We start from the raw sequence: 142,008 nt of genomic DNA on the forward strand, positions 1-142,008 counted from the left end.
TATTCAGCGAACACTTACTGAGCACCCCGGCACTGTAAAGGAGCTAGGGATGAGCAGGTGAATAAGACAGGCTGTTTGGGAGGTTAGGTGCAGTGAGGAAGACAGGCAATCACAGTGAAAATAAATGGGGTGAGGACAGCTTGGGATACAGAGTTTGAAAGAAACAAGCAGGATGCTGTGATAGGAGCAAGGGAGTTACTTCCGACAGGGGGCAGGGATGGTGTCTTCAAGGAAGTGACATTTACGCTAGATCTGAATATCGAGAAGGAGCCAGCTGTGATGAGTTGAAAGAAGGGCATTCCAGGAAGAGGGAAGGAAAACACAAAGCTGAGGGGTGAGACAGAAATAAGAGTGTTCCAGAGCCTGGTGCAGGGGCACATACCTGTAGTCCCAGCGACAAGAGATCATCCCTTAAGCCCAGGAGTTTGAGGCCAGCCTGGGTAACACAGTAATAATCTATCTCAAAAAGCAAAAAAAAAAAAAAGAAAGAAAGAAAAGAAATGAGTGTGTTCCAGGAACTGTCAGATGGCCAGTGCAACTATGCTATGAGATACACAGGCTTGCTTGTTTTCTTACTGCCTCCTAAACTGGGTGGCTCCATCTCACTGAAACAGACGCTCAAAGAAAGGTGAAATTCATACGGGCAAGCACAGCCTTGGGAGGGTTATGAAGCTCGTGAGATGTAAGCGGGCCCTCACTGGAGGAAGGGGCTGGAAACAGTGGGATGAGAGGAAGCATTCCCAACAGGACCAGCTGCACAAGCCAGGCCCAGAAACAAGTGACTATGATAGTGGGGGGAGATTAAATGGGACTGATTTGGGGAAATCTTCAAAAAGAAAAAAAGGCTGAGATGTTTGAACCAGTTGCAAAGTTAAGATGGAGCCATTCTTGTGGCTGACGGAGGACACGAGAAAAGCAATGATTTAAGAACATCCCAGCTGGGCGCGGTGGCTCACAACCCCTGGCTGAGGCAGGAGAATCACTTGAACACAGGAGGTGGAGGTTGCAGTGAGCCGAGATCGCGCCACTGCACTCCAGCCTGGGCGACAGAGTGAGACTCCTTCTCAAAATTAAAAAAAAAAAAAAAAAAAAAAATCCCTCAGACAGACATGAGGACGTGGGATGGGAGGGGAAGCCTGGGGAAGTGACATCATTTAGAAGTCAGCTGGGATTATATAGGAGTGACTCAATAAGCCACCTGTCCTACTGAATTGGTGGTGGTGATAGAAAGAAAAGGAAGATAGATAGATAGATATATGTTTTTGTTTTGTTTTCTTTTTGTTTTGTAGAGGTAGGGTTTCCCTATGTTGCCCAGGCTGGCCCCAAACTCCTGCCCTCAAGCAATCCTCCCACCTGGGCCTCTCAAAGCTCTGGGATTATAGGTGTGAGCCACCAAGCCCAGCCTGGTTAAATGAATTTTTTAAAATTCCTTTAAGTCCAACAGGAGGAGACTGGTTACGTAAATTATGACACATTCATATAACAGAAGGATATGCAGCTATTTTAAATGATGCCATGGAAAGATAGTTAATGGACTGGGTGTGGGGGCTCACGCCTGTAATCCCAGCACTTTGGGAGGCTGAGGCAGGTGGACCACGAGGTCATGAGTTCAAAACCAGCCTGGCCAATATGGTGAAACCTTGTCTCTACTAAAAATACACAAATCAGCTGGGTGTGGTGGCAGGCACCTCTAGTTCCAGCTGCTAAGGAGGCTGAGGCAGGAGAATCGCTTGAAGCCGGGAGGTGGAGGTTGCAGTGAGCCGAGATCATGCCACTCACTGCACACCAGCCTGGGTAACAGAGCAAGACTCCGTCTCAAAAAAAGAAAAAAAATACAATTGATAAAAATCTACATTTACAAAAAATGTAAATGGGAGGGGCGAGAGTAATTTTTACTTTACAAAGGGGTTCATAAGACAACAAGATTCCTTCAAGAACATCTGAATGAAATTGTAAGAACTGGGTCCTCCTTTTCAGGAGCTTGTCTATTGAGGAGACAGAGGGATGCACAGACCCTGGCTGTGAGAACGCTTTAGAACTCTTCTTGATTTCCTTACTTGCAAAAGAAAAGGATTAGGCTAAGCATGATCTCTAAGGCACTTTTTTTTTAAGGCAGAGTCTGGCTCTGTCGCCCAGGCTAGAGTGCAGTGGCGCAATCTCGGCTCACTGCAAGCTCCGCCTCCTGGGTTCACGCCATTCTCCTGCCTCAGCCTCCCGAGTAGCTGGGACTACAGGCGCCCGCCACCACGTCTGGCTAACTTTTTGTATTTTCAGTAGAGACAGGGTTTCACCGTGTTAGCCAGGATGGTCTCGATCTCCTGACCTCGTGATCCGCCCTCCTCGGCCTCCCAAAGTGCTGGGATTACAGGCATGAGCCACCGTGCCCAGCCTCTAAGGTACTTTTACAATTTTTATTTATTTTATTTATTTTATTTTTTTGGAGACAGGGTCTCACTCTGTCACCCAGGCTGGAGTGCAGTGGCATGAACACAGTTCACTGTAGCCTCAATCTTCTGGGCTGGACTGATCCTCCTGCCTCAGCCTCCCAAGTAGCTGGGACTACAGGCACATGCCACCATGCCTGGCTAATTTTTTTATGTTTTGTAGAGACGAGGTCTCATCATGTTGCACAGGCTGGTCTCAAACTCCCAGGCTCAAATAATCCTCCTGACTTGGCCTCCCAAAGTGCTGGGATTACAGGTGTGAGCCACCTCACCCAGCCTGTAAGGTACTTTTAATCTCAAAATGTGAGGATAGGACGGGTACAGTGGCTCACGCTTGTAATCCCAGCACCTTGGGAGGCCAAGCTGGGCGGATCACAAGGTCAGGAGTTCAAGACCAGCCTGACCAACATGGTGAAACCCCGTCTCTACTAAAAATACAAAAATGAGCTGGGCATGGTGGCGGGCGCCTGTAATCCCAGCTACTCCAGAGGCTGAGGCAAGGAGAATTGTCTGAGCCCAGTTGGCCGAAGTTGCAGTGAGCCAAGATCATACCAGCCTGGGTGACAGAGTGAGACTGTCTCAAAAAAAAAAAGTAATAATGATAATAATCTCAAAATGCTCTCCCCATTGTACAAGATGAGACCAATTTGTACCTGACATTATGCTTCTATGAAGTGCTTGGCAAACCACCCGGTAGGTGTCAGTGAATGTACTGCATTAGCTAAGACTGAAGTCCATACTCAGGCCTTGAAGGCCCTACTCGATCTGGCCTCTGACTGTCCCTCAGGAGCTTAGCTCACATCACTCTCCTCCTTGCCCACTTCGCTCCATTCACATTGATTTTCCTTCTATTCCTGGAACACATCAAGCTAATTCCTGCCTCAGGGACTTTGCATTTGCTATTCCCTTTGCTTAGAATACTTCCCCCCAGGAAAAGTATTTAGAGAGCTGGCTCCTTCCTGACATCCAGATCTCAGCTCAGGTGGACTTCCTCAGAGAGGGCCTCACTCAAGCTATCAGACACAGAGAGAATTCAACACTCAGTCAAGAAGGTACATTTGAGATGGAGTCTCACTCTGTCATCCAGCCCAGAGTGCAGTGGCACGATCTCAGCTTACTGCAACCTCTGCCTCCCAGGTTTAAGCAATTCTCCTGCCTCAGCCTCCCAAGTAGCTGGGATTACAGGTGCCCACCACCGTGTCCAGCTAATTTTTGTATTTTTAGTAGAGATGGGGTTTCACCATGTTGGCCAGGCTGGTCTTGAACTTCTGACCTCAGGTGATCTGCCTGCCTCGGCCTCCCGAAGGACTGGGATTACAGGCATGAGCCACCGCAGCTGGCCAGTACATTTTTTTTTAGGATGCACAAGGAAGAGTTAAAACAACAGTTATGCATTAGATCATGTATTTTCCTGAATACATTCCCAACAGCAATATGATACAGACCAGGTTCTCTAACCACATTTCAATGAAATTAGAAATTCATTTTCTTTTTTTTTTTTTTTTTTTTTTGAGACAGAGTCTTGCTCTGTCGCCTGGGCTGGAGTGCAGTGGTACAACATCGGCTCGCTGAAACCTCCACCTCCCGGGTTCAAGCAATTCTCCCTGTCTCAGCCTCCCGAGTAGCTGGGATTACAGACGCCTGCCACCAGACCCGGCTAATTTTTGTATTTTTAGTAGAGACAGGGTTTCACCATGTTGGCCAGGCTGGACTCAAACTCTTGACCTTAGGTGATCTGCCTGCCTCAGCCTCCCAAAATGTTTGGATTACAAGCGTGAGCCACCATGTCAGCCAGAAATTAATTTTTAAAAGGTAGATTTTTAAAATATTTGGAAACTGAATGAAATATTGTAAGAAATATTGCTAAATGACTCAAAAATATTTAGAACTGGATAATGAAGGTAATATATGTCAAAATCGGTGGCACACAGCTAAAGCAGAACTTTATTTTTTATTTTTATATTATTATTATTTTTATTGTTATTGTTATTATTACTTTTTGAGAGACAGTCTTGCTCTGAGGCCCAGGCTGGATGCAGTGGCGCAATCTTCGCTCACTGCAAGGTCCGCCTCCCAGGTTCATGCTTATATATTATAATATTACAACAATATTATAATAACATTATATATTATATTATTATATTACTTTATTTTTATTATTATTATTATTGTTATTATTATTTGAGCTGTCGTCTCACTCCGTCACCCAGACTGGAGTACAGTGGCATGATCTTGGCTCACTGCAACCTCCACCTCCCAGGTTCAAGTGTTCTCCTGCCTCAGCCTCCCAAGTAACTGGGATTACAGGTGTGCACCACCACACCCAGATAATCTTTGTATTTTTGTAGAAATGGGGTTTCGCCATGTTGGCCAGTCTGTTCTCGAACTCCTGGCCTCAAGAAATCTGCCCTCCTCAGCCTCCCAAAGTGCTGGGACTACAGGCATGAGCCACCGCACCCGGCCAAATGGCAGATTTTGTCCAAATGGAATGCTAAGGCTGACCCTAAGGCTAACCCTAACCTTAGCCCTAACGCTAACCCTAATAGGATTAGGGTAAAATGACTAAAGGCAAGAGATGAGCATTCTGGATATTTCTCACGGCCAGAAAGAGGTAACTTTTATCCTCCACTGACCCAAATAAATTGACTGTACTTTGTCCCCCACTTCCCACTCAATTTCCTACTTTGATGGCCATTCCCCCGCCCTTTGTCCATCCCAAGCTTCACTCTGGAGACAGTAGCTAAATCTGTGCTAGTTAAACTTGAACCAGATCTGTTAGAAAAGAAGGGGCTATTGCAAGAAGCAGGGTGGCTTCAAAGAAAGCCAAAAGAAACTGACTGTACTGAGTCCCCCTGTTTCCCTCTCAATTTCCTACTGCCCAGAGAATAGAACTCATGAGATGGAAAAACCAGAAAAAGGGAAGCAAGTGAAGAAAGGGACAGGGCGCTACTCTCCACAAACACTTCCTGTTGGTTGTGCTGACATCACACTGCACGCCATGTATCTCATGACTTGGGGTGTAGCTCACACACCTAATGCCTTAGACAACAAGAGCGAAACTCTGTCTCAAAAAAAAAAAAAAAAAAAGAATTGGGAAAATCTCAACAGAACGTTTTGTGATTGCTTATGTGAACTTAAAGGTTATTCCTATCGACTTGTAAACAGCTGAAAATGCAAAATGTTATAACACGTTGATAGTTTTGGAGTCTGAGGAGTCCTGCTTTCCTTCCCTCTTAGTGACCAACTATTATCTTTTTTTCTTCTTCTTTTTTTTTTTTTTTGAGATGGAGTCTCGCTCTGTCACCCAGGCTGCAGTGCAGCAGCACGATCTCGGCTCACTGCAACCTCCGCCTCCCAGGTTTAAGCAATTCTCCTGCCTCAGCCTCCTGAGTAGCTATGATTACAGGCACCCACCACCACGCCCAGCTGATTTTTGTATTTTTAGTAGAGACAGGGTTTCACCATGTTGGTCAGGCTGGTCTCGAACTTCTAACCTCGTGATCCACCCACCTTAGCCTTCCAAAGTGCTGGGATTACAGGCATGAGCCACCGCGCCCGGCTATCTTTTTTTAAATTATTTTTTAGGACACCATGTCTCACCATGTTGCCCAGACTGACTTTGAACTCCTAGGCTCAAGCCTCCTGAGTAGCTGGGACTACAGGCTATCAACTATTATCTTATGGAGGATAAAGGGAGGCATAATGAACCAGAAAAATTTGCAAGGAGACCTCCAGAATCCTTTACCAGATACAAATGAGTTTGAGCTTTTACTCAACTATAAAATGGAATTCTGAGTATCACTCACGAGAAGGTGGTTTTCAAAAGATAAAATGCTGTTCAGAGCCAAAGAAACGTGCATTCTTGTTGTGTCAGATTTAGATCTGCTGGAGAATGCTTATTTAGCTAATAATCCAGTAATTGTTGAGGGATGGGAAAGACTCAGCACTGTGTGTTTCAGAAAACCTGTCTTCAGCAGAGAAAAAAGATGGGTCTTTACAATGAGACAAGTTATATAAAAGGCACACTTTGTTATTTTGTTTTGATTCAAACTTTCAGGTAAGCCTGAAGATGTCTGATACAAGATCACAAGAAATGTAGTTTTGTATTTTTTTTTCACAGCTTAAAAAAAATTCCCCATGGTTTTTGTTTTGTTTTTGAGACAGTCTTACTTTGTCGCCCACAGCAAGTGCAGTAGCGCGATCTTGGCTCACTGCAACCTCTGTCTCCCGCGTTCAAGCAATTCTCCTGCCTCAGCCTCCCAAGTACCTGGGACTACAGGTATGTGCCACCATGCTCCGCTAATCTTTTGTATTTTTAGTAGAGCTGGGGTTTCACTATGTTAGCCAGGATGGTCTCAATCTCCTGACCTCGTAATCCACCCGCCTCAGCCCCCCAAAGTGCTGGGATTACAGGCTTTTTTTTTTTTTGGAGCCAAAGTCTCCCTCTGTTGGTGTAGTGGTGTGATCTCAGCTCACTGCAACCTCTGTCTCCTGGGTTCAAGAGATTCTCCTACCTCAACCTCCTGAGTAGCTGGCACTACAGGTGCATGCCACCATGCCTGGCTAATTTTTCTATTTTTAGTAGAGATAGGGTTTCACTATGTTGGCCAGGCTGATCTCGAACTCCTGACCTCGTGATCTGCCCACCTCGGCCTCCCAAAGTGTTGGGATTACAGGTGTGAGCCACTGTGCCCGGCCTAATCTAGCATTTTAAGGACAAATACTAGGGAAGAAAAGAGATTGATTCAAAGAATCATTCCAGTCAGGTGTGGTGGCACACACCTGTAATCCCAACACTTTGGGAGGCCAAGGCAGGAGGTTTGCTTGGGCCCAGGAATCAAGACCAGCCTGGGTAACACAGTGAGACTCCATCTCTACTAAAATAAAAATAAAATAAAATAAAAAGAATCATTCTCCCTGGATGAAACAAGATGCTTCTCTTCTTCTGATGTGTGTAATTTAGATTCTAACACTTAGGCTGTTTTGTATCTTGCCTTGCCTTTTTCCTCACTTAACATTACAGCATAAGCATTTCCTCCATATAATTAAATATACTTCATAAACATTTTTAAGAGTAGCTTTAAAATTATTTTTCTTTTCTTTTTTTTTTTTTTGTTTTTGTTTTTGTTTTTGAGACAGAGTTTCGCTCTACCACCCAGGTGGAGTGCAATGGCACAATCTCGGCTCACTGAAACCTCTGCCTCCCGGGTTCAAGCTATTCTCCTGCCTCAGCCTCCCAAGTAGCTGGGACTACAGGTGCCCGCCACCACACCCAGCTAATTTTTGTTTTTTGTATTTTTAGTAGAGACGGCTTTTCACCATGTTGGCCAGGCTGGTCTCGATCTCTTGACCTTGTGATCCGCCCACCTTGGCCTCCCAAAGTGCTGGGATTACAGGTGTGAGCCACTGTGCCTGGCCTTCTCTTAAGAAAAGTAATCAACTTCAGAGTAGACATTTGTAAAAATGCAGATAAGTATGCAGAGTAAAAATCATCTATGGTTTTACCCTTCCCAGAAAAACCAGTTAAGATTTTAATTTATAATCTGCCACACTTTTTTCTATAAACACAAAAATTTGAAGACCCATACATATATTGCCCTGTAATCTTTTTCCATTTAATTATCTTGAATATCTTTCCACAGCATACTATTTTATTTTATTTTATTTTATTTTATTTTATTTTATTTTATCTTGAGATACAGCTTCATTCAGCCAGGTGCAGTGGCTCACACCTATAATCCCAGCACTTTGGGAGGCCAAGGCGGGTGGATCATCTGAGGTCAGGAGTTTGAGACCAGCCTGGCCAACATGGGGAAACCCCATCTCTACTAAAAATACAAAAAATTAGCCAAGCATGGTGGCAGGCGCCTATAATCCCAGCTACTTGGGAGGCTGAGGCAGGAGAATTGCTTGAACCCAGGAGATGGAGGTTGCAGTGAGCCAAGATCGTGCCATTGCACTCCAGCCTGGGGGACACAGCAAGACTCTGTCTCCAGAAAAATAAATAAATAAAAAATAAAAAAGCTTTTCAATAGTTTTGCCTTGCTGGACTCACTGGCTCACGTCTGTAATCCCAGCACTTTGGGAAGCAGAGGTGGGAGAATTGCTTGAGGCCAGGAGTTTGACATCAGCCTGGGCAACATAATGAGACCCCATTTCTAATTTTTTTTTTTAAGAATTTTAAAAAACGGGCCGGGCACAGTGGGTCATGCCTGTAAGCCCAGCACTTTGGGAGGACCAGGTGGGCAGATCACCTGAGGTTGGGAGTTCAAGACCAGCCTGACCAACATGGAGAAACCCTGTCTCTACTAAAAATACAAAATTAGCTGAGCATGGTGGCGCATACCTGTAATCCCAGCTACTCGGGAGGCTGAGGCAGGAGGATCGCCTGAACCCGGGAGGCGGAGGTTGCGGTAAGCCGAGATCACACCATTGCACTCCAGCCCGGGCAACAAGAGCGAAATTCCATCTCAAAAAAAAAAAAATTTAAACAAAGTTTTTTAAAAAATCATAAATGTTATACATTTTCAACAACTAAAACAAACATAAAATATATACATTTTACATTATTTCCATTCTATATATTACTATTTTTTCTTTGGGGCACAGTGACATGAAATTTCATTGTGAAATAAAAAAAGAAACAAAAATTTGTTGTGAAAATCACACACAGGATTGATGAATTTGGGGCTGCCTCTTGTTTTCAGCAGTATCAGACAGTTCCCCCACACTGCCTCTTGCAGTCACGGGTTATTTTTCCATCCACCTTTTATTCTATGCTGCCTATCAAAGGGTGTGACCTCTGAGATCTTTTCCAGCCTAGAGACCGAATGTCAAATGTGCTAAGATGTCAAGATCCAGGTATTAGAATAGGTCTAGCTCATCTGCAGGAATATCATCCTTCCCCGTCTCCTCCATTTCAACAACCTATAATTCCTCCCACTCACTGAATGGGAGGAAACATCTATAGATCATATATCTGATATGGAATCTGTATCTAGAATACATAAAGAAGTCTTACACCTTAAAACCATAATACAAATGGCTGGCATGGTGGCTTATGCCTGTAATCCCAGCAATTTGGGAGGCTGAGGTGGGCGGATCATCTGAGGTCAGGAGTTTGAGACCAGCCTGATCAACACGGTGAAACTTCATCTCTACTAAAAATACAAAAATTAGCAGGGCATGGTGCTGGGTACCTGTAATCCCAGCTACTTGGGAGGCTGAAGCAGAAGAATTGCTTGAACCTGGGAGGCGGAGGTTGCAGTGAGCTGAGATCCCGCCACTGCACTCCAGCCTGGCAACAGAGAGAGACCCTGTGTCAAAAAAACAAAAAGGACGTTGGGTCTGATGGGGTTGAGAGGATTATCTGTGATCAACATATAGCCTATTAGATAAATGTCAGGGTTTTTCTGTTCTGTTTTTTTGCTTTTTTGTTGTTGTTGTTGTTGTTGTTGTTGTTGTTGTTGTTCCACAATAGATTCAGTCTTAAGGACTACCCGGGGAAAGCAACAGCAAAATTATAAAATAATTTATTCCTCGCTTCTGCTATCAACTTGTTCTTTATTTAGACGTTCTGTTTCTGGAAGTATATATAATTATACTGTGTGCCACACGTATCTGTCATTCTGTTATACAATGACGTATTTCACAATGTCTATGTGCCAGATAAGCGAGTCTTACATCTTTAAATGCCTAAACATTTAATTTAAACATTTTTTCATTGTAGATTCTCCTGAACAAATGACACTGTCTCTTCTGACTGGCCTTTTGCAGCTCAAGGCCATTGTGACAAATGTCAGTCTTACATAACTGTAACCAAATGACACCCTAAGGCACACTGAGGTCTCTAAACTAAATGGCCCCAGACTGATGAGTTTTTTGGAGTTCTTGGCTCTGCTTTTTATAGAAACATTTCTTTTTTATGGGCTATTTGTGTATTGCCGCTCTTAGTACTGGTGGCCTCGGGCAATACGTCCCACCTCTTTCTAATTTACTGCATTCATACAAATGTTTGTTTTACCACCTACTTTACTGGTGACATAATACATTTTTCATCTGTTAGATCCTAGGGCTATAGCCATAGTCTTTTCAATTCCAAGTTTCAGAAGGCTAGTAGCTTAAGTAAAAAATGAACATTTATTATAAGATTATGGCGGTATCTCAAAGGTAAAGGTGAACGGGGGGAGGGGACAAAACCAGGAAGTGGAAGCTCAGCAGAAACCAGAGGCTGTTCTCTTTGTCTCTCTCACCTCTGTGCGTCTTTGTCCAGCTGTTTCATTATTTTGCTTCTGCAGATTACTGTTCTCAGCTTCTCCATGCATGCGATAGTTATGTCAAATCAGTTCCAATCACCTGCAGAGAAGAAAGAGTTGTCTCTATCCCAATGCCAAAGCCAAAGGAGAGACTGGCCCGGTTGGGTCAGTTTCCCACCTGTGGTCCAGTCAGCTATGGCCAGGAGGATAAGGTCACATAGTATAAAAACGGCTGCTGCACCACCTCTGCCTAGAGGAAGCGGGTACTGACGAACTGGCTTCACCAGCAACAAAGGAACCAGAAAATCGAAACTGCTCCAGTCACATCTGAACTAAAAAGAGGCCAGGCGCGGTGGCTCACGACTGTAATCCCACATTTTGGGAGGCTAAGGCAGATAGATCGCTTGAACTCAGGAGTTCAAGACCAGCCTGGGCAATCTGATGAAACTCCATCTCTACCAAAAATACAAAAAATTAGCTGGGCATGGTGGCACATGCCTGTAGTCCTAGCTATTTGGGAGGCTGAGGTTGGAGGATTGCTCAAACCCAGGAGGCGGAGGTTGCAGTGAGCCGAGATCATGCTGCTGCATTCCAGCCCAGGTGACACAGTGAGACCCTGTCTCAAAAAGAGAGAAAAAAAGAAAGAAAGAAAAAAAAAGAACGATAAGCTTGGTGTGAGGGCCTGAGATGCTCCCCTATGAAGAAAGAATATGAGGTCTGGCCCCATAGATTCATGGTATATACTTTGCTTTTCTTGAGACGTTGGTTGTTTACTCCCTGTTTATTGGATTATCACTGAGACATAACTCACATATCATACAATTTACTCTTTTTAAATGTACAGTTCAGCAGCTTTTAGTATATTCACAGGTTCCGCAACTATCACCACTTTCTTTTCCAGCACATTTTCATCACCCTAAATGGAAACCTTGTACTCATTAGCAGTTACTTTCCAACCTTTCTTTCCCCCAGTCCCTGGCAACTACTAATCTACTTTCAGTTTTCTTTTGTTTTGTTTTGAGATGGAGTTTTGCCCTTGTTGCCCAGGTTGGACTGCAATGGTGCGATCTCAGATCACCGCAACCTCCGCCTCCCAGGTTCAAGCAATTTTCCTGCCTCAGCCTCCCAAGTAGCTGGGATTACAGGCGTGCACCACCATGCCCAGCTAATGTTGTATTTTTAGTAGAGATAGGGTGTCTCTATGTTGGTCAGGCTAGTCTCGAACTCCTGACCTCAGGTGATCTGCCCACCTCAGCCTCCCAAAGTGCTGGGATTATAGGTGTGAGCTACCGCACCTGGCCTCTACTTTCAGTTTCTATGGATTTGCCTACTCCAGACATTTCCTATACATAGAATCACACAATAAGTGCCTTGTCGCGTCTGGCTTCTCTCACTCAGCGTGGTGTTTTCAAGGGTCATCCGTGGTACAGCGCGTGTCAGTGCTTCATTCCTTTCTGTGGCTGAATCACAGTCCATTGCAGGGATGGACCACATTGTGTTTACATGTTCATTAGTTGATGGACGTTTAGGTTGTTTCTACTTTTGGGACATTATGAATGTTGCTGCGAATACTCACGTACAAGTTTTTGCATGAACATCTTTTTTTTTTTTTTCCAGAGCAGGGGTGGAAGTTTATTTGAAATGCCTTAGAACAGGAAAGGAAGCTGCACTTGGAAGAGACCCAAGAGGGCATGGGAAGGTTAAAGAGACAAGGCCAAATGCCAAACATATCTTTTCTTTTCTTTTTTTCTTTTTTTTTTTTTTTAACTTTGAGACGGAGTCTCGCTCTGTCACCCAGGCTGGAGTGCAATGGTGTGATCTCGGCTCACTGTAAACTCCACCTCCCAGGTTCAAGTGATTCTCTTGCCTCAGCCTCCTGAGTAGCTGATTACAGGGATTACAGGCATGCACCACCATGCCTGGCTAATGTTTGTATTTTTAGTAGAGATGGGGTTTCTCCAGGCTGCCCAGCCTGGTTTTGAACTCCTGGCCTCAAGTGATCCACCTGCCTCAGCCTCCCAAAGTGCTGGGATGACAGGCGTGAACCACTGAGCCCCGCCCAGAAAATATCTTTTTAATTCTCTGGGGAAATCCTGGAAGAGGACTATCTTGGTCCTACAGTAATTCTATGTTTAACATTTTGAGGAACTGCTGTTTTCCAAAGGAGCTGGACCATTTTACATTCCCACAAGTAATGTGTGAGGGTTCCAGTTTCTCCACATCCTTGCCAGCTTTTTGATTGTCCATCTTTTTAATTATAACCATGCTAGTGAGGAGGAAATGGTATCTCACTGTGGCTTTGATTCGCATTTCCCTAATGATAATGATATTGAGAATCTTCTCGTGTTTATTGATCTCATGTGTATATCTTCTTTGGAGAAATGTCTATTCAGATATGTTTGCCCATTTTTAAATAGGGTTGTCATTTTACTGGTGAGTTGTAAGAGTTCTTACGATATCTGAAATATTAGATCCTTAACAGATATAGGATATGTGAATATTTTTCTCATTCTGTGGATTTTTCCCTTTCTTGATGGCAACTTTGAACCGCAAACTTTTCGGTTTTGACTGAGTAGTCCAATTTATCTATTTTTTTCTTTTGTTGCCTTGCTTTAGGCAACAAAATCTAAATCTAAAACACCACTGTCTAATCCGAGGTCACAAAGATTTACCCCTATGTTTTCATCAGAGATATTTATAATTTTAGCTCTTATATTTATGCCTTTGATCCGTTTTTTTCTTTCTTTCTTTCCTTATTTTTATTATTAAGACAGAGTCTCATGTGTCACTCAGGCTAGAGTGCGGTGGCATGATCTCAGTTCACTGCAGCCTCCACCTGCTGGGTTCAAGCAATTCTACCTCACCCTCCCAAGTAGCTGGGATTACAGGCATGCGCCACCACACCCAGCTAATTTTTGTATTTTTAGTAGAGACGGGGTTTCACCATGTTGGTCAGGCTGGTCTCAAACTCCCAACCTCAAGTGATCCACCTGCCTCGACCTCTCGAAGTGCTGGGATTACAGGTGTGAGCCACGCCTGGCCAACTTATTTTTTTTTAAATTTATGTAGCTAGGATTACAGGTATGTGTTACCATGCCCAGCTAATTTTTGTACTTTTTGTAGAGACGGGGTTTCACCATGTTGCCCAGGCTGGTCTGGAACTCCTGAGCTCAAGTGATCCACCCATCTCGGCCTCCCAAAGTGCTGGAATTACAGGCGTGAGCCACCATGCCTGGCCTTTTTTATTTTTGAGACAGGGTCTCACTCTGTCACCCAGGCTGCGGTGTAGTGGCACAATTGCAGCTCACTGCAGCCTTGACCTCCTAAACTCAAGTGATCCTCCTGCCTCAGCCTCCCAAGTAGCTGGGACCACCAGCATGCACCAGCATGCCTGGCTAATTTTTAAAGTATTTATAGAGATGGGGGTCTCCCTATGTTGTCCAGACTGGTCTCAAACTCCTGGGCTCAAGCAATCCTCCCAACTTAGTCTCTCAAAGTGCTGGGATTATAGGAATGGGCCACCGTGTCTAGCCAATAAAGTTATTTTTTAAAAACAGATAAACCAAGGCCAACAGTGTAAACAAAATAACTTTCTTTTCCAAATCATTTTTTAGAATCAGCTTCTTTGGTCGGGCCTAATGATGTTACCAACTAGTAATTTATAAAAACTTGCATTTCTACATTTTTCTTAACTGACCCCATTCCAAAACACAAGCAAACCATCTAAATTCAAGATTTGTAAGGTTGGGACTAATTCATTAATATAGGGTAAGCATGAATGAAGGCTGGAAATGTGTTTTGATTGCTACCATTATTTTTTATTTATTTTTTTCTGAGATGGAGTTTCACTCTTGCCACCCAGGCTGGAGTGCAATGGCATGATCTCAGCTCACAGCAACCTCTGCCTCCTCGGTTCAAGCAATTCTCCTGCCTCAGCCTCCTGAGTAGCTGTAATTACAGGCATGTGCCACCACGCCCAGCTAATTTTTTGTATTTTTAGTAGAGACAGGGTTTCTCCATGTTGGTCAGGCTGGTCTCGAACTCCCAGTCTCAGGTGATCCGCCCACCTCAGCCTCCCAAAGTGCTGGGATTACAGGCGTGAGCCACCGTGCCTGGCGTTTGTGGGGCGTTTGTTTGTTTTGAGATGGAGTCTCTGTCACCCAGACTGGAGCGCAGTGGCACCATTTCAGTTCACTGCAACCTCCGCCTCCCAGGTTCAAGCAATTCTTCCTGCCTCAGCCTCCAGAGTAGCTGGGATTACAGGCACCTGCCACAATGCCCAGCTAAGTTTTTTGTATTTTTAGTAGAGATGGGGTTTCACCACGTTGGTGGCCAGGCTGGTCTCCAGCTCCTGACCTCACATGATCATCCGCCCACCTCGGCCTCCCAAAGTGCTGGAGTTATAGGTGTGAGCCACTGTGCCCAGCCATCTTTTGATTCTTAAGGAAATGATTTTTAAGTCTCCTTCCAATGAGGATTTAGCAATGGAGTTTTCTTCTTCTACAGATAATCTGAGGCTTCCCAACTGCACCAAGCTCCATTTGGGCAGAGACCTTCCTTGTCTGTTCACTCCATATCCCTAGCATCAAGAAAACTGCCAAGCACAACACAGGCACTCAGTAAATTTCTGTCAAATGAATGAATAAAATACCACCACCTTTTCCTGGGACCATTTTGGACCAAGGCTGGCATAGGCATCTCTGTTCCTCCCTCTAACTTAACAATTCCATCTCTTAGAGGCAGATGCTGCCTGTTTTCTGCAAATTTTATTATTCACCTCTCTATATTGGGAAAAACAAGTTGGTGTGGTTTACTTAGGAATCTCACATCCAGGAAATGAACTAAAAATGTTGTATCAAAGATTATGCATAGGATCTACAAACTAAGAAGCAAGCAGATGAGCGCAGTTACAGGCATCATGGTATATTTTCCAGAAGAAATGGTTCATGGATTAAAAATTATTATGATGAGTCTGCAGTAATATAGAAACCAAGTAGTGGGAATCAGAAAATGAAAAGCACAGCCACTGACTGTGATTACAAACCAAAACTTTATACCAATTACCTGCTGGAATTTATGCTGCATGAAGGCAGGATATTTTGCTTGTCCTGTTCACTGGACAGTACCTGGCATATGGGATGTGCTTATTAATATTTTCTGAATGCATTAGGGAAACTAAATATAACATTCACCTATGAAAACATATCTGGGCCAGGCGCAGTGGCTCATGCCTGTAATCCCAACACTTTGGAAGCCCGAGGCGGGCAGATCATGGGAGGTCAGGAGCTGGAGACCAGCCTGGCCAAAGTGGTGAAAACCTGTCTCTACTGAAAATACAAAAATTAGCTGGGTGTGGTGGCGGGCGCTTGTAATCCCAGCTACTCAAGAGGCTGAGGCAAGAGAATTGCTTGAACCTGGGAGGTGGAGGTTGCAGTGAGCCGAGATGGTGCTACTGCACTCCAGCCTGGACAAGAGTGAAACTCGGTCTCCAAAAAAAAAAAAAAAAAGAAAGAAAAGGAAAGCATATCTGAAGGGAATGAACAAATATACATACGGAAAACTGTATTCATGGGGTAGAACGCTGGCTGTTTCCCCCACTTTTGCTATTTCTCAATTCTCCCCTAAAGTTGTGATAGCGTTTTCTCAGTGGAAAGGATGACCACAGAATCATCTCCCCTGGGCTGCAACTAAGGAAGTATCTGAATTGGAGTGAGAATGCGGCCAGGCTTCAAATCCAGAAGGGGCATTTTACAGGGCGTGTGGCTCTCACCCAGGGCTCACAGGACACCTGATACTTAGGCTGCTTCCCAAGAGGCTGAGGACAGCGCGGCCCCAGCTCCCCCAGTTTAGGAGCCTGCACTGGTGAGCGATGGCTGCTCCGCACAGCCCCCGGGTCCTCTACGGAAGTCCCTGGCACCTATCAGGACCCCTAAGGGAGGTCGCTTGTTACCCCTCACTACAACTCGGTCCCAAATGAGAAGCGGCCCCCATCTTCCCCGAAAGGGTCTCTTGTTCTCCCTGGCCCTCCTGCGAAGGTCATTACTCCCCAACTCGCCTTTTTTGATGTTTTTTGGTTCCTGGTTTTTTGAGGCAGGGTCTCGCTTCATCTCACAGACTGGGGTGCAGTGGCGCCATCACAGCTCACGGCAGCCTCGACCTCCCGGGATCAAGCGATCCTCTCACCTCAGCCTCCCGAGTACCTGGGACCACAGGCGAGCGCCACTACGCCCGGCTTCTTTGCTTTTGTGTTTTGTTTGTTTTGTTGTTTGTTTGTTTGATAGAGACGAGGTCTCGCTATGTTGTCCAGGCTGGTCTCTAACTCAAAGGATCCTCTCACCTCGGCCTCCGAAACTGCTGGGATGACAGGTGTGAGCCACCGCGCCCGGCCCCTCGCCAGCCTTTTGAAGGAGCCTTTCGTCCTCAAGGCCAAGGGCAAGGCCACCCCCTCCCCGCGAGTTCCATGCCCCCTAGAGGGTCACAGTTCCAGACGGGGAGGTGGCGCCCTCCCCTAGGCCCCGGGCCCCGACCGCCCGGTGCCGCCTCCTTCCGGGCCCTCCCCATGATGACGGCGCTGCTGGCAGGCCGGGCGGACTGGGCGGGGCTCCGAGCGGGGACTGGGACCCAGACGGGCTCCGGGACGGGGAGCAGGCGGCGTGGCCATGGCGGGCTGCTGCGCCGCGCTGGCGGCCTTCCTGTTCGAGTACGACACGCCGCGCATCGTGCTCATCCGCAGCCGCAAAGTGGGGCTCATGAACCGCGCCGTGCAGCTGCTCATCCTGGCCTACGTCATCGGGTGAGCGCGGCCGCGCGGAGCCGGGCGGGGGGCGCCGCGGGGGACGCGGCGGGGGCTGCCCTCGGGTCCGCCCCGTGCGGCGGCTCATCCCGGCTTCGGTCATCTGGGCGAGTGCGGGGGCGGCGAGCCAAGGCGGTGACACCTTCCCTGGGTCCCAGCCGCCGCGCCGGGCCCCGGGGGCGAGAGGCTGCTTACTGCTGTTTCAAAGCCATAGCCTGGGCCGGGCGCGGTGGCGCACGCCTGTAATCCCAGCACTTTGGGAGCCCGAGGCGGGACCATCGCCTCAGCCCAGAAGTTCGAAACCAGTTTGGGCAGCATCGTGGGACCCCGTCTCTCCAAAGATTAAAAATCCGCCAGGCCTGGTGGCGCGCGCCTGGGGTCCCAGCTACTCAGGAGACTGAGGTGGGAGGATCGCTTGAGCCCAAGAGGCTGAGGCTGCAGTGAGCTATGATCACACCACTTAACTCCAGCCTGGGAGACAGTCCGAGACCCTGCTCTTTACAAAATAAATAAAGGCAAAGCCTGGCTAGGCCGTTACCCTCTCCTGTCTGACCCCCCAGAGTGCCCCTTGGCTGTAGGGGCTTCGCCCTGAACGTCTCAATCTTAGCTCTCCACTTCCCATCCTGCTGATTTGCCGACAAAACCAAAGCTTGGAATTTCCTCTTGGTTCCTTCTGGGTCGGTGGCTTCTGGTCATTTCTTTTGATCACTAGGCAGTATCACTATGTGGTAGTAGCGAGGTCAGACTTCAAGAGTAGTTAAAGTTTGCTTCCTTTGTTTTGTGGGATTGTGGGGCTTTTATGGTACCTGCCCTGGCCTAGTCAGTCATTCCCCATGCTGCACCCTTAGGCTAGAGATGCCCTGCCGCCCTCAGGCCTCGCTGAATGTGCCATTGTACTTGAAGGCACCTGTTTTGTTTTGTTGTGTTGTGTTGTGTTTTTTTTTTTTTTTTTTTTTTTGAGACGGAGTTTCTCTCTTGTCGCCCGGGCTGAAGTGCAATGACACGATCTCGGCTCACTGCAACCTCCGCCTCCCGGGTTCAAGCAATTCTTCTGTCTCAGTCTCCTGAGTGACCGGGATTACTGGCGCCCGCCACACGCCCGGCCAATTTTTGTATTTTTTAGTAGAGACGGGGTTTCACCATGTTAGCCAGGCTGGTCCTGAACTGACCTCAGGTGATCCGCCCACCTCAGCCTCCCAAAGTGCTGGGATTAGAGGTGTGCGCCCCCGCGCCCAGCTGGCACCTGTTACTATTGAATACAACCTGAGAGAGAAGATGAGAATTACCTTGCCACCTGGGGCCACTTTAAAGGCTTACCTGGGGTGTTCTTGTGTCTACAGCTGCTGGGCTGACACGTATTGCCTAGTGCAGTGGTCCCCAAACTGCACATTGGAACCATCTGAGAATCTTTGGCTCCCGTCCCTAGACCCTTTTTTTTTTTAAGTTGGAGTCTCCCTCTGTCGCCCACGCTGGAGTGCAGTGGTGCAATCTAGGCTCACTGCAACCTCCACCTCCCCGGTTCAAGCGATTCTCCTGCTTCAGCCTCCCGAGTAGCTAGGATGTACAGGCGCCCACCACCATGCCCGGCTAATTTTTGTATTTTTAGTAGAGACGGGGTTTCGCCATGTTGTCCAGGCTGTTCTCGAACTCCTGACCTCAGGTGATCCACCCGCCTCTGCCTCCCAGAGTGCTGGGATTACAGGCATGAGCCACCGTGCCCAGACGCATACCCAGACCTTCTGATTTAATTGCTGTAGCATATGATCAGCTGCCCAGGTGATTCTGATGTTTAGCAACGTTTCGGAACCAATGAACTGTGTTTCCCAAGTTTACCTGATCATGGAAGACTCATGTGAGGAATTGTTTAAAAGCAACAAATCCCCCTCTTTGGGGTGAGGTTTGGAATCTTAACACTGCCCAAGGGAATTCCCATGACGGAGCAGGTTTGACTTCCAATATCTGTCAGCAGCAGCAGTAGGTACAGACAGTATTCAAGAGGATGGCTTTCCAGGTGCAGACTCAACATCAGAACCACCTGGCCCACACCCAGATTTGGACTCATTGGCTCCCACCTGTAGTCCCAGTGCTTTGGGAGGCCAAGGTGGGAGGATTGCTTGAGGCCAGGAGCTCAAGACCAGCCTGGACAACATAGTGAGACTCCATCTCCAAAAGAAAAATAAAGGTTAAAATGGTAAATTTTACTGATGGAGTTGTGTAAAACAAAAAAAAAATTTTTTTTTTTGGCCGAGCGCAGTGGCTCATGCCTATAATCCCAGCATTTTAGGAGGCCGAGGCAGGTGAGGTCAGGAGTTCGAGACCAGCCTGACCAACATGGTGAAACCCCGTCTCTACTAAAAGTACAAAAAATTAGCCGGGCCTAATCAAAAAATTAGCTGAGGCCTGTAATCCCAGCTACTTGGGAGGCTGAGGCAGGAGAATCGCTTGAATCCAGGAGGTGGAGGTTGCAGTGAGCCGAGATTGCGCCGCTGCACTCCAGCCTGAGCCACAAGAGCAAAACTCCATCTCAAATATATATATGTATACATATTATATATATACACACACACATATGTGTATATATACACACACACACATATATATATTTGAGACCCACTGCTAGCCAGTGAATTGAACTCACATCCCTGGTTGGACTTGAAGCATTTGGGGGCAGGAGCTCCCCTGCAGCTTTTTGCTTTTGGCATTTGCTGCCAGTGGGAGTATCAGTGCTCATCTACCTTAGGGTACCTGTAAAATTACGACTGTGGAAAATATCCATAGTGGTGTTGCACTGTATGGTAGCCACTAGTAACTTGTACCTATTGAACACTTTAACCGTCCCTACTCTAAATTGAGGTGTGCTATAACTGTAAAATACACACTGGATTTCAAAGACATAAGTTCAGAAAAAGAGGCTGGGCACAGTGGCTCATGCCTGAGATCACAGTACTTTGGGAGGCTGAGGTGGGAAGATCGCTTGAGCTCAAGAGTTTGAGACAAACCTGGGCAACATAGCGAGAACTTGCCTCTACAAAAAAGTACAAAAATTAGCCTGGCATGGTGCACACACCTATAGTCCTACCTATTTGGGAGGTTGAGGCAGAAGGACTGCTTGAGCCTGGGAGGTTGAGGCCACGGAAAGCTGTGATCATACCACCACACTCCAGCCTGGGCAACAGAGCGAGATACTGTCTCAAAAAAAAACAGAGTACCACTGTCACATCAATACATTTTTTATTGATGACATGTTAAAATATTTTGGCTATATTGGGTTACACAGAATATATCATTACAATTCATTTTTCCTGTCTCTTTTCTTTTCTTTTTGCTTTTTTTCTTTTTAAACGGGGTCTCGTTTTGTCACCCAGACTGGAGTGCAGTGCACTGCAACCTCCACCTCCCAGGCTCAAGTGATTCTACCATCTCAGCCTCTGGAATTATGGGACTACAGGTGCACACCACCACAACTGGCTAATTATTGTTTTGTTTTGTTTTGTAGAGATGAGATTTCTCATTTCTACAATCATGAGGTTTCCATGTTGCCCAAGCTGGTCTCGAACTCCTGAGCTCTAGCAATCTGTCTGCCTCGGCCTTCCAGAGTGCTGGGATTACAGGCATGAGCCACCGTGCCTGGCTCTTCCTATTTCTTTTTACTTTTTGACATAACTATGAGAAACTTTTAAATTACAGGGTCTTGCTCTGTGGTAGCACACGCCTGTAATCCCAATACTTTGGGAGGCTGAGGCAGGTGGATCCCTTGAGCTTAGGAAATTTGAGACCAGCCTGGGCAACATAGTAAAACCCCATCTCTACCAAAAATACAAAAAATTAGCTCGGCATAGTGGCGCATACCTGTAGACTCAGCTACTTGGGAGGCTGAGGTGGGAGGATCACTGTAGCCTGGGAAGCGGAGGTTGCAATGAACTGAGATTGTGCCACTGCACTTCAGCCTGGGCAACAGAGCAAGAGCCTGTCTCAAAAAAAAAAAAAATGTGGCTCGCATTATGTTTTTATTGGACAGCACAGCTCTGTAGGATTGCTTATGACGTATTCACTATCTCAGTCATGAGAATCTTTAAAGCAGTAAATGCTTTGCTTTTGTCCATCTTGCTATAATCAAAACTGACTCAGGACCTGAATTAAGACTTTTTTTTTTTAACCTCGTCTCTTAACTTTTTCATCCAACTCATCTTGGTGAAATTGTGGTCTCTTCTTACAGCAACCCTTCCTCAAAAAGAGACCGAACACGCAATTCTCATCTATCTAACTCTGTTAACAATCATGAGATGAGGAAATAATCACATGATAATGAGTGGCATAAAACCCTGTGTCTCTAAATTAAGCAACTCACTGTGCTTGATGAGTACATCAGTCTTCCTGCCCCAAGCTTTTGTGTGTCAGACTGGAATTAAATGGAAGCTTACACTGCAGCTGAATTCGTAGAAGCCCTGGACTTGTGAGGGGAAAAGCCCATCGGAGGAAAGCCCATCTCTAGGCTGGGCAATGAACTTGGAGACTGCTTGATCAGACACACTCATAAGTAACCAAAACCGTTCATTTCTTTTCTTTTCTTTCTTTCTTTTTTTTTTTTTTTTTTAAGACAGTCTCACTCTGTTGCCCAGGCTGGAGTGCAGTGGCATGATCTCAGCTCACTGCAATCTCCACCTCCCAGGTTCAAGTGATTCTCCTGCCTCAGCCTCCCGAGTATCTGGGACCACAGGCACCCACCACCACACCCAGCTAATTTTTTGTATTTTTAGTAGAGACGGGATTTTACAATGTTGGCCAGGCTGGTCTGAGACTCTTGCCCTCAAAAAAACCAGTGAATTTCTGAAGTCTCAGCATCTAGGACTTAAGGAGAAACCTAGCATTTCCTGATTCTATAAATAACAACACTAATAGTCTCTAGTAGATGTTTAACAGCAGTTCGGAGGGGAGGGGTTCTGATTTGTAGTACTGGCCAATTTCCACAGTGTCAATACTTGCTCCATGACCAACCATGACTCACAAACGTTGTTGTAAACATTTGACATACATTAGTTCATTTACCCTCACAACAATCCTGTGAAGTTCTACTGTCACTCCCAGATTATAGAGGGGGAAACTGAGGCACAATGAGGTTAAGCACCTTGGCCAAAGTTATGTCTCGTGAATGGTGGAGCTGAGCCATGAACCAAGACCTGCTGCCTCCAGTGTGTCCTAACCCCTATAAGCTAATGCCTGTAGATGTTTTTTTTGCTTTTGTTTTTGTTTTTTTGAGACAGGGTCTTGCTCTGTCACCCAGGCTGGAGTGCAGTGGCATCACAGCTCACTGCAGCCTCCGTCTCCTAGGCTCAAGTGATCCTCCCACCTCAGCCTCCCAAGTAGCTGGGATTGCAAGCATGTGCCACCATGCCTGGCTAATTTTTTATTTTTGTAGAGATCCCTGTGTTGCCCAGGCTTGTCTCAAGCTCTCAGGCACAAGGGATCTTCCCCTCTTGACCTCCCAAAGTGCTGCGATTACAGGCATGAGCCACTGTACCCAGCCCCTTTGGATTTTTAATTGTTCAAACTGGTAGTCATATTCCCACTTCAGAGGAGAGAACCATATATGTGACCAGAATTCTTGGGGAAAAGTAAGAAACTACAAACTACTCTTAAAAGTTCCTTAAAGGGTAGAATTCTCTTTTTTAGAAAGAGTAGCCTAGGGGTGTCCAATCTTTTGGATTCCCTGGGCCACATTGGAAGAAGAAGAATTATCTTGGGCCATACATAAAATACACTAACACTAACAATAGCTGATGAACTAAAAAACAAAAATTTTTTAATCACAAAAAAAATCTCATAATGTTTTAAGAAAGTTTACGAATTTGTTTGGGGCTTCATTCAAAGCCATCCTGGGCTGCATGCGGCCTGTGTGCTGTGGGTTGTGTGCTGTGGGTTGTGTGCTGTGGGTTGGAGGAGCTTAGAGTAGAGCATAGTGGGTGACAGAAAAGGCTTCAGATGCTTCTAGCCTGAATTCAAATCCTGACTCTGCCACTCACTGGCTGTGTGACCTTAGGTAAGTGACTTAACCTTTCTGGGTCTCCATTTCCTCCTCTGTAAAATGGAAATAATGATGATTAAATGAGTTAATATATATAAAGAGCTTAGATCAGTGCCTGGTGCCTATGAACACTCCAGTGGTAACTATTATAATTTGTATTATCTCTTGGTGATTCCCATAGGTCATAGGCATTGAAAGTGCTCAAATGGCTGGGCACGGTGGCTCACGCCTGTAATCCCAGCACTTTGGAAGGTTGAGGTGGGCAGATCACCTGAGCTCAGGAGTTTGAGACCAGCCTGGCCAACATGGTGAAACCCCGTCTCTACTAAAAATAGAAAATTAGCTGGGCAAGGTGGCGCATGCCTGTAATCCCAGGTACTTGGGAAGCTGAGGCAGGAGAATTGCCTGAACCCTGGAGGCGGAGGTTGCAGTGAGTCGAGATCGCGCCATTGCACTCCAGCTTGTACAACAAGAGTAAAACTTTGTCTCAAAAAAAAAAAAAAAAGAAAGAAAGAAAAAGTGCTTACATGTAATAAAGACAATATTCATGGAGCGTTTTCTCTGTGCCGTCAGTGTGCTGAGTGCTTTACCTGCACCACCTCATTGGTTTCCCACAAACGCTACTGTGGTTTAGGTGCTACTATCCCCATTTGGCAGAAGTGGAGATGGAGCCCCCTAGAAGGTGTGTAGCTTTGTAGAAAGTCACGTAATTAGCCAACACCGTACTTCCAGCCACTGCCCAGCAGAGGGTTCCCCATCAATTCAAATCCATTGAATCCTAATGGCAATTTAAGAGACCTGTTTTATTTTATAGGTGGGTGTTTGTGTGGGAAAAGGGCTACCAGGAAACTGACTCCGTGGTCAGCTCCGTTACGACCAAGGTCAAGGGCGTGGCTGTGACCAACACTTCTAAACTTGGATTCCGGATCTGGGATGTGGCGGATTATGTGATACCAGCTCAGGTGTGTCTCCCACTGTGTCTTCTAACACTGACACCTTGCTCTTTACTGACTTTGCACACTTGATTAATGATTGACGTGGACTGAGTCCTGACATCACTGATGCCCAGAATAATTGTTTTAGTCCAAGAAAGTGGTGCAGCCAAAATCTTTTCAGCTTAGGATCTAACAGAGTGTATCCAACAGAGTGTATTTCAGCATGGCAGGCTGAAAGACAGGAAGCTTTCCAGGTGGACATCTCGGCCTATCTCAGGCCCGGAAAGATGAGAAAACAAATGTCATAAATCCTGATAAAAACTCAAGTGGAAATATCACCTTTCCACATTTTGGGTTTGCGTTATTGTCCCAAATCCACAAGGTAAATCTTTGCAGACAGTGTAAAAACTTTAGGCCGGGCGCAGTAGCTCACACCTGTAATCCCAGAGCTTTGGGAGGCCAAGGCAGGCAGATCCCTTGAGCCCAGGAGTTCGAGACCAGCCTGGGCAATGTGGTGAAACCCTGTCTCTACCAAAAAAAAAAGAAAAGAATTAAAAGACCAGAATCCAAACAAGAAGGAAACAGAGACAGCAGCACAGGACTCCATGGATAACAAAGGGAAGGGAAGATGTTGTTTACTGCTGCATACTAGTCTTCAGGCTGTTAATCTGCAAAGCTCTAAGTTAAACATTGACTCTTTAGTCCTGGTAACAGCCTCTGCACCACACAGTCAAACCCTGACATAGCCCTCCAGATGGCTTATGTGCTAAGGGACCGAGGGTGACCAGTATAGATTAGCTGCCAACTCTTGGCTCAGAGCTCTTGCCAGGGAAAACAAGAACTTCAGAAACTCTTTCTTCAGGTGTGTTCTTCCCCCTACCTTCTTAAGAGAAGGGTCTTACGGGGTGCCCAGAGAGGAGACCAAACTAATGAGCTATAAAGGTCAAGTGGAAGGGCTGGGCACGTTGGCTCATGCCTGTAATCCCAGCACTTTGGGAGACTGAGGCAGGTGTATCATGAGGTCAAGAGATTGAGACCATCCTGGCCAACATGGTGAAACCCTGTCTCTACTAAAAATACAAAAATTAGCCTGGTGTGGTGGCGGGTGCCTGTAGTCCCAGCTACTAGGGAGGCTGAGGCGGGAGAATCACTTGAACCTGGGAGGTGGAGGTTGTAGTGAGCCGAGAGCACGCCACTGCACTCCAGTCTGGTGACAGAGGAAGACTCTATCTCAAAAAAAAAAAAAAAAGATCAAGTGGAACAGGGGACTTGTAGTTGGCTGGAGGGGGCAGTGCTGTTAGCATGCACCTGTCTTAGCAGAGAGACAGCTGCCGTCTGTGCAGGCATAGCCTCGTCCCGGCGAGCTCTGGGAATGTCATGCTCGGTGTGTTTACTGGGCGGATGAGGAAGGGCACAAGCCCTGCTTTTGTCCCTTGGTGGAAAGGAGGACCCCACAACTCAGCCTTCCGTGGCGGATCTGGGCAGGGGCCGTGCGAGTTCCCCAGGGCTTTCCTCATGAGCTTTCACGATGTCTGTGTTCTTCGTAGATGGAGCACAGTCATCTATTGGCAGCCCCTTGGCTCATCTCCAGACTGAAAATCCCCTTAATTTGAAGTAGATAAGATATAGGAAACAGGCCACATGCGGTGGTTCAAACCTGTAATCTCAATGCTTTTGGAAGCTGAGGCAGAAGGATCACTTGAGCCCAGGAGTTTGAGGCTGAAGTGAACTGTGATCACGCCACTGCACTCCAGCTAGGGCAACAGAGCAAGACCCCAACTCTAAAAGAGGGAGAAAAAAAGGAGAGATAGGAAACAAAAAGTAGACCATACCAAATTGTTCCAAGTATAACTCAGGAGAGTTTCAGGAGTGGCCTTCTCTAACACCAAACGAGGAGTATATTTGGTTTTTTTGGTTTTTTTGGTTTTTTGGTTTTTTGGTTTTTTGTATTTTTAGTAGAGACGGGGTTTCACCATGTTAGCCAGGATAGTCTCGATCTCCTGACCTCGTGATCCACCCGCCTCGGCCTCCCAAAGTGCTGGGATTACAGGCTTGAGCCACCGCGCCCGGCCTGAGGAGTATATTTGTACATTGAACACCTGGGAACATGACAGGGTGGTGGGAGAGAAGCTGCAGCTCATGCCACATCCTCATGCCTCTTCCTGTGGCCTTCTCCTTGTCTCCCAACATAGTTTGCCCTGGGCCTTTGGAAGATGCCAGCTATTCCTAGAGCTTCTACCACTTGTCAGATGTGGGGTTGGGGATATCTACAGACTGATTGGTTTCTGAGTTGCCCTGATCCCCAAGATGGCTCCCACTACTGACTGTTCTTCTCAGGAGTGTGAAATGCTGAAAACTTTGGGCATCTCCTTTTAAAATGCCTGGGCCCAGCCAGGTGCAGTGGCTCATACCTGTAGTCCCAGCACTTTTGGAGGCCAAGGCAGGAGGATCATCGGAGCCCGGGAGTTCAATACCAGCCCGAGCAATATAGTGAGACCCCGTCTTGATTGCATGGGTGGTGGATGGATGGATGGATAGATCAAGAGAGAGAGAGATAGAATAGATAAATGATAGGATAGAGGAAGGAAGGAAGGAAGGAAGGAAGGAAGGAAGGAAGGAAGGAAGGAAGGAAGGAAGGAAGGAAGGAAGGAAGGAAGGGAGGGAGGGAGGGAAGGAACGGAAGGAAAGGAAAGAAGAGAAAGGAAAGAAAGAAAAAGGAAAGAAAGAAAAGAGAAAGAAAAGAAAGATGGAAGGAAAGGATAGATTAGATAGATGACAGATAGATAGATGATAGGATAGATTAGATAGGTGATAGATGATAAATAGAAAACAGATGGTAGATATAGAATAGATTTGATAGATAGGATAGATTAGATAGATAGATAAAGAGATAGATAGATAGATAGATAGATAGATAATAGATAGAGTAGATAGATGGATACCAGCACCCAATGAGAGGAGGATCCAACTAAAATATTTTGGGGTCTTTGCCTTTTATTCCTTAGATGAGGAGGTCATTGTCAGCAATTCTTCAGTCTCATCCTAGCAAATTGCTTTCCAGAAACTCTAAATCAATTATTTGGCACCTTTATATGTATGAGGAGGAAACAGAACCTTCTCAAAGAGAAATGTCACTTGCTGACCCTGACCGAGTCTTCTCTAGAATGTTTTGTTCATAATTTCAGTTAGGAAAGAAAACCAGCCAGATTTGAGCCCCGTGAGGCCTCATGTTTTTATTCCTCTGAGATAATCTGGTTGGCAGGGAATGTTTTTAGCACTCGTTGGCTCTTTCCCTCAATAAGTCAAGCTCGATTGAGAAACCATTGCTTCACCTTGCAGACCCCCCCCCCCTTTTTTTTAACTGCAGTCAAATTCACTTACAGAAATTAACCATTTTAAGTCGGGCACAGTGGCTCATGCTCGTAATCCTAGCACTTTGGGAGGCTGAGGCAGGTAGATCACTTGAGGCCAGGAGTTTGAGACCAGCCTGGCCAACATGGTGAAACCCTATCTCTACTAAAAATACAAAAATTAGCCAGGTGTGGTGGTACGCACCTGTAGTCCCAGTTACTCAGGAGGGTGAGGCTGGAGAATTGCTTGAACCCGGGAGGCAGAGATTGCAGTGAGCCGAGATCATGCCACTGCCCTGCAGCCTGGGCGACACAGCAAGGCTCCATCTCAAATAAATAAATAAGAAATAAATTAACCATTTTAAAATAAAAACTTCAGCACGTTTAGTGCATTCACAGTGTTGTGCAAGCATCACCTCTATCTAGTTCAAAACATTTCCATCACCCCAAAGAGAAGCCTCGTATATTACACGGCCACTCCCCATTCCCCACTTCCCTCACTCCCTGGCAACCCCTAAGTGCTTTGTCTCTATGGACTTAACTGTTCTGGAAGTTTCACATCAATGTGATCGTATCTTATGTGGCTTTTGTGTCTGGCTTCTTTCACTCAGCATCATGTTTTTGGGGTTCATCCATGTTGTAGCCTGTGTCAGTGCTTTATTCCTTTATTTTATTTTATTATTTTATTTTTTGAGACAAAGTCTCACTCTGTCACCCAGGCTGGAGTGCACTGGCGTGGTTTCGGCTCACTGCAAACTCCACCTCCCAGGTTCCAGTGGTTCTCCTGGCTCAGCCTCCTGAGTAGCTGGGATTACAGGTGCCCACCACCACACCTGGCTCCGTGTGTGTGTTTGTGTGTGTGTGTGTGTGTGTGTATGTGTTTAGTAGAGACGAAGTTTCACCATGTTGGCCAGGCTGATCTGGAATTCTTGATCTCAGGTGATCCACCTGCCTCAGCTTCCCAAAGTACTGGGATTACAGGTGTGAGCCACCGTGCCCAGCCCCTTCATTCCTTTTTATTCATGGCTGAATCACATTCCATTGTGTGACTAGACTAAGACAGACATTTGGGCTGTTTCCACCTTTTTTTTTTTTTTTTTTTTGAGACAATCTCGTTGTGTCATCCAGGCTGGAGTGCAGTGTCACGATCTCGGCTCATTGCAACCTCCGACTCCTGGGTTCAAGCAATTCTCCTGCCTCAGCCTCCCAAGTAGTTGGGACTACAGGCACCCGCCACCACACCCGGCTAAATTTTGTATTTTAGTAAAGACAGGGTTTCGCTATGTTGACCAGGCTGGTCTTGAACTGACCTCATGATCCGCCTGCTTCAGCCTCCCAAAGTGCTGGGATTACAGGCTTGAGCCACCGTGCCCAACCTGTTTCCACCTTTTGGCTCTTATGAAAAGTGTTACGCTGAATATGTATGTACAAGGACTTGTTTGAGTCGCTGTTTTCCATTCGGTTATAAACTTTGTTTTTTGTTTTTTGTTTTTTGTTTTTTGTTTTGAGACGGAGTCTTGCTCTGTGCCCCGGGCTGGAGTGCAGTGGCGCGATCTCGGCTCACTGCAAGCTCCGCCCCGCTGGGTTCACGCCATTCTCCTGCCTCAGCCTCCCAAGTAGCTGGGACTACAGGCGCCCACCACCTCGCCCGGCTAATTTTCTTGTATTTTTAGTAGAGACGGGGTTTCACCGTGTTAGCCAGGATGGTCTCGATCTCCTGACCTCGTGATCCGCCCGTCTCGGCCTCCCAAAGTGCTGGGATTACAGGCTTGAGCCACCGCGCCCGGCCTCGGTTATAAACTTTGATGGGAGAGAGCGGGAGACCATGCGGTCAGTTTTTGAGTTGTCCTCTTCAGTCAACGTCTGCCTTTCTCGGCTCTCTGTGAGTCCTCTGAGCATGACTTGCCCGTGCTCCCCTCTGCAGCAGGAAAACTCCCTCTTCGTCATGACCAACATGATCCTCACCATGAACCAGACCCAGGACCTGTGTCCCGAGGTAGGAGGCCCCCCGGGAAGAGCCCCAGGCCCCACGTGCCTCTCCACGCCTGTCCGCCTGTGTGTGGGGCTGGGCCACATGGACCTTGTTTTCACTCCTTCTTTTTCCAGATTCCAGATGCGACCACTGTGTGTAAATCAGATGCCAACTGTACTGCTGGCTCTGCCGGCACCCACAGTAATGGTACGAGCTTGCAGCCTCCTGGGGAGGGCAGCCCCTGAGCAGATTGCCCCCACCGTGGAGCCTTTCTGATAGAGAAATCCCCCCAGTTCCTTCACATGACCATGGGTGAGCCAGGTGTCAAGGTTGGGGTCCTGGAACCTTCTCTGCATTCACTGCTGTCAGTGGAGCCCCAGAAGCCATCCCAGCTCTTGCCCTATTCTGTTTTTTCTCTTCTTCTTCTTCTTTTTTTGAGCCAGAGTCTTGCTCTGTCGCCCAAGCTAGAGTGCAGTGGCATGATCTAGGCTCACTGCAACGTCCACCTCCCGCGTTCAAGCAATTCTCCTGCCTCAGCCTCCCGAATAGCTGGGATTACAGGCACACGCCACCACGCCCAGCTAATTTTTGTATTTTTTGTAGAGATGGGGTTTTACCATGTTAGCCAGGCTGGTCTTGAACTCCTGACCTCAGGTGATCCACCCACCTCAGCCCCCCAAAGTGCTAGGATTACAGGCATGAGCTACTGCGCCCAGCCTCTTGTCCCATTCTTTAGCTTGGCATCACCCTGGCTGAGATGTGGCTGGCACACAGGTGACTGTCTTCCTCCAATTCTAACTCGTGGACGCTGACACTGTCTAAATCCCAGATTTGCACAGCTCAAGATTGGCTGCATGGGAGGCTGGATGGGGCTCTCCCTCTCTACTCCAAAAAGGTAGAAAATGGGAGACCCCTGTGGACGTGGGATCCCCCCTTGTGCTTGTAGGAGTCTCAACAGGCAGATGCGTACCTTTCAACCAGTCCGTCAAGACGTGTGAGGTGGCAGCCTGGTGCCCAGTGGAGGATGACACACACGTGCCACAGTGAGTCCAGCACTAGGGAAGGAAGTACCTTTTTATTTATTTATTTATTTATTTATTTATTTATTTATTTTTGAGACACATTGTCACTCTGTACCCCAGGCTGGAGTGTAGTGGTGCGATCTTGGCTCACCACAACCTCCGCCTCCCGGGTTCAAACAATTTTCCGTGCCTCAGCCTCCTGAGTAGATGAGATTATAGGCGTCCACCACCACGCCAGCTAACTTTTTGTATTTTTAGTAGAGACAGGGTCTTGCCATGTCGGCCATGCTGGTCTTGAACTCCTGACCTCAAGTGATCCACCTGCCTTGGCCTCCCAAAGTGCTAGGATTACAGGCGGGAGCCACCGTACCCAGCCGGAAGCACCTTCAACTCTGGGTGTCAGCCTTGAGCAGAGGTGGTCAAGGAGTTAACACCTGTGTGTTGTGGCTTTTTGTGTGTTTCTGGTGTCTATGTGGAGTCAGACTGCCCTAAGATGGCTGCTCTCAACCACAAGGCAGTGACCATCAGTGGCAAGGTGGGCCACAAGTGTCTGTCACTCACGAGAAGGGTGCAGCTGACTTCCTTGTATGTTAGGACTCTGTCAGTTGCAAATAACTGACAGGAAACAGTTCTCAGTGCTGTAAGCACATGTGCACAAACACACACACACATACACATGCGTGCATACCGGGGGGCAGTGTATTGTTCGGCTAACCAAAAAGATCCAGCATGGCCATGAGAATCTCGTGCCAGGCTGAGGCGGAAGAATCTTTTGAACTGGGGAGGCAGTGGTTGCTGAGCTGAGATGGTGCCACTGCACTCCCTCCTGGGCGACAGAGGCCACTGCACTCCTGCCTAGGCGACAGAGTGAGGGATAAAGGACAACACCCTAGTCTCCCCTCCTGGCTCTGCATCCCTCCGACCCACAGCATAGCCTAGGAGGCAGCACTGCACTTACAGCCCCCCAAGGCTGAGTGTCCCTTCCCAGCTGTCCCTGGAGATTCTAGACCTGTCCATCATCACATCAACGGCCATATCTCTCAACCCATCTCCGTGACTGGGGCATGGGTTTCGCTTATCAGCTTGGGCCTGGGGCACATGCCCACCTCTGCAGCTGGGGTTAGAGTCAGACCCACCCAAGTGACACAGGCAAGCATAGGGGAGATATGGCTTCTAAAGGACATTTGGGGTTCTGTTACCAGAAAAGCTGGGCACAGATGCTGAGAAGAAAACAACAGATATTTGCTACAATATATACAACTAAACTAGACAGGTTCATCCTGGCGCAGTGGCTCATGCTATAATCCTAGCACTTTGGGAGGCTGAGGCAGGTGGATCATCTGAGGCCAGGAGTTTGAGACCAGCCCAACATGGAGAAACCCCGTCTCTACTAAAAAATACAAAAATTAGCCAGGCATAGTGGCGGTCGTCTGTAATCCCAGCTACTTGGGAGACTGAGGTAGAAGAATCGCTTGAACCCAGGAAGTGGAGATCCCGGTGATCTCAGTGAGCTGAGATCGCGCTTCTGCACTCTAGCCTGGGCGACAGAGAGAGACTCTGTCTCAAAAAATAAAAATTAAATAAATAAATAAATAAATAAAAATTTAAAAATCAACTAAACTAGCCAGGTTCAAGGGTTGCGCTAGAATAACATTCTTCCTGGTTGTAATTGGCTGTACTTCGTGGGGTGGAGTCCGGGCAGCGCTCTGAGAAGTGTGTGCAGCCCAGGGCCTTTCTCACCAAGAGCTCAGACCGAGGCCTCCATGAGCCCCGGGGAGCAGGAAGCCACTAAACCTCATCCTGGGTATGTTGAGACAGAAGGAAAGGCTGAGAACTGCAGATTTAGAGATTGCTAAGGCAAGGGAAGGAGACAGAAAAAGAAAAGGAATCCTGGCATCTTAGAGCCGGAGAGGATCTCACAGAGCTGTGCTCTCCAACACGGGAGACTCTGGCCGCGCGTGGCTATTGAAAATTGAAATATGACTGGGTCCAAAAGGAGATGGGCTGCCCATAGGAAGTGCACTCATCATCGAATCGGATTTTTGTTTTTCTTTTTTTTGAGTCGAAGTCTCGCTCTGTCATCCAGGCTGGAGTACAGTGGCATGATCTCGGCTCACTGCAACCTCTGCCTCCTAGGTTCAAGTGATTCTCCTGCCTCCGCCTCCTGAGTAGCTGGGATTATAGGCACCCACGACCACACCTTGCTCATTTTTGTGTTTTTAGTAGAGAGCGGGTTTTACCATGTTGGCCAGGCTGGTCTCAAACTCCTGACCTCAGGTGATCCACCTGCCTCAACCTCCCAAAGTGCTGGGATTACAGGTGTGAGCCACCGCGCCCAGCCTGATTCTGAACATTTCTTTATTTATTTATTTATTTTATTTTGTTTTTTGAGATGAAGTCTCACTCTGTCGCCCAGGCTGGAGTGCAGTGGTGCCATCTCTGCTCACTGCAAGCTCTGCCTTCTGGGTTCACACCATTCTCCTGCCTCAGCCTCCCAAGTAGCTGGGACTACAGGTGCCCGCCACCATGCCCAGCTAACTTTTTTTTTTTTTTTTTTTGGAGACAGAGTCTCGCGCTGTCGCCCAGGCTGGAGTGCAGTGGCCGGATCTCAGCTCACTGCAAGCTCCGCCTCCTGGGTTTGCACCATTCTCCTTCCTCAGCCTCCCGAGTAGCTGGGACTACAGGCGCCCGCCACCTCACCCGGCTATTTTTTTGTATTTTTTAGTAGAGACGGGGTTTCACTGTGTTAGCCAGGATGGTCTCGATCTCCTGACCTCATGATCCACCCGTCTCGGCCTCCCAAAGTGCTGGGATTACAGGCTTGAGCCACCGCGCCCGGCCCCCCAGCTGACTTTTTTGTATTTTTAGTAGAGACCAGGTTTCACCATGTTAGCCAGGATGGTCTTGATCTCCTGACCTCATGATCCGCCTGCCTTGACCTCCCAAAGTGCTGGGATTACAGGCGTGAGTCACCGCGCCCGGCCCTGAATATTTGTTATGAGAAAAAGAATGTATAATATCTCATTGATTTTTTATGTTGGTTACATGTTGAAGTGCTATTTTGGGTTATTGTATAAAATTGTACTTGTTTCTTTTACTTTGTAATGTGGCTATTAGGAAACTTTAAATTGGAGTGTGGCTTGTAGTTGTGTCTCATAAGATACTTTTGTTTTGAGACAGGATCTTGCTCTGTCACCCAGTGCAGTGATAACAACCATGGCTCACTGCAGCCTCGAACTCCTGGACTCAAGTGATCTTCCCGCCTCATCCTCCTGTGTAGCTGGGACCACAGGGACGCACCACTATGCCCAGCTAACTTATTTTTTGTAGAGACAGGGTTTCGCCATGTTGCCCAGGCTGGTCCTGAACTCCTGGGCTCAAGCATCCTACCTGCCTTAGCCTCCCGAAGTGCTGGGATTACAGGATGAGCCACCACACCTGACCTCACAATATACTTTCATTGGACCTCACTGTTATAGATCTAATCCAGTGTAGAACGATTTTTAAGTGCACACTGATAAAAGAAATAACATTGGCCAGGCACAGTGGCTCACGCCTGTAATCCCAGCACTTTGGGAGGCAGAGACAGGTGGATCACTTGAGGTCAGGAGTTCAAAACCAGCCTGTCCAACGTGGTGAAACCCCCCCTCTACTAAAAATAGAAAAATTAGCCAGGCATCGTGGTGCGTGCCTGTAATCCCAGCCACTCAGGAGGCTGAGGCACAAGAATTGCTTGAACTTGGGAGACGGAGGTTGCAATGAGCCAAGATCATGCCACCGCGCTCCAGCCTGGGCGACAGAATAAGACTCTGTCTCAAAAACAAAACTAAAACTAAAACGTTTTGGAACTAGATAGAGGTGATGATTGCACAACATTATGAATGTACTAAATGCCACAGAATTGTCCAGTTTAAAATGGTTAATTTTATGTTTTAGTAAATTTCATCTCAATTTCTCTAAAAGGTGAGTTGATCTTAAAGTATTACATATGAGGTACACAGGTGTGGGGGGGTGTTATGGTACAGGAAATAACAAAAACTTGAACACCCCTGTTGTAAGCCATCCCTCTTGAGGGAGTGGGGACTTTGAAAACCTGAGAGAAGGCCAGGTATGGTGGCCCGTGCCTGTAATCCCAGCACTTTGGGAGGCCGAGGTGGGTGGATCACCTGAGATTGGGAGTTCGAGACCAGCCTGGCCAACATGGTGAAAACCCATCTCTACTAAAAATATGAAAAAATTAGCCAGGCGTGGTGGCGCACACCTGTAACCCCAGCTACTCGGGAAGCTGAGGCAGGAGAATCACTTGAACCCAGAGGTTGCACTGAGCCAAGATTGCAGCATTACACTCCAGCCTGAGCAACAGGAGCGAGACTCCATCTCAAAAAAAAAAAAAAAAAACCTGAGAGAAGCCCCTTGGTCCCAGCCTTTCTCTGACAGCCACGGTGACAGGCTCAGCTGTCCTCAGAGTACAGCCCTGTCACTGGCCTTACTCCTGTCTCAGGGCTGGGAAGACTGTTGATGTTGTCATTCCAAAGATCCCACCTGGATCAGGGAACATTCCCCACAGAAGGGTCAGCCATACAGTGCCAGATTCTCCAGGAGAAATTCACCAAAGAAGTGGAGTCCCCTTGGGGACAGATTCAACTTGTATTGTCAGCCAGGAGCTGACGTGGCACTTCTGAGAAGAGGCGGGTGCACCTGCTGGCAGGTGCTTTGTGCACCTTTCAGACAGGTCAGGATCCAGCCTGTAGGCAAATTTACTTTTGCTTTGGCTTGTAAAACTGAACCTGCCCAGCCTTCATTCTTTCCCTGGAGAACGCCTAAGGCCCCGAAGCCCCTAAGGCCAGGAAGCCCGGCCTACTGATTTCCAGTGAGGCCACGAATCCCCTCCCTGGTTAGCAATTTGGTTTTCACTGCCTTGGGGGAGAGGGCCTGCCCTTGCTTGAGAGGAAGAACCTGGAAGGCTCGGCTCAGTCTCTTCTCTTGGAAGAGAAGAGTGTGTGTGCAGAAGGGAGTAGAAAATGTTAGAGGTGTTTCATCTTCTTGACAAAATGACATTGTAAGATGTGTGTATATGTTTTTAAAAATAGTACGTAGGGGCTGAACATGGTGGCTCACTCCTGTAGTCCAGTACAGGGAGGCGGAGGTGGGAGTATCGCTTGAGGTCAGGAGTTCCAGACCAGCCTGGGCAATGTAGGAAGACTTCATCTCTACAAAAAAAAAAGAAAGAAAGAAAGAAATTTTAATTAGCCAGGCATGGTGATGCATGCCTATAGTTCCAGCTACTTGAGAGGCTGAGGTGGGAGACCTCCCTTGAGCCTGGGAGGTTGAGGCTACAAGAAGCTGTGTTCATGCAACTGTACTCCAGCCTGGGCAACAGAGCAAGGCCCTGTCTCAAAAATATTTATAGGCTGGGCGTGGTGGCTCACGTCTGTAATCCCAACACGTTGGGAGGCTGAAGCAGGCGGATCACTTGAGGCCAGGAGTTGGAGACCAGCCTGACCAACATGGTGGAACCCTGTCTCTACTAAAAATACAAAAAAAGTTAACCAGGCGTAGTGGCGCACACCTGTAATCCCAGCTACTCAGGAGGCTGAGGCAGGAGAATTGCCTGAACCCAGGAGGCTGAGATTGCAGTGAGCTGAGATCGCACCATTGCACTCAAGTCAGGGTGACAGAATGACTCCATCTCAAAAAAATAATAATAATAAATATATATATGTGTGTGTGTATATATACACACACACAATACATATATATTATATATATATATAACATGGGTGTGTGAGTATTTGTATATATTTGTATTTCATTAACAGTAATGTAATCATTGTTTTTCAGACCTGCTTTTTTAAAGGCTGCAGAAAACTTCACTCTTCTGGTTAAGAACAACATCTGGTATCCCAAATTTAATTTCAGCAAGTAAGTGGTGGCCGCGTGTGTTGCGTGAGTTCACCAGGCTCTTGGAGAAACTTCTGGCTCTTCTCTCTTCTCTGAGGTTTTCCTTGCTCTGATTTTCTGCTTCCTCTCGACTTTAGGAGGAATATCCTTCCCAACATCACCACTACTTACCTCAAGTCGTGCATTTATGACGCTAAAACAGATCCCTTCTGCCCCATATTCCGTCTTGGCAAAATAGTGGAGAATGCAGGACACAGCTTCCAGGACATGGCCGTGGAGGTGGGTGCGGGTCCTGGCTCTCCTGACCCAGCCCTGGAGGCATCTCGTGCCAGGCGCTGAGGAAAGCCTCGCCGTGTCTCTGCTGCTCACCCCCAGGGAGGCATCATGGGCATCCAGGTCAACTGGGACTGCAACCTGGACAGAGCGGCCTCCCTCTGCTTGCCCAGGTACTCCTTCCGCCGCCTCGATACACGAGATGTCGAGCACAACGTGTCTCCTGGCTACAATTTCAGGTGGGTGTGAGCTTGGACCCCTCGCTTGTGTTGTGGGAGGCGCTGGGGCTGGGTACACGCCAGTGGGGGCACCCACGCCCGCTGAAGACTAGCACTCAGGCAGCACCCCAAGGACAGGCTGCTGGTCCCCCATCCAAGGCAGCAGGAAGGCCATGCCGGGAAAATGCGCTTAGTGGTGTCCTGCTCCGGGGCCATCCCAGCCCCCGAGAACCCTCCTTGCCCTTTCCTGCCACAAGAAACGTGTTGAGATAGTTCTTAGAGCAGCCAGAAGAGGCTGGGGGCTTGAGCTTTCCAGCGCCAGCCTCAGCCATGACCTCCATTCACTGTCTCGAGGAGCGGATGATCCATGATCCTCCAGTCCAAAGGCCTCTGGGGCCTGGCCCAGGAATTGGTTTCTCAAAGGTTGAACCTGTGCCAGAATCTCCAGAGTGCAGGGGACACCGGTTTGAGGCCCCTGAAAGGCCTTGCTTGGTTCCCTGCTACAAATGCTGGCATCTCGGTGTCCGGGGGTAGTTGTAAGCAAGTCCCACAAACAGTGGCTTGCAACCACAGGACTTGATTCTCTCGCAGTTCTGGAGGCCACAACCTAAAATCCAGGCGTCAGCGGGGCCGTGCTCACTCTGAAGGCTCTGGAGAGAGTCCTTACTTGTCTCTCCCGGCTTCTGGTAGCCCACGGCGTTCCTTGGCTTGTGGACGCATCACTCCAGTACTCTGCCTCTGCCATCATGAGGCCTTCTGCCCTGTGTGTGTCTCTGTGTCTTTTCTTCTTGTAAGGACAGCAGTCACTGAATTTAGGGCCCACCCTACTCCAGTATGACCTCATCTTAACAAATTACGTCTGCCAAGATCTTATTTCCAAATAAGGTCACACTCCCAGGCTTCAGGTAGATGTGAATTTTGGGGGACACACTGTTCAACCCACTACAGCTGATGATCTCATGACAGGGTCTTATTGCCACTTCCTTGAGGCAGCAGAATCTGTAGCCAGGTACATTTCCATGTACCCTTTGTTGCATTTTTCACACTCCTTAAAAAAGAGGCCCTCCAGGCTGGGCGCAGTGACTCATGCCTGTAATCCTAGCACTTTGGGAGGCCAAGACAGGCAGATCACCTGAGGTTGGGAGTTCAAGACCAGCCTGGCCAGCATGGCGAAACCCCGTCTCTACTAAAAAAAAAGAAAAAAAAAATACAAAAAGTAGCTGGGCATGATGGCGCATGCCTGTAATCCTAGCTACTTGGAAGGCTGAGGCAGGAGAATCACTTGAGCCAGGGAGGCAGAGGTTGCAGTGAGCCAAGATCGCACCACTGCACTCCAGCCCCTGCGACAAAGCAAGTCTCCGTCTCAGGGGGAAAAAAAAAAAAAAAAAAGAGGCCCTGCAAGGACCTTCCTGGGCGCGTTCAGCGGCACTTTGGGCTGCACTTGCCTCCCTCTAGTGGTGACATGTGGAATCCGATCCATACGGGATCCTAAGACCTCTGTAATTGTGGGATCTGCTGTCCTTTTGAAACTTCTGGCTCACTGAGTAAAGCAGGTATTTGAATTTTTCTTTTCTAACAGTTAGATTTGTGTTATTCCATCTCTGCTGTCACATAGTTCTTGTGGAAACCTCAAGCTTAGGTCAGAGCCCTAAAACAGAAAGACCTCAGGACGCCTATCCCCTGACCTCGGCCAGCACCAGGCCCTGCCTGTCTCCCAGGCCTGGCCCATGGCATGGAAGTTGTGGGCCAGATAAAGCATGGACCTAGAGTGTGGGCCGAGGCTCCTGGCGGATCTCTGGAGAACATGGGGTAGCAGATGGTATGTCTTGATGGTTCTTCACCAACCATCCATCCCCTGCTCACGCGTGTGCGCACTCTCTCGCTCGCTCGCTCTCTTTTTTTTCTAAGGGAGTGATTTGCTCTGTCCCCCAGGTTGGAGTGCAGTGGCGTGATCTCAGCTCACTGCAACCTTTACCTCCCGGTTCAAGCGATTCTCCTGCCTCAGCCTTCTGAGTAATTAGGATTACAGGCACCCGCCACCACACCCAGCTAATTTTTTGTATTTTTATTAGAGATGGGGTTTCTCCATGTTGACCAGGCTGGTCTCGAGCTCCTCACCTCAAGTGATCCACCCACCTCAGCCTCCCAAAGTGCCAGAATTACAGGTGTGAGCCACCATGCCTGGCCATATATTTTTTTTTTTTTTTTTTTTTGAGATGGAGTCTCGCTGTGTCTCCCAGGCTGGAGTGCAGTGGCGTGATCTGGGCTCACTGCAAGCTCCGCCTCCCGGGTTCACGCCATTCTCCCGCCTCAGCCTCCCAAGTAGCTGGGACTACAGGCGCCCGCCACCACGCCCAGCTAGTTTTTTGTATGTTTAGTAGAGACGGGGTTTCACCATGTTAGCCAGGATAGTCTCGATCTCCTGACCTCGTGATCTGCCGTCTCGGCCTCCCAAAGTGCTGGGATTACAGGCTTGAGCCACCGCGCCCGGCCGCCATATATTTTTAAATGGTCTTATTGAGATGCAATTCACATGCCATACCATTCACCCATTTGAAGTGCAGAATTCATCGTTTTCACTATATTCACAGATAAGTGCAACCTTCACCACAGTCCATTTTAGAACATTTCCATCATCTCAAAAAGAAATCCTGCACCCTTCTGTCATTCCCCTGCCCCTGGCAATAGTGGTCTACTTTCTGTCTCTGCAGATGTGCCTCTTCTGGGCATTTCATACAAATAGAATCAATATGTGGCCTTTCGTGTCTGGCTCCTTCCCCTTAGCCTGATGTTTTCAAGCTTCATACATGTTGTAGCCTGTGTCAGTACCTCGTCTCTTTTTATGGCCAAATATTCTGTTGTGTTGACAGACAACGTTTTGTTCATCTCTTTATCTGTGTGACAAATCAGTGGTTCTTGTTGTTGTTGTTCTTCTTGAAGACTGTGTGCACAGAATCAATGTTTCTTTGAAAAAATAAAAAAGAAAGCCCTGGGTCAAGAGATTGAGATCATCCAGGCCAATCTGGTGAAACCCCGTCTCTATTAAACAATCCAAAAATCAGTTGGGCGTGGTGGCGCGCACCTGTAGTCCCAGCACTTGGGAGGCTGAGGCAGAATTGCTTAAAGCCGGGAGGTGGAGGTTGCAGTGAGCTAAGATTGGTGCCCCTACACTCCAGCCTGGCAACAGAGGGAGACTCCATCTCAAAAAAAAAAAAAAAGGCCCTGCACGGATGCTGTGTTTGGGGCTGGCTTAGTCCCCTCCTGCAATGCTGGCTGGTCACATTCTTACTGTTAGATGTTGGAGGCCAGGGTCCCTTGAGGGAGGCAGGTGGGATGTACCAAGTGGGATGTTGAGAGCAAACTGTTCAGGTTCAGGAGGGTATGGTGGTGCTGGAGAAAGAGGTCTCCCTGTGTCCCTCCACCTCATGGGTCCCGCGTCTTCCTGCTTGCACAGCCCACCTCAGCCAGGAGAGGCCCCGAGCCGCTCCAGCATCTGTTCAGCCAGCAGAGTGGACCATTCACCCATACCAGCTCCACTCTAACATCCTCTCCCAGGGCCCAAGGTCCTGCCCCAGCCATCTCCCCCGATCCATCCTCCTTCTCCTCAGGTTTGCCAAGTACTACAGAGACCCGGCTGGCAAGGAGCAGCGCACGCTCATCAAGGCCTACGGCATCCGCTTCGACATCATCGTGTTTGGGAAGGTAGCTCGCCGCCACTGGCTCCCCTCCGTCACTCCCTGCAGGGACAAGGGGCCTCTCCCTGCCCCTGCAGAAACACTTTTTTTCTTTTCCTCTGTCTTGACAGGCAGGGAAATTTGACATCATCCCCACCATGATCAACATCGGCTCTGGCCTGGCGCTGCTGGGCATGGTGAGTGGGCTAGGCCCTGCCTTCACCCTCACGGTGAGGTGAGACCTTGGGCTGGGCTCCTGGTCCTGGCCCTGGGCCTGAGACCTCAGATGTGTTTCTAGACTTGACCCTCTGGCCTTCTTTCCCTTGGCCCCCAGCCCTCCTCCCACCTTCCCTTCACCAAGACCACACCCCTTGGGTCCCAGCCTTCTCCCAAGAGATAGGGGTGCCTTTCCATTCTGGTAAAGATTCTAAGCTTCTCAGGAAGGGGCACGCAAAGAATAAGAGGGGCTGCAATCCTGGCTCACTCACCCTGTGCTAAATTCAGGCGACCGTGCTGTGTGACATCATAGTCCTCTACTGCATGAAGAAAAGACTCTACTATCGGGAGAAGAAATACAAATATGTGGAAGATTATGAGCAGGTGCGCCCCTCCTGGCCCCCAGCAGGTGCAGGCCTCTTATCTCCCGGGTGCGGGAGCCCTGGGCGTGGGCCCGTCTGGGAGGCCATTCTGCAGAGGCTGGCGCCAGTGTGGCGCAGTGTCCCCCTGTTAACCCGGCCGTCCCGCCATTCAGCAGCTGCTCCATCCCTAGGCCCGTACTTGATGGACTCTTTAAACCCAGCCTCGTTTCAATGAGCGATATCTCAAGTGGGTTATGATAATGCATGCTCTGAGAACGCCTGTGTGCACACACTACTTCAGTTCACCTTGTGGAACAGGAAAGGTTGGGTTCCAGGCCTGGGACCAACTTGAGAACCCCTGACAGTGAAGTCCCTGGCACCGCCCTCCCGCCTGCCACAAGGGGTCCCAGGGGCACCTTGATCCGCTTGTGTCCTTCTTTGCAGGGTCTTGCTAGTGAGCTGGACCCGTGAGGCCTACCCCACACCTGGGCTCTCCACGGCCCCATCGAAGAACAGAGAGGAGGAGGAGGGAGAAATGGCCACCACATCACCCCAGAGAAAGTTCTGGAATCTGATTGAGTCTCCACTCCACAAGTACTCAGGGTTCCCCAGCAGCTCCTGTGTGTTGTGTGTAGGATCTGTTTGACCACTCGGCCCAGGAGGTCACCAATCTGTTCTTGGCTGGGTCAACTCTGTTATTCCTGCAACCTGGGGTTGTGAGGGGGAGCGCTGGCCCGAGGAAGTGGCACTGCTGTGACTTTCAGGGCTGGAGCTGGCTTTGCTCAGAAGCCTCCTGTCTCCAGCTCTCTCCTGGACAGGCCCAGTCCTCTGAGGCACGGCGGCTCTGTTGGAGCACTTTATGTGGCAGGGGAGGCTGCCTGGTTGCAGTCACTAGACTTGTAGCAGGCCTGGGCTGCAGGCTTCCCCCAACCATTCCCTGCAGCCATGAGGCAGAGCTGGCATTTCTCTTCAGAGAAGCGCTGTGCTGAAGTGATTGAGGACCAGACATTAAAACGTGATTTTCTTAATCCCTGTCTGTTGTCTTGTAGCATGTGCTAGAACTTTCCTTCCTACCCTTTACAACAACCAGTAAATCCACTTGTCCGGCTCACTGTGCTCAGAAAAGGTCCATGGGATAGTCTATTTCTGGCGCTTATGCACATTTTCCCCTACTTCTTTATTTATTTTTGAGGCAGAATCTCACTCTGCCACCCAGGCTGGAGTGCAGTGGCACAATCTCTGCACACTACAACCTCCACCTCCCGGGTTCAAGCGATTCTCCTGCCTCAGCCTCCCGAGTAGCTGTGATTACAGGCACACGCCACCATGACCAGCTAATTTTTGTATTTTTAGTGGAGACAGGGTTTCATCATGTCGGCCACGAGGCTGGTCTCGAACTCCTGACCTCAAACGATCCGCCTCCCTTAGCCTCTCAAAGTGCTTGGATTACAGGCGTGCACCACCACGCCTGGCCTATTTATTTTTATTACCCAGGCTGGAGTGCAGTGGCACGATCACTGCTCACTGCAGCCTCCATCTGCTGGGCTTAAGTGATCCTCCTACCTCAGCCTCCCACAGTGCTGGGATTACAGGCATGAGCCACCGCACCCAGCTGCCTACTTTTTAAAGCCTAATAATTTCTGTCATTAGCTTGTCTTCCTATACAGTACACAGGACACTTTTTCTATAGTGACATCTTACCTGTGCTTCCTTTTGACATAATATTACAATTCTATGCTGTGGGCAACAATTTCTGGTAACATGGAAGTGGCTTCCTCTCCCCTCCCCGTTTGCTTCCCGAAAGTCTCCAGCCAAGAGCAGCAGCACGCATACCTAGCTCCGCTCAGGTTCGAGATGTTCATGAAGCTATTTCCGGCTGTGACTACATACCAACTAAATTGTTTTTTTGTGCTTTTTTGTTTTTCAGACAGAGTCTTGCCCTATTGCCCAGGCTGGAGTGCAGTGGCACAATCTCGGCTCACTGCAACCTTCGCCTCCTGGGTTCAAGCAATTTTCCTGCCTCAGCCTCCCAAGTAGCTGGGATGACAAGCATCTGCCACCACACACGGCTAATTTTTGTATTTTTAGTAGAGACAAGAGGGTCACCACGTTGGCCAGGCTGGTGTCGAACTCCTGACCTCATGATCCACTGCCTCAGCCTCCGAAAGTGCTGGGATTACAGGCGTGAGTCACCGAGCCCAGCCACACACCAGCTGAATTCTGCTTCAGGTATTGAGAATCTCCCTAGAGGAAGCAGTTTGCCCTTCACCTCTGCCATTAATTCACTTCCAAGTACTGAGGGAAACCATTATTTTAGAAATACTTTGCGTCTGCTGGATAAATGGCTAACCTGGGCTTTTCTTGCTTTTGGGGAAAAAAAAAAAGTTTACCAACTCCCTTTATTGAAGCTCTGGTTCATGCTGCCTTTAAAAAAAAAAAAAAAAAAAAAAAAAAAAGCTTGTTGCCTGTAATCCCAGGACTTTGGGAGGCCAAGGTATCCACTTAAGTATAGGCATTCAAGACCAGCCCGGTCAACATGGTGAGACCCTGTCTCTACAAAAAGTTAAATTAGCCGGGTGTGGTGGTGTATATCTGTAGTTCCAGCTACTTGGGTGGCTGAGGCCGGAGGATCACTTGAGCCCAGAGGTTGAGGCTGCAGTGAGCTATGATGGTGCCACTGTACTCCAGCCTAGGCACCAGAGTGAGACCCTGTCTGAAAAAGTAAACAGTGCTTGCCTGGGCACATGGGTCAAATGAAGCTGGAATGCTTAGGACTGCTGATATGGGCTGAATGTGTCTACCGAAATTCACATGTTGGAAAGTTAATCCCCAATGCAACCTTATTGGGAGGTAAAGCCTTGGGGAGGTGACTGAGTCAGGACTGTGCTGCCCTCATGAATGGGGTCGGTGCCCTATACAAGGGCTAGAGAGGGAGATCATCCCGTCTGCCCTGCCAGTGTCTGCCATGCGAGGACCACTCTTCCTCCCTCCAAAGGATGCAGCACCAGGGCACCCTCTCGGAAGCAGACAGCAGCCCTCACCAGATACCAAACCTGCCAGCACCTTGATCTTGAGCTTCCTGGCCTCCAGAAGTATGAGAAATCAATTTTTTTTTTTTTTGAGACGGAGTCTCGCTCTGTCGCCCAGGCTGGAGTACAGTGGCCGGATCTCGGCTCACTGCAAGCTCCGCCTCCCGGGTTCACGCCATTCTCCTGCCTCAGCCTCCGGAGTAGCTGGGACTACAGGCGCCCGCCACCTCGCCCGGCTAGTTTTTTGTATCTTTTAGTAGAGACGGGGTTTCATCGCGTTAGCCAGGATGGTCTCGATCGCCTGACCTCGTGATCCGCCCGTCTCGGCCTCCCAAAGTGCTGGGATTACAGGCTTGAGCCACCGCGCCCGGCCGAGAAATCAATTTTTATTCTTTATAAATTACCCAGTCTTAGGTCCTCTGTAACAGCAGCACAAAACAGACTGAAGGCAATGGGTGTATCTATGACCTTGCTCGTTAAGGAGTGATGGTCACTGGCTGTCTTCCAAAGTGGGGGAGATGTTGTTTAGCCTCCTCTTTTCTAAAATAGAAGAGTGAAAGCCAGCGTTGGGGTGCGGGATGGGGGGTGTTTCCAGATGCCATGAACACCAGCAGGGGGCTGGGTGTGGTGATGTGTGCCCGTCATCCCAGCACTTCGGGAGGCTGAGGCAGGAGGATTACTTGGGCCAAGAGTTTGAGACCAACCAGCCTGGGCAACATATAGCAAGACCTCATCCCTACAAATAATTTAAAAATTAGCCAGGCATGGTGGTGCACACCTGTAGTCCCAGCTACTTGGGAGGCTGAGGTGGGAGGATGGCTTGAGTCCAGGAGTTTGAGACCAGGCCTGGGCAATATAGTGAGATTCTGTCTCTATAAAAAATTTAAGAATTACCTGGGTGCGGGGGCGGGTGTGGTGGTGGGCCCCTGTGGTCCCAGCTACTTTGGAACCTGAGGTGGATGGATCACTTAAGCCTGAGAGGTGGAGGTTGCAGTGAGCCGAGACTGCCACTGCACTCCAACCTGGGTGACAGAACGAGACCCTGTCTCAAAAAAGAAAAAAAGAAAACCAGAAGGGTTCTGCTGGCAAATTCTAACCCTTGGACAACTGACTTAACTTTTGGAGCCTCACCTCACAGATGATGATCCATAAAACGGGGTTAATCCCTACCTCAGGGGGTAAAGTATCACGTGGCATACCAGGCCATAGTTCAGTGTGACTGAGACTGCTCCGGGGCTGCACACCTGTCTGACCTCCACCAGAATCTTGCGATTACCTGCCTGCGAGAGCAGTGCTGTTAAAACTTCAGCATGCAGATGAGTCACCTGGGGAGCAGGTTTAAGCCAAGCCTGGGCATCTGCATTTCTTTTTTTCTTTTAATTTTTGAGACAGGGTCTCGCCCTGTTGCCCAGTCTGGTGCAGTGGCATGATCACAGCTCACTAAAGCCTTGACCTCCAGGGCTCACACAATCCCCTCACCTCAGCCTCCCGAGTAGCTGTGGGACCACAGGCATGCACCACCACACTCGATTAATTTTGTAATTTTTTTTCTTTTTTTTTTTTTAGAGAGATGGGGTCTTGCCATGTTGTCCAGGCTGGTCTCGAACTCCTGGACTCAAGCAATCCTTCCGCCTTGGCCTCCCAAAGTGCTGGGATTGCAGGCGTGAACCACCGTGCCCAGCTGGCACCTACGTTTCTAGCCCACTCGCAGGTGACACTGGCGCTGCTGGTCTGGGAACCACACTGAGTAGCGAGGTCCTAGGACATGCTCTAAATTAGAGATCTGCTGAATACATTAGCTTTGACTTGGGCGTCTGACCTCACTGTCAGCCTGAGGAAGGAATACAGACATCAGGGCAGATGGCCTAAATAAACAACAACCAATACAAACCTCCCAAAGAGGCCTAGGCTTTGCACCATTTTGCTGTCTGTTTATTTCAACTTTACAGAGAAGCTTAAACATCTGTGGAAAAACACGAAAGGCTTATTTTTCTCTTAAGTTCATGTACTTTTTAGTGATAAATACACAGTATTTAACTTTATACACCTGATAAAAGGAAAATGCATAGTAGAAAGGGTCAGGAATGAAACAGAAGCATCGGGCGTTGAATTGATCACAGAGTAGAAAAGTCTGCAGTCCCCAGAAACTCGGCCTCCAGCTGGAGAGGGGAACCAGCGTACCCTGAAACTTCCCTAGCACCTTGGAAGCAAGTGGAGGTCATGGTTCTTCCACTCGGCAACGTGAAGCTCCCTGCTGGAAGACAAGTGACAGCGACAGGCCAGGCCTGTGTCCACCTGCACAGGCATTCTCCTTGTTCCAGAAAGGCTCTGAGGATGGGAGCCCTGCCTCTCAGGAAAGGCCAAGCCAGTGGGGAGAGGCCTCTGCAGCCCTAAGTGTCAACAAGGGGCTCAATAAGGCTTTCTGGGAGCCACTGGCAGCTGGTGGGATGGAAGGGGGAGGTGGAAAAGGGTAGAGGAAATGGGAAGTGGATGGAGGGTTTGTGCTTCCTTCGAGGCCACAGGTGCAGGCCACAGGTTGCTTACACCAGATTGGTCCCACAGATGAGCCAGCAATGGAAGAAATTATGGGCATCCTCTTTGCCCCCCTGGAAGAGCTGCTCATAACAGCACCTCCTTTCCTGACAGAGCCGGCTTTTGAAAAATCAATGTGCTCCAACAGAGTGGCAGCTCAAATGCTTTGTGTTTACAGCTATCTTGGCTTATCCTTTTCATGTGGGGTGGGTCCTTTCCACAGCTTGCTTTGGTGTTTTTTCGTAAAAAAAAAAAAAAAAGTCATCAATGTGGGCCTCCCCCACCCCACTGCCCCCACAGCTGGGTGCTGCCTGATTGCTGGCATTCCCTGGAAGAAATCTTAGATGGAAGGTTCCATGGTGGGGAGAAATGGCATTGTCTGATGCAGCTGTGTAAACAAGAGAAGCCCTGCAGAAGCTCTGAGCACTGCCGCCCCCTGGGCCAGCCACCGGGCCAGGCCAGAGCCCACACAAGCAGGCTGGGCCTAAGACTAGGGACCCGCTGGCTTTAACCTCTGCAAGGTGCTTATTGCAAACTAACCAAGCCCCTTCTGGTGCCAGAAGGGGTGGAGCTATTGAGTCCTCTCCCCATAAACGTAAAGTCAGGAGGGCAAGAGGAAGTGCTGGGTTACCCAGCAGGCAGGCCAGATGGTCCTCTCTAGACTACCTGTCCTTTGCTCTTCAAAACCAGCATTCCCTAATTCTGAACTGCTTATAAGATAGCAAAACAAGTCTGGCTAAACTATAGTCAAGAGCTTAGGATCTATGGAAGCCAAGAAGGCCCAGGGCTCCATGAATGGGCTGGGCAGGGGCACACGGTCTTGCCCTTGTCTGAGAAGTCCTCACACCAGGGTTGATCAGATGTAAACGACGGGGAAGCAGAGTTTCCCAGTGCTGTCTTTCCCCAGTCCAGATTCTGCCAAGCCCTGGAAAGCAGAGCTGGAAATCTTCCAGAGTCCTTCCAGCTTTCATCCCCCTCAACTTCACACTCCCCTACCTGTGACTCTGAAAGGAGTCACACTTGAACCTCAACCAAACTTCCCAATATTAATTGGAAGTCAAAAAGATGAACCCTTTCTTGCTGGACTGTTAGCTACAAAGGGGAACTTCCTGTGCCAAGCCCTGGTTTCCTCATAGCCCGAGGGGTGCTGTGGGTTTCAACAATCTTCTCTAAAAGGGTGTCCCAAGGTTATTGTGTGGAGTCTAGGGAAGCTCAGATCCTCAGGATGAACATTTGTCTTTCGGTCCAGTGAAAGCATTTCCCAACTGGCCCTCCAGAAACTGGATATTTCATTGACCACAACAATCAGCTAGGATTTAAAATGAAAACAAAACCTTAGCAGTCTTTAGAATACACAGGTTATGAACTAGCTAAGCTGCTAATATACACAGGCGGGCATAGGTTTCATTGGCTCTAACTGATCACATGTCTGAAGCCGTGAAATATATCCTGGAAGCTCTAAATCATTTCTGAACTACTGTGCTTTAGAGTTCTGTCTGGTTAGAGACTTGAAAATGTTTTTTTGTTTAATCTTAAGCCATGTAATGTACATGGAAGCATAGGATTTCACCCTGAAGTTTTTGTAATTGGACAAAGAGATTTACCAGAGCTCGGTCAACTATCTCAGAAACCTACTTTGAGCAGCTGTCATGAAGAAACACGTTCAGTCTTTCAGGAGAAACTTTTTCCCACCACAGCTGCTGAATACCCTTCCAGGCTTGGAAAATCCCCTTCCAGAAGCACTTATTAAATTTCAAGCCCTTTCCGCCTTCCTGACAATTCTACCCATTAAAAAATTTAAAAATCCTTCTTACAAATAAGTTGCATCAAAGCTCCCTGCAGCTACTGAGGGCCAGCCCTGCTCTGACTCCTTGAGACCATGGCTCTGGAAGGTGCCATGGTTTGGGGTTTGTACAAGGAGCCACATCTAGCCCCCTACTCCCTATCAAATGCAGCAAACACCTCCATGGCCTGAGACCACCGGAGTTTCCTGCTCACCTTTCCACAGTTGTCAAACCCCACACACAGTCACTTGGTATATCTGACACGGTTCTGAAAATCACAATGAAGGATTTTTGGCATAAAAACGTTTTAAAAAGCAATTGTCCCAAAATGCACATGGGTTTGGGTCTGCAACTCCTCACACCCGCCTGTTCAGCCAGCCAGCGGCCAAGGTCGACGTCATGGAGTCAAGTCCTTTTTTTTTTTTTTTTTTTTTTTTGGCCCCTTTAAAACAACAAAGGAAAAAACAGATAACCAGAGATGACGATCGAGGCTCTACACACGTGCTGGGTTTCCGTAGGACATGCTGCTATGGAAACGCGGTGCAGCAGCCCCCAAGAGGCGATGCGGCGCGCATGCGAGGTCGAGCGATCCAGGCAGCTACTCGGGCTCCATCGCCTCCTCCGGCCGCGGTGGATGCATGCGTGCGGGGGAGCCGGCGGCGGGGGCCCGGCATCTTTCCACGCAGGGACTGCCTCTCACAAGAGCACTTCCTCCTCCCCCACGGGGGGCGGGTCGGTGCCCTGGAGGTTGTCTTCGCTGCCTTGCTTCCTGCTCACCGAACAGAAAACCAACATTAAGACTCCGAGAAGTGCCAGCGAGGCCCTGAGCCAGCTGCTCCCACATCTGGGCCCCCTGCCCAAGTGGGCCGTCGCGCACCCCCTGGAACGTGATCTAGGTAACTCAGTCTTTGAGATCCTCTCCCCTTTTCCTTGCTCACATGAATTTTTCAAAGGAGACTTTGCACCCAACTCCTCTGTAAATGAAAGACCAGCATCATTTGCCAAAAATAGCAAGGAACTGTACAACTGTTCCAAAACTATGTAACACCAAAAATCATTGCACAAATCCCACGTAGAAGGCACCTCCCACCCTATGGCGCCTGTCATACCAGGTTTTTAGGTACTTCGACCCCCCACTTAGGCTATGAGCCCTTACAGGGAAGGGACTGTGACGCTTGTCCTCAGTCACCAGATGTTGAGTTCCTTGTGTGGGGGGTGATCAGAGCCTCCCCTGCCTGGCCTGGCACACAGCTGGCCCTCAAGAAAGGGCTGCTGACAACTGCTCCAGGGATCCTCCCGCCTCAGCCTTCCTGCAGCCAGCCCTGAGGTAGGAGCACCTCAGACAGAAGAGGAGGCCCCTTCCTTCTTGGAAGTGGGAGAAGGAGAGCCCTTGTGTCCCTGAAGAGCCCAGGCTGGAGCCACCAATGTGACAGCATGGATGGTGTGACAGATGCAATGGGAATCCCCAAGGAGGGGCCCATCCCCTCACCACCATCACACAAGCTCCCCCGTTCTTAGGGAGGCCACTGGGCATGCCATGGGTTACTGTCTGTCCCTCCCCAACAACAGTCCGTGTCTCCTGTCCAGGAGGGAGACTGTCCTTACACAAGGGAAGAGAAAGCGTGATGTCTGGCTTGCTATGTTTCTGATGGAGAATGCGGGTAAGGTCCCCGGGGAGAGGTCAGGCCTTCAGTCTCTGCCCTCGCAGTTGCCTGTTGGTAAGGGCTGGGTCTCACTGCAGACGGCAGGCAGGGCTCCAGTCCAAGACCCCCAGTGCCTGAATCAGCTCTGTGAGCTCCCACGACCAAGGCATCCCACATGCTGGGGGCTGAGGGCAGGGGATCACAGGTGAGGGAAGGAAGGGGCAGTACAGCCCTTTGGGCCACTCTCCATCTGCTGGTGTCTTGCAATTTTGATCTCATTGAAATTAAGGCCAGGCACAGTGGCTCACGCCTGTAATCCCACTACTTTGGGAGGCCGAGGCAGGCAGATCACCTGAGGTCAGGAGTTCTAGACCAGCCTGGCCAACATGGTGAAACCCTGTCTCTACCAAAAAAATACAAAAATTAGCTGGGCATGGTGGAACACATCTATAATCCCAGCTACTCAGGAAGCTGAGGCAGGAGAATCGCTTGAGCCTAGGAGGCAGACGTTGCAGTGAGCCGAGACCACACCACCATACTCCAACACTCCAGCCTGGGCGACAGAGCGAGACCCTGTCTCAAAAAAAAAAAAAAAAAGAAAGAAAACAGAAAAGAAACCAAGAGCAGACTTGCTCACAGACAGGAGGCAGCCCCAGTTTGGCAGACCCTAAAATGGAGATTGAGAGGAGGAAGGCCGAGGAAAGGCCAACCTGCTGGGTTTCCACTCCATCATCCGTGAGGCTCACACCCAAGGCTGAGCTGCCCAGGCATCTGTGTGGGCACAAGCTGGGGACTGCGTCTGCCTTCTGAGGCTGCTGAAGACCGGTTCTGAAGGACTGCCGTCTTCCGTGCTCTATGCTGGAGGGCAAGGTTTCTCTCAAAAGCATAAATAATTCCCAAACAGGTGTTCCTCCTAGATTACCATATAAGCCCTGACTCCCACAGGATGGGTGGCCAATCCATTTTTCTTTTTTTTTTTTTTTTTGAGACAGATTTTTCGCTCTTGTTGCCCAGGCTGGAGTGCAATGGCGCAATCTCAGCTCACCGCACTCTCCACCTCCCAGGTTCAAGTGATTCTCCTGCCTCACCTCCTGAGTAGCTGGGACTACAAGCGTGTGCCACCACACCTGGCTAATTTTTGTATTTTTAGTAGAGACAGGGTTTCACCATATTGGCCAGGCTGGTCTCGAACTCCTGACCTCGTGATCCACCTGCCTTGGCCTCCCAAAGTGCTCGGATTGCCCAGCCTGGTGGTCAATCCATTTCATCTTGTAAGCCAGCTCCTAACACTTGTACAGGAATGTTCATAGCATCAGTCTTCATTCGATAGCCAAAAGGTGGAGACAAGTTCATCCACAGAGAAATGGATGAACAAACTGAGATGTGTCCATACAATGGAATATTATTTGGCCACAAAAAGGAATGAAGCACTAATACATGTAGAGCATGGATGAACCTTGAAAACACGATGCTGAGTGAAAGAAGCCAGACACAGAAGGCCACGTAGTGTATGATGCCATTTATACGAAATGTCCAGAATCGGCAAATCCATAGAAAACTAAAAGACGAGTGGTTACTGGGGTGGGGGAGTTGGATGGGGACAGCTAAGGAGTGTAGGGTGCCTCCTTGGGCTGATGAAAATGTCGTACAGTTGATGGTGGTGATGGCTGCAAAACTCTATTAGAAACCACAGAATCAAACACTTCCCATGGGTGAATTGCATGGTATGTGAATTGAACCTCAATAAAGCTATTTTTAAGAAACAGAAGTGACTGCCTGGAGCTCCCACCGAGTCAGGTGGCCACGACGGGCTCACTGGGAAGGGCAGTGGGGTCCCCACCCACCACAGCACCTGCAGCAGGGGTGCCCAGCAGGTTCTCCCGGTCTCATAGGGACACAAGGCTTCATCTGTCCTGGGAGGTTCTGGTCACCTGGGCTGGGTATGCGTATGAAGGAAGGGTGGCTCACAGCAAGGTCTGCATCCACTCGGGGGAGGGAACTCTTACATTACTTTGTAACAGGTGGGAAGGGGACTTATTTTCTAAGTCTAAACACATCAGAGAAGGAGAAGTGGAGGCTGGAGAGCCCCTAGCAAAGAGCCACACAGTGCAACATGCCTGATCTATGCACTGACCATGCGGACTCGGCGGGGGGCACCCACGGGCCCCGTGACAGAGCTTCAACGCCATTGACGTGCACTGAGAAGACGTGGGTGCCACATGGAATCTTCAGACCTGGGTGCATTCTCAGGCATTCCAGCTGGAGCGCCATGCACCCGCAGCCCCAGCCCACATGCATGACCCACCATCGGGTCCAAGCCCCCGAGGCCCCTCGTTCTAATACTGGGTCTGGAGGCCCGTGGTGAGCCCGGCCACAGCAGCTCAGGCTGGAAGGAGCGTCTGCCTGGGTGGGGATGCCCCCGTGCTCTGCAGCTGCCCACCCACCCCCCCTCAGGCCCCAGCAGAGGCTACGGCACAGGCAGGCAGGTGTTACCTTGAGCTCAGACAGGGACTCACATTCCCTGGTTGGTTTTTTGCTGGAATCACCAGAGGGAGGGAAAAGGGAAGTGAGAAGGGACGCTTGGGATCCACGAGATGCCCATTCCCCCACCCAGAGACACTCAGACCCCAAACACTAGCTTCATAGAGCTGGAGCCAGGGTGGCATTGACAGCAGGTGAGTGGACACCCCTCTGCATGGACACACAGAGTCCTGAATGAGACCACACTGCTCGCCCAGCACAGAGCCTCAAACCTCCCCATCAGGCACTCACACTCCTGGGCCACAAAAGTGCTTTTCCTCTGACTGCCAAGAGCCCCCCAGCTACAGTGCAAGTCCCCGAGAAACGTAAATTTCAGGTGGATTAGCTGTCAGCAAAAGGAGGTGAGCTGAGCCCAGGCTGGGGTGCTGACTGTCCCAGTGCACCAGGTGGGTCTCATCTGAGTCTCTCCAGATGGTGCCACTTCAGGGAGGACCTGTGCAGACTGCTCTGGGCAGGGCTGCCCCAAGCTCAGCCTCCAGCCCCCACTCCCCCACCCAAGAAGGCAGGCGGCCACTCACGTGAGCAGGTTTCCAGGCGCTGACAGGGAACGCTCCTCCCGCCGGCTGCCCTCGAATGGGTTCCCAAAGGAGCGTTTACGTATCATGGTCTTCACCAGGATCTGAAGAGGGAGAAAAGAGGAGGTGGCAGGTGACTGCTTGGCCAGGTGGGGGCGATTCCGGGCAACATCCTCCCTCTTCCTTTTCCCCAGCCCCTGCCAGCGCCCAGGGCTGGTGGCTGATGGCAGGCCTTTGAGAGAAACTGGACAGCCCCCCGCCGCTGCAACCAACCCCCACCAAAAGAATCCTCTGGAAAAAGGTGCTGTCTTGCACCACACCTTCAGCCACTGCTCAGCATCTCTCCCAGGCCTCCCTGCTTTCCACCTCCCTCCCATCCCTTCCAAAACCCAGATCTGGTCCCCTCACTACCTGACTCAGAATCCCCACCCAGAGGGGTCTGGAACTTGGCCTGTGGTCAGCCAGAGAGCCCCGGAAAGTTCTGGAGCAAGGACGTGAACCAGTCACTCTTGGTGATGCTCTTGGCTGCCATTTCCCATGAAGGGAATGGCCTGCAGACCCCCTAAGAGTCACTGGGCCCCTCACCCCACCCCAACCAGGGCGCGGTGCCCCTTCAAGCTGTTTCGGGAATTCATGGAGCTTCTGACTTTTTAAGCATTTGCTGCTAACAAGAAGAATAAGTGTTTAAGAAACACTAATTTACCAAAAGGTGCAAACACCCAAATGCCCATCAACTGAAGAACAGATAAACTCAAAGCGGTCTGTCCGTGCAATGGAACATGATTCAGCCATAAGAAGGAGTGAAGCACTAATCCTTGTACAACACGAACGGACCGTGAAAACCTGCTACGTCAAAGTAGCCAGGCCCGAAAGGCCTCAGAGTGTAGGATTCCACCAGAATACACAAATCTATAGACACACAGGGCAGGTGAGTGGGTGCCAGGGCTGCGGGGAGGGGAATGGAGAGTCACTGCTGATGGGCGGGGGTGTGAAGTAATGAAAATGTTCAGAACTATTGAGGGGATAATTGCATGCCACTGTGAATGTCACAAACGCCACTGAATTGTTCACTTTCATTTTATGTTATGTGAATTCTACCTCAATTTAAAAGAAGGAGCGGGGGGCCGGGCGCAGTGGCTCACACCTGTAATACCAGCACTTTGGAAGGCTGAGGCGGGTGGATCACCTGAGGTCAGGAGTTTGAGACCAGCCTGGCCAGCATGGAGAAATCCCGTCTCCACTAAAAATACAAAAATTAGCTGGGCGTGGTGGTGGGCACCTGTCATCCTAGCTCCTCGGGAGGCTGAGGCAGGAAAATTGTTTGAACCCAGGAGGCGGAGGTTGCAGTGAGCCAAGACCACGCCACTACACTCCAGCCTGGGAAACAAGAGCAAAACTCTATCTCAAAAAAAAAAAAAAAAGAGAGAGAATAAAGGCCTCTTCCCCGACTGACGTTCTTACAGTCAGTCACTGGGACACACCAGCCCCTGTTTCCTCTGAGTCTGGGCAAGTGTCACTCCCCCAGGTGAGCCCACCCTGCCACCTCCCCTGTGGCCTTGTCACCCCAGGGCAGGAGCTCCTCCTCTGTGAAGCCCCCAGCCCTTGCACCTCTCTGCACTGGCCTCTGATCACACAGGAGGCTGATTCTTCCCAGGTCCATCTTTCTTATAAGGCCAGGAGCCCCTCCCCCAGCAGCCCTCCCCCAGCCCCTGCCCCCGAGAGCAGGCACTGGGCTGTGCTCCTCTTTGACACCTGTGTCTGGCACACACTGGCTGCTCCATGAGTGTTTGCTGAATGATGAACACATGCAGGGGGCCTGGACCTTGCCATCTTGTCCCAAGTCAGACCACTTCCCAATATCTACCTGCCCATCCCTGCTCCAGCTGCCCTGGTTCAAACCCTGATTCAAACCCATGCTCTAGGAGTAAAGATGTGAAACCTCACCACACACTCCCTCCACCTTCCTTGCCCTGCTTCAGCGGCCCCGCCCGGTGTGTGTGAGCCCCTCCGCCCTCTCTCAGCGGAGTTAACACCCTACCATCCTCTCGGTGTCTATCCACTTCTTCCCAGTGGGGCCAAGTGTCCCTCCATTAGGGGCATGTCCTGCGGTCCCTCTACTGCACTGTACATACATTTGTTGGTTTGACCAGCATCTGCCTCTCAAGCATGGCAGAGGCCATGGGAGTTTTGTTCATCACTCCACTCAGCCCCTGCTCCCAGCACAGGCCTGAGAAACCACTTGGTATTCAACAAGTGATTCCCAAATAATGAATGCCTACTCCAGACCTCCAGGGCCAGACGCTTTCTCCCAAGAACCTGCAGCTGAGACCTGGGGAGGAAAGGGAGGGCAACTGATTCAGGACTAGAACATCCTGAGCCTGGAACGGAGTAACCCATGGGGGGTGCAGAGTCCGACACCAGCTGCCTACTTGTCTATGGGTGCAGGGGGTGGGAGGGTGGCTGAGGAAGGGTGAGTGGGTGTGGGTGAGTCTTCAACAGTGAAGGTCACAAACAGCCCTGGCTGGGGAAAGAGTGGAGGAAGATGCGGCTGGATGCCCCAGCCAGGGCTCAGCTTTGGGAGGAGAGAGGAAGTGTGTGGGGAAGCAGAGAGGAGAGGTGCAAAGCTGGAGGAGCAAGAGCAGCATCCGGGCTCCTACAGGGGCAATCCTTCACAGCTGGACCTTCTGTGCCTTTCTAGCCTGTCTCACGGGTCCCTTCCAGAGCCCAGGGGCCCACCGGCCCACTGGGACTAGTGCTGGCCAACTGCAACCAGGCCTTTCGAGGTGGCTGTGGTGGGACAACCTGCTGCTCTCTGTCCCCAAGCCTGCTGCCTGGAACCTGGATCCCTGGGACTCCTGGTCTCCCTCTTGGAGCTAACTGCCCTCCTGGACAGGGACTGGTCAGTGGCGATTCCCAGAGCCTCAAAGGTTAGGCCTGAGGACTCTACATTCTGGCTCCTTCTTCCTGGGTCAGGATCCAAATTCAAGGCCATAAAAGGGGACCTGCTGGCTCCTAAGCAAAATCCCACCCTCACGAGATGGGCAGAACGTTCTGAGCATGTGCGTGGAAGTCCCTGCCTCTATCCCTGGTGGCTACCCACATGGCAGACGTGAGACATGCTACACCATCCACCCTGGAGCCTGAAATTCCAGCCAGGTGGGAATCCTGGCTTAGAGACCTCGGCTCCGGCTCCCAACCCTTGCCTGCCTGGTACTTCCCCTAGTTCCTCTCCCCTGATGAGCTCTGAAAGCAGGAATTCCAGAGGGAGAAACTCCCCTTCCCTATGGTAACATGGAACCTGGCTCAGAAGATGCAGGGGTCACCTGGCCTGATGCGTGACCGAAGCCCAGAGGTCAGCAGCTGTGGGTTAGGGGCGGCCCCCGGCCATCTCCTGACTCCCGGGCACCCGCCTGTGTCCAGCCTGTCCTAGCCAGGCCCCACCTCAGGCTCCTGGGTCCCTGCTGTGGGTCAGGGGTCCATCTGCCTTACCACGGTCGCCAGGCTGGGAATGTGTTTGACTGAGTTCTCGACCTCCTCTTCAGTCACTTCGACCAGCGTGCAGTTCTCATCCTCCGACGGCAACGGCTCCGCCCCGTGCCTCGTGACCCAGGGGTGCAGCTTCAACGAACGACAGGAGGGGTGAGGGGCAGATGCGGCTGGCTCCCGGAGGGCCCTGCCAGCGAGCGGAGCCACGAGGGCATGCAAGAGGGAGAGGCGAGGGCCTGTGGTCAGGCATGCAAGACAGCTGGCGAGCAGAGGGCAGGGGTGAGCGAAGGGGCAGAAATGTGAAGACGGAGAGACAGAATGGGAGGAGCTTTGAGGCTGAAATGGGAGCGGGGTGATTCTCCATCCGGCCCCAGGTCTTGGCCGAAGTGACGGGAATTTGGCATCTGCCTTGCCTGGCTGCCCGAGGAGCATCCATCACTCCTCAGCCACAATCCCTGACACCTGGGAGGCTCGGTGCACAGCAGGCAGCATTCTCCCCATCTCACAGCAGGAGAGAGAGACTTGGAGGCATGGTGGGACCAGCTGGCAGGACACGAGCAGGAGAGGACCCAGACAGGAGTCTGCCCCCTGGGGTCCAAGCCCCAATCCATGATTTTTTGGGCTGCCTTCTGTTAAGACCTTCAAATGCCAGTGAGCTAGGTGCCTAGGAGGTCCCAGGGCAAATCTCTAGATTTCCTAAAGGGCCAGATATATGTGTGTGGTATTAGTGGAGATGTTTTGGGGGAGTACACTTCCCAAAAAGTGCTTTCTGCAAGAGGGTGGGATTCAGCAGGCTGGGGAGGTCGAATAGCTCATTAATTTCCTCCCATCTTCACTGCAGTTTCTCAAAGGGACTGGCCTTTGGAAAGGACCTGAGCTCTGGGAGCAGGGTGTGGAGCACGGAGGCCCCAGGCTGGTCTGCAGAGGGTGGATACCGTCAGCCCATGCCAGCTGGAGCAAGTGCAGGCTGGCCGGTCATAGATCCCACTCCCACAATCACAGTGCACACAACGCCCAAATCTTCCTCCCCAACCCTCAACAGCCGCCAGCAGCTCAGAGGCCCTGGGGCATGGGAGAACAGCGGTGCCAAGGAGGGTGTGGCGCTGTGGACACATGGGTGTGGGGTCTGGCTGAGGCAGGGCTGAGCCAAACAATTCCAAGCACGGGGCACAGGCCAAGCCAAGGGTACCTTGATTTCCGGCACCACGATCCTCGACTCAGGGTTCTTGTCCAGCATACGGGTGATCAGGTCCTTCAAGTCCTCAGCTATGTCGGGCCTGGGGAGGGAGACGCATCAGGGCGGGAGACACGGGACCGCCAATAACTCGGACAGGAGTGATACGGGACGGCTGCAGATACTCACTGGTCTGGAAATTCCAGGGCCTGACTCTTGATCTTACTGTGTAAACACATGATCCGCTCGTCCATGAATGGGCACTGCAAAAAGGCCAGCGTCAGAGTGGCAGTCAATGATGGCCACGTCTGCCCTTCGAGGGCCACCTGTGCTGTGCCACTCCACATAGGATACAGCAGAGAAATCAATCGTGGCCCAGGCTGGGGGCAAGCAGCTCCCATTCTCCCCGAGAATGGCCCAGACACGGGTGTGGGGCCTGGCCGACGCAAGGCGGAGCCAGGAATGGCCCAGGAATGTCCCTCTCAAAGGGCTAGAGCCTTTCCCAAGCACACTGCAGCCTCCCTCTGTAGCGGGGCCTCAGTTTACCTACTTACACCAAAGCAAACAATGTTTATCACCCACTTGCCAGGTGAACAATAGGAACGACATGAATAACACAAAAGACTTTGTGGCAGCAGCAGTGATTTTCAAGGGCTTAGCCTGGACTGCGCCATGCCCTGCCCTGAGGTTTTCATTCACTATTCCCCATCCCTGGAATGTTCTTCCCACCAACGTCTACGTGGCTTGGTCTCTCCCACCATGCAGGTGTCTGACTAAAGCTCACCTTCTCAGGGAGGCCTTCCTGAAGCCCTGTCTAAAACAGACAACCCCCAATACCGCCACCGCCCACATCACTCCTCATGGTGGCACTTATCCCTGACGTTATCGTACAGATTTATTTGTTTATTGTTTAACCCCTCCCACGGGAATGTTAGCGCCAAGAAAGCAGGGATTTCTGTCTGTCTTGTTCACTGCGGACTCTCCCATGACTAGGTGCGTTCCTGGCACAAAGTAAGGGCTCAATAAATATCTGCTGAATTAATGGATACTTAATTATTTCTGTCAATCCTCTCAGAAGTCGTCAGAAATAACAAGTAGTATTCTCATTTTACAGAAGAGAAAAACAGAAGTTCAGAGAAATAATGTGCCCCAGGAAGTACGAAGAGCGATTTCAGCCTAGATTCAGCTGACTCCGAAGCCTATTGTTGCACCACCTTCTGGGTGACAAATCGATGCTTTCACCCAGCCGAGGGCCTGACTCAACGGGAGCTCGGCCACGTGTGCTGGAAAAGGAATCTTTACATGGGGCACTGAAAACGCTGGAAAAGGTGGCAGAGGGACCTGAACCACCCCGTCTAAGGAAAACGATTTCATTAAGAGCAGTGGCTTGAGCTCTAGCTAGTCACTGCCTTCTAAGGCATTTGGAAGGAAGAGCAGAGATGGTGGTAACTTACTCTGAAACACAGTAAGAAACCAGATGGACTGAGGGATGGGTAAGGAATGAACAGACAAGCACAGGAAAAAGTTAATAGTAGAATCCAGGTGGTGGGTATGTGGGTGTTCACGGGACAATTCTTCCAGCTTTGCTATATGATTGAAAACTTTTCTAATCAAATACTGAGAGGCAATCATTATAAACTCCTTTACTTCTTCACGGGACCAGTTTCTCAGGCTTTCCTCGATAAGAACACAAGCTCAGGAAAGGGAAAAACCTATGTTTTTATTGCTCACATAATCAAACTGAACTTCAGAGTTAAAACAAGAAGGCCAGGCACGGTGGCTCAGGCCTGTAATCCCAAATCCCAGCACTCTGGGAGGCCCAGGCGGGCAGATCATTTGAGGTCAGGAGTTTGAGACCAATCTGGCCAACATGGCAAAACACCATCTCTACAAAAATACAAAAATTAGCCGGGTGTGGTGGCTGGCATCTGTAGTCCCAGCTACTCAGGAGGGTGAGGCAGGAGAATGGCGTGAACCCAGGAGGCGGAGGTTGCAGTGAGCCGAGATCGCACCACTACACTCTAGCCTGGGTGACAGAGCGAGACTCCATCTCAAAAAAAAAAAAAAAAAAAAAAAGAGAAGCCCCTAGATATCAATAATAACAAAATAACAACAACAGAAAAGCCCAAACAGCACTCCCTAAATCAACAATGGTAAACAGCTTTTAACTTCCATTCCAGTGTTACCCCTCTGACAAGAGCTTCTAGGAATACCCTGATGGAAAGAACATCAGAGCAGTATCAGGCTCAGGAGGAACGAGTACGGTTATTGATTAGTGATGTCTGTCTTGGGCTCAGAAATGCGAGAGGTGGCAGAACTGCTGTCCTTGCCCTAAATTTATCAACTATTTATAAACTCTAGAGCCTCTGCCAATCCTTCTGTTTTAACAGACCATTTTTTCATAGATATGATTATGACATACATACACATGTACATTTGAGAAGGCATCCTTTTTCACATTGAGATCTAGGTGTAGAAATAAAATAACTCTTATTTTATTTTATTTTTTGAGACAGAGTCTCGCTCTTGTTGCCTAGGCTGTAATACAATGGCGCAATCTCAGCTCACTGCAAACTACGCCTCCCGGGTTCAGGCGATTCTCCTGCCTCAGGCTCCTGAGTAGCTGGGACTATAGGCACGTGCCACCACGCCCGGCTAATTTTTTGTATTTTTAGTAAAGACAGGGTTTCACCATGTTGGCCAGGCTGGTCTCCAACTCCTAACCTCAAGTGATTCGCCTGCCTCAGCCTCCCAAAGTGCTGGGATTACAGGCGTCAGCCACCATGCCCAGACTAAAATAACTCTTAAGTAAGTACTGTCTCCCTGCAAAGGTGACTATTAACCCAGGGGCTACCCAGCAGCACTGAGGGGACAGGACACCCCACCCTCTTACCTGGCCAAAGACAAAGCAGTATAGTGTCACACCCATGGCCCAAACATCCAAGGCCTACAAGAAAAAGAGCTTAGTGTGAGGGCACAAGGGGCGGTCCAGCCTCCAATCCTCCAGCTTTCCTTTGGGGAACCACCTCTTGACTCAGCCCTTAGAGTTGGGGTGAGACCAATCCTGTCTCCTAGGCTCTGGGGCAGGCACAGGATCCAGGCCAGGCCAATGAGAGCACAACTACCCCCCACCATAGTGATTGGCTCAAGCATGGCCACATGACCCACTTTGGGCCAATCAGAGCCAACCCCAGGGTTTTCACAGGAGCTATTCAGAACAAGGAATGCGCTTGCCACTGAGGTTGGCAAATGATAGAAAGTAACCTGGTCCCTGGGTGCCTGACCCACCTGTGGAGGAAACCAAATAAGAAAAACAACTGAAAGATGGAGAGAGATGGTTTCTGTTTGAGTCCCTGGATCTAGCCAAGCCTGAAGCCTACCCCTCAGTATCATGATCCAGTGGCTTCACTGTTTAAGCCTATGTGCGTTGGGTTTCTGCTGCTTACAGCCCAAAAGACATTGACACAGGCAGAACTCTGTGGCTGAGGCAGGCCCAGGCTTACCTTCCCAGAGAAGATCTTGCGGGTCTCGGAGAGCGACTCGGGCGCCATGAAGGCGGGTGTGCCCACGGTGTTGGAGAGGAGAGCATCACTGCCCTTGAACTCATTGCTCACACCGAAGTCAGCAATCTTGATGTGCCCATCTTCTCCGACCAGGAGGTTGGAAGGTTTGATGTCACGGTGGATGATCTTCTGGTAGTGTACTGGGGAGGCGTAGACAGCAGGTGGGAGATAGGGGCAAGAAAACCCCATGAGCACCTCTATGCGGCCACATGGCCTGGAGACATAGGCATGGCACCCTCTGGTGCCTGGTCTCCCACAGACCCAGGCCTTTTCCAACCTTCCGCTCCCCAAACCTGCCACGCACTGACAGGCTCTAAAAGATGAGGGGGAAAGTGTCTTCAAGGAAGTCCCAACCCACCATCACCCCACCCCTTCCTGACAATGACACATGAACACTGCCAACAGCAATTCGAAATCGCCTGTTATTAACTCACAAGTGACAGTGCATGGAAAGTTTTTGCTGCGCTTGGCTCACAGCCAGAAGTAAGAATGACAGCGAAACATAGTTTAATTTACCAACAGCCAATACTCAACTGATTTACCAAACCAACAATGACCTGAGCATGCCGATTTGAAATGTGAACCACACACAGAACTGAGGGCTTGGCTAACTCCTCCTGGCTGGATACCAGCCCATGGTACAGGCCAGCTCTATGGCCTGGAAAACCCAGCTGCCGTTTCTGGGGTGATGATGATGATAAAGATGATTTCAGTAAAAGCAGTAGCAGCTCCCTCTGCAGAGCACCAAGTGAGGGGCCCGGCCCTGTGGTAGGTGTTTCACATTCACGTTTTACATTTAATTCAACCTCATAATCATCCTATGTGACAGGCAGGGATAAGAGCTAACATGTTGGCCAGGCACGGTGGCTCACGCCTGTCATCCCAGCACTTTGGAAGGCCAAGGTGGGTGGGTCACCTGAGGTCAGGAGTTCAAGACCAGCCTGGCCAACATGGTGAAACCCTATCTCTATGAAAAATACAAAAATTAGCCGGGCATGGTGGCATGTGCCTGTAATCCCAGCTTCTTGGGAGGCTGAGGCACGAGAATCGCTTGAATCCAGGAGGTGGAGGTTGCAGTGAGCTGAGATCATGCCACTGCACTCCAGCATGGGCGAGAGAGCAAGAATCTCAAAAAAAAAAAAAAAAAAAAAGACTAAGATGTTTAACAAGCAGAAGCAGAGAGGACGCCTGCCAATCAAACACTGATGTGTACTGGCCAATCTCAGCCCTGGCGAGAGATACGTTATCCCCATTTACAGATAAGGAAGCTCAGGTTCCAGGAGGTGAACAGGACTCTGATCCCAGGGTCACTGGCAGGAATAAGAGACAAAAAATGAAAAAATAAAAAATAGAGCCCCAAACAGTGCCTGGTGCACACAGAAAGTGCTAAATAGTCACTACTGCTACTGCTCTTCATTTTGCCGAGTGGCAAGAAGAAGGGTTTTGGCTCACCTGGGCCGTGGCCCTAGAGTGGCTCTCTGCAGCTGGCCCTGATTCTGCATCTCACACAATTCTGTTTCCCACTATGATGGTTTATACTGAGTGTCAACTTGATTGGCTTGAAGGATACAAAGTATTAATCCTGGGTATGTCTATGAGGGTGATGCCAAAGGAGATTAACATTCAAGTCAGCGGGCTGGGGAAGGCTGGGGAAAGCAGACCCACAATCTAATCAGTTGCCAGTGAATATAAAGCAGGCAGAAAAACGTGAAAGGTGAGACTGGCCTCGCCTCCCAGCCTATGTCTCTTTCCCATGCTGGATGCTTCCTGCCCTCAAACATCAGACTGAAGTTCTTCAGTTTTGAGAGTTAGATGGGCTCTCCTTGCTCCTCAAGCTTGCAAGGTCCTTGTGAGCGTGTTAATACTTAATAAACTCCCCTGTTTGTATATAAATATATCCTATTAATTCTGTCCCTCTAGAGAACCCCAATCCACCCGCCCACCTCCTTGTGCTCCAGGAAGAAAAGAGACACTTTCCAATTTGCACCCACGCTCGGAATGCTAACTACCCACTGGGTGAGAGCCCTCCCGCAGGCCCTGCTTACAGTACTCGATGCCTTTGATCAGATCCTGGAAGTAGAAACGGGCCTGGTCTTCAGAGAGCGGTTTGAGGGTGGGCACTTCCATCACGGGCCTGAAAGGTCGACACACGCATGAAACACAAACCAGACCCGCCCGGCCCTTGCCCTCTCTCATGAGCAGAGCCCGGTGGCACCTCACTCAGCTATACAGCTCGAGAAGCTTCTCACATCACCCCTGCTGGGAGCTGGGACACTCACCCTTGGTTGACCAGTTCGAACACTGTAGGGAAGAAAAGGGAGTGAAACTGTTACATGGGAAACTGAACATCCCTCTCTCTCTCTCTCTCTCTCTCTCTGTCCTCCCCACCTCCCAAGCACCTCCAGAAACACCGAGAAAGACAGAAACTAATATTAGAGCTGGGGAGAAGAACAGTCCACGGAACCAAGCTGGCCAAGGTCCTGCTTTGCTAAATTTCCATCAGAAGGCAAAGAACCAGGAATTTCTGACGTCCCCAGGCCCACAGTCTGGCTTGACTTCTAGTGCTCAAATTGGCCCAGGATCCACCGATCAAAGAAAACAAGGCAGGGGGTTGGGCACGGTGGCTCACGCCAGTGTAATCCCAGCACTTTGGGAGGCCGAGGTGGGCAGATCACCTGAGGTCAGGAGCTCGAGACCAGCCTGGCCAACATGGCAAAACCCTATCTCTACTAAAAATACAAAAATTAGCTGGGTGTGGTGGCTGGTGCCTGTAATCCCAGCTACTTGGGAGGCTGAGGCACAAGAATCACTTGAACCTGGGCAGTGGAGGTTGCAGTAAGCCGCGATTGCGCCACTGCACTCCAGCCTGGGCAACAGAGCAAGACTCTGTCTCAAAAACAGGTTTTTTTTAGATGAAATTTACATAACATAAAATTACCCATTTTAAAGTGTGTAATTGAGTGGCATTTAGTATATTCACAATGTTGGGCAAGCATCACAACTATCTAGTTCCAGAACATTCTCATCACCTCAAAAGAAAAACCTCATACCCATTAGCAGTTACTCCCCATTCTTCCCTCCCTCAAGCCCCTGGCCACCACCAATCTGTTTCCTGTCTCTATAGATTTGCCTGTTCTGGACATTTCATATAAATAGAATTGTACACTATGTGGCCTTTTGTGCCTGGCTTCTTTCACTTAGCATCATGAGCACATTTTTGAGGTTCATCCACACTGGTGCATGGATCAGTGCTTCATTCCTTTTAATGGCTGAATGATATCCCACTGTATGGATAGACCACATTTTCTTTGTCCATTCATCTGTTGAGGGGCACATGGACTGTTTCTATTTTTTGGCTATTGGGAAGTGCCACAGTGAACATTCGTGTACAAGTATTTGTGTGGATATCTGCTTTCGGTTCTTTTGGGTATATACTTAGGAGTGGAATTGCTGGGTCACGTGGTATAGTTATTATTTGATTCTGCTATGACAAGCATAACTGGGAATACAAGGCTGTACTTTAGGAAGTAAAAAAAAAAGAGCACAGTCAATTTCAAAATCCAGTGGAGAATGACTTTGGGGCTGCTTGTTGTTCTGGAATCATACACCCACAATGAGATGAGCATGTAACAGAAACCAGAGGGGACACCCCATTTTCCATGATGTGATTATTACGCATTGCATGCTGGTATCAAAACATCTCATGTAACCTATAACTATATCCACCTACAACATACCCACAAAAATTTTTAAAAACTTTTTTTTTTTTTTAAATGAAGTCTTGCTCTGTTGCCCAGGCTGGAGTGCAGTGGCACCATCTTGGCTCACTGCAACCTCTGCCTCCCGGGTTCAAGCAATTCTCCTGCCTCAGCCTCCCAAGTGGCTGGGACTACAGGCACTTGCCACCATGCCCAGCTAATTTTTTGTATTTTTAGTGAAGATGGGGTTTCACCATATTGGTCAGGCTGGTCTCGAACTTCTGACCTCAGGTGATCCGCCCACCTCAGCCTCCCTAAGTGCTGGGATTACAGGCAAAAACATTTTTTTTAATGAAACCAAAGGGTTGTTTCAAAGCTCTCCAAGGGCTGAGGTGACCAAGGGGAACAGGAAAGCTACTCAGACAAAAAGAAGGCTTAAAGGTTCTGATCAGGCCGGGCGCGGTGGCTCAAACCTGTAATCCCAGCACTTTGGGAGGCCAAGACGGGAGGATCACAAGGTCAGGAGATCGAGAGCATCCTGGCTAACACGGTGAACCCCTGTCTCTACTAAAAAAAAAAAAAAAATACAAAAAACTAGCCGGGCGAGGTGGTGGGCACCTGTAGTCCCAGCTACTCGGGAGGCTGAGGCAGGAGAATGGCGTGAACCCGGGAGGCGGAGCTTGCAGTGAGCCTAGATCGCACCACTGCACTCCAGCCTGGGCGACAGAGCGAGATTCCATCTCAAAAAAAAAAAAAAAAAAAGGTTCTGATCAGGAAAAGAACTGAACTCTCCCAGGCCTTCCCCGTCTTCAGTTTCATCAACCAGCGTGAGTTAGGGCAGATTTGCTGTTGCTTCAGGCTATAGTTAAAAGCAAAGGCAATGCTGCTATGGTGCAGCTTCTACAGACAACCCAACGCTGGCCCCCTCAGCTCTGGCCTTTCCTGCCTTGGTTATTTAAGTCTTAACTTGCAAGCTTCATGAATTTCGGCACCATCCTCCCACCCACCCAAGCACCATAAATCCGGTGGCATGAGGGAGGGTGGCCTGTTGAAACAGGTCTATTTTCAGTCGCTGACAGTTCAACCACTTTTGGGGCTGAGCAGTGGGTGGGAATTTTTTAACCTCTAGAAATAGAGATGGAGTTTTCTACCTTTTCTTTTTTTTTTTTTTTTTTTTTGAGACAAAGTCTTGCTCTGTCACCCAGTCTGGAGTGCAATGGCACGATCTCGGCTCATTGCAACCTCCGCTTCCCAAATTGAAGTGATTCTCCTGCTTCACCCTCCCAAGTAGCTGGGATTACAGGCATGTGCCACCACATCTGGCTAATTTTGTATTTTTAGCAGAAACAGGGTTTCACCATGTTGGTTAGGTTGGTCTCGAACTCCTGACCTAAGGTGATCCACCTACCTCGGCCTCCCAAAGTGCTGAGATTACAGGCATGAGCCACCATACCCAGCCCCCTCCCCAACTTTTTTGTTTTTTGGTTTTTTATTGGGACAGGGTCTTGCTCTGTCGTCCAGGCTGGAGTGCAGTGGCACAATCATAGCTCACTGCAGCCTCAAACTCCTGGGCTCAAGCAATCCTCCCACCTCAGCCTCCCAAGTGCTAGGGTTACAGGCATGAGCCACCGCACCTGGACTGAGTTTTCTGCCCTTGGCATGTCAGGCCTGTAGCTGCAGACCCTTCCTGATACCTACTACCTGGCCTCATGCCCTGCCCTGTCTGTCTCAGGCTCACACAGCTGTGACTGGAAAGTAAAATATAACCGTGTCAGGATTTTCGAAACCACTGGAATCACATACCCCAAATTAGCATGGCTCCTTTCTGCAACTGCCACCTCAAGGAGTGAAAAACTGTCCCTGCAGCTGCCCAGCTCAAGTAAATCAGGAAACTGTTCCTTGAGGCTTGGGCCATGCTCTCTTTATACTCATTCCACCCCTCAGCTCAAACCCCCCAATGGCTTCCATCACCCTCAGAGTCAAAGCCAATTTTATTTTATTTTATTTTTTTATTTTTTTGAGACAGTCTCACTTCGTTGCCCAGGCTGGAATGCAGTGGCACCATCTTGGCTCACTGCAACCTCTGCCTCCCAGGTTCAAGTGATTCTCATGCCTCAGCCTCCTGAGTAGCTGTGATTACAGGTGAACACCCCCATGCCCAGCTAATTTTTGTATTTTTAGTAGAGACGGGGTTTCGCTATGCTGCCCAGGCTGGTCTCAAACTCCTGAGCTCAGGTAATCCACCCGCCTCGGACTCCCAAAGTGCTGGGATTACAGGGGTGAGCTACTGCGCCCGATCCAAGTTCTTTACAATGTTGTAAAATACCTTCTGCCACCTGGTCCCTACTGTTCTGCCCAAATGTCACCTTGGTGAGACATTCCTTGGGGAGCCACTGTATTTCTCCATCCCCCAACCCAAAACTCGAGGCCCCTCGTTTACGGTGTTGTCACTTTGGAAACCCATGCATCACACTCAGGTGCGCTCCCCAAGGACAGTGGGTTTTGAATGTTGTCCCTGATGAACCTAGAGCAGGGTCTGACAAACTGTAACATTTGTTGAATGAACAAAGGCACGCCTCAGAAACAGCTCAAAGCCATTCTGACCTGGATCTGGGGTCCCAAGTGAGAGAATTATGCTAAGAATGCCATTCTGGGCCAAAATGACTTTTGACATATTGTGATTTCTGTTGTATCTCCCCAAACTTCATTTATTTGCCTACTATGTTTATAATCTGGCCATACCTATATGCCACATAAATTATTTATTTAATGTTTTTCTTTAAATTGACTCAGTTTTTAATTTTTTAGCCTTGTCCTAGATGATAATATCCATGAAATCATGAGTTTGGGGTGCTGGTGACAGTTTTTCCTATACAATGTTAAATTAAATCTAGAATTGTTTTTCTACCTTTTTTCTATGTACCACCTAGAACAGTGCCCACCATATAGGAGGTGGTCAATACATACATGCTTTGGGAGGCCAATGCAGGAGGATCTCTTGAGCCCAGGCGTTTGAGGCCAGGCTGGACAACATAGTGAGACTTTGTCTCTACAAAAATTTTTAAAATTAGCTGGGTATGGTGGCTCATGCCTGTAATCCAGCTGCTCAGGAGGCTGAGGTGGGAGGATCGCTTGAGCCTGGGAGATCAAGGCTGCAGTGAGCTGTGATCACACCACTGAACTGTAAACCTGGGCAACAGAATGATACCCTGACTCAAAAAAATAAATACATGCAAATGAATGAATAGGAGATACAGATAAAGTTCCAGCAAGAACTCCCTTCCACCTCCTGATCCCAACCAGGGGTATGGCCTCCGGTGGGGCCAGCTGGACCAGGAAAGCGAAAGCTGTCTTTGGTGGAAGGTGCCAGGGCACAGGCTGCCTCGAGAGGACCCCTGGGCATTGGCAGGTGTGGTGCCTGAGTGAGAGTGGCACAAGAAAAGGGCTTCCTTACCCATGTACAGATGGTCCTCGTTGGGGTCATCCAGGACCTTGGCACAGACACATGGAACAGGCAGGAGACCGACAGCGGGGGAGAAAAAGAGAACAGATATGAGCAGGGAGGAGGAGCATCCGCGTGGCTGCGTCTGCCAACAGGAGGGCTGCACCTGGCAGTGTGTTTCCCAGTTAAGATGGAGGGCATAGGGAAAGCCCCCAGAGTGTAAGATCCTAATGGCTATTCGGAAAATAAATGCCTCTGTCTGATCCTCAAGGATATGAACACTCAGAAAGGAGGTTGCAAAAGGGAGGGGCCAAAATACCCCACCGGTAATATCTCATGCTTGAGTAAGAGTCCAACCCGTCTCTGGCTGGGCGCAGTGACTCACGCCTGAAATCCCAGCACTTTGGAAGGCCAAGGCGGGCGGATCACCTGAGGTCAGGAGTTCGATACCAGCCTGACCAACATGGAGAAACCTCATCTCTACTAAAAATACAAAATTAGCTGGGCGTGGTGGCGCATGCCTGTAATCCAGCTACTCAGGAGGCTGAGGCAGGAGAATCGCTTGAACCCGGGAGGTGGAGGTTGCAGTGAGCTGAGATTGCGCCATTACACTCCAGCCTGGGCAACGAAGCAAGACTCTGTCTCAAAAGAAAAAAAAAAAAAAAAACAGGAATCCAACCCATCTCCTAGGAGACAGCAGTGTTCAGAGTGAAAATTCAAATCCTAACTGGGCTCAAGTGACTCCATGAAGCCTCCCCATTGCCCCTACCCCCACAGGAAATGATGTCTCCCTGCTCAGAACAGCCATAGCACTTTCTCTCTCTCCAAAAGACAGGCAGCAGGCTACATTCACCTTGGTTTCCTCAGTGGCGTCCTGTACGGGGCACGGCATACAGAAGGTGCCCAGGGAACATCTGATGAATGAACCAACAGATGGGCTGGCAGAGTCTTGTTGGGTGAAAAGGCCAAATGCCATAGGGGAGTGGAGAGAAAAGACACCCTGCCAGGACCAGGGCCCTTCGCTAACCAAATGCCCTTGGGGTTCCTCGAAAACGGCCAACTCCAGCACCAGTGAGTCGAGATTGTGACACTCAGTGTGACCGGTGGTGATGGCCTGCAACTGCCATCTCTCTCCTTTGGGAAGAAACAAATGCAGCTTCCCTGGCTAGATTAGTCCCCCTGATTCTTCCCCCATCACATCCGCTTTCTCCAGCCACCCAAGATCAATAAGACAACAGGTCCCAGGAAACGGAGGCACCCTCGGCAGAGCCTGGGCACGCAGGCTGAAGCCCTGAGCCATGCCCTGTGGGGAAGGCACACCCAGGACCTTGTCCACCTAGAGTTCTGCACCGGATAAGTCCCAGGCAAGGTGGTAGCTAGCCCTCACATCTCCTGAAGGCACTGTGTGCTGCCCCAAACGGAGGCTTCCAGCCCTTTCCACATGCAGCTCTCTGCCCTGCAATGCCTTTCCGTGACTTCTCATCCAGGGAACCACCACGGCCATCTCAAACATCACTTCCTCTAAGAGGCCTGTCCCAGCTTCTCCCAGTGAGCTGGCTGATCCGCCCTGTACTCCCATGGCACTCTGAACATGCAGCACAGTGACAAATCCTTGTCATCTAGACCAGAGGTGCTCCAAACATGATCTGGAGACTTCTGCAGATCCCCGAGATGCTTTCAGGGAGTTTACAAGGTTCACTATTTTCACTTTAAAATGAAGACAATATTTGCCTTTTTGACTCTCATTCTCCACTAGTCTACAGGGTTTTCCAGAAACCTGATGATATGTGATGTCACAACACATTGAATGCAAAAGCAGATATGAGAATCCAAATGTCTCCTATCAAGCCAAACAGTAACCCAAAAAAAGGCAAAAATGAAAAACGAAGCCACTCTTCTACTTTTTATTTTTCATAAAAATGTTTTACTTGGCCAGGTGTGGTGGCTCATGCCTATAATCCCAGCACTTTGGGAGGCCGAGGCAGGTGGATCATGAGTTCTAGAGAAAGAGAGCATCCTGGCTAACATGGTGAAACCCCATCTCTACTAAAAATACAAAAAAAATTAGCCAGGCTTGGTGGCACGCACCTGCAGTCCCAGCTACTTGGGAGGCTGACGCAGGAGAATCGCTTGAACCCAGGAGGCAGAGGTTGCAGTGAGCTGAGATTGTGCCACTGCACTCCAGCCTAGGCAACAGAGCGAGGCTCCATCTCAAAAAAAAATGTATTACTCCTGTTAACACATAATAAGCGTATTGTTCTCTTTTTGTTTCTTTTCTTTTTTAGAAACAGGGTCTCACTCTGTCTCCCAGGCTGGAGTGCAGTGGCGCAATCATGGCTCACTGCAGCCTCGAACTCCTGGGCTGGTTCTCTCACCTCGGCCTTCAGAATAGCTGGGACCAAAGGCGTGCACCACCATACCCGGCTAATTTTTTTAACTTTTTGTAGAGATGAGGTTTCGCCATGTTGCTCAGGCTGGTCTCAAACTGCTGGCCTCAGGCGATCCTCCCACCTCAGCCTCCCAAAGTGCTGGAATTATAGGCATGAGCCATCGTGCCCAGCCTGTTGTTTTTAAATAATTAATAGTTTAAATTTTCTCAGTTTTAAATTATAATGTGGTAGATATTACTAAATATAACTCATATACTTTTGAGTCTTCAAAAAAATTGTTTTATTTTTAAGACAGAGTTTCACTCTTGTCGTCCAGGCTGGGGTGCAGTGGCACGATCTCAGCTCGCTGCAACCTCTGCCTCCCAGGTTCAAGCAATTCTCCTGCCTCAGCCTCCCGAAATGGCTGGGATTACAGGCATCAGCCACCACACCCAGCTAATTTTTTTGTATTTTTAATTGCTGAGACCAAAAAGTATGAGAACTGCTGATCTAGAGCAGGGACTGGCAAACTACGGCATGTGGGCTGAATTCAGCCCTCTGCCTGGTTTGTTTGTTTGTTTGTTTTGTATTTTTAGCAGAGACGGGGTTTCACCATATTGGCCAGGCTGGTCTCAAACTCCTGATCTCAAGTGATCTGCCCACCTCGGCCTCCCAGAGTGCTGTGATTACAAGCATGAGCCACTGCGCCTGGACTTGTTTTTGTAAATAAAGTTTTACTGGAACACAGTCATGCCATGTGTTTCCATCATGTGTGTGGCTGCTTTTGCGCTACAACTACCCATATGTGTAAGTAGAAAGAGAACCAGCTTCAAAGAGACAGAAATGGGTGAAGGGATCCCTCTGAGCCTCAATTCCTTTGTCCGTAAAATGAGAGCAATAAATATCTGACACAAAAACAAAGCAGGCAAAAGACAGAAGGGAAAAAATAGTTAATGTGAGTAATAAATCGTCTTAGGGAGCAGTAAATACAACTCAGGCCTGCAGTGAGCGGTCTGGTGTGACCTGGCTCTCCCTGGAAACCAGCAGCGGGGTGTCTGGGTATTAACAAAGCCAGGGCCTCCCGCCCTCCTCGGCGCCTCCACCCTTACCTCCACCAGCTTCACCACATTGGGGTGGTCCAGCTTCTTGAGGATGGCGATTTCCTGGTACACCTGCTCAATGGGGCCCCTGGGCTGGATGCAGCCTCCAGGAGCTGGCCGGGTGCCTCGGGGTGGGGGGCGGCCTGAAGGAAACAAAAGCAGACCCAGGGTCAGGGCAAAGAGACTTTCCTCCGCAGAGGGCAGCTGCAGGTAGGATGCCAAAAGGGGGAGGGTCTCCGCAGGGCTGGAGGGGCTGCTGCCACCAGGGGCTTTAACTAGCCCTCTCCTCCTCTGTCTCCTCTGCCGCTGGGAGTGAGTGAGGGCGGAGCCCTCGGCCGTCCTGTGAATTCCCTCCTTCCTGTCACATCCCCAGTCCATGCCCCAGTCCACAGTGAAAGGCAGGAGTGCTGAGGCAACTGCAGTCTAGCTCAGCAATCTCAACACCCAGGGTGCATCAATCACTTCCCCTCTCTGGGCTCAGTTTTTATAGTCCACAAAATGGACATAAACATTAACTCTTACTCCTTAACTCATAGCACAGATGGCCGGCTGGGCGCTGTGGCTCACGCCTGAAATCCCAGCACTTTGGAAGGCTGAGGTGGGGGGATGGCTTGAGTCCAGGAGTTCAAGACCAGCCTGGGCAACAAGGAGAAACCCCAACTCTACAAAAATCACAAAAAATTGGCCAGGTATGGTGGCACGTGCCTGTGGTCGCAGCTACTCAAGAGGCTGGGGTGGGAGGATCACCTGAGCCCAGGAAGGTCAAGCCTGTAGTGAGCTGTGATCATGCCACTGCACTCAGCCTGGGTGACAGACTGAGACCCTATCTAAAAAAAAAAAAAAAAAAAACTGAAATAGCACAGACGTAAAATGAAGCCAGGGAGAAGAAAAGAAGCAAGCATCAGGAGAGAAAAACAAAAGGCTATACAGAAGGGAGAGGCACTCAGGCCAATGCTTGATCCTGCAGTAAATAATAGGCAGTCACAAGGATGTACAGGCCCACAGTGAAAACCCTCACGATGGCACACATCCCATGTACGTAAGGCTCTAAGTGTGACTAACAGAATAGAACAGGGATGTGATCGGCCTTGGAAAAGGAAAGGCAAAAGTACAGGTGTCAGAGGGAGGATGTGAAAGGAGGAAAGCTGAGTTCAAAGGAAAAGGGAGGGCGTGGGGAGATGGGAGACACTCGCCATACAGCTGGAAAGAGGGGGAAGTGGTGGGTGTGTGTCCACAGAGGAGCGGACCATCAGGACAGCGTTCCACTGCCTGCTGGGGAAAGGGAGGTGCTATGGTCAGGATGTTTGTGCTCCTCCAAAATTCATATGTCAAAACCTAATCCCCAGTGTGATGGTATTAGGAGACGGGACCTCCGGGAGGAGAGCAGGTCACGAGGGTAGAGCTCTCATGAATGAGATTAGTGCTGTTATAAAAGAGACCCCAGGCTGGGTGCAGTGGCTCAGGCCTGGAATCCCAGCACTCTGGGAGGCCGAGGCGGGCGGATCATGAGGTCAGGAGATCGAGACCATCCTGGCCAACGTGGTGAAACCCCGTCTCTACTAAAAATACAAAAATTATCCAGGCATGGTGGTGCCCGCCTGTAGTCCCAGCTACTTGGGAGGCTGAGGCAGGAGAACCACTTGAACCCAGGAGGCGGAGGTTGCAGTGAGCCGAGATTGTGCCACTGCACTCCAGCCTGGTGACAGAGTGAGACTCCATGACTCCATCTCAAAACAAAACAAAACAAAAGACCCCAAAGAGCTGTCTAGCTCCTCTGCCATGTAAGGATGCAGTAAGGCACTACCTATGTTTGTTTGTTTTGAGACAGGGTCTGTCTACCAGGCTGGAGTGCAGGGGCACAATCAAGAATCACTGCAGCCTCAAACTCCCAGGCTCAAGTGATCCTCCTGCCTCAGCCTCCCGAGTAGCTAGGACTACAGGTGCACACCACCATGTCCAGCTAATTTTTAAATTTTTGGTAGAGACAGGGGTCTCACTACATTGCCCACACTAGTCTCAAACTCCTGGGCTCAAGCGATTTGCCAACCATGGCCTCCCAAAGTGCTGGCGTGAGCCACTGCACCCGGCCTGAGATGGTGCTATGAACCAGCCTCCAGAAGTGTGAGAAATAGGCCGGGCGCGGTGGCTCAAGCCTGTAATCCCAGCACTTTGGGAGGCCGAGACGGGTGGATCACGAGGTCAGGAGATCGAGACCATCCTGGCTAACACGGTGAAACCCCGTCTCTACTAAAAAATACAAAAAACTAGCCGGGCAAGGTGGCAGGCGCCTATAGTCCCAGCTACTCAGGAGGCTGAGGCAGGAGAATGGTGTGAACCCGGGAGGCGGAGCTTGCAGTGAGCTGAGATCTGGCCACTGCACTCCAGTCTGGGTGACAGAGCAAGACTCTGTCTCAAAAAAAAAAAAAAAGGAAATGTGAGAAATAAATGTCTGTTGGTTAAGCCACCAGTCTCTGGTACATTGTTACAGGACACCATTTGTTATTTTAAGACAGGAGGTAAGAAGGAGTGTTTAAGCAAGCAAAATCCTCTACCAGAAGAAGTCAGAAGCAGATGTCAAAAATTGATAACAGTGACGCGAGGATCATGGCCTGGCGCAGCGTTTGGACAAGCAGGATAAACCAGGGTCCTACTGTTAGGATGGGGTTTGTTTGTTCTTTTTTTTTTTTTTTGAATTGGAGTCTCCTTCTGTCGCCTAGGCTGGAGTGCAGTGGCGTGATCTCGGCTCAGTGTAACCTCTGTTTCCCAGGTTTAAGCAATTCTCTGCCTCAGCCTCCTGAGTAGCTGGGATTACAGGCGCCCACCATGCCCGGCTACTTTTTTGTATTTTTAGTAGAGACGGAGTTTCACCATCTTGACCAGGCTGGTCTTGAACTCCTGACTTCGTGATCCACCCGCCTCGGCCTCCCGAAGTGCTGGGATTACAGGCGTGAGCCACCACGCCCAGCTGTTTGTTCTTACCTAATTTCTCTTTTTGGCCCAAGCTGACATTTTGCCCAGCAATGCTGGCAGGGAGCTTATGTTGAAGCAGCCTCCGATACGCTCACCTGCAGGCCTATCATCTGACCACACACAGGAGCTACCGGCAACTAAAAGTGCTAAAAGTCAAGGTTGCCTATAGGAGAAGGAAAGAGGTCAGCAAGAAACTGTTCTCCATGATGAGCCCTCCTGTGCTCTGGCCTTTTTTTTGTGGGCGGGGGGGGGTTAGATATAATTCAAATATCTGGTATTTACATGTTTTTAATTTATCCTTTTTTTTTTTTTTTTTTTTGAGAGATGGAGTCTCGCTCTGTCGCCCAGGCTGGAGTGCAGTGGCGCAGTCTCAGCTCACTCCAACCTCCACCTCCCAAGTTCCAGCGATTCTCCTGCCTCAGCCTCCCAAGTAGCCAGGGATTTACAAGTGCATGCCACCACGCCCGGCTAATTTTTGTATTTTTTAGTAGACACAGGGTTTCACCATATTGGCCAGGATGATCTTGAACCCCTGACCTCGTGATCCACCCACCTCAGCCTCCCAAAGTGCTAGGATTACAGCCGTAAGCCACCGCGCCCAGCTAAATTTACCATTTTAAAATGTGTATTTTAGTGGTTTTTAGTGCACTGACAAGGTTGTGCAACTATCACCATTATCTATTGCATAATTTTTTTTTTTTTTTTTTGAGACGGAGTCTTGCTCTGTCACCCAGGCTGGAGTGCAGTGGCATGATCTCAGCTCGCTGCAACCTCCTCCTCCTGGGTTCATGCAATTCTCCTGCCTCAGCCTCCCGAGTAGCTGGGATTACAGGCACACACCACTACACTTGGCTAGTTTTTGTATTTTTAGTAGGACAGGGCTTCACCATGTTGGGCCAGGTTGGTCTTGAATTCCTGACCTCAAGTGATCCACCCGCCTCGGCCTCCCAGAGTGCTAGGATTACAGGCGTGAGCCACCGTGCCTGGCCAACTGCAGAATATTTCAATGCCTCTGTAAATATCTCTATATATATCTGATATCTATCAGCATTCACCTCTCGTTCCCCATTTCCCAGAGCCCCTAGCAATCACAAATCTACTTTTGCTCCTATGGATTGGCCTATTCTGGGTATTTCACATAAATAGAATCACATAATTTGTGACCTTTTGCATTAGGCTTCTTTCACTTAGTGTAATGTCTTTAAGACCCCTCTGTGTTGGGGCATGAATTGGTACTTCATTACTTTTAAGGGCTGAATAATATTCCATTGGATGCATATATACTCTCTTCCTTCTCTGAGGCCGTGTGTGCTGTTTCCACTCCTTAGTTATTTGACTAAACCTGCTATGAACATTCACATACAAGCTCCTGTGTGAACATGGATGTTCCATCCTCTTGGGTATATAAGTGGGAGTGAAATTACTGAGTCATATGGTAATCCCATGTTTAACTTTCTGAGGAATTGCCAGAGTGTTTTCCTCTATTGGATCTTTTGACTTGATACCTATATCACTTTAATAAATATTTTTATTTTATTATTTTTTGAGACAGAGTCTTGCTGTGTCGCCCAGGCTGGAGTGCAGTGGCGCGATCCTGGCTCACTGCAAACTCCTCCTCCCAGGTTCAAGCAATTCTTGTGCCTCAGCCCCCCAAGTAGCTGGAACTACAGGCACGCGCCACCATGCCCAGTGCAATGGTTCCCATTCAGAAGGCTCCGCCCTGTCTTGCCTCAGCCCCTGTACCTAAGAGCAAAGGCCCACCAAACTCACGTGGAAAGCCGGCCTGCCGGATCAGCTTCTTTTTGGACAGCACCTTCATTGCCTGCAGGAAAAAAAGACCCCAGGTCCGGGTTAAAGCAGGGAGGAGAAGGAGAAGGAGGGCAAAGTGGGGGTTCGTCTACTCCAAGGCCGGCCCAAGCTCCTGGCCCCCTGGCAGGTTCAGGACAACACAGTGAGCCCCTCATTATCAGAGGGGGTCAAGCGGCCATGGGTTGTAGGGAGGCTAGACTCCTGGGGTGCCTCCAGCTCTGAGCTGTTCCTGAGGTTCACGGTCACCTCTCTCAGCTGGGAAACCACGAGCCTCGGGACTTGCTGCCATCGAATCAAAACACAAGCGAGCTGGAGCGATGGGCAAAGGAGGGGCAGGACTGGTTGTTTTACACATGGGGAAACTGAGGCTCAGCTGTTTTACACATGGGGAAATATCACTTGTCAAGGTCACATGGTTGGCACACGATAGAGTCAGGTTTGAACCTACGCTGGACTGACTCCAAAGCCACCCACGCAGGTATCTGTCTCACTGCTGCCTTGTTCTCAGTACTATGGAGGATGCAGAGATGACAGCTCAGAGGAAGGGCATAAAAGGCTTTTGCTGAATGAGTAACTCTTTCTGGGCCAATCCCCTCACCTCCCTGTTTTCCCATCTGTAAAATGGGCATACCACTTCCTTCCTAAGGCATAAAATAAACATGACCTAAGAATAAAATGGGACATACAGCTATGAAAACTTTCCAGGAAGCTGAGTGCTGGAAAGGAGGCTCTTCTGTGGATAAAGAGGGGGACAGGGAGGAGAATGCGGATACTCACATAGTAGGTATTGTCATTTTCATTGTAGGCCAACTTGACGACACCATATGAGCCCTGGATAAAGGGAGATGCCCATGACATACTATCCAGAAGTTAAGATCTGCAAAATGAGAACCCTAATACAGACGTTGCAAACCGGCAGCCCATTGGTCAAATCTGTCCCGCAACTGTATTTTGTTGGAGCCTAGGTTTTTACACAGTTTGAATTAGTTGCCAAGATTTAAAAACGGAAAGATCTGGGCTGGGCACGGTGGCTCACACCTGTAATCCCAATACTTTGGGAGGCCGAGGCAGGCGGATCACTTGAGGTCAGGAGTTCGAGACCAGCCTGGCCAACATGGCAAAACCCCATCTCTACTAAAATACAAAAATTAGCCAGGGCATGGTAGCAGGCACCTGTAATCCCAGCTACTTGGGAGGCTGAGGCATGAGAATCACTTAAACCTGGAAAGCAGAGGCTGCAGTGAGCTGAGATTGCAGCACAGCACTCCAGCCTGGGCGACACAGTGAAACTCAGTCTGAAAAAAAAAAAGAGTAAAACAGTCTGATATGAAAATCTATATTCCTTGCCAGGCACAGTGGCTTACACCTGTAATCCCAGCACTTTGGGAGGCCAAGGTGGGCAGATCACTTGGGGTCAGGTTTGAGAACAGCCTGGGCAACATAGTGAAACCCCATCTCTACAAAAATTACAAAAATTAGCCAGGTGTGGTGGTGCGCACCTATAGTCCCAACTACTTGGGAGGCTGAGGCAGGAGAATCACTTAAGCCCAGGAGGCAGAGGTTGCAGTGAGCCGAGATTGCACCACTGCACTCCAGGCTTGGTGACAGAGCAAGATCCTGTCTCAAAAAAAAAAAAAAAAAAAAAATCAAGATTCCTAGTTTCTTTTGAAAAAATGGAAAGATCTAGCTATATGTAGCCCTCATTTCCATATGTTGATGGTTTGCCACAGTCCTTACCACTCCCTACTACCTTACAGCTGGCATGCCTTACTCCTTTATATTACTTACTTGTTTTCTATTGGCGTTCAGATATTTGACCATGGTAATGATACCTCCCCCCTAATTGGCTAAAACAAAAGCAAAACTAGATATCAGAGTACCTCGGGGTGAAACAAAACCCCAAATGTAATGGGGATGTAACTATCACCAAGGTGATATGGAATTTCTTTGGAAGCTTTCTGAGCTTCTGCAGAAACATATTTAATTTTAAGATACAAGAAAACAAAACTAAACCAAAAACCTAGATCATTAATAACAAAACCCTTTCCACCAACCTCGCCTTCAAAGACTCCTCTCCTGCTCCCAGCTTTACCCCATTCCCTCTACAGTATCTGAACGCCCCCAGTGAATGCAGAAAGCCAGCCTGGCTCCGGGGATATTTACCTTTCCAATTTCATCCTTCAGGGTATACTGATTCAGCTGCACACAGTCCTAGAGAGTAAGCAGAGACGCGTGGAAAATGAATTTTAAGTTTGCAACTAGAGGCCAGGTGTGGTGCCTCACGCCTGTAAGCCCTTTGGGGGGCCAAAGCGGGAGGATCACTTGAGTTCAGGAGTTCCAGACCAGCCTGGCCAACATGGTGAAATCCCGTCTCTATTAATAATATAAAAATTAGCCAGGCATGGTGGTGGGCACCTGTAATCCCAGCTACTCAGGAGGCTGAGGCACGAGAATTGCTTGAGCCAGGGAGGCAGAGGTTGCAGTGAGCAGAGATTGCACCATTGCACTCCAGCCTGGGCAACAGAGTAAAACTGTATCTCAAAAAAAAAAAAAAAAAAGTTTGCAACTAGATACATTTCTTCAAATTAAACACACACAGGTAACCAGAACCCAAATCAAGAAAGAGAACATCCCCAGCTCCCAGAAGCCACTCCCACCACTGCCCTTCCCCAGGTGGCCACTCTCCTGACTTCTGACAGCACTGACTTTGCTTGTTGTACTTTGTCAAAATGTAAGCACACACTCTGGACTCTGGTAAAACCCATTTTTTTTAGAAGGTTGTTCCTAGTTTTAAAAAGTAAATTTTAAATCAAACAAGTAATCCTTGGCTACATTGTCCTGTAAAAACATAAAGTGATACAAGAAGAGCAAGTCTGTGCAAGCTTGGGGTAGACAAGGGTTTCTTAGATAATACGAAAAAGGTACAGACAAAAGAAACAAATGATAAATTGAACTTCACCAAAATTAAAACTTTGGCTCTTTTTTTTTTTTTTTTTGAGACGGAGTTTTGCTCTTGTTGCCCAGGCTAGAGTGCAGTGGTGCCATCTCGGCTCACCGCAACCTCCGCCTCCCAGGTTCAAGCAATTCTCCTGCCTCAGCTTCCCAAGTAGCTGGGATTACAGGCACCCACCACCACGCCCAGCTGATTTTTTTGTATTTTTAGTAGAGACGGGATTTCTCCATGTTGGCCAGGCTGGTCTCTAACTCCTGACCTCAGGTGATCCTCCTGCCTTGGCCTCCCAAAGTGCTGGGATTACAGGCATGAGCTATTGCGCCTAGTCTGTTTTGTTTTTTGTAGAGATGGGTCTTGCTATGTTGCCCAGGCTGGTCTCAAACTCCTGGTCTCAAGTGATCCTCCCACCTCAGTCTCCCAAGTAGCTGGGATTACAGACATAAGCCATTGCACCAGGCCTTGGCAGTTTCTTAACAAACATCTACCATACCACAGGCCATTCTACCCTATGGAAGTGAAAATGTGTTTACAAAGACTTGCATATAAACATTAATAACAGCTTTAGTTGTAATAATAAAAAATTGGAAGCAATCCAAATGTCCTTCAGGTAAATGAATAAGCAAACTGTGGTACATCCGTACAATTGAAATTATTCAGCAGTAAAAAGGAACTACGGATATACACCACAATATGGATAAATCTCAAAATCGTGATGCCGTGAAAGAAGCTAAGCTAAAAAGGAGCCGTTGCTCATGGGTCCTGGTTCTGTCTCTGGTTCATGCTGTGAATTCTCCCTCCTCTCAACTCTCCAGGGCCCCATCTCCAATTATGAAAGTTTTTCCTGGCCTTCAAAATGTAGTCCCTATAGCCCCTTCAAAATCAGCCCCTTTGGCCGGGCACAGTGGCTCATTTCTGTAATCCCAGCACTTTGGGAGGCCAAGGCAGGTGGATCACTTGAGGTCAGGAGTTCAAGACCAGCCTGGCCAATATGGCAAAACCCCATCTCTACTTAAAAAAAAAATACAAAAATTAACCAGGCGTGGTGGTGCACACCTGTAGTCCCAGCTACTCGTGAGGCTGAGGCAGGAGAATAGCTTGAACCCGGAAGGCGGAAGTTGCAGTGAGCCAAAATCGTGCAACTGCACTCCAGCCTGGGTGACAGAGCAACCCTCCATCTCAACAACAACAACAATTAAAAAGCCCCTTTAGAAAGGCATTCTGATGTTGGGCCTTCTTCCAATTAAATTCATTCATTCCTTCAACAAATATTTTTGGGCTCCTACAATGCGCCAGGTACTCTGCTAGGCTCTGGGGATGGGATGGGGTGTGGGGGTGGATGAAATGATCCTGTGGAGCTTACGTTCTGGCTGGGTGGAGACAGGCAATAAACAACTAAACCAACACACAGATAATCAGATGCTGATGAATGTTATAAAGGAAAGCAAATAGGGCCATGGGGCAGAGAGAGGCTGGAGGATGCTTTAGGGAAGGTAGCCCGGGGAGCCTTTTGGAGGAGGTGATACTGGAGTTGAGACTTGGACATTAGATGGAATAGGCCTTACAAAGTTGGCATGGGGTGGTGGGGGAGGTGGTTCCAATCAGAAGGAACAGCGAGAATAAAGACCTCAGGCGGGCAAGAACTTGGATTCCAAGGAATGCGAAGGCAGGAACAGAGGGAGCTTAGGGAGCTGGCAGCAGATGGCAAGGAGGGGTGGGAAACGGTCAGACCACACAGGGCCCTGTGAACCCTGGTGGGGATCTGAGTTCTAATCTACCCCCCCAGGGTTTACGGTAAGGGTCTTGTGAGAAATGCACAGGAAATGCTGAACCCAGTGCCTAGTGCCAACGCATGCTCGGCCAGGCGGGTTGTCGCCAGGCTCTCAGTGACCGACCTCATTCCATCACACCTTTGCCCACACCTCGGTCTCTGCTGGAGGCTCCCTCTGGCCCTGCAGCTGCTCTGTCCACACCCCCAGCGGGTCACACACACCTGCCCCAGCAGCCCTCACCCATGAGTATAAACACCCCAGCTCCCTCACCCCTGGCGGGATGACTCTGAGGTTGCTGTTCTGTGCTGTTTCCCAGGGCCCCCCGGAAGGAACAAGCCCCAGGGGCCTACACTCCACACTGGTAACCGGCTCCATAACCTACCCTTTGCTGACCGCCTTCCCTTCCCCATGCTGATTCACGACCCCCCTAGGGCCCCTTTTTGGCCCCAGCCACCCCCCAGGTTCCCTGGAGTCAAGTCCTAGGTCAACTGTGGCACTCAAATCCTTCTGGGGGAGCCCAACCTTCCACAGAGACCCTGCTGGGGGCAGGGAAGGGCACCGGGGACCCCTAGGACCTGGCTCACCACCGGCTCACGCACCTGCATACCCGTGATGGAGACATGGTGAGACTCCACTGTCGGCCGCCGGGGCAGCCGAGGCGAGGACTGAGGGGAGCCGACGGGCGAGTAGGGCAGGGACGGGCAGATGCAGCGTCCGTTCATGTCCAGGCTGCCGCCGGCTGCCAGTCCACCCTGGGACCGCTCTTGCAGAGAAAGCTTGCGACCGGAGAGGTGGGGTCGGGCCTGGGACCCAGAGGTGTCAAGGGGGACCTCTTGGCCATCGGCCTCCAGGGGCCGGTCCCGGGCCAAGCCAAGGTCCACAGCACAGCCCGGCTCACACTCAGTGACCACAATGAAGGACTCCATGCCCAGGTGAATGCTCAAGGATGACAGGCCCCGCAGGGCCTCACAGGGTTTCTGGCTTTGGCTGCTGCTGCTGCCCCTGCCCCGCAGCTCATCCTGGGGGGCGGCCCGGTTGCTGCTGGGCTGACTAGAGACACATGATGACATGGTGCATGCGCCAGCTTCATCCAGCACACTGGGACACTCCCATCCGGCAGCGGAGCCACCTGCAGAGAGAGAAAGGGTCAGCCGGCCCAGCTCCTAGGGGCAGGGACAGGAAAGGAGCCCCTCTCCTCCTGGTCCGGGCTGCTGTCTAATTCCTGCCTCCAGCTGACATCCTAAAAAAATCTTGCAAAACATGGTGTGATCTGATCTCTGAGTCTATAGAGAAAAGCACAGTCTGCATCTTCTTATATATTTTTTTTTTTTTTTGAGACAAGGTCTCTCTCTCTCTCTCTCTCTCTCTTTCTCTCTCTCTCTCTCTCCCTCCCCCCCCTCTCTCTCCCCTCTCTCTCTTCTCTCTCTCTCTCTCTCCAGGCTGAACTACAGTGGCATACTCATAGCTCACTGCACCCTTGAACTGCTAGGCTCAAGTGATCCTCCCATCTCAGCCTCCCAGGTAGCCAGAACTACTTCTCATACACCATGACAACAATTCCTAACTCAATTCCTATAGGAACAAGTATAAGAAAACCCCCAAATATAGCACACGCGTCCCCTACAGAACTGATAGCTGCTTCCAGCCAATTGTTGCTCAGCAGGAATTTGGGCCTACTATTGCTGGTTTTCCTTTTGTTTTTTCCCAAGAGAAGCCCTAAGGAGGTTAATAAGGTTGCCTGACTTTTTCACATTAGCAATTATTTCAAATATTTTTAAATGCTGGGCATGAAAAATGCAGGTCAGGGCTGGATGCAGTGGCTCATACCTATAATCCCAGCACTTTGGGAGGCTGAGGCAGGCAGATCTCTTGAGTCCAGGAATTCGAGACCAGCCTGGCCAACATGGTGAAACTTCGTCTCTTTTTTTTTTTTTTTTTTTTGAGACGGAGTCTCGCTCTGTCGCCCAGGCTGGAGTGCTGTGGCCGGATCTCAGCTCACTGCAAGCTCCGCCTCCCGGGTTCCCGCCATTCTCCTGCCTCAGCCTCCCGAGTAGCTGGGACTACAGGCGCCCGCCACCTCGCCCGGCTAGTTTTTTGTATTTTTTAGTAGAGACGGGGTTTCACCGTGTTAGCCAGGATGGTCTCGATCTCCTGACCTCGTGGTCCGCCCGTCTCGGCCTCCCAAAGTGCTGGGATTACAGGCGTGAGCCACCGCACCCGGCCCCGAAACTTCGTCTCTACTAAAAATACAAAAATTAGCTGGGCGCGGTGGCGTGTGCCTATAATCCCAGCTACTCAGGAGGCTAAGGCAGGAGAATCGCTGGAACCTGGGAGGCAGAGGTCACAGTGAGCTGAGATCATACCACTGCACTCCAGCCTGAGCAATAGACCAAGACTGTCTCAAAAAAAAAAAAAAAAAAAGGGGATTGCAGGGGAATCAAGTATGCCACAATATGGATGAACCTCTAAAATATTATGCTAACTGAAGGAAGCCAGTCACAAAAGGTCACATATATATGATTCTATTTGTATGAAATTTTTAGAACACGCAACTCCATAGAGACAGAAAATAGACTAATGGTTGCCTAGGACTATGGGAATGGTGACGTTAGCGGGTGTGGGGAATGGCTGCTTAATGGGTACGGGGTTTCCTTTTGGGGTGACTAAAACGTTTTGAAAGTAGATAGAGGTAATGGTTGCACAGCATTGTGAATGTACTAAATGGCACTGAACTATACACTTCAAAATGGTCAATTTTATATTATATGAACTTTTATCTCATTTTTTTTTAAAAAAGGCTGGGCACGGTAGCTCACGCCTGTAATCCCAGCACTTTGGAAGGCCTAGGCAGGTGGATCACAAGGTCAGAATTTCGAAGCCAGCCTGACCAACATGGTGAAATTCCATCTCTACTAAAAATACAAAAATTAGCCAGGTGTGGTGATGTACACCTGTAATCCCAGCTACTCAGGAGGCTGAGGCAGGAGAATCACTTGAACCCGGGAGGCAGAGGTTGCAGTGAGCTGAGATCGCACCATTGCACTTCAGCCTGGATGACAGAGTGGGACTCCATCTCAAAAAACAAAAAGAGAAAGGTTGGGCACACTGGCCGGGCGCGGTGGCTCAAGCCTGTAATCCCAGCACTTTGGGAGGCCAAGGCAGGCGGATCACGAGGTCAGGAGATCGAGACCATCCTGGCTAACACGGTGAAACCCCGTCTGTACTAAAAGATACAAAAAACTAGCCGTGCATGGTGGCGGGCACCTGTAGTCCCAGCTACTCAGGAGGCTGAGGCAGGAGAATGGCGTGAACCCGGGGGGCGGAGCTTGCAGTGAGCCGAGATCACGCCACTGCACTCCAGCCTGGGGCACAGAGCAAGACTCCGTCTCAAAAAAAAAAAAAAAAAAGAAATGTCGGGCACAGTGGCTCACACCTGTAATCCTCCCAGTAGGTTGGGAGGCCAAGACAGGTGGATCACCTGAGGTCAGGAGTTCAAGACCAACCTGGCCAACCTGGTGAAACCCCATCTCTATTAAAAATACAAAATTAGCTGGGCGTGGTGGCGGGCACCTGTAATCCCAGCTGCTCAGGAGGCTGAGGCAGGAGAATCACTTGAACCCAGCAGGTGGAGGCTGCAGTGACTGAGCCGAGATCACGCCACTGCACTCCAGCCTGGGGGACTGAACGAGACTCGTCTCAAAAAATAAAAATAAAAAAGATTAACACATCCCCTTAGGCTGTCAATTCTTACCATCTCTGGGACAGAACATTAACCTTTGGTTAACGTGTTTGACAAATTCTGCTGGACAAATGTCACAGGTACCGCTGGAATTCAGGGAGCACATTTGTGGACACCTGTGGATGATGGCCACTTCGTGCTAGTCACCCACATCACAAAGGGTCTCTCTGGACCAGCCTGGCCAACATGGTGAAACCCCGTCTCTACTAAAAATACAAAAATTAGCCAGGCGTGGTGGTACATGCCTATAATCCTAGCTACTCGAGAGGCTGAGGCAGGAGAATCGCTTGAACCTGGGAGGCGGAGGTTGCAGTGAGCTGAGGTTGCGCCATTGCACTCCAGCCTGGCAACAGAGGGAGACTCTGTCTCAAAAAAAAAAAAGAAAAAAAAAGAAAAAAAAAAGGGGGCCTCTCTAGATGTCCCAAGAAAACAGTGGGGGCCCAGTAGAGATTTTATGAATGAATAAAATGGTATCTCCAATGACACTGGGTGGTAGTGGGGTAACAGAGAGGAAGGTACAGACAGCAGAAAGCCAGAGCTCCCTGGAGGATCTGGCTGAGAGGCAGAAACTGTCCCTCAGTGCTCTCGGAACGGTCCTTTCAGAAGAACTGATGGAATAGCTACTATGCCAGCATGCGGCAGGGAAAGCCCAACAGGAAAGACAAAAGGGAAAAACCCAACATCCCAGCCCTGTCACGGGCCTGACTCATGCACACAGAGTGTGTGGTAAGAGAACGCCAAAGAGTCCAATCATGTGGCAAGATGTTCAACCTCATAGTAAGAGAACTGCAAATTCAAACTACAATGAGGCAGCCTGCTGGCTCCCCAACAGTTAAACGTAGAGTTATCATATAACCAGCAATTCCTCTCCTAGGTACAGACCCAAAAGAAGTGAAAGCAGGGATTCAAACAGATACTTGTACACTAATGTTCATAGCAACATCATTAACAATAGCCAAAAGGTATAGCCAAGTGTCCATCAATAGATGAATGAATAAACAAAACGTGGCAGAGCCATACAACAGAATACTATACAGCCACAATAAAGAAGGAAACTCTGACTCATGCTACAACACAGACGAACTGTGAAGATATATGCTAAGTGAAACGAGCCAGATACTAAAGGACAAGTGTTGTAAGATTGCAGTTACATAAAGTATCTAGAATAGTCACATTCAGGCCAGGTGCAATGGTTCACACCTATAATCCCAACACCTTGGGAGGCCAAGGCGGGCAGATCATTTGAGGTTAGGAGTTCCAGACCAGCCTGGCCAATGTGGTGAAACCCCATCGCTACTAAAAATACAAAAATTAGCCAGGCGTGGTGGTAGATACTGTAGTCCCAGCTACTCAGGAGGCTGAGGCAGGAGAATCACTTGAACCCGGGAGGCAGAGGTTGCAGTGAGGTGAGATTGCACCACCACACTCCAGCCTGGGTAACAGAGTAAGACTGTCTAAAAGAAAAAAAAAAAAAAAAAAAAACTTTAAAGGAAAGAAAATACCTGTAACCATGATTGGAGTTATGATGATAAGGCCTAGGATGCTACGGGATCAGATGGGGCAGGAGGTCAGGAGAGGGGAGCAGTTGGTCTTATCTCCTATTTCTCTGTCCCCCATTCCCCCTTACTGATCTGAGAAAGAAATCATCAACTCTGTCTCAGCTTCCCCATCAACGAGAGAATACAACTCAAGTTCGATATTTCTCCGTGGCCCCAGCTGCTGCTACTTGACTTCTCCTTTTCACGATCCTTATCTCTTAGAAGAGGAAACTCGGATCCCCTCAAGCTCAACAGCCTAAGGTCATTGACCTCCTGTAAAGTTGGTGCCCATCCCATAGTCATAGGATTAGATGAACCAAGCACTCAGAATCCTGCCCGGCACGTGGTTAAACGCTCAAAAACTATTACTTCAACAAATACCTGTTGGATGCTGATATGGTTTGACTCTGCGTCCCCTCCCAAATCTCATCTTGAATTGTACTCCCATAATTCCCGTGTGTTGTGGGAGGGACCCGGTGGGAGATAACTGAATCATGGAGGCAGTTTCCCCCAAACTGTTCTCGTGGTAGTCCCACGAGATCTGATGGTTTTATCAGGGGGTTCCGCTTTTGCGTCTTCCTCATTCTCTCTGCCTGCTGCCGTCCATGTAAGACGGGACTTGCTCCTCCTTGCCTTCCGCCATGATTGTGGTGCCTCCCCAGCCACGTGGAACTATAAGTCCAGTTAAACCTCTTTATGTTATAAATTGTCCAGTCTCAGATATGTCTTTATCAGCAGTGTGAAAACGGACTAATACAGATGCCCACGGCCTGCTCTGGTAGGTAGCCTATGCTCTGGAATGTTCCCACGAGGACTGATGTCCAAGCAAGCTGGTCTGCTCTTGAGTGTGTCTCTCAGCCCGGCCTGCGTCCCCCAGGGCAGGCGGTCAGTCTCTCCCCCATCCTAGAGCTGCCTCTGACAGGGCTGCAAGAGTTCCTGAGAAGAAAATGAGGCCCAGCAGTGCCTGGGAAAGTCAAAGGAGATTTTTTTTTTTTTTCTCACCAACAGGAAAACAATTGCTTATCGAAGTCTACACCAGGCCAAGGGCACCCAGCCATCTGCCCCCGGCAAGGCTGTTTTTAATCGGCCTCCTTGGCAAGCTGGCATCTGGCCCGGGCCTCCTTCACAGCTCTGATGGAGTCTCGGCCTTTGCGGTCTGGAGGAGGATGGAGAGGAGAGATGGCTCAAACCCAGGGCGGGGACCTCGGCGCTGGCAGGGCAGGCGTGAAACCCCAGAGCTCAGCAGACAGGAGGCCCGGGGACACAGGCCTCAGTGCTGCAGGCTCTGACAGGAAGAGATGCATCCAGGGGCTTCTCGCCTCACAGACACCTACAGAGTCTAGGCCAGTGTCCTGAATGGTCTGGGAGTCACAGACCCTACAAAGACCTGATGAAAGCTACCAACACTCTGTGCAGAAGAAAGAAATCATGCAAAAAGACAATAGTTTAGCCTAGAAACAGCAACGGCTAACATTCAACTGAGCTCTCATCAGGCATCCAGCACCAAGCTAATCGCCTGGCCATGTAACCCTCACAGGACAGGCCCTCTGCCAGGGAAGGACAGTGAAGCATTCGATTCCAGGGGGTGGAGAGTGAGAGGACTTTTTTGCAAAGTTGCTTGGATTTGACAAAATGTCAGCCCTGGCCCTGCATCCTTTCCCATGAAATCCAGGCAGAGGCCATCCCCCAAGGCCGTGCCTCTACCCTGTTCCCTCTCACGGGGTAGCTCATCACGAGCCACCAGAGCCTTCCTGGAGCAGATGGCCCCGGGACCTGGGCCAGGATGAGGGAAACGCTCCTTCCTCTGCCAGGAAGCTGAGTGGCGCAGGCCTCCAGGAAACACCTTCTCATTTCCTACGGGCTGTTTCCAACCTGCGTCCGCTGCCTCCCGTGCGGCAAGCTGCCAGTGGGTGCCAAGGAGGTGCTCCCAAGCCCAGACCACCTGTGCAGGCTCCCCTGAGGTTGCCTCATCCCAAGCACAACAAAAAGGCCCAAGACAGCTCCGAGGATCCTGCCAAGGCCACGGATGATGTCCTGCCCGGGACATCAATGTCCTCCCTGGGAAAATGGGCTCAGCCAGCCACACCCTGTCTCACATGGGGAAACTGAGGCCCACAGAGGTCCTCAAGGAAATGCATTCGTTCATTCGTTCTTTCATCTAGTAATTATAAAGCAATGATCATGTGCTGGATAAACAAAACAGATGTGGTTTTTGCCCTCAAGGGGACTGACAGTCCAGTGAGGGGGACCAACATTTAAAAGCAGGTGCACAAGGCTGGGCGCGGTAGCTCACGCCTGGAATCCCAGCACTTTGGGAAGCTGAGGCAGGTGGATCACCTGAGGTCACGAGTTCAAGACCAGCCTGGTCAACATGGTGAAACCCTGTCTCTACTAAAAATACAAAAATTAGCCAGGTGTGGTGGCAGGCGCCTGCAATCCCAGCTACTTGAGAGACTGAGTCAGGAGAATCCCTTGAGCCCAGCAGGCAGAGGTTGGTGAGCCAAGATTGCACCACTGCACTCCAGCCTGGGTGACAAAGTGAGACTCCATCTTGAAAAAGAAAAAGTAGGGCCCAAGTGAATTTATAAACACAGACTGGGGCAGAAGACCAGGATGTGAGCAAAGAGAATACCAGAGGGGACTACTTTAGATGTGAAGGGAGGCGGGGGGTGAAAGAAGGTCCCTCTTGGTGAACGTCTATTAGGCTGAGACCTACAGGGTGAGCAGGTACTAAGGGAGCAGGAACTTGTTCCCAGCAGGGGAAACGGCTTCCGAGAAGGCCCCCTGTGGAAAAGAGGCGGGAGAGTGGAGGCAACAGAAACAAGTTCCCTGGGTCTGGAGCCCTGGAACAGGAACGAAGTGGGGGAGGAGGGGCTGGAAGGGGCCAGAGCTTTGTGGGAAGTGGATGATGATGAGGAGAGCCAAGGGCGGCCCAGGGCAATGCTACAGGGACTGGGCTCAGACCCTGCTGTGAGTTGAACTGTGTCCCCCAAAAAAGTTATGTGGCAGTTCTAACCCTCAGGACCTCAGAATGTGGCCTTATTTGGAGACAGGTCTTTACAGAGATTATGAAGTTAAAATGAGGTCATTAGGGTGGGCCCAGTCCAACAGGCCTAGTCCAATAAAGGGGAAAGGTAGACACACAGCCTGGCAGCACGGAGGGGGAAGGCCACGCAGAGGCGGAGGCGGAGGCGGAGGCGGAGGCGGAGGCGGAGGCGGAGGCGGAGGCGGAGACGGAGACGGAGATGGTGCGCCTTCTGGAGGCCGAGGAGCATCAAAGATGATCAACAGCCACCAGCAGCCAGGAGAGAGGCCTGGGACAGATTCCCCTCGGAGCCCTCAGAAGGGACCAACCCTGCCGAGGCTTGATCCCAGACTTCTGGCCTCCAGAACTGACAAAATGTATCTCTGTTTTTGTTTTGTTTGTTTTTTTATGACGAAGTCTTGCTCTGTCCCCCAGGCTGGAGTGCAATGGCGCAATTTCGGCTCCCTGCAACCTCCGCCTCCCAAGTTCAAGCGATTCTCCTGCCTCAGCCTCCTGAGTTGTTGGGATCACAGGCATCCACCGCCACGTCCGGCTAATTTTTGTATTTTTAGTGGAGACGGGGTTTCACCATGTTGGCCAGGCTGGTCTCGAACTACTGACCTCAGGTGATCCACCCGCCTCAGCCTCCCAAAGTTCTGGGATTATAGGTGTGAGCCAGCGCACCCTGCCTAATATCTCTCTTCTTTAAGCTGCCCAGCCTGTGGGACTTGGTCACGGCTTCTCTAGGAAGACAATACACCACCCCGCCCAACCAGCGGGGTTCGGAGGAGCCGGCTGCCTTGGAGGCCACAGACTCTGAGGCGTTTCCCAAAGCTCGAGGGGGAGAGCTGAGAGGCTCAGCTGCATCCGCGGAGGAGGTGCTGGAACATTCCAGACCCAGGGCCCTAGCGCAGCTAAGCAGGGTTATCAGATTGTGACACCAACTGTTACAACCGGTTCTCCTTCAGTGCTCTTTGGTTTGGGGCCACTGAAACGACTGGGTCCACAAAAACAAAGGCCCTCCCTTGTCAGATGGCAATAGAGACATCTCAGGCTTCAGAGACCCCCTCCCCATCATAGTCCCTAGAACAAAAACGTTGCAAATGGTGACTTCTGGGTGACATCTGGCCACCGATATACTGGCCTTACACCAGGTTTAAAGCTCTTTGAAGGAGAGGTGGCTCATGGCCATAATCCCAGCACTCTGGGAGACCAAGGTGGGAGGATGACTTGATGCTAAGAGTTCAAGATCAGCCTGGGCAACATAGTGAGACCCCATCTCTACAAAAAAAATTTTTTTAATTAGTTGGGCATGGTAGCTTACACCTGTAGTCCCAGCTACTCAGGAGGCTGAGGCGGGAGGATGGCTTGAGCCCAGGAGTTGGAGGCTGCAGTGAACTATGACTGCACCACTGCACTCCAGCCTGGGTGGCAGAATGAGATCCTGTCACTAAATAAATAAATAACAATTTGAATGAGATGCCAACATTTCAGAGCCAGGAGGTTTCAGATAAAAGTGCAAATTTACAGATTCTCTGAGGCTGTGGCAGGTTTTTGTCTTAATGAGACCGAGTCTCGCTCTGTCGCCCAGGCTGGAGTGCAGTGGCCGGATCTCAGCTCACTGCAAGCTCCGCCTCCCGGGTTTTTACGCCATTCTCCTGCCTCAGCCTCCCGAGTAGCTGGGACTACAGGCGCCCGCCACCTCGCCCGGCTAGTTTTTTGTATTTTTAGTAGAGACGGGGTTTCACCATGTTAGCCAGGATGGTCTCGATCTCCTGACCTTGTGATCCGCCCGTCTCGGCCTCCCAAAGTGCTGGGATTACAGGCTTGAGCCACCGCGCCCGGCCAGATTCTCTTGAAGAACTGCACACTGATAGCACTGGGCCTGTGTTCTATCCTGGCAACCACTCGCTGCAGCTCTGGGGAGCAGACACACTGGCCGGCACGCCACAGTCCTCACCACTCCCCAGTGCCTCCCCGAAGCTGAGGACAGGCTGCCTGCCACGGGCCATACCCTCCCCTGGGCCCACATCTCATACCCAGCTAATTTTTGTATTTTTTTGGTGGAGACAGGGTTTCACCATGTTGCCCAGGCTGGTCTCAAATTTCTGACTTCAAGTGATCCACCTGCCTTGGCCTCCCAGAGTGCTGGGATTACAGGCGTGAGTCCCCACACCCGGCCGGGCTGAGTTTTTCAGGAAGGGGCCAACAATTACAGGCATAGCCTTGCCATGTCCACATATTGCGTCCTGAATAAAGTCCAGGCTGGGTCAAAATCTCTAACAAGGGGGAGCACGCAGCCCATTCCTCTGCCTTCCTGGGACCTCGACCTGTGTTTGAGAGAGATGAGAGCGAAGGTACAGGGTCTCGAAGTGCTTGGAGGAGAAATGCACAGGATTTGGGCACAGAGACATGGACATGGCGAACTCATGAGAGCTGTGGCTTTGCCCTCCTTGTTTACAGCTGAATTCCCGGGCCTAGAACTTTCTAGGACACTGCCCGCACTCAGTAAATACTGGCTAGAAGTTGTTTATTTCTTCTGTCCCAAGGCCACCCAGAAGGTCAGAAGCTTTCTTTAGCTGGCCCAGAGTTGACGTTTCTTTAGTCTGATAACAGCAGCCCAATTTATGTCTGGGAAGCCATCCCTGCATGTGAGATGTGGCCCTACAGGGTTGACCCCACCATCAGCTTCAGAGATTCGCATGTGACTCAAGCCTGGCCAGCTGGGTACCAATTGCTCTTGTCAAGCGGGTAACTCAAGAGTAGATGTGAGGCCGGGCACAGTAGTTCACGCGTGTAAACCCAGCACCTTGGGAGGCCGAGACAGATGGATCACTTGAGGCCAGGAGTTCGAGACCAGCCTAGCCAACATGGTGAAACTCCATCTCTACTAAAAATACAAAAATTAGGCCGGGTGCGGTGGCTCACACCTGTAATCCCAGCACTTTGGGAGGCTGAGACGGGCGGATCACGAGGTCAGGAGATCGAGACCATCCTGGCTAACACAGTGAAACCCCGTCTCTACTAAAAATACAAAAAATTAGCCGAGCGCGGTGGCGGGCACCTGTAGTCCCAGCTACTTGGGAGGCTGAGGCAGGAGAATGGCGTGAACCCGGGAGGCAGAGCTTGCAGTGAGTCGAGATCGCACCACTGCACTCCAGCATGGGCGACAGACTGAGACTCCGTCTCAAAAAAAAAAAATTAGCCGGGTATGGTGGCACATGCCTGTTATCCCAGCTACTCAGGAGGCTGAGGCACAAGAATCACTTGAACTCGGGAGGAGGAGGTTGCAGTGAGCTAAGATCACACCACTGCACCCCAGCCTGGGCAACAGAGCAAGATCTTATCTAAAAAAGAAACCGAGTAGATGTGTGGGCCAGGCACAGTGGCTCACACCTGTACTCCTAGCACTTTGGAAGTCTGAGGTGGGCAGATCCCTTGAGCCCAGGAGTTTGAGACCAGCCTGGGCAACATGGCAAGACCTAATCGCTACGAAAATACAAAAAAAAAAAAAAACTAGCTGGGCTTAGTGGCGTACACCTGTAGTCCCAGCTACTAGGGAGGCTGAGGTGGGAGGATCGCTTGAGCTGGGGAGGTTGAGGCAGCAGTGAGCTGTGATCATGCCACTGCACTCTAGCCTGGGTGACAGAGTGAGACCCTGTCTCAAAAAAAGAGAGTAGATGGCCAGGCGCAGTGGCTCATGCTTGTAATCCCAGCACTTTGGGAGGCCGAGGTGGGTGAATGATGAGATCAAGAGATCGAGACCATCCTGGCTAACACGGTGAAACCCCATCTCTACAAGAAATACCAAAAAATTAGCCAGGCGTGGCGGCGGGCACCTGTAGTCCCAGCCACTCGGGAGGCTGAGGCAGGAGAATGGCGTGAACCCAGGAGGTGGAGGTTGCAGTGAGCCGAGATCACGCCACTGCACTCCAGCCTGGGCAACAGAGTGAGACTCCATCTCCAAAAAAAAAAAAAAAAAGAGTAAATGTGTGACCCAAGTCAGTCTATTGGGTCTTATTCTGTGATTTTGTGGAAGTTGAAAAGAAAGAATGTCCTTTCTGTTGAACCTAGAGCTCAGAGGATATATTCCTAAAGCTACCAGGGGGTGGGGAGAACCCTGCCTCAGAATGAAGTCTAAGAAGAGAGAAGAGAGGTAATGGATGGAAAAGAGCTGAGGTTGAAGACACTGTTTGGGCACCTGGATTCAGCCATGCCTGAAGCTCACGTACCTCAGTTTTTAACTACATGAGCCAACATATTTCCATTTTTGCTTAAGCTATTTCGTGATTAGTTTTCCCTCATTTACAGTCAAAGGCCCTGACTTACAAATGACAAAGCTGATTGACAGGGAAGCTGCTGTCTCCCTACACCCCAGGGCTCTCATCCAGGCCAAACTGCCAGGCAGCTACGAGGCCTCTGGCAACCTGGACAGCCTTCACCTTGACAGGCAGAAACCAGCACTTCCAACACTGCTTTGCTTCTTTCTTTTAATCTTAAAACATCAAGGATGGGGCAGGGAAGGGCTGATGAACAGGGAGAGTAGAAAAAAATTGGCATTTTCTTTTTTTTTTTTTTTTTTTTTTTGAGACGGAGTCTCGCTCTGTTGCCCAGGCTGGAGTGCAGTGGCCGGATCTCAGCTCACTGCAAGCTCCGCCTCCCGGGTTCACGCCATTCTCCGGCCTCAGCCTCCCAAGTAGCTGGGACTACAGGAGCCCACCACCTCGCCCGGCTAGTTTTTTGCATTTTTTTTTTTTTAGTAGAGACGGGGTTTCACCATGTTAGCCAGGATGGTCTCGATCTCCTGACCTCGTGATCCACCCGTCTCGCCCTCCCAAAGTGCTGGGATTACAGGCATGAGCCACCGCGCCCGGCCAAAACTGGCATTTTCAACGCAAGAATCGCATTGCTGCAGATGCAGTGATACTAATGGCTAGCCTTCTTGAGTGCTTGGCACTCTTCTAAGCCTGTGTCATCTCATTTAATTGTCATAACCACCTTATGAGTTATAGATACTGTTTGGTTTAGTTTGGTTGAGACAGGGTCTCACTCTGTCACCCAGGCTGGAGTACAGTGGCACAATCTTGGCTCACTGCAGCTTTGATCTCCCAGGCTCAAGCATTCCTCCCACCTCAGCCCCCAAGTAGCTGCAACTACAGGTGCGCACCACTATGCCTGGCTAAATAGGTCCTGCTATTATCCCTGTTCCACCAGTGAGGAAACTGAGGCACAGGGAGCCTGGCCGACTTGCCCACAATCATCCAGCTATTGAGTGCTTCAGGAGGGCACAAGCATGAATGCTCACTACATAAACGCTGCTGCCAAGAAAGAACTTTGGCAGTTATTGAATTCAAGGCCCTCAATTGGCTTCCTTTTTTGGGGGGGGCAGGGGGCGGGGGACGGGACATGGTCTCACTCTATTGCCCAGACTGGAGTGCAGTGGTACAATCATAGCTCACTGCAGCCTCGAACTCCTGGGCTCAGGTGATCCTCCCCGCTTTCCTCCCCAGTATCTGGGACTACAGGCACACACCACCACACTTGGCTAATTTTTTGTATTTTCTGTAGAGATGGGGTTTTGCCATGTTGCCCAGGCTGGTCTCAAACCCCTGGGCTCAAGTGATCCGCCTGCCTTGGTCTCCCAAAGTGCTGGGATTATAGGCATGAGCCACTGTGCCTAGCCGGTTTCAATTTATTTTAAAACAAAATATCTTAAATCTCTAATCCCGCCATGCTAACTCTTCATCTTCCCCTCTAGCCCTTGTCCATATGCATCACATTTTACAAAATTAAAAATAGCGTATGCATATCATTTCACATCCTTGCTTCCATGTGTCATAAGAGCACATTCTCACATGGCTTTTGCAATCAACGCAATAGAGGCTGCAGATGGAGTCACTGAGACTCAGAGAAGTTGAGATGACCTCATCCAGGCAGCCCGGCAGGCTCGCAGTTGGACCAGGAGGAGATCCAGGTGGCCTGCCCTGCAGCCCAGTGACCCCTGCGGCCCTGGATGCTCACAGAGTAAGCAGCTCCCCTGTCTTGCTGCTCGCCAGGGCCAACTGTCTTAAGAGTTCTTAGGCAGCTATTACTCAGTCAATAATGAAATATCATTGAAAGAATGGCCCCAGTCACGCAGTCAGGCATCTAAAGCAAGGTGTGAGCCATGCACGGTGGTGGCTCACGCCTGTAATGCTAGTGCTTTGGGAGGCCGAGGCAGGAAGATTGCTTGAGGCCAGGATTCGAGACCAGCTTGGGCAACATAGCAAGACCCCATCGCCACACACACACACACAAAAAAAACTTAAAAATTAGCCAAGCGTGGTGCTGCACACCTGTGGTCCCAGTTCCGTGGGAGGCTGAGGTGGGAGGATCCCTTGAGGCGAGGAGGTTGGGGCTGTATTGAGCTGTGATTGCACCATTGCATTCCAGCCTGAGCAACAGAGAAATGCTCTGTCTTGAAAAATTTTAAATTTAAAAAATAAAAATAAAGCCAGGTGTGCACGGGTAGCCCCAGCCTTGAAGTGTGAGGAAGTTATGACTGTGTGGGTGAGTTTGGGTATGTGCTTGGGGGAGGGAGGTATTTGGAAATAAAGTGTAGAAACCATCTTCCTTCCTTCCTCTTCCCCCACTGCATCCCTCCCAATCTTTCATTGAACCAAAGCAAGAGGTGGGAAAACAACTGGAATTTCAGTTTGTGATGAACAAGAAAAAGACTTCAACACGCTCTTGGCAAATCAGAGATGGACAGGGCCAGCTCGAAACCCACAGGCATCAGTGCCTGGGCCACCCACGGCCCCTCTCCCTCCTCCTCCCCACCTTTTGGACGTCATGCTAAATCTAGCTGTAAGCCTCCTCAGCTGAGGGACGAGGAGAACGCGGGGGGCTAGCTCTGCAGCTGTGCGGGGCCCAATGTCCCCACACCTGGACCCAGAGGGCAGAACTGTCCGGGATGAACCTAAATAAACTATTTCTCTGCCAGAAGCCTTGAAGGCAATACCCCAAAGCACATTTCAAAAACAAAAAGGGGAGTGTGTTCTCCCTCCTGCACGCTGGCCCCCGCAAAACACTAGTTCCCCATTTAAACTTCTCTAACAGAAGCTTCTCTCAGGCACCACCCACAATGCTCCTTCCCCACCCACTGGGTTCCTGCCTCATGCCTAAGCCACGTGGGCAGAGGGGCAACACCTTGGCCTCCCCACCGACTCCCACCCCGCTTTCCTCCAAGGACCACCGTCCCTCTCTCTTTTCCAGGTTCGGATTAGCATTTTTATCTCTGCAACTGCCATCTCTCAACTATTTACAGAAGCCACCAGGATAAAAAGAGGCAACATAAAAATAGTTGCTCAGCAGCTTTCAGGATGGGGTGGGGTGGGGGTGGGGGCATACCAGAATCTTCTCATTTTCTTTCATTCCTTTCAAAAGGGAAAGGATGTCAGAATTGTTCATCTTTTCCAAAAGGCTCCGAGACCACTCACCTGGGAGCTTCTCGGGGGACAGGAACCAAGTCCCAGCATTTCTCAGTTCCCCAGGGCATAGTTTGTCACCAGCACCACCAGCCCACCCCACCCCAACCAAAAGAGCAGGCTGGGTGAAGGGTGAGGCTGCAGAGCCAGGACGCCCCACTCTGCCCCATTTCCGTCACCTCCTGGGCCTCCTTCCAGCTTTCCAAAAAGCGAGCCAGTCCAAAAAAACAAAGCAAAACTTTGGCTTTTCTCTATGCTTAAAATGTTTCATAATTGAAAAAAAAAAAAAAAAAACTTCAGTGGCAATACTACAAACATGACTGAAACCGAAAACACTGGCAGCTAAAATAATCCCTTTCCCATTTTCATCAGTAACATCCCTGACCGGGAAAGCAGCAGCCAGCGGTCTGCCCCACAAAATCTAACAGAACTCACATCATGATGTCTATTTATTATTTTGGTTTTGTTGAGAAAAGGGTCCAATCAGGGAAGAAAACAAATAATAACTCTAAATCTTATTTCTCAGAGTCCAAAACTATTCAGAAATGCTTTCCATCCCAGAACCTCCCGGGGGAAGGTGGACTCCACTCCATCAGAAAACGAGCATAATTTGCCAGGATAAGGAGCCAACGCTGGGCACAGTGGTTCACGCCTGTAATTCCAGCACTTTGGGAGACCAAGGCAGGAGGATCACCTGAGGTCAGGAGTTCAAGACCAGCCTGGCCTACATGGTGAAATCTCATCTCTACTAAAAATACAAAAATTAGCCAGGCGTGATGGGACATGCCTGTAATTCCAGCTACTTGGAGGGTTGAGGCATGAGAATCACTTGGATCCAGGAGCAGAGGTTGCAGTGAGCTGAGATCATGCCACCATACTCCAGCCTGAGGGACAGAGCAAGATCCTGCCTTTAAAAGAAAGGGGGGGGGGTGGGGAGCCAAGAGAGGCCTGAGACCCCAGGTAAGAGAAGGTCATTAGGAAAGGATGCAGATCCCAGAGGACCTTGAGCCTCTTGATTTTCTCATCTGTGAAATGGTGCCAGCCAGACCTACCTAGAAGGTGGCTATCGAGTGGATCTTCTCTATGGAAGTCCCTAGTACACAGTGTGGCTCAAGGTAATTGTTCCACAAGGATCACCTCCTCCCTTCCTTTCTGCACTCCGCCTCCCTCATCTGCAACATGGAAGGGTTCAGGAGCTGATCTCTGCTCGGCTTCCTCTCAGGCCAACTTTCCACTTCTGCTTTCTTGGTCGGTATTCCTGGCAAAGCTATCAGGACAGACTGGGCTGACTCCACTCATGGCCACAGGGCCGTGGCACTATCTGTCTGGTTTTCTCTACTTTGTGGATTTACTTACCCGGAAAAAAGTCTCACAAAATATATACTAACAAAATCACATGGGGACCTACATTTAACAAAACATGGCCGGTTGCAATGGTGGACAAATGTAATCCCAGCACTTTTGGAGGCCAAGGCGGAAGGATAACTTGAGCCCAAGAGTTCGAGACCAGCCTGGACAGCAAAGCAAGACCCTGTCTCTACAAAAAAAATTAAAAATATTAGCCAGGCATGGTGGCGCAGGGCTATAGTCCCAGCTATTCAGGAGGCTGAGGCAGGAGGATCTCTTGAGCCTGGGAGGTTGAGGCTGCAGTGAGCCACGATGGCACCCCTGCACTCCAGCCTGGGCGACCGAGTGAGGCCCCATCTCAAAAACAAACAAAAAATCATCATAACTGAAACGAATGGAACTGAATAAAATCAAGACTGTCCCTGAAAAATCATGCTTGTAATGAAATGACCATGAATTGATCCAAGAGGCAATGGGTTTGTTTTGTTGTTATTGTTGTGTGTGTGTGTGTGTGTGTGTGTGTGTGTGTGTGTGTGTGTTTGACACAAAGTCTCGCCCTGTCACCTAGGCTAGAAAGCAGTCACACTGATCTTGGCTTACTGCAGCCTCCGCCTCCCAGGTTCAAGCAATTCTCCTGCCTCAGCCTCCAGAGCAGCTGGGATTACAGGCGTGCGTCACCACGCCCAGCTAATTTTCATATTTTTAGTAGAGACGGGGTTTCACTATGTTGGCCAGACTGGTCTTGAACTCCTGACCTTAAGTGTGATCCACCCGCCTCAGCCTCCCAAAGTGCTGGGATTACAGGCATGAGCCACTGCACCTGGCCAGCAATGGGTTTAAATGGGGAGCCACAATTCTTGTAGAGGGGTAGGTAAGGTTCAATGAAGGGAATCCTGAAAACCTTGGGTCAGGAAACTGGTTCCTGAGTGATTTCAAGAAACCTTTCTTCCATCACCTTCTCCCTCCAAACAGAGTGACAAAAAAAGTCTTACACCCAGAAGGTCATTAACTGAAGGGCTACAGAGACACAGGAATGGACAAAGTAGCCTTAAGATGCCCTTATGGGGGAAACAACCCAAATGTCTATCAATGGATGAATATATACACAAAATGCGGTCCATCCACACAATGGAATAGTGCTGGGCCGGAGCAGGGAACGAAGCACTGACAGCCGCTACGGCATGGATCAGTCTTGAAAGCATGATGCTGAATGAAAGAAGCCAGACACAAAAGTCATATATTACATGATTCTATTTATATGAAATGTCCAAAACAGGCAAATCCAGAGAGACAGAAAGTAGGCTGGTGGTTGCCAGGGGCCGCGGGGCACTGGGAAGAGAGAGTGATAAGTTTCATGGGTACGAGGTTTCTTCTGGGGGTAATGAAAATGCTCTGGAACTAGACAGAAGTAGTTGTTGTACAACATTATAAATGTACTAAATGCCACTGAATTGTTCACTTTCAAATGGTAAAGTTTAGGCCGGGCGCGGTGGCTCACGCCTGTAATCCCAGCACTATGGGAGGCTGAGGCGGGCAGATCACAAGGTCAGAAGATCAAGACCATCCCGGCCAACATGGTGAAACCCCATCTCTACTAAAAATACAAAAATTAGCTGGGCATGGTGTCACGTGCCTGTAATCCCAGCTCCTCGGGAGGCTGAGGCAGGAGAATCAGTTGAACCCAGGAGCCAGAGGTTGCAGTGAGCCGAGATCACGCCACTGCACTCCAGCCTGGGCAACAGGGCGAGACGCCATCTCAAAAAAATAAATAAATAAAATAAAATAAAATAAAATGGTTAAGCTTGTATTATGTGAATTTCACCTCAACTTTTTTTTTCTTTTGAGACAGAGTCTTGCTGTGTTGCCCAGGCTGGAGTGCAGTGGCACGATCTTGGCTCACTGCAACGTCCACCTCCGGGATTCAAGTGATTCTCCTGTCTCAGCCTCCCAAGTGGCTGGGATTACAGGCACAAGCCACCATGCTCGACTCAATTTTATTGTATTTTTAGTGGGGACGAGGTTTCACTATGTTGGCCAGCCTGATCTTGAACTCCTAACCTCAAGTGATCTACCCACCTCGGCCTCCCAAAATGCTGGGATTACAGGCGTGAGCCACCGTGCCCAGCCCTCCTCAATTTTTTTAAAAAGAAAAGAAGCCCTTACGAATCTCTACTAACAGGTCAGTAAGGTAACAAGCACAGCCTGAAAGAAGGTCAACTTCGAAAGGGAAATGCAATTTCCTCAACTGTTAGGAAAGAGACACAGACACAAGGCTGAGGCTGTAGCAGCACCATGCGGCCAGCCGGCCTGAACCCCATATCCAGGTTCTCTCTAACCCCATCCAAAGGGAAGAAGCGAATGGGAAAGCAAAACATGGAAGAAAAATAGCAATAGGCCAGGCACAGTGGCTGTAATCCAATCCCAGCACTTTGGGAGGCTGAGGCAGGAGGATCACTTGAGTCCAGGAGTTCGAGAGCAGCCTGGGCAAAATAGTAAGACCCTATTTCTATAAAGAAATTAAAAATTTAGCCAGGCATGGTGGCATGCACCTGTAGTCCCATCTGCTCTGGAGCTTGAGCCCAGGAGTTGGAGGCTACAGTGAGCTATGATTGCACCACTGTCTTCCACCCTGAGCAACAGAGCAGGATCCCATCTCTTAAAAAAAAGAAAAGGAAAGAAATAAAGGCTGGCACGGTGGCTCATGCCTGTAATCCCAGCACTTTGGGAGGCCGAAGCGGGCGGATCATCTGAGGTCAGGAGTTTGAGACCAGCCTGGCTAACATTGTGAAACCCCGTTTCTACTAAAAATACAAAAAATTAGCCAGGCGTGGTGGCGGGCACCTGTAATCCCAGCTACTCTGGAGGCTGAGGCAGGAGAACCGCTTGAACCTGGGAGGCGGAGGTTGCAGTGAGCCAAGATCATGCCATTGCACTCTGGCTCAGGCAACAAGAGTGAAACTCCACCTCAAAAAAAAAAAAAAGGAAAAGAAAAGAAAATAAACAAAGCAATATAAGACCCTCTGATTTAAAGGAAAATCTGAAATAGCATTTGCCCCAAATCCCCAGGATCAGGAAATGAAATGTTTCCCATAACCACCAGAAGAAAGTATCCTGGGGAGGGAAGAAGATCACAGGTGACCCTAAGCAAATTAGCCTTTCTGAGACCTTCCATAAAATGAGTTGATAGAATAATGGTAATTCTGTGGCCCGTGTTAAAATTTGAGCCAAAATGCCTTGAAAACAGGCTTGGCCTACCCGACTTGGCCTGGTCCGCTCCCCTGAGAGTGGTGTCTGGCCACTCATCTTCCATCTAGGATGAGGTTCTCAAAGAGGAAACCCCTGGCTACTGCACAGAGGTCCCTGCTAGGTCACCCCACCCTATTCCCTTCCCCTCCTACTCCCATCCAATCTCCCATTTCTGGCCCATCCTTCAAGGCTCTGCACAAATGACACCTCCTTCAGGGAGCCTCCCAGATTCACACCAGTCTGAGGAGATTTCTCCAGAACCCTCAGTGACCTGTGCTCCTTCCATCGCAACAGCACTCATTCCTTGTGGTGTTTCTCAACAGTGGCACTGCTGGCATTTGGGGGAGGGTGATTTTGTTGTTGTTGTTGTTGTTTGTTTGTTTTTTGAGAGGAAGTCTCATTCTTGTGCCCCAGGCTGGAGTGCAACAGCACGATTTCAGCTCAATGCAACCTCCGCCTTCAAAGTTCAAGCAATTCTCCTGTCTCAGCCTCCTGAGTAGCTGGGATTACAGGCGTGTGCCACCACTCCCGGCTAATTGTTTTGTATTTTTAGTAGAGACGGGGTTTCACCATGTTGGCCAGGCTGGTCTCGAACTCCTGGCCTCAGGTGATCCTCCTGCCTCAGTGTCCCAAAGTGCTGGGATTACGGGCGTGAGCCACCACGCCTGGCCAGGGTAGGATGATTGTCTATGTTGTGGCCCTGGCCTGCCTACAGGACACTTTAGTAGGCATCCCCGGCTCCTGCACACTAAAAGCCAGGAGTGCTTAGCATCATGACAACCAAAAGTCGCCCCCACACTTTTTTTTTTTTTTTTTTTTTTGAGACAGAGTCTTGCTCTGTCGCCCAGGCTGGAGTGCAGTGGCCGTATCTCAGCTCACTGCAAGCTCGGGCTCCCGGGTTTACGCCATTCTCCTGCCTCAGCCTCCCCAGTAGCTGGGACTACAGGCGCCCACCACCTCGCCCGGCTACTTTTTTTGTATTTTTTAGTAGAGACGGGGTTTTACCGTATTAGCCAGGATGGTCTCGATCTCCTGACCTCGTGATCCGCCCGCCTCGGCCTCCCAAAGTGCTGGGATTACAGGCTTGAGCCACCGCGCCCAGCCTAACTCCCACACTTTTCCAAATCCTTGCCAGGAGGGTGGGACCACCCCCAGATGAGAACTAGTGCGTTGTTATTAGTGACTGTATTTGGCTACCAGCCCACTAGCCACATCTAAGGATGGGCAGTACTACGGACCCTGCATACAGCTGCATCGGTGAACACGGATGTAGTGAGTGAATAAACAAAACAAAACAAACACCTGGGCTCCTCAAGAAGCTCAGGGCAGCCTTGCAAGGGCCTCTGCTCTAGAACAGGTGCACGAACGTTCTAAGGCCTGACATGCCTGCACTGGCTGTGTGACCCTGGGCAAGTTACTTAACTTCTCTGAGCCCTTCTATAAAATGGGGCTAAATCCTAGCAACACTGCAGGATTTCTGTAAACCTCAATCTCCTAATCTCTACTATGGGGTTAAAATTCTCTACCTTGTAGGATTTGGTAGGCATTAAATGAGATAATGCATGCAACACATAGCACAGAATCTGGCAGGCAGCAAGAACTCAATAGATGTTAGTTATTAATTACTGTTATTATTATTATTAATATTGTCCAGGGCTGTGGTAGTTCATGCCTGTAATCCTAGCACTTTGGGAGGCTGAGGTAGGCGGATCACTTGAGGTCAGGAGTTCAAGACCAGCCTGACCAACATGGTGAAACCCCTTCCTCTATAGGAAGGGTGTATGAGCATCAGTCTGGAAGGGGTATCTGGGGCTTGCCCTAAAGCTGCATTTGCATGGCATGCACACTATTTATTCTGAAACTGCATGTTTTTGTGGGGTGATTAGGGAAGAGGGTGGCTAACTCCCCCAAAGCCCTCCCCTTGTTGCAGCCCCCGCCTCCTCCAAGGAACAAAGGAGCTTATGGGGATATAAAGCCATCCTCTTGTCTCTCCTCTGGGGGCAGAACTAGGGGAGGGGGAGTGGTAAAAGGCAGCACAGCTCTAGGGCCCCTGAAGTTTCTATCTCCTGCGTGGGGATTCTAAACACCAGGCTGGGGAAGGTAAAAGTTGCCTGTAGGGAGACGGACGCTGCAGGTCCCATCTGGAGGCCAGGTATCCCTCTCTTGCTGACAGCACTGAGACGCCCTCCCCAAAGCTCAACCTTCTGGGGGAGGCTGGAGGGGCTGAGCTGCATCCTGTCCAGCACCAAGTGAGAGCGGCCAGGGGGACAGGCTGGCAGAGCTGTGAAAGCACCCCACTTCCCCAGCTAGGCGGTGCAGGGGCTGGGGGAAAGCCAGGAAAAGCTCAAGGCTGGGTCGGGTGGCACCCCAGGCACCGAGCCCCAATGCTGAGAGGGGCTGGGGCCAGCGTCCCTGAGAGTCAGGCGGACGCCTCTCCGCATTCACAGCATACTGCAACCCCGAGGTGAATTTAGGTCAGAAGGACCAAGCCTGTGAGGCTCCGGCTGAGACAAGAGGTGCGGTGGGGGTGGTCAAAGGGCAGACCGAAGACAGCCAAAGGTCCCCTAGGTCCCCACAACTGCCGGCCTAGGGTCCTGCCACCTGGTGTCCAAGCCACCAGGGCCTGGGTTTGCCCCGAGACAGGCAGGCTGCGGGGTGGGGGTGCTCAAAGTCCGCTGGTCGTCTCTTCCCCGGAGCGCTCCAGATTTCCCCACCTGTCAAACGCGAGGGGGTGGGCCTAGGCCGCCTCCACGAACCCTGACGGACCCGGCCCCCAGTGACAGCGGTTCCAAACTCCAGGACCGCCCCTGCCACCCGGACAGGGTGCGGCCCAGCTGAGGAGGCCATCCCGCGGCCCACGGCGCCCCGAGAACGCCGGGGAAGGGGTGTCGGGGACCGTGTCCCTCCACGTGGCGGGGCGTGGGGAGGCGCACGTGGGGTCCCTCGGTGTTGGGAGCCCCAGGCCAGCCTCGGGGCTTTGTGTGCCATTCCGGCGCTGTCCCCCACCTCGAGAGGGAAACGGAGCGGGCGCCCGGGGCCGCGGCGGCTGCGTCCCTTGCCCCGGGCCCGGCTACCGCCAGCTCACCTGGGCTCCGCGCCGCCGCCGCCTCCCGCGCTCTGCGCCCCCAGCTCGGCTCGGCTCAGCTCAGCTTGCTCTGCACGGCCGCGCGCTCCTCTCCTCTGCCCGGGCGGCGGGCGCGCGGGGGGCGGAGGCGGGAGGAGCCGCCCGGCTCGGCCTGGGCGCGACACCGCCCCGGGCAACGCGGGGATTGGCCACGGCCGCGGGAAACCCGAACGCGGAACCGCCCGCGCCCGCCGCGCACCGCCCCCTGCGCGCCCCCGCCGGCTCGGCCCCGCGCCGGGGAGGGGTGGGGAGGCGGGAGCCTGCAAAGACGAAAGTAGCGGCGAGGCGGAGGGCAAGGAGAAGAAAGGGAGGAGGCGAAGAGCCGGGGAAGAGAGGCCCGGCCGGGAGGATCGGAGGCGGCGGGGAGGAGAGCCTGGCGGGGCGCGGGGCGCGGAGCTCGGAGCGCGGGAGGGGGCGCCGCAACTTTGTCCCCGCTCGCCCGCGGCGCGCACCTGCCCAGGTTCTTCCCGCGCGCCCTCGGGCGGCGCAGCGCCGACGGCGCTTGCTTTGTTTAGCCAAATGCCGAGGTTGCAGGAAGCCTCCGGACTGACCCTGGGAAAGTTCCCCAAGCCGGCGAGAACACCTGGGGCCTCTCCTAGCGACCCGGCTGCTGCCCCTGCGCTAGGCGCCGGGCGGTGGATGCGGCCTGGATTTCGGGCCACCACCGACTCGGGGGAGCCCCCTTCCGCAGCCGCCTGCCGACTGACCACTTGCTCAGGGCAGGCCCTAAAGGCTGGTGAAAGGCGTTCCTCTCCCATCCCCAGCCCACCTGGATGCACCATTGAAGTTCATTCTGGCTTTTCCAGATTGCTACTTAGATGCTTTTTGTGAGATACAGCATATTCTTCCCATTCTCCCCTTTTTGGCACCTACTTCGCTGGAGCCTTAAGTGTGCGTTGGGTCCCCCAGCTGGATAACAACACTGTGCGGGGAAGAGGGGAAACGAAGACCTGGAGGGCTCCCTGAACCGTCCTACGGGGTCGAGCGACCCAGGGGATGTCTCGCTGACCCTGCCAAACAGACAAAAGGGAACCGAGTTGAGAGGAGAGTCAACCTCCAAATTAATAAAAGGTTCAAAGCCCTCTGGTCAGCTGGGTGGATTTCCAGCCCGTTCCGATGAGCTTATCTGGTATTTCTAGGCCGTAGGGACACTGACATGCAATGAGCCAATGAGAGCTCCACCCCGACTCCTTTTTTTTTTTTTTTTTTTTTTTTTTCCTTTTCTGAGACAAGAGTCTTGCTCTGTCGTCCAGGCTGGAGTGCAGTGACGCGATCTCGGATCACTGCAACATCCGCCTCCCAGGTTCAAGCAATTCTCTGCCTCAGCCTCCTAAGCAGCTGGGATTACAGGTGCCCGCCACCACACCCGGCTAATTTTTGTATTTTTCTTAGAGACGGGGTTTCATCATGTTGTCCAGGCTGGTCTTGAACTCCTGACCTTGTGATCCAGCCGCCTTGGCCTCCCAAAGTGCTGGGATTACAGGTGTGAGCCACCGCGCCTGGCCCACTCCCTTTTTTTTTTTTTTTTTTTTATAAAGGGGTCTCTCTGTGTTGCCCAGGCTGGAGTGCAGTAGCACGATCACAGCTCCCTGCACCCTCGACCTCCCCAGGCTCAGGTGATCCTCCAGCCTCAGCCTCCTGAGTAGCTGGGACTACAGGCACACACCACCACACCTGGAAAAAAAATAATTTTTTCTGTTTTTTGTAGAGAGAGTTCTCCCCCCAGCTGGTCTCAAACTCCTGGGCCCAAGTGATCCTCCTGCCTCTGCCTCCCAAAGTGCTGGGATTATAGGCATGAGCCAACACGCTCAGCCATGCACCTCTTCTGATGTTACTCAACATGCTTGCATTTGTTGGAAATGGCAAAAACCTGAGGCCGGGCATGGTGGCTCACGCCTATAATCCCAGCACTTTGGGAGGCCCGGGCAGACAGATCACTTGAGGCCAGAAGTTCAAGACTAGCCTGGCCAGCACAGTGAAACCCCATCTCTATCAAAAATACAAAAATTAGCACGGTATGGTGGTGGGTGCCTGTAATTCCAGCTACTCGAGAGGCTGAAGCACAAGAATCGCTTGAACCAGGAGGCAGAAAGATCGCACCACTACACTCCAGCCCAGGCGACAGACCAAGACTGTTTCAAAAAAAAAAAAAAAAAAATCTGGGCACAGTGACTCACGCCTGTAATCCCAGCACTTTGGGAGGCCAAGGTGGGCGGATCACGAAGTCAGGAGTTGGAGTCCAGCCTCACCAACATGGTGAAACCCTGTCTCTACTAAAAAAAAAATGCAAAAATTAGCCAGGTGTGGTGGCGTGCGCCTGTAATCCCAGGTACTCAGGAGGCTGAGGCAGGAGAGTCGCTTGAAACCCGGGAGTGAGAGGTTGCAGTGAGCCGAGATCACGCCACTGCACTCCAGCCTGGGCGACAGAGCGAGACTCCATCTCAAAAAAAAAAAAAAAAAAAAACCACCTGAGAACAACTTCCTATATGTTCATCAAAGGAATGGATACATGAAACTCGTTATAGTTGTTTGACAGAATACCATCTAATAGTTAAAAGGGGTGCATTGAATCTGTACTGACATAAGGAAATCCCAAAAACATAATGTTGAGGAAAAAAGCAAGTTGCAGAATACAGCATGATGCACAATTTGTGTGCATCTTAAAATCCCACGCAGTAGATACTGTTCATGGACACATGCTTACATACAAGATTTTTAAAGTGAAAGGGAAGAATATACATTAAATTCATGACAGTCTGCCACAAAGTAGGAAAAAAGCACAGAATGGGACAGGGAGCATAAATAAAGTTGTAAAGTTTTCTTTTAGTATTTATAAATGGCTGTGAGGCAAATGGCAAACTGTTAGCAACAGTCAATTCTGAATGGGGGATGCATAGTCCCATATTTTTCTATATTCTCATATTTTCTTCCCCCTCCCGCCCCCAAAATATGTATCAGGGTTGGTGGAGATTATCTGGAGCACTTATGACTGTAAGGCAGGGGTCAGCAAACTTTGTAAAGGGCCAGGTAGTAAATATTTTAGGCTTTGCAAGCCATAGGCTCTGTAATGCAGCTACTCCACCCTGCCATCCTAGCAGCCACAGGAAATAGTAAATGAATACATGTGGCAGTGTTCCAATAAAACTTTATTTACAGACCCTGAAAACTGAATTTCATATAATTTTCATAAGTCACAAAATATTACTGTTTTGGTTTTTATTTAACCATTGAAAAATGCGAAAGGCCGGGTGTAGTGGCTCACACCTACACGCGTGATTACAATCTCAGCACTTTGTGAGGCCGAGGTGGGAGCATCACTTGAGCCTAGAAGTTTGAGACCAGCCTGGACAACATGGCAAGACCCATCTTGACAAAAAGAAAAACATAAAAACCATTCTTAGCAGGCCATAAAAAACAGGTGGCATGACGGATTTAGCCTATGGGCAATAAATAGTTTGGCAACCCTGCTTTACTAAGGTAACCAAAATAGATTTGGGTGTCCTTTCCTGTTACTGGATGTCTTTTCCTGGTACTTGTTAAACAATTCTGTATGTTTACATCATGTTACTAAATTGCCTATGTTTTATTAGAACACTGTAGCTCACACAGGCAGAAACTTAGGTATACACACAGCTGTGTAAACTTAAAAGCCAATTAAGTAAGAAAGATTAGGAAGTGCCCCTACAAATCCAAACCCTAGCTCAAGAGTTGCTTTTTCCTGATAGATTTCCTGAAATGCTGTGAGCCAGGCCCTCCCTGCCCTCTCCTCTCTCTGGTGTCTTAAAGCAAGGACTCTACCATTTATTTGATGCTCAGCCACCTCCCTTCCTTCTTTATTCCTTCGTTTTTCACTCTTGTGTTTTGACTTGCCAATAGGCCTATATCTTCGTGGCGTCTAGGCAGGTACCACATGTGAAACATTTGTATACTGTCCGCGTTGTGGGTGACAGCAATGACCCTGAAGTCAGATAGATTTTGTTCAAATCCTGGTTTCACTAGTTACCAGCTCTATGGCCTCAGGCAAATGACTTGATCTCTCCCAATTTGGTTTCATCAGCTGTCAAATGGGGATAATAATAGTATCTAGCTCACAGGTTTCCCATGAGGTTTAAATCTAATGATGTATGTATGTAAAGATACTAGCTCTGTGCTTGGTACATAAGTCTTCAATGATGCTAACTAATTAAAATTAGCACAGAGCTAAAACCCACATCAATTTATGTGCCTTCCTTATTAAAGTGAATTAGAGCAAGACAGAAACATCACAATTGCAATTCTTTTTTGTTTTTGAGACGGAGTTTTGCTCTTGTTGCCTGGTCTCACAGTTGCAATTCTTCTAAGAATCATCCCGCGGGGCGCGGTGGCTCAAGCCTGTAATCCCAGCACTTTGGGAGGCCAAGACGGGCGGATCACGAGGTCAGGAGATCGAGACCATCCTGGCTAACACAGTGAAACCCCGTCTCTACTAAAAAATACAAAAAACTAGCCGGGCGAGGTAGCGGGCGCCTGTAGTCCCAGCTGCTCGTGAGGCTGAGGCAGGAGAATGGCCTAAACCCGGGAGGCGGAGCTTGCAGTGAGCTGAGATCCGGCCGGCCGCTGCACTTCAGCCTGGGCGACAGCACGAGACTCCGTCTCAAAAAAAAAAAAAAAAGAATCATCCCACTGCCGGGCGCGGTGGCTCACTCCTGTAATCCCAGCACTTTGGGAGACTGAGGTGGGTGGATCACCTGAGGTCAGGAGGTTGAGACCAGCCTGACCAACATGCAAAAACCCCATCTCTCCTAAAAATACAAAACTACCCGGGCGTGGTGGCGCATGCTTCTTGGGAGGCTGAGGCAGGAGAATCGCTTGAACCTAGGAGGCAGGGGTTGAAGTGAGCCAAGATCGTGCCATTACACTCCAGCCTGGGCAACAAGAGCGAAACTCTGTCTCAAAAAATTCCCACTTAAGGAAACCATTTTCTTCTTAGAAATATGAAAACAAGAATTTGCTTTGTTTTTTGGATTTTTCTCCTCCAAGAACACCAGAAAATTCTATTCTAGGCAAACAGATCTTGTTGTCCTGACAACAGATTGCCAAGAAAATAAGTAAACAAAGCATCTGAATCTTATTTTTACAGAAAACTTGAACAGTACAAGGGAGGAGCTAGAAGCAAGAGTGTAAAATTACCTCACCCCCCAGGACAGCACTGTAATCTCTTGCGGAGGCTTCATCCTTCCTTTCTGAACCGTGTGCCGCTCATGTTGCTCACTGGAATGTTCCACCTCCCAGACCTTGAACATCCAGATGCAGACAGCAGGATTCATCACACCAATGTACTGTGAAAGGAAAAGAAATCTGGGGACCCCAAACTCACTAAGCCAAAGGGAAAAGTCAAGCTGAGAACTGGGTCATGCAAACCTGCCTCCCATTTTGGTTCCTAAATAAGGTGACTACAAAGATGAAAAGCTACACGCCTCCCTCACATTTTGCCCGCAAGGAAATTCCTGGTGGCCCCCAAGATCCTTACCCTAAAGTAGTTCTGTTGAAGTTCTCCAAGGCAATGTAAGTGGATAGCTTATCTTCACAGGTGTGGTGGACATAGGCCAGAACGCAGTCATCCTTCTACTCACCAGAGACAAATGTGTATCTGATTGCTTCCTCGGCCCTATCTTCTATGTTATCTTATATAAAAATTCAGATTCACCAAGCCAGGCAAAGGGATAAATATTTTTCCCCTCCCCACTCTCACACGAAAACTGTGTATTTCTCAATATCCCACCGTTTCCTCTTTAAATACTGAAGCCCTCAAAATCATCTTTGGAAAAAGGCATAGACCTGTCTCCTGGGCAGTTCCTTAACTTTGGCAAGTAAGCCTCCTGAAATGATTGAGACTTGCCTCGGTCATTTTCTTTGATTTACAGCACTTGTTGAATTTTTTTTTCCCATTCACCAGGACAGTAGAAAAATGCTGTTGCTAGCTAGGCGTGGTGGCGGGCACCTGTAATCCCAACTACTCAGGAGGCTGAGTCAGGAGAATCACTTGAACCCAGGAGGCGTCAGCTGCAGTGAGCTGAGATCGCGTCACTGCACTCCAGCCTGAGCGACAGAGCCGGACTCTGTCTCAAAAAAAAAGAAAGAAAAATGCTGTGGGGTCAGGCACAGTGGCTCACGCCTGTAATCCCAGCACTCTGGGAGGCCAAGGCAGGGGGATCACTTGAGGTCAGGAGTCCGAGACCAGCCTGGCCAACATGGTGAAACCCTGTCTCTGCTAAAAAAAAAAACAAACTCAAAAATTAGGCAGGTATGTTGGCGCCTGCCTGTTATCCCAGCTACTCAGGAAGCTGAGGCACAAGAATCGCTTGGACCCGGGAGGAGGAGGTTGCAGTGAGCCAAGATCATGCCACTGCACTCCTGCCTGGGCAACAGAGCAAGACTCCATCTCAAAAAAAAAAAAAAAAAAAAGAAAAAGAAAAGAAAAAGGAAAAAATGCTGTCAAGTCAGGCTCAGTGGCGTTCGCATGCAGTCCCAGCTACTTGGGAGGCTGAGGCAAGAGGATCACTTGAGCCTCAGATTTCAAGGCCAGCCTGGGCAACATAGCAAAACTATCTCCAAAAAAGAAAAGAAAAATGCTGTCAAAAAGATCTTGAGAAGTTTCCCTTCAACAGGCAGTGAGATTACTAGTCCCAAACATAAACAACATCATAGAAGGAGAAGTGATGGGGGCACAGATGAGGAAGCTCTTTATCTCAGCATACATCTTCAAGGAAAAAAAAATGGCTGGGTGTGGTGGCTCACACCTGTAATCCCAGCACTTTGGGAGGCCAAGGCGGGCAGATCACCTGAGGTCAGGAGTTCTAGACCAACCCTACCAACATGGAGAAACCCTGTCTCTACTAAAAATACAAAATTAGCTGGGCGTGTTGGCGCATGCCTGTAATCCCAGGCTGAGGCAGGAGAATCGCTTGAACCCGGGAGGCAGAGGTTGCAGTGAACCAAGATCATGCCGTCGTATTCCAGCCTGGGCATCAAGAGCAAAACTTGGTCTCAAAAAAAAAAAAAAAAAGAGAAAAAGGAAAAAAAAAAAAAAGCCAATGTAACCACCCAAAAATATTAGGACAAAATTTAAAACCCTTTGAACAAGTAGAAATATTCAGAGTATGGAGGTGAATACAAAGGCAGCCTGCTGATGAGAGAAAGAGCCTAGGCTGTGGAGCCCGTCATACCTGGGGCTGAATCCTGATTCTGGTCCTTACCAAGGTGGGGGCTGGGTCAGGCCCAACCTCCAGGGCCCGCTTTCCTGCCTGTAAAACAGGGATGATGTTTAGCTCACAAGCATTAGAGATGGTATGTGTGAAAGTACGTAGCAGCATCTGGCCCATATTGGGTAGTACATAAATAACAACTAATATTATAATTTATGTGTTCAATAAACTGAAAAACAATGTTCACAAAAACAGGACAGCACTTTTCAAAATTCTAGGGGTAGGCCCAGCTCTGGAACCTATCAGCTATGTGGCCTTGAGCAAGTGACTTAACCCCCTTATGCCTCCATCCTATCCTGTTCAATGGAATTCATGCTATTGCTAACTCTTGGAATTACTGTGAAGATTAAATGTGTTAATATAGCAAAGAACTTAAAACAGGGCACTTGGCTGCTGGCTAGAGTTCCCACCGTGCCACCAGGACAGAACACCTTTTTCCTTCTCTCCCTTAGAGGATATATCCTGAAGATCTCGGGTATAGACCCAAATGCCTGCTGCTTAAAAAGCTTCAATTCCGGCCGGGTGCGGTGGCTCATGCCTGTAATCCCAGCACTTTGGGAGGCCGAGAGGGGTGGATCATGAGGTCAGGAGTTCGAGACCAGCCCGGCCAATATGGTGAAACCCTATCTCTACTAAAAATATAAAAATTAGCCGGGCATGGTGGTGGGTGCCTGTAGTCCCAGCTACTCGGGAGGCTGAGGCAGGAGAATCGCTTAAACCTGGGAGACAGAGGTGCAGTAAGCCAAGATTGCGCCACTGCACTCTAGCCTGGGCAACAGGGCGAGACTCCATCTCAGGAAAAAAAAAAAAGAAAGAAAAAGCTTCAGTTCCCTCCTCATCTAACCCTTTCCCCATTTAACCAGATGATCAATTCTTTTTTTTTTTTTTTTTTTTTTTTTTTTGAGACGGAGTCTCGCTCTCTTGCCCAGGCTGGAGTGCAGTGGCCGGATCTCAGCTCACTGCAAGCTCCGCCTCCTGGGTTCACGCCATTCTCCTGCCTCAGCCTCCCGAGTAGCTGGGACTACAGGCGCCCGCCACCTTGCCCGGCTAGTTTTTTGTATTTCTTAGTAGAGACGGGGTTTCACCGTGTTAGCCAGGATGGTCTCGATCTCCTGACCTCATGATCCACCCGTCTCGGCCTCCCAAAGTGCTGGGATTACAGGCTTGAGCCACCGCGCCCGGCCAGATGATCAATTCTTATACCCTTAAACCACTGATCATCATATCATTATGAAATTATTGACTCTTTTTTTCCCGCCACCAAATGCTCTATTAGGAGAAAAGCCAGTTAGCTGTCACCCTGACAGTTCTGAGTTTTGGGGTCACCAATGTCTCTACTTTTCATTCAACCCACTCTTCCATCAGGGAGGAGACAAGCCCCTCAGTCAACAAATCTAAGTCACAGATAGCAGGAGACCCCAAACCCCTTCTATTAGCTTTGGATCTAGGCCGTCTCCCTGCTAGAGTGAAGCTGAGAGTCATTCTGGGCAGGCTGGCTCATCAGCTAAGAGCAACTCTGGGCAGGCTGGCTTTTCAGGTGTGCAAACTGTGCAGGGCTGTGAGCTCAGAAGGGCCCTATATTGGTTTAAGGCTCTGCCGTTGCCATTTTGAAATTATTTTTTGTTTTTTTGTTTGTTTTTTTGAGACAGGGTCTCACTCTGTCGTCCAGGCTGGAGTGCAGTGGCACGATCTGAGCTCACTGCAACCTCCGCCTGCCGGGTTCAAGCGATTCTCCTGCCTCAGCCTCCCAAGTAGCTGGGATTACAGGTGCCCGCCTCCATGCCTGGCTAATTTTTGTATTTTTAGTAGAGATGGGGTTTCACCATGTTGCACAGGCTGGTCTTGAGCCCCTGACCTCAGGAGATCTGCCCTCCTTGGCCTCCCAAAGTGCTGGGATTACAGGTGTGAGACACTGCACCCGGCCTTTGAAATTCTTACTTTTTAAGAGGCCTCACATTTTTAGTTTGCACTGGATTCCATGAGTTGCATCGCTGGTCCTGGTCAGGCGTGATGACGTCAAGCTTTTATGTTAGTATCTGTGGGGTCACCTGAACAACCTGACCCCATGTCTTCAACCTTCTGCTGAGGCAGAGTAGCTAAGGCCACTTCTTAAATTGAAAGGCTCTTACTTTAAACACATTAATCAAAAATGACATCAGATGAAAAAATATACTTGAAAGATAAAAAGGAACTGATAACAGTTAACTCCTAAGAGGAAGTAGTACTTTTTTTTTTTTTTTTCTTGAGATGGAGTTTAGCTCTTGTCACCCAGGCTGGAGTGCAATGGCACGATCTTGGCTCACTGCAAACTCTACCTCCTAGGTTCAAGCGATTCTCCTGCCTCAGCCTCCTGAGTAGTTGGGACTACAGGAGCCCGCCACCACGCCCGGCTAACTTTTTGTTTGTAGTAGAGATGGAGTTTCACCATGTTGGATAGGCTGGTCTTGAACTCCTAACCTCAGGTGATTCACCCGTCTCGGCCTCGAGAGAATTACTTTTTACTACATAGCCTTTAATATTACTCAATGTTTACCATCTCTATATATAACCTTTCAAATGAATTTAAGGAAAGATTTTCAATCAACATACCAATTAGTCTCTCTCTCTCCACCAAGTCTCTTGTTTCCAGAGCAGCTGTCTTTGGCCAGCAAATGTACTGTAATGGATACAACTGTTTTACAGTGCCTCAAAGAGCCCTGAAGAGAAATTACTTCCCATCAGAAAAACTTTCTGATGGGAAATGAAAGAGCCAATAACAGGAGCTGCAAAATTTAGTTGGTTCCCTGTTGCTTTATAAAGACTATTTGGGGCGGGCATGGTGGCTCATGCCTGTAATTCCAACACTCTGGGAGGCCGAGGCAGGTGAATCAGCTGAGGTCAGGAGTTTGAGACCAACCTGGTCAACATGGTGAAACCCCATCTCCACTAAAAATACAAAAATTAGCCAGGTATGGTGGTGCATGCCTGTAGTCCCAGCTACTCGGGAGGTTGAGGCAGGAGAATCACTTGAACCCAGATGGATGTTGCAGTGAGCAAAGATCATGCCACTGCACTCCAAACTGGGCAACAGAGCAAGGCTCTGTCTAAAAAAAAAAAAAAGAAACAGACTATTTGGATATAGCTGCTGCTTTGGACTTGAAACAATAGCATTTTTCTGTGAACACTCAAGGATAAGAAATTCATGAACAGAAAAAGCAGTAACTGGCTCCTACTTACTTGCAGGGTTAAGAAATGTAAACTATAATACACTGTATATTTGGTGATAGCATCTCACACCTTTGAGCTTTGGACCCTTTCTTATTTTATTTTTATTTTTACTATTATTATTTTTTTGAGACAGAGTCTTGCTCTGTCACTAGGCTGGAGTGCAGTGGCGCAATCTCGGCCCACTGCAACCTCCACCTCCTGGGTTCAAGCAGTTCTCCTGCTCTAGCCTCCCAAGTAGCTGGGATTACAGGCATGCACTGCTACTTCCAGCTAATAAAATTTTGATTTTTTTTTTTTTTTTTTTTTAGTAGAGACAGGGTTTCACCACGTTGGCCATGCTGGTCTCCATCTCCTGACCTCGTGATCTGCCCACCTCGGCCTCCCAAAGTGCCGGGATTACAGGTGTGAGCCACGGCAGCTGGCCCCCTTAATTTATAATCACCTTACTCATGATGAATTCCTGGACTTAATGTATCATCATCCCTCATTTATAGAGTTAAATATAGGAAAAAAAAAAAAAGTGCCCACGCAGAATATATAAGAAAGCCAGCACCTACAAAGGGACTGAAAAATGCTTCTGGTCATTGGTCCAAAAACTATGAAAAAATCTTTTCCTTCTTAATCTCCAGTCAGGGGCCAACAAGTACTCAACAAGCACCCACAGGAACCACAAGCCCTGGTTCAGTCCAACAAGGCAGAGAGGCCTCAGAAGAAAGTCCAAGCCTCATACAAACCTGCACTGACCACCCTGGAGAGATCTACCAATTCCCAGAAGAGCTCTTGTCTGAGAATAGGTGCTAAATGAATTTACATAATGATGGAGTGCGTACAATTTCTAATCAAGATATTGGCAATTTTGCCCAGAGAGAACATAATCTGAGATGCCTGCACTAACTTGTTATATTTATTAACCCATTTATTAACAAGAAGTTGGTGTCCTTTGCTACCAAAAGGGAAGAAAAGGGGAATAAAACAAATACGTAGTTACTAAGAAACCAAGTAAGACAAACTAATCAGAATGCAGTTTATTGACAAGATAGGTCACAAATACATCATTTATAAGGAGAGAGGGGACACGAACGAGTCCAAAATCTTATACTCTGCACAGCAGCCCAGCAGGGATGTCCTCTCTAGAGATGGTTTATCAAGGGTACGCCGTGAGAGGGCAGCTCCTGATGCAGCTGCCGGAAGAGCATCGCACACCGGTTCCTCTCCTGAGTCTTCCCCAGGGTGTGGTAGAGTCTGGCCTGGAAGTAAACGACGTCCCTGATTCGCTCTTTGCAGTCAACCTTTGCAAAATAGTTCTTGGCTTCATTGAGGTTCTCAATGGCGGCCTCCAGAGCTGATGGAAAGTGGGGAAAATAACACACACATTTAACTCAACACTTCACATACAGTTTTCCAAACTTGGTATTTAGTTTTATTTGTTCAACAAGTACCAGAAGATTCTTTTATATTCTCCTTTCTTTGAGAGAGAAAAAACAAACCACTAGGTAGGGTGAGGTTTTCAAAAAGGTCTTTAACACTGGGTGCGGTGGCTCATGCCTATAATCCCAGCACTTTGGGAGGCCGAGGCGGGTGGATCACCTGAGGTCAGGAGTTCGACAGCAGCGTGGCCAACATGGTGAAACCTCGTCTCTACTAAAAATACAAAAATTAGCCAGGTGTGGTGGCGGACACCTGTAATCTCATCTACTTGGAAGGCTAAGGCAGGAGAATCACTTGAACCAGGAGGCAGAGGTTACGGTGAGCTGAGATCACGCCACTGTACTCCACCCTGGGTGACAAAGTGAGACTCCACCTCAAAAAAACAAAACAAAACAAAACAAAAAAAGCCAGGAACAGTGGCTCATGCCTATAATCCCAGCACTTTGGGAGGCTGAGGTGGGCGGATCACGAGGTCAGGAGTTCAAGATCAGACTGACCAACATGGTGAAAGCCCTATTAAAAATACAAAAATTAGCCGGGCATGGTGGCGTGCGCCTGTATATACTTAGGAGGCTGAGGCAGGAGAATCGCTTGAACCTGGAAGGTGAAGGTTGCAGTGAGCCAAGATCACGCCACTGCACTCCAGCCTGAGAGACAGAGCGAGACTTTGTCTCAAAAAAAAGGCCAGGCCTGGTGGCTCACGCCTGTAATCCCAGCACTTTAGGAGGCCGAGGCAGGTGGATCACAAGGTCAGGAGATTAAGACCATCCTGGCTAACACGGTGAAACCCTGTCTCTACTAAAAATACAAAAAAAAATTAGCCGGGCATGGTGGCGGGCACCTGTAGTCCCAGCTATTCAGGAGGCTGAGGCAGGAGAATGGTGTGAACCCGGGAGGTGGAGCTTGCAGTGAGCTGAGATCGCACCACTGCACTCCAGCCTGGGCGACTGAGCAAGACTCCGTCTCAAAAAACAAAAACCAAAAACCAAAAAATGGTCTTTAAGTCCTGACTTCTACCCAGTACTTGGCTCTATAGGGTTAAAATAACCATTCACTTGTCCTCAGTCTTCCTGCCAATCATGCATGTGAAAGCACTTTAAATGCTGCATGAAATTTTAATATATATTTGTGAACACTCAGAACTTAAATGCTGTTCCAAATTTAATGTCTTTTCTTCTTCTGGGTCCTAAACTTTCAATGCTTTCTGGAATAGCATTGCCCAACAGTCTTTGTACAGCTTCCTACCTTCTGCTTTCTTCGGCTGATCGTAGGAAGCTGCTGAAGCCACCTGGCACTTGGCCACTAAGAACATGGCACGACCTTTGTCCAGGATAGCCCCGTCAGCCAAGATGGGCTCAATGGCCATGTGGAGAAGACTTAAGGCCTGTTCTGGGATTCCAAGAATGAGCTGAAAAAGAAACATTACAGCACTGTACATACCCAAACCCACTGCCCTTCACCAGGAAAGGCTTCGTTTCTGGCAGTTCTCTCCTGAATGGCTATCTCTGGCTTATCTTTTACCTGACATGTATACTACATTAAAACAGGCACCACACTCCTAGAAAACACAATATGTGACAATCTGATTTCAGACTATGACAAATATAGCAGGGAGTGGTTATTCACACTATGGAAAGGTTTCTGTCTTTACAAAAAGATCCAGCATTAATATCCTTTAGCTTGGTGATTCTGAGGGGTTGAACTAGGTGGGAGAAAAGTAACAATTCGGAAAATAGATCAAAAGAATAGAGCAAAAGAAACAAGAGATTCCCGTTGGTGTTAGTATGTTTAAAAAAAACAAAACAGGCCGGGCGCGGTGGCTCAAGCCTGTAATCCCAGCACTTTGGGAGGCCGAGACGGGTGGATCACGAGGTCAGCAGATCGAGACCATCCTGGCTAACACGGTGAAACCCCGTCTCTATTAAGAAATACAAAAAAAAAAACTAGCCGGGCGAGGTGGCGGGCGCCTGTAGTCCCAGCTACTCGGGAGGCTGAGGCCGGAGAATGGCGTGAACCCGGGAGGCGGAGCTTGCAGTGAGCTGAGATCCGGCCACTGCACTCCAGCCTGGGTGACAGAGCGAGACTCCGCCTCAAAAAAAAAAAAAAAAAAAAAAAAAAAAAAAAAAAAAAAAAAAAAAAACAGAGAATTAAAATGGTACACTACAGCTGGGCACAGTGGCTCATGCCTATAATCCCAACACTTGGGGAGCATTAGGCAGGAAGGTCACTTGAGGCCAAGAGTTCAAGACCAGCCTGGGCAACATAGCAAGACTCTGTCTCAAAAAACAAACTTAAAACCATTAGCTGGGCATGGTTGCACATGCCTGTAGTCTCAGTTACCCAGGAGGCTGAGGCAGGAGAATCACTTGAGCCCAGGAGGTCAAGGTAGCAGTGAGCCACAATCGTGCCACCGCACTCCAGCCTGGGCAACAGAGCAAGACCTTGTCTCAAAATAAAATAAAACTAGAAAACATCTATTTAACACACAAGAAGGCAGTAATGGAGGAACTGAGGGACAAAAAAGATATGACATATAGAAAACAAGGCAGGTGCAGTGACTCATGTCTGTAATCCCAGCACTTTGGGCAGTGCAGGTGGGTAGATCGCTTGAGGTCAGGGGTTCGAGACCAACCTGGCCAACATGGTGAAACCCTGCCTTTATTAAAATTACAAAAATTAGCCGGGCATAGTGGCGCATACCTGTAATCCCAGCTACTTGGGTGGCTGAGACAGGCGAATCACTTGAACCCAGGAGGTAATGGATGTGGTGAGCAGAGATTGCACCACTGTACTCCAGCCTGGGTGACAGAGTAAGACTCTATCTCAAAAAAAAAAAAAAAAAAAAAAATCAAATTAGAAGTAATGACATTAGATGTAAATGAGTTACACTCGTTTTTTTGTGTAACTGAAAAAATGGCTGAAATTGTCAGAAAAAATTTTTTTAAGTATACACTATATGCTGTCTACAAGAGACTCACTTTAGATTAAAAGACACAAATAGTATTTTTAAAAATTAGTCAGGCATGATGGTGCTTTCCTGTGGTCCTAGCTACTTGGGAGACTGAGGTGGGAGGATCCCATCAGTCCAGGAGCTCAAGGTCACAGTGAGCTATGATTGCAGCACTGCACTCCAGCCTGGACGACTGAGTGGGACCCTGTCTCTAAAAAAATAAAATAAAGACACAAATAAGCTGAAAGCAAAAGGATAGAAAAATATTCCATGCAAACAATAACCAAAAGAAAGCTGGACTACCTATATGAGTATCACACAAAATAGAGTTTAAGTTAAAAACTGTTGCCTGTAATCCCAGCACTCTGAGAGGCCAACGCAGGCAGATCACGAGGTCAGGAGATCGAGACCATCCTGGCTAACACAGTGAAGCCCCGTCTCTACTAAAAAATACAAAAAATTAGCTGGGCATGGTGGCGGGCGCCTGTAGTCCCAGCTACTCGGGAGGCTGAGGCAGGAGAATGGCGTGAACCTGGGAGGTGGAGCTTGCAGTGAGCCGAGATCACGCCACTGCACTCGACCACTCCAGCCTGGGTGACACAGCGAGACTCCGTCTCAAAAAACAAAAAACAAAAAATTGTTACAAGAGACAAGGAAAAAGGAGGACATTATATACTCATGAAACAGTCGATTCATCAAGATACAACAATTATAAACAAACAAACAACAGTGCTCCAAAACATATGAAACAAAAACTGACAGAATTGAAGGGAGAAATAGACAATTCAACAATGATAGGCCAGGCACAGTATCTCACGTCTGTAATCCCTGCACTTCGGGAAGCTGAGGCATGTGGATCTCTTGATACCAGGAGTTTGAGACCAGCCTGGGTAATATGGCAAAAACCCATCTCTACAAAAATACAGAAAATTAGCTGGCTATGGTAGGGCACACCTGTAATCCCAGATGCTCAGGAGAGTGAGGCAGGAGGGTCACTGGAGCTCCGCCAGTTGAGGGTGCAGTGAGCCATGATTGTGCCACGGCATTCTAGCCTGGGCAACAGAGTGAGACTCTGTCTCAAACAAAATAAAACAAAACAAAAACCAAAATAATAGTTGGGGAGCTCAATATCCCATCTTTTAATCACCGATAGAAAAATTAGAAGATCAGCAAGGAAAGAGAAGACCTGAATGACACTACAAATGAACTGGCCCTAACACAGATATATAAAGTATGCCACCCAATGATACATCAGAATACAAGTTATTCTCAAGTGCATATGGAACATTTTCCAGGATAGACTGTGTTGGGCCACAAAATAACACTCAATAAATTTAAGAAGAATGAAATCATACAAAGAATCTTCTCTGATCACATGAAATCAAAAATCAGTAACAGAAGGAAATTAGAAAATTCACAAATATGTGGAAATTAATATACCCTTAAATAACCAATGTGTCAAAGAATAAATCACAAGGGAAATTAGAAAGTACAATGAGATGTATAAAGATACCAGACTCTGGCTGGGCGCGGTGGCTCACGCCTGTAATCTCAGCACCCTGGGAGCTGAGGCAGGTGGATCACCTGAGGGCAGAAGTTCAAGATCAGCCTGGCCAACATGATGAAACCCCATCTCTACTAAAAATACAAAAATTACCCAGGTAGCCAGGCACAGCGGCTCAACACCTGTAATCCTAGCACTTTGGGAGGCCAAGGCAGGCGGATCACGAGGTCAGGAAATTGAGACCATCCTGGCTAATACGATGACACCCCATCTCTACTAAAAATACAAAAACAAAAAAAAAACTAGCCAGGTGTGGTAGCATATGCCTGTAGTTCCAGCTACTAGGGAGGCTGAGGCAGAAGAATCACTTGAACCCAGGAGGCGGAGGATGCAGTGAGCTGACATGGCACCACTGCACTCCAGCCTGGGCGACAGAGACAGACTCCGTCTCAAAAAAAAGAAAAAATTACCTGAGTATGGTGGCACGTGTCTGTAATCCCAGCTACCTGGGAGGCTGAGGCAGGAGAATCGCTTGAACTCAGCAGGCAGAGGTTGCAGTGAGCCACTGCACTCCAGCCTGGGTGACAGAGCAAGCCTCTGAGTCAAAAAAAAAAAAAAAAAAAAAAAAAAAATCACAGACTCCAATTTATGAAATTTGTGGGATAAAGTAAAAACTTATGAAATATAGTTCTCAAGAAAATGTGTAACTGTAAAGGTCTATATTATAAAAGAAGGAAAATCTCAAATCAATAAGTGAATCTTCCACCTTAAGAAACTAGAAAAAGAGGCCAGGCGCAGTGGTTCACGCCTGTAATCCCAGCATGTTGGGAGCCAAGGCGGGTGAATCACCTAAGGTTAGTTCAAGGCCAGCTTGGCCAACATGGAGAAACCCCGTCTCTATTAAAATTACAAAAATGACCCGGGCGTAGTGTCACGCGCCTGTGATCCCAGCTACTCGGGAGGCTGAGGTAGGAGAATTGCTTGAATCTGGGAGGCAGAGGTTGTAGTGATCCAAGATTGCACCATTGCACTCCAGCCTGGGTGACAAGAGCTAAATTCCATCTCAAAAAAAAAAAAAAAAAAAAAAGGAAGAAAGAAACTGGAAAATGAAAAGCAAACTAGACTTAAAGCTAACTAACAGAACCAAGGAAAAAATAAAGATTAAAGTGGAGATAAACAAAATGGAGACTAAGAGAACAACAGAGAGAATCAATAAAACTAAAAGTTGGTTCTTTGAAGAGATCAACAAAATTGACAAACTGTTAGACTGACCAAGAAAAAAAAGAGAGACGACTCAAATGACTGAAGTCAGGGACAACAGTGTGGACTTTACTAACAACCTTACAAAAGTCAAATGGATTATACACGAATACCATGAACAATTCTATGCAAGAAATTAGATAAACTACATAAAATGAACAAATTTCTAGAAAGACCAAACTACTAAAATGGACTCAAGAAGAAACAGGAAATCTGAATAGACCTATAACAACTAAAGAGACTGAATTAGTAACCAAAAAACTTCCAACAAAGAAAAGCCCAGGGCCAGACTGCTTCACTGGTGAATTTTACCAAACTTTTAAAGAATTAACACCAATCCTCAAATTCTTCCCAAAAAAAGGAGAGGAGAGAATACTTCCTTACCCATTTTGTGGGGCCACTATTACCCTAATACTAAAGCCAAAGGAAGATATCACAAGAAAACTACAGATCAATCAACATCCCTTATGAATACAGATGCAAAAACTATCAACAAAATACTTGCAAACCAAATCCAACAGCATGTTAAAAAGATCATACACTTTGATCATGTGAAATTTATTCCAGGAATGCAAGGTAATTCAATCCACAAATATAACATATAAATAAAGTGAAAGAAAAAATCGGGCTGGGCACTGTGGCTCACACCTGCAATCCCAGCACCTTGGGAGGCAGAGGCGGGTGGATCACGAGGCCAGGAGTTCGAGACCAGCCTGGCCAACGTGGCAAAACTCTGTCTCTACTAAAATACAAAAATTAGCAGGGCGTGGTGGTGCACACCTGTGATCCCAGCTACTTGGGAGGCTAAGGCACAAGAATTGTTTGAACCTGGGAGACAGAAGTTGCAGTGAACTAAGATTGCGCCACTGCACTCCAGCCTGGGCAACAGAGAGACACCCTGTCTCAAAAACAAACACACACACACAAAATAAACCCCATATGATCAAATCAATCAATGCAGAAAAAACACTTGACAAAATCTAATACCTCGTCATGAAAAAAAAAAAACTAAATAAACTAGGAATAGAGGGAACTTCCTCAACCTCTACAAAAAACCCACAGCTAGCATGACATTTGATGATGAAAGACTGAAAGCTTTCCCCCTACAGTAACAAAATAAGAACATACTTTTTTTTTTTTTTTTTTTTTTGAGACGGAGTCTTGCTATTGCCCAATCTGTAGTGCAGTGGCATGATCTCAGTTCACTGCAACCTCCACCTCCTGGGTTCAAGCAATTCTCAGTCCTCAGCCTACCTAGTAGCTGGGATTACAGGCATGCACCACCACCACACCCAGCTAATTTTTCTATTTTTAGTAGAGACGCGGTTTCACCATGTTGTCCAGGCTGGTCTCGAACTCCTGGCCTTAAGTAATCTGCCTCGGCCTCTCAAAGTGCTGGGATTATAGGTGTGAGACAGTGAGTCCAGCCAAGACACACACTCTTGCCACATTTATTCAACATATATTGGAAGTTTTACTCAAAGCATTTAAGCAAGAAAAAGAAATAAAGGCATCTAAGTGGGAATGGATGAGGTAAAACTATCTCTATTTGCAGATGACATGATCTTATACATACAAAACCATAAAAAATCTCTAAAACCTGTTACTGGTAATAAGTTTGGCAAAGTTACAGGATATAAGATCAATATACACTAACAATGAGCAATCCAAAAATAAATTTTTAAAAACATTTCATTTAAATTACCATCAGAAAGAATAAAATACTTAGGAATAAATGTAACCAAGGAAGTGAAAGACTTATACACAGAAAGCTACAAAACATTGCTGAAGTAAATTAAAGATCCAAGTAAATGGAAAGACACCCTGTGTTCATGGGTTGGAAGACAATAGTATTAAGATGGCAATATTCTCCAAACTGACCTACAGATTCAAATACAATCCCTATCAAAATTACAACTACTGTTTTTGCAGAAATGAACAAGCTAATTCTAAAATCAACATATAATTGCAAGGGATGCTGAATAGCCAAAACAATCCTGAAAAAGAACAAAGAAGACTCCCACCTCCTAATTTCAAAACTTAGTACAAAGCTATAGTAATCAAAACAATGTGGTACTGGCATAAGGATAACATATAGATCAAGGGAATAGAATTCAGAGTCCAGAAATAAATCTATATATTTACAATCAATTTTTTTTTATTTGATCAATTGGTTTCTAACCGGGGTGCCAAAACCATTAAATGGGGAAAGAAAAGTCTTCAACAAATGGTGCCAGAATAACCTATATCTGCATGCAGCAGAGTAAGAGTGGAGCCCTATCTCATAGTATATATAAACTCAAAATTATTCAGATTTAAACATAAGCATTAAAACTATAATACTGTTAGAAGAAAACATAGAAGAAAATCTTCATGACATTAGATTTGTCAGTATATTGGATATGATACCAAAAGCACAAGCAACAAAATAAAAATAAGTTGCACTTCATAAAAACTTTAAACTTTTGTATATCAAAAGACACTATCAAGAAAGTGAAAAGACCAAACACAGAATAGGATAAAATATTTGTAAATTATATATCTGATAAGGGTCTAGTATCCACAATATATAAATAATTTTTACAAGTGAACATCAAAAAGACAGCTCAGAAAACAGGCAAAGGATCTGAATAGATGTTTCTCCAAAGAACCTATGCAAATGGTCAATAAGCACATGAAAAGATACTCAACATCATTAGTCATTAGAGAAATGCATATTAAAACCACAATGAGACACCAATTCATACCCACTAAGAAGGATATAATAATAAAAAATGGAAAATAAGGCCGGGCGCGGTGGCTCAAGCCTGTAATCCCAGCACTTTGGGAGGCCGAGACGGGCGGATCACGAGGTCAGGAGATCGAGACCATCCTGGCCCACACGGTGAAACCCCGTCTCTACTAAAAAATACAGAAAACTAGCCGGGCGAGGTGGCGGGCGCCTGTAGTCCCAGCTACTCGGGAGGCTGAGGCAGGAGAATGGCGTAAACCTGGGAGGCGGAGCTTGCAGTGAGCTGAGATCCGGCCACTGTACTCCAGCTTGGGCGGCAGAGCGAGACTCCGTCTCAAAAAAAAAATAAAAATAAAAATAAAAAATAAAAAATAAAAAATAAAAAATACAGAAAACTAGCCGGGCGAGGTGGCGGGCGCCTGTAGTCCCAGCTACTCGGGAGGCTGAGGCAGGAGAATGGCGTGAACCCGGGAGGCGGAGCTTGCAGTGAGCTGAGATCCGGCCACTGCACTCCAGCCTGGGCGGCAGAGCGAGACTCCGTCTCAAAAAAAAAAAAAAAAAAAAAAAAAAAATGGAAAATAACAAGGGTTGGCAAGATTGTGGAGATATTGGAACCCTTACACATTGCTGGTTGAAAGAAAATGGTACAGCCACTGTGGCATTTCCTTAAGAAGTTAAACACAAAATTATCACGACTCAGCAATTCCATTCATAGGCATCAAATGAAAACAGGTATTCAAACAAAAACTTGTACAGAAATGGTAAGAGCCGCTATTTATAATAGCCAAAAAGTGGAAAAGACCCAAATGTCCATCAGCTGATGAATGGATAAGCAAAATGTGATCTAACCATACAGTGAAATATTATTCAGCCATGAAAAAGAATGAAGCACTGATACCTATTACTACACGGATAAAACCTGAACACATCAAGCTAAGTAAAAGAAGCCAATCAAAAAAAGCCACATTTATATGAGCCTGATTATGCAAATTGTTCAGCAGAGGCAAACTCACAGAGACAGAAAGCAGTTAGAGGTCACCAGAGGCCGGGGGAAGGGAGGACTGGGGAAGGCCTGCTTCATGGGTACAGTTTCCTTTTTTGTGTAATGAAAATAATCTGAAATTAGACAGCAGTTATGGTTGCACAACGTTGTCAATATTCTCAAAACCACTGAAATGTACACTTTAAAATGGTTAAAATGGTAAATCTCATATTATGTACTTTTTTTTTTGGAGACGGAGTCTCACTCTGTTGCCCAGGCTGGAGTACAGTGGCACGATCCCAGCTCATTGCAACCTCCGCCTCCCAGGGTCAAGTGATTCTCCTGCCTTCTCCTGCCTCAGCCTCCTGAGTGGCTGGGATTACAGGCATGCGCCACCATGCCTGGCTAATTTTTGTATTTTTAGTAGAGATGGGGTTTCACCATGCTGGCCAGGCCAGTCTCGAACTCCTGACCTTGTGACCTGCCCGCCTCGGCCTCCCACAGTGCTGGGATTACAGGCGTGAGCCACCACGCCTGGCCATGTACATTTTATCTCAAGAAAAAAACAAAAAAAGAATCACTAAGGAAGGCGGTAAGAAACAGATTCCTTAGCTCCACCCCTAGAGATTCTGACGCCGTAGGTCTGAGGCAAGTCCTCAGGTATGAAGATATTTTTTAAATCTCCACAATAATTCTAATGTACAGCCAGTTTGGAGACCTCCGCTTTAATTAATAAATTCTTGCAAGAGTTTGACCTTCACTCATTCATTGATTAATATTTATTGAAAGCCTTCTATGTGTAGGGCCTATAAGGTACCAGGGAATATAGATGAAAATGAAGAGTCAATTCCTTCGTGGCCTTTACTAAGGGAGAAAGAAAACAAACATAAAATACAATTTGATTTCCAAAAGTTTTCAATGAACATCCGTGTTCCTCATTTCTTTATTCACACCCCCTTGTTGCTAAATCAAGCATCACTCTGTGTCAGCTAATCATTAATATGAGGCAGGTGTTCTCACTAAAGAGGCAAGTCCCCCTTACTGAATACACAGCTCAGAAAAGCCAGTGCCACTGGAAGGTGTCAGTTTGCCACCACGTTCACACCTCCACAGGCTTCTCTGGAGGGCTAGCACATGAAGACTACCTTTCCAGACTTCAATATGAACAAATGAAAACTCATTATTATCCTTTCAATACTCAAAAGTAGTCACAGACTCACCAGCTCCTGAGCACAAATATGTGCTATAAAAACAGAGATCGGCTTACCTGCGCAAAAGCCAAGTTCAGCACCGTTTCAGAGGCCAAGTATTGTAACCGGTACTCCTTGGAGAGGGCCAAGGCCTGCAGGAGCATGGGCAGCGCGATGGTAGGGGAGGAAGATCGCCAGTACAGCTCTGCCACGGACAGTAGGACACTGACCGTAAAGAGGAAAACACAGGATGAGAAGATCCACCACCATGTCTCCGTGAGATGCACAAGAGACCCCTTACCTGATCACCATTTCTGTGTTCTTCAGTTTCTGACAATGAACCAACAATTTTTGTAAAAGCTTATGTGCCTCTGACATTTGGTTCTGAGCTTGTAATACAACCGCTTTCCTGAAACAGAATCAAAATGAACACAAATGTTTTAACTAGTCACTTTGAGGGTAAGAATCGCTATTTATTCAATTAGATTATAAACCTCCCAAGGGGAAAAACTGTGTCTGATTTAATTTTTGTTGAAAGAATAAAGTGTATGCGTGTATGAATGTGTGTGTAAGCATGTATGTGAGCATGCTGTGTATACACACATACATATATGCAGGCAGGAAAACTTCTGGAATTATAGATAACAGCATGTTAATGATTATCTCTGGGAGATACTTATTTTCTTCATTTTACTTGTCTATATTTTCTTTTTTCTTTTTTTTTTTTTTTTTTTTGAGACAGAGTCTCGCTCTGTCGCCCAGGCTGGAGTGCAGTGGCCGGATCTCAGCTCACTGCAAGCTCCGCCTCCCGGGTTCACGCCATTCTCCTGCCTCAGCCTCCCAAGTAGCTGGGACTACAGGCGTCCGCCACCTCGCCCGGCTAGTTTTTTGTATTTTTTTGGTAGAGACGGGGTTTCACCATGTTAGCCAGGATGATCTCGATCTCCTGACCTCGTGATCCGCCCGTCTCGGCCTCCCAAAGTGCTGGGATTACAGGCTTGAGCCACCGCGCCCGGCCTCTTTTTTTTTTTTTATGGAGACAGAGTCTCACTCTGTTGCCCAGGCTGGAGTGCAGTGATGCGATCTTGGTTCACTGCAACCTCCGCCTTGTGGGTTCAAGCAATTCTCCTCCCTCAGCCTCCCAAGTAGCTGGGATTACAGGTGCCTACCACGCTTCGCTAATTTTTTGTATTTTTAGTAGAGACAGGGTTTTACCATGTTGGCCAGGCTGGTCTCAAACTCCTGACCTCAAGTGATGCGCCCACCTCAGCCTCCCAAAGTTCTGGAATTACAGGTGTGAGCCACCACGCCCAGCTGCTTATCTGTATTTTCTTATTCCCAGTAGTAAATAGGAAAAAAAGTTTTTTTCTAAGCTAAAATAAGTTAATGCACATATAAAACAAAAACAAAACCATTTACCAATTATTTTATTCTGGGATTAGATTTTCAAGGTTTCTTACCTATAAACACCCTCTATGCTATTGAGAGCTGTGATTCCTGTAACAAGTGAATCAGCCAAATGATATTTGCCATCATTCATTGCTCTGTCAAACTGTATTTTTTGATCACATAGCATCCATAACTAGTAAGAAAAAAAAAACACAATTAAGTACAAAATGGCAAATGTTCATCTTACTCAATGAGTATATAAAAATATTTTGGATTGCTTAGCAAATACCCTTACAATAATTCACTCACATTCTTTTTTGGGGGTATTTAAAATTTTTAAAAAATATCTCAAGTATGTGAAAAAGCACAGAGAATAAAATAGCAGATAGATGTGTGCCAACCATCAACTTTGTCAACTCACATTTTGCTTTATCTGCTTCATATACTATTAGATATCGATGAAGTCCTTTGCAAATTCTACTTCCCTTTCTCTTTTTTCAAAGTAGGCACTCAATTTGGTATTTATCATTCTTATTCATGTTTTTTATACTTTTACAACATATACACTTGTCTTTAAACAACATAGAGTGTTAGCCTGTGTTTTTAAACTTTGTATAAGTAATATCATACTTGTAAACATCCTTTGACAAGTTCCTTTTTAGCTCAATATTATTTTTCTGAGGGGAGATTATATCCCACTTTATATTATAATAAAAGCTATTATTATCAGAAATAAATCTAATGCCATGCAAAAGGCAGATTACCTGGGCGTGCTGACTATTAGGCGGAAATCGTTCCTTCAAGTGCTTTAACACTTCAGAAGCTGCAGCAAAACAGCCCTAAAGTAGAAAGACACAATTTGATCAGCATAACCTGTGTTGAAGCCACACCTGCTGTACCATGCAAAGATGGTGACACATTCACCTGTTCTTGATGCAGCACCCTGAGAGATACTGGTCAGAGACTCAAATTTCTTTCTTTTTTTTTTTTTTTTTGAGAGAGAGTCTCGCTCTGCTGCCCAGGCTGGGGTGCAGTGGCACCATCTTGGCTCACTGCAAACTCCGTCTCCCGGGTTCATGCCATTCTCTTGCCTCAGCCTCCCCAGTGGCTGGGACCACAGGCGCCCGTCACCATGCCCGGTTTTTTTGTATTTTTAGTAGAGACGGGGTTTCACTGTGCTAGCCAGGATGGTCTCGATCTCCTGACCTCGTGATCCGCCCACCTCGGCCTCTCAAAGTGCTGGAATTACAGGCGTGAGCCACCGCGTCCGGCCAGAGACTCAAATTTCTAAGGGCCATTTTTAAAAGACTAATACATTTTATTTTTTAAAAAATTTCAAGGCCAGGCATGGTGGCTCACACCTGTAATCCCAGCACTTTGGGAGGCCAAGACGGGTGGATCCCCCGAGGTCAGGAGTTCAAGACCAGCCTGACCAACATGGAGAAATCCCGTCTCTACTAATAATACAAAATTATCTGGGCATGGTGGCTCATGCCTGTAGTCCCAGCTACTTGGGAGGCTGAGGCAGGAGAATTGCTTGAACCCGGGAGGCAGAGGTTGCAGTGCACCAAGATCGTGCCATTGCACTCTAGCCTAGGCAACAAGAGCGAAACTCCATCTCAAAAAAAAAAAAATTTTTTTTAAATTACACACATAAGACATATCCATTCTAGGAAAACACTTACAAAATACATGTAAACAAGAACAGACAAATTACTTTTTTCTTTTCTTTTCTTTCTTTTTTTTTTTTTTTTTTTAGACAGCTCTTGCTTTGTTTCCCAGTCCGGAGTGCAATGGCTTGATCTCAGCTCACTGCAGCCTCAAATTCCTAGGTTCAATCAATCCCCTCATCTCAGCCTCCCGAGTAGCAGGGAATACAGGTGCATGCCACCACACCTGGCTACACAAAATACTTTTTTTTTTTTTTTTTTTTTGAGACAGAATCTTGCTCTGTCATCCAGGCTGGAGTGCAGTGGCGTGAGCTTGACTCACTGCAACCTCCTCCTCCTGGGTTCTAGCAATTCTGATGCCTTAGCCCCCACCTCCCAAATAGCTACAAATACAGGCATGTGCCATCATACTCAGCTAATTTTTGCACTTTTAATAGAGGCAGGGTTTTGCCATGTTTGGCCAGGCTGGTCTCCAACTCCCGGCCTCAAGCAATCCACCCACCTCAGCCTCCTCAAGTGCTGGGATTACAGGCATGAGCCAATGTGCCCAGCTGACAAATTACTTTTGGGTTTTTGTTGTTGTTGTTTTTATTGTTTGTTTTGGTTTTTTTTTGAGACAGTCTCACTCTGTCGCCTAGGCTGGAGTGCAATGGCGAGATCTCGGCTCACTGCAACCTCTGCCTCCCAGGTTCAAGCGATTCTCCTGCCTCAGCCTCCCAAGTAGCTGGGACTACAGGCATGCGCCACCATGCCCAGCTAATTTTTGTATTTTTAGTAGAGACAGGATTTCACCATGTTGGTCAGGCTGATCTCAAACTCCCGACCTCGTAATCTGCCCACCTCGGCCTCCCAAAGTGCTGGGATTACAGGCTTGAGCCACCACACCTGGTGACAAATTACTTTTAATCTCAGAAAAGATAATCACAATTAATGTTGTGGCATATCTCCCATGCTTCTTTTATACACATAAACCGAAAATATATAATTATTCCAAAAATAGTTTTTGAGACGGAGTCTCACTGTCTCACCCAGGCTGGAGTGCAGTGGTACGGTCTCAGTTCACTGCAACCTCCATCTCCCAAGTTCAAGCAATTCTCCTGCCTCAGCCTCCCCAGTAGCTGGTATTACAGGCATATACCACCACACCCAGCTAATTTTTGTATTTTTAGTAGAGACAGGGTTTCATCATGTTGGCCAGTCTGGTCTCGAACTCCTGACCTCAAGTGATCTCCCGACCTCAGCCTCACAAAATGCTGGGATTACAGGCATGAGCCACCATGCCCGGCTTACATATATTTTTATAAATTACTTATAACACTGTTTACCACATGGTAGGCATCCAATGAATATTTGTTGAATGAATAAATCTTTCTTTTTTTTTTGAGACGGAGTCTCGCTCTGTCACCCAGGCTGGACTGCAGTGGCCGGATCTCAGCTCACTGCAAGCTCCGCCTCCCGGGTTCACGCCATTCTCCGGCCTCAGCCTCCCGAGTAGCTGGGACTACAGGCGCCCGCCACCTCGCCCGGCTAGTTTTTTGTATTTCTTAATAGAGACGGGGTTTCACCGTGTTAGCCAGGATGGTCTCGATCTCCTGACCTCGTGATCCGCCCGTCTTGGCCTCCCAAAGTGCTGGGATTACAGGCTTGAGCCACCGCGCCCGGCCGAATAAATCTTTCAATGTCAATAAATACAGATCTATATCATCATAGTATTTTATCGGGTAAATCAATTATGGTACATGAAAATAATCTCCTAGTTTTTGATATTTTGGTTATTTCTAATATTTTCCATTTAAAAAATGCTACAATGAACATCTTGGTGCACATAGCTTTGCATACGTGTCTAATTATTTCCTTAGCATAAAACCTTAGAAGTAGGCTGGATGCAGTGGTCACGCCTATAATCCCAGCACTCTGGGAGGCCAAGGAGGGCAGATCACTTGAGGCCAGGAGTTTGAGACCAGCCTGGCCAACATGGTAAAACCTCGTCTCTACTAAAAGTACAAAAAAACTAGTCAGGCGTGGTGGCATGTGCCTGTAATCCCAGCTACTCAGGATGCAAAGGCAGGAGAATTGCTTGAACCCAGGAGGCAGAGGTTGCAGTGAGCCGAGATCACGCCACTGCACTCTAGCCTTGGCCCCAGAGCGAAACTCTATCTCAAAAACAAAACAACTGGCCGGGCGCGGTGGCTCACGCCTGTAATCCCAGCACTTTGGGAGGCCGAGGCGGGCGGATCACAAGGTCAGGAGATCGAGACCACGGTGAAACCCCGTCTGTACTAAAAATACAAAAAATTAGCCGGGCGCGGTTGTGGGCGCCTGTAGTCCCAGCTACTCGGGAGGCTGAGGCAGGAGAATGGCGTGAACCCGGGAGGCGGAGCTTGCAGTGAGCCAAGATCGCGCCACAGCACTCCAGCCTGGGCGACAGAGCGAGACTCTGTCTCAAAAAAAAAAAAAAAAAAAAAAAAACAACAACCAACCAACCAAACAAAAAACCTTAGAAGTAGAAATGACAGGCACTTTTAAGTTCCTTGAGATATATTACTAAATTACCCTATAGAAATGTACCAAGTACTTTCATACCAAAACTCTATGTGCTTTTCTTCCCCTAATACTGAAGTATCTTTGCTTATATAATTGGTGAAAGTAGTACCTTAACTGCTTTAAATTTAATTTCAATGACTAGATTGAAATGTTTTCATGTTTTTGGGCCATGCTTTTTCTGTGAATATACATTCATCACTTTTTTAATACTCTTATATTGTTGGGATGTTTATCTTTTTTTTTTTTTTTTGAGACAAGGTTTTGCTCTACTGCCCAGGCTGGAGTGTAGTGATGCAATCTCAGCTCATTGCAACCTCTGCCTCCTAGGCTCAAGTAATCCTCCCACCTCAGCCTCCCTAGTAGCTGGAACTACAGCCGTGCGCCACCACACACCACATCCAGCTAATTTTTGTATATTTTGTAGATACGGGGTTTCGCCATGTTGCATAGGCCGGTCTCAAACTCCTGAGCTCAAGTGATTTGTCTGCTTCAGCCTACCAAAGTGCTGGGATTACAAGTATAAAGATAAACAGTGCCCAGCTGGGAGGTTTATCTTATTGATCCTGAAATCTTTTCAATTTGTCTCAATCCTTTCATGAGGTAATGCTCTTTTTGTCTACATAGAAGCTCAGGCCACAAGTGGACTTTTATTTGAAGTGAATAAGCAGAAATTACATTGAATTACAACAAAAGATCATTATTCCTGTGATTTTAACTGGCCAGTCTCACCAATTATTTTCATGACTGCCACACAGAGTCGGGCATGGGGATATAGATCCTGCAGTATCCCCCAAAAACATTCCCATTGTGGCCTACAATTCCTGAGACTGAGAGAGGAATGATAGAAGATGAGCTAGAATTACACAGAAAGAGAAAAGGAGAATGGTTATCTTAGAGAAAGAATTCACTCTACTTGCTCTGGGTTGCAAGAGGAAGCTCAGAAAGCAGTTCTGAGCTCCATAACTTATTTATAGGCTTACCAAAACCCCAATTACTCCCATACCACAAAACAAAGTGCACCATGAAATTGACTTGGAGGAAAGTTTCAGAAGCAGATACAAAAGAAATAAAAGAGTAACTGGAGACTCATGATAGGGTTGCCTTCTCTGCAGCTGGCCAAACTTAATTTCACAGGTGCGAGTCTAACTTGTCTAATTAAAAATGTGACAGTCATCAGCCCAGTAAGTATATATATCCACATGGCTGATGTTCTAAAACTAGAAAGATCTAAGGCAAGATGAAGAAAGGGGTAAAGGACTGACTTAAAACAAAAAGGCAGCTACCTTCTAGTTGTGTACTAAAAGGCTTCCTAACACACCCTGGCTGTTGAAGCCAAACAATGATTGGATCAGCAGGTTTTTCACATAAGCCCAGAGGTGAAAGGGGGATGCAGATGGCATTACTAATAGAGACCCAAAGAGCATGGTTACTTTTTAGGGTCTTACTCCCAGGAAAAAAAAAACAAAATTCTAACAAATGGCCTTGGACAAAGTTACAAGGCTAAAGAATTGAGCCACAAGGCACTGTGACTCACACCTGTAATTCTAACACTTTGGGAGGCCAAGGCAGGAGGATCACTTGAGGCCAGGAGTTCAAGGCCAGCCTGGGCAACACAACACAGAAAGATTCCATCTCTAAGAAACAATAATTAAAATAATTAGCTGGGTGAGGTGGTGTGCACCTGTAGTCTCAGCTACTGGGCAGGTTGAGGTGGAGTTCAAGGCTGCTGTGAGCTCTGATTGTGCCACTGCACTCCATCCTGGGCAACAGTGAGACTCCATCTCTTAAAAAAATAAAAAATACACTGGGTGTGGTAATCCCAACACTGTGAAGCTGAAGTGGGAGGACTGCTTGAGCCCAGAAGTTTGAGACTAGCCTGGGCAACATAGTGAGATTCCATCTCTACAAAAAGATATTTTAATTAACTGTGTGGTCGCATGCTCCTGTAGTCTCAGCTACTGAGGAGGCTGAGGTGGGAGGATCACTTGAGCCCAAAAGGTTGAGGCTGCAGTTTGCTGTGACTGCACCACTACACTCCATCCCTGGTGATAGAGCGAGATCCTGTCTCAAAAAAAATTAAAAATTGGCTGGGCACGGTGGCTAACGCCTGTAATCCCAACAATTTGGGAAGCTGAGGTGGATGGATCATTTGAGATCAGGAGTTTGAGACCAGCTTGGCCAACATGGTAAGAACCCATCTCTACAAAAAATACAAAAATTAGCTGGGTGTAGTGACACACACCTGTAATCCTAGCTACTTGGGAGGCTGAGGTAGGAGAATCACTTGAACCCAGGAGGTGGAGGTTGCAATGAGCTGAGATCGCACCATTGCACTCCAGCCTAGGTGACAGGGTGAGACTCCCTCTCAAAAAAATAAAATTAAATTAAAAATAAATTTAAAATTAAAAATAAAAAAAAAGAATTGAACCAAGACTAAGGTTTTTGAAAAGTAGTTTTCTATTCTAATAGTAAAAAATAATAATTTCGCCAGGCACGGTGGCTCACATCTATAATCCTAGCACTTTGGGAGGCTGAGGAAGCAGATCACATGAGGCTAGGAGTTTGAGACTATCCTGGCCAACATGGTGAAATCTCATCTCTACTAAAAATACAAAAATTAGCCGGGTATAGTGGTGTACACCTGTAGTCCCAGCTATTCGGGAGACTGAGAAACGAGAATTGCTTGAACCCCAGAGGCGGAGGTTGCAGTGAGCCGAGATCGTGCCACTGCACTCCAGCCTGGGCGACAGAGCGAGACTCTGTCTCAAAAAAAAATAAATATTGGCCAGGTATGGTGGCTCATGCCTGTAATCCCAGTACTTTGGGAGGCCGAAGTGGGTGGATCACGAGGTCAAGAGATCGAGACCATCCTGGCCAACGTGGTGAAACCCCGTCTCTACTAAAAATACAAAAAAATAGCCTGGTGGCATGGTGATGGGCATGGTGGCGGCGCCTGTAGTCCCAGCTACTTGGGAGGCTGAGGCAGGAGAATGGTGTGAACCTGGGAGGCAGAGCTTGCAGTGAGCTGAGATTGAGCCACTGCACTCCAGCCTGGGTGACAGAGAGAGACTCTATCTCAAAAAAAAAAAAAAAAAAACACCTAAATACTTCAGTATGTTCACCGACTCATTCATTACCAGATGCTCCTCTTATCCATGGCACCAGGAAAGGAAGTGAAGTGATGTTAAAGAGGTTCCAGTGCCACAAAGAGGGAAGAAACAAGCGAGAGACAGACCTGCAACATTCCCGGGGGGAAGGCAACCAGCCAGCCCTTTCAACCTCAGAAAACACAGGCAGTGCTTCCCAGGCACGGGAAGAAACCAGCTGGCAAAGGCGCCATGGAATCCATCAGTCAGGGCCCATCCACCCCTCAGTTTACACAGCCATGTAAGAGACTGTAAAATGCTAACATGTTTGCTATAGGGAAGTATTTCTAGACCTCTGAAAGGAGTGGAAATCACTCAAAAATCTTTAGGCTGCAATTAGGGAAATATTGAGTATTATGATGCAATCTGACAGCAACAGGTATCACAAAGAGGAAGAGAAAAATATGATCAAGGAAACGTCTGGATTGCCACGGCAGTGTTTAGTGAGATGGAGGGCTTTAGATAAAATAGCTTTCCCTGACTCTTTCCCATGAAAGAAGACATTTTGAACAAAGGGAAGATAAAGCCTACAGTAGCAGAAGAGATACACTAATTGATCCCATATAAAGAGAATCTCATCAGATTACTTGGGCTGGAAGTCATCAAGATTATGTCCCATTCCCACTGCTCTTTTTTAGAGTCAACCAGGTTTGGGTTGGAAACCTGCCCTGACATTTATGGGTGTTGGATACAGGATTTAGCTCCCACGACCTCAGTCTTTAGTTCTGTGAAACAAGGATAACAACAAACCTGAGCCTATGAAGTGGATTCTATAAGACAGTACACATAAAATAGGCACAGGGACTGGCACAGAAGAAATTTACAACCAACATTAGTTTTTATGATCTCAGCTATACTTCTATTATACTCTCTCCTAAAACACACAAACCTCTACTACCTTAAATGTCAAAGAATCCTATTTATTTCCTTAGTTACATGAAACTGGCTGACCTCTTAGAATTCCCTTCACAGATGCCAAAAAAAGACCCCAAATCCAACCAACTTTGCAGACTCCACACTTGGTCCCCTTCCACTGGTGGGGTTTCACTCTTTCAGCCACATCGTTGAGCAGACCTGTCCAAGACGTGTCCAGTGCTTTCCTCAAGCACTAGAGGAGAGAAATGGTAGAGCCTCCATTGCCCCAGAAGCACGTGGGCCCGGCCACCTGCCTACCTGCTCCGCGTGTAGCTCTGCGAGGTGGCAGAGTGCGACAGCAAAGGACTCCGTGTTGTTCTGCTGCACGCCCGCATTCACCGCCTCCAGGCTGTTCATGCTCAGCAACATCTGGGCCTGTTGCAGGGCCATGGTGCTGGGTGGGGAGAGGGAACAGGATTTCCTTTCAGCAGCAGACCTGGCTGCCCTTTAGCCATGCCCATCAGCTATCTTGAGTGGAGGCGTAAAGTCAAACACCTCACAGGCTCTGGCTTTCTTGGGAGCAGCTGCCTCCCAGTGCCAGCAACCCTGCCCTCAGGATAAGAAAAGCAGAAAAGCATCCTGGATGTGCAGCGCGAGGAGACACGTAGTGGTTAGGGCACAGCTGGGAGTGCGTGCTCCCAGATCCCCCCGCCCCCACCCCATGGTCCCTGCAGTCATAGTATGTTAATTAGTTTTCACGGGTGAATTCAGACCCGATGCCATCCTGGCACAGGCTGCTCTGGCAATGTAAGCAGTGGCCAGTGTCTGCAGCTGTTTCAGAGCACACCGTGCCAAAAAATTATCTGAAATACAAAAACAAGACTGGTAAAAAAAGGCACTTCCTTTCATTACTGAATTCCTAGAAACAGACTGTCTAAGTGAGGGGTGAGGTAGCAACAGAACTCCAGGATTAAAATCCCGCAACAAAGTTTACTTCCAGGCTAAAAGTGGCTAAATGGGAAAGTACGCAAGAAGCTGAAAATATTCATTCCACAGCAAACACCTCAGTTAACAGAAAAGCAAGTTTCTTTACATAATAGCTTTGGGGTTCAGGTGACACTCAACTAGAGCAACCATGGATCATGCCTGCTATGAACAGGAAGAAAGGTTCCTGTCACAGAGCAGAGGAGCCCGGTGCTTGGAGTCAGATGACATGGGTTTGAGTCCTTTCTCTGTCACTTGTTAACTGCGTTTGCAATCTCGGGTAGATCAGATGTGTGAACCTTGCTTTACTCTCCCAGAATGGAGATCACCCACCCGTTACCTCACAGAGTGGTTGGGAGGAGTAAGAAGGAACATGCATGGGAAAAAACTTTTCAGTCTGTGCAAAATACAAAATGTTTTAGACTATAAAACATTTTGTCTAATCCCCTGCAGGAACAACGTCTGCCCAAGGCGGGTAAATCTTGTCTGTACGGCCTTTCACAGAACCAGTTTGCTAGTTCCTGCTTCTCTCTAAAGGATTTACACCCCCAGGGCCTTGGGAGACCTACCTGCGGCCATACAGCCTCCAGATGGCCGTTTTCTGTGCGATGCTGATATCGATGAGCTCTGACAGGCTGTGTTTCCAGTGCAGGAGGTCGGAGTCCTTTAGGGCATCCATCAGCTTGTTTGCCGTCTTCCCAGCAAAAGCTCTCTGTTGAACAAGGGACTGTATTCCCAGGGAGGCGAGGTACTAAGGGGACAGATATACCCACGACCCAAGATAGAGATTACATGACAGAATTTGTTTTGCTCTTCAGAAATGTGGTGGATTTCACATTTCAGCACATGCACAGTGACAGCACTATTTAAAAGGAAAGTACCTATAACCTGGCCTTAACCCTGATCCATACGAGATGTGTTCCTGAAAAACTGGGTCTGGGAGAGAGGCAGAGGGTACACGGGAAAGAGCCAGCAGGGCTTTAGCATTAGATGGACCTGGACTTAAACACTGCCTCTGCTACTTACTGTGTGACTTAGGGCCAGTCACTTAGCTTCTTAGCTAAGCCTCAGCTTCCTCATCTGTAAAATGGGCATCAAACCTATCATAAAGAATTATCGTAAGGATTACAATGAAATAATAGATGTCAAACAGTGCTGTGCACATATGTAATAGGAGATCAAAAAAGGATGCCTATCATGAGCAACAAAATTATCTTGTCATTAACTTTTGGTGTCATCTTCAAGGATGAAAGCTCAACTAAAAAATGCCAGCTTAAATTCATGGCAAAAATTGTAGTTAAGCCTACACTTAGTTCAAGGAGCCACTTTTGTCATTATAATCAATTCTGTATGTATAAGTTTCTTTCCCAGGTGTGAATCAAAGGACAAGCTACAGATTTGTTTTTTGGTTTTTGGGTGTTTTTTGAGACGGAGTCTTGCTCTGTCACCCAGGCTGGAGTGCGGTGCCGCAATCTTGGCTCACTGCAACCTCCGCCTCCCTGGTTCAAGCAATTCTTCTGCCTCAGCCTCCCAACTAGCTGGGACTACAGGCGCCCGCCACCACACCCGGCTAATTTTTGTATTTTTAGTAGAGACGAGCTTTTACCATACTGGTCAGGCTGGTCTCAAACTCCTGACCTCATGATCCACCCGCCTTGGCCTCCCAAAGTGCTGGGATTACAGGCGTGAGCCACCACGCCAGGCCCAGATTTTAAAGTGTATACATTAAATTACTACACATAATTACTTTCTATTTTACCAAAGTCTGTCACAAACTTCATAAGACAGAATGCTTAAGCAGTCCCACTGCCTATGGTCTAGTTTTCAATAGGTGTTTCTGAGTGAGAATAAGGTTCTCCAAGCTTGTGCTTCCTTTTTTTTTGAGATGGAATTTCATTCTTGTTGTCCAGGCTGGAGTGCAATGGCGCAATCTCGGCTCACTGCAACCTCCGCCTCCCAGGTTCAAGCGATTCTCCTGCCTCAGCCTCTTAAGTAGCTGGGATCACAGGCATGTTTCACCACACCCGGCTAATTTTGTGTTTTTAGTAGAGACGGGGTTTCACCATGTTGGCCAGGCTGGTCTCGAACTCCTGACCTCAGGTGATCCACCCACCTCAGCCTCCCAAAGTGCTGGGATTACAGGTGTGAGCCACTGCGCCTGGCCAGATAAGTCTTTTCAATGTCCCTCTGTGTATGTCATTGAGGACTATAATTCACGGCCTTCCCTATCACTCAAAACGAGAAAGGACAAATCTGCCTGTCAGGTTTATTGGTTCCTGGCTTTGTTTATTGTTTAAAACAAGGATCAGCAAACTTGTTCTATAAAGGGCCAGAGAGTAAATAATTTCGATTTTTCAGGCCACATTTGGTTTCTGTCACACATTTCTTCTCTGTTGTTCATTTTTTCCCCAATCACTTAAAATTGTAAAATCCACTCAGCCTGAAGCCCCTAAGTAGGCAGAAAGCCAGATTTGGCCTAAGGGCTGGAAAGTTCACCAATCCCTGGTTTAAAAATAAGCCTTTGCTAAAATTTTTCTAAGTGACTATGTGCTAAAATTAATGTTGCTCAATAAACTAAACAACAATCTCTTATCAAATTGGTAAAGGGAATTTCCACAGATGTTATTAGGATACAGGGAACAGAGAAAAACCTACCACACAGAATTTAGTGGTCTGATTAATAATTAAAGTCATATGAAACTGCCAAGAATAAAACCACACTTTGAAACGCATTCTAAATCTATCGCTGGTTAATGACAGAGGTGGGCAGAAAAAGAGACAAAGGCTCGACCATTTATGGAAACAATCTCACAGCACAGAAAGATGAGCCTTACCGGTAACCCAAAATGTACTGCTTTCTTCACAGAATGCTCCAGCAGAACATAGCTATCGGATCTCTTCTGCCCCAGCACATAAAGCCAGCTCTGGCAAGAGAAATCATCAAAATATATCATAACAATGGCAATGGGCTGATGTTCTAGTGAAATATCAATGTGGTCATAAGAAGGAATTTAAAAGGGACAAAATGAATCCTCTCAGATACTCTTTCAAGAAATATCAAGAATCTCAATGAGACCTGTCAAGCATATCAACACCATTAAAGCCAGGCTGAAATAAACGAGTCATTGTTCTGCTTCACCTGCCAGCCACTGAGGGGCAGGTGTTTCAGAAAAAAATCATGAAGCTCCTAGATGGCCTTTAATTGAGAAATAAGATTCTCAGGTGCTTGTCAAGTAGCTTCTGTGTTCCACTTGTGCTTGGTGATTTTGCTATTACAGGACTACATCTCACCCAGTTACTAAGTGTAGCATATAACTTTTGTTAATGCCAGTCCTAAATGTGATAAAGGTTTTTTCTCTTCTTTCATGGCAAGTTGCATTAAACTTTGTAGACCAGATATATGCCAAAAGCAACACAGATGTCATGAATTAAGAAAGATAAGTAAAGCTAGGTTGCCCTTTCTGAATTCCCATGACCACCTAACTTGTTTCCTTTTACTGCTGAAGATCTCTGCTCCAACTGCAAAACAACCCAATTCAAATGGGGCCTTGTGAAGGCCAACTCAACCCGTGAACAAAACTCCCAAGACCAGAGGACGGCCTCACCAAACAATGCTGGAGACACA

General features: G+C 48.6%; 3 protein-coding genes across 14 annotated transcripts in view; 1 reads left to right on the forward strand and 2 right to left on the reverse strand.

Moving 5' to 3' along the window:
- The first annotated feature begins 16,962 nt into the window (after positions 1 to 16,962).
- P2RX4 (purinergic receptor P2X 4) lies at positions 16,963 to 42,465 on the forward strand. Of its 4 annotated transcripts, XM_025403344.1 has the most exons (13): positions 16,963 to 17,492; positions 24,149 to 24,196; positions 24,329 to 24,476; positions 29,724 to 29,795; positions 29,906 to 29,978; positions 30,718 to 30,814; positions 36,635 to 36,715; positions 36,832 to 36,973; positions 37,070 to 37,206; positions 40,794 to 40,887; positions 40,991 to 41,056; positions 41,364 to 41,459; positions 41,882 to 42,465. In XM_025403344.1, the coding sequence occupies exons 1-13, from the start codon at positions 17,359 to 17,361 to the stop codon at positions 41,906 to 41,908; spliced, it is 1,215 nt and encodes a 404-aa protein (XP_025259129.1). In that variant the 5' UTR covers positions 16,963 to 17,358; the 3' UTR covers positions 41,909 to 42,465. The 4 variants fall into 4 exon arrangements, with proteins under 4 accessions (XP_025259129.1, XP_025259130.1, XP_025259132.1 ...); XM_025403345.1 differs by lacking the exon at positions 24,149 to 24,196; XM_025403347.1 differs by lacking the exons at positions 24,149 to 24,196; positions 41,364 to 41,459 and having other exon boundaries at positions 40,991 to 41,005; positions 41,984 to 42,465.
- A 3,914-nt stretch (positions 42,466 to 46,379) lies between these two features.
- On the reverse strand, positions 46,380 to 106,913 carry CAMKK2 (calcium/calmodulin dependent protein kinase kinase 2). 8 transcript variants are annotated; one of them, XM_025401414.1, is made up of 17 exons: positions 106,173 to 106,913; positions 82,414 to 82,943; positions 79,256 to 79,303; positions 77,870 to 77,923; positions 77,054 to 77,105; positions 72,323 to 72,456; positions 68,857 to 68,893; positions 63,984 to 64,005; positions 63,750 to 63,838; positions 61,645 to 61,844; positions 61,035 to 61,088; positions 58,331 to 58,404; positions 58,157 to 58,244; positions 56,971 to 57,099; positions 53,485 to 53,585; positions 52,919 to 52,961; positions 46,380 to 49,551 (listed from the first exon to the last, which is right to left on the reverse strand). In XM_025401414.1, exons 2-17 carry the CDS (start codon positions 82,882 to 82,884, stop codon positions 49,381 to 49,383), a joined length of 1,767 nt encoding a protein of 588 aa, XP_025257199.1. In that variant the 5' UTR covers positions 82,885 to 82,943; positions 106,173 to 106,913; the 3' UTR covers positions 46,380 to 49,380. The 8 variants fall into 8 exon arrangements, with proteins under 8 accessions (XP_025257199.1, XP_025257198.1, XP_025257200.1 ...); XM_025401413.1 differs by lacking the exon at positions 106,173 to 106,913 and adding an exon at positions 105,261 to 105,376; XM_025401418.1 differs by lacking the exon at positions 46,380 to 49,551 and adding an exon at positions 51,930 to 52,472.
- A 9,847-nt stretch (positions 106,914 to 116,760) lies between these two features.
- The window catches only part of ANAPC5 (anaphase promoting complex subunit 5), a 48,530-nt gene continuing 23,282 nt past the window's right edge, over positions 116,761 to 142,008 (reverse strand). Inside the window, exons 8-17 of one of the 2 annotated variants that reach the window (XM_025401312.1) lie at positions 141,989 to 142,008; positions 141,218 to 141,307; positions 138,953 to 139,095; positions 137,718 to 137,853; positions 129,949 to 130,023; positions 129,256 to 129,377; positions 128,097 to 128,204; positions 127,873 to 128,020; positions 118,424 to 118,586; positions 116,761 to 117,092 (exon numbers count right to left, since the gene is read on the reverse strand). The exon at positions 141,989 to 142,008 is cut by the window's right edge and continues 62 nt beyond it. In XM_025401312.1, coding sequence (XP_025257097.1) covers positions 116,881 to 117,092; positions 118,424 to 118,586; positions 127,873 to 128,020; positions 128,097 to 128,204; positions 129,256 to 129,377; positions 129,949 to 130,023; positions 137,718 to 137,853; positions 138,953 to 139,095; positions 141,218 to 141,307; positions 141,989 to 142,008 — 1,217 coding nt within the window. In that variant the 3' untranslated portion in view covers positions 116,761 to 116,880. Of the gene's footprint in view, positions 117,093 to 118,423; positions 118,587 to 127,872; positions 128,021 to 128,096; positions 128,205 to 129,255; positions 129,378 to 129,948; positions 130,024 to 137,717; positions 137,854 to 138,952; positions 139,135 to 141,217; positions 141,308 to 141,988 lie in introns of both variants that reach the window. The other variant, XM_025401311.1, reaches the window with a different exon arrangement.

Source organism: Theropithecus gelada, chromosome 11, assembly GCF_003255815.1.
Source record: "Theropithecus gelada isolate Dixy chromosome 11, Tgel_1.0, whole genome shotgun sequence".
Lineage (NCBI taxonomy): Eukaryota > Metazoa > Chordata > Mammalia > Primates > Cercopithecidae > Theropithecus > Theropithecus gelada.

Excerpts from the sequence above, each read along its gene's own strand:
- CAMKK2 (XM_025401414.1), bottom strand. The coding sequence starts at position 82,884 with ATGTCATCATGTGTCTCTAGTCAGCCCAGCAGCAACCGGGCCGCCCCC. Across the intron at positions 77,106-77,869 it reads AAAATGACAATACCTACTAT|GCAATGAAGGTGCTGTCCAA; the intron begins GTGAGTATCCGC and ends TTTTTCCTGCAG. Across the intron at positions 68,894-72,322 it reads ATGTGGTGAAGCTGGTGGAG|GTCCTGGATGACCCCAACGA; the intron begins GTAAGGGTGGAG and ends GTCTGTGCCAAG.
- P2RX4 (XM_025403346.1), top strand. The coding sequence starts at position 17,160 with ATGCCCCCTAGAGGGTCACAGTTCCAGACGGGGAGGTGGCGCCCTCCC. Across the intron at positions 36,974-37,069 it reads TCCAGGACATGGCCGTGGAG|GGAGGCATCATGGGCATCCA; the intron begins GTGGGTGCGGGT and ends GCTCACCCCCAG. Across the intron at positions 41,460-41,881 it reads ATGTGGAAGATTATGAGCAG|GGTCTTGCTAGTGAGCTGGA; the intron begins GTGCGCCCCTCC and ends CCTTCTTTGCAG.